Here is a 144,179-nt window from a genome sequence, read left to right as displayed (position 1 = left end):
GAAATAGTGCACAACAATGCTTCCACATCTTCATCCTTCCTTGAGAGTGCATCTGCCACCACATTTTTCTTCCCTTTTTGTAGATGATTTCAAAGTCATAACCCAACATCTTTGTGACCCACTTTTGTTGCTCTTCAGAGGATAATCTTTGTTCTAAAAAGTATTTAAGGCTATCATGATCCGTTTTTACCTTGAAGTGTCTTCCCATTAGGTAGGGTCGCCATTTCTTAAGTGCATGGAGTATTGCCAACATTTCCTTCTCATAAATAGCTTTGCTTAGAAACTTTCCCTTGATTGGACGACTTTCAAAAGCAATGGGTCTTTCATCTTGCATTAGAACAGCACCAATTCCATTTCCTGAAGCATCACATTCCACAATAAAGGTTTTTGTGAAGTCCGGTGTAGCTAAGACCGGTGCTTGGCACATTGCCTCTTTAAGATGTTCAAAGGCCTTTGTTGCTTCCGGAGTCCATGAAAATGTATCTTTCTTCAATAATGTCGTTAGAGGTGCTGCTATTCTCCCATAATTCTTAACAAACTTGCGATAATACCCTGTCAACCCAAGAAATCCGTGCAAATGCTTTATGGATGTGGGGATTTTCCATTCCTTAATGGCTTTAATTTTGTTATGGTCTACCTTAACTCCTTAATGAGATACAATATGACCCAAATATTCCACCTCCTGGACTCCAAAGAAACATTTGGACCTTTTGGCATATAATTGTTTCTCCTCCAATAGTTGTAGCACCCTGTCAACATGTTCAACATGATCCTTCCAAGACTTGCTATAGATAAGTATATCATCAAAAAATACTAACACAAATTTTCTAAGGAATGGTTTGAAAATTGAATTCATCAAACCTTGAAATGTTGAAGGTGCATTGGTAAGGCCAAAAGGCATGACCAAAAATTCATAATGACCCTCATGAGTTCTAAATGCCGTTTTCGGAATGTCTTCAATCTTCATTATGATTTGATGATATCTTGAACGAAGATCCAACTTGGTGAAGTAAATTGATCCATGCAATTCATCAATGACAGGAATGGGGAACTTATCTTTAATAGTGAGCTTGTTGAGCTCCCTATAATCCAGACACATGCGCCATGATCCATCCTTCTTGTGCACCAATACTACTGGAGCAGAGAAAGAACTTTGACTTGGTTGAATTATACCAGCCTCTAGCATTTCTGCAACCATACGTTCAATTTCACTTTTTTGGACATAGGGATATCTGTACGGCCTGATGTTTGGAGGAACACTTCCTGGAATCAGATGAATAGCATGATCATGATCACGCATAGGTGGGAGACCTTTGGGAGTCTCAAATACCTTAGAATGATTGTCGAGGACTTTCTGGAGATCTAGAGAAATAGATGATTCTAATGTGGAAACATCTAGCGAACATAATTGTGCAATTACACCCATTTTCTCCTTTTTTAGAAGCTTTGTCATACCATTAGAGCTGATTATCTTTCCCGATTTCCCTGCAATACCCCTTAATTCAACTTCCTTTCCTTCCGTAGAAAATTTGATGAAACGTTCTTGAAAATTAAAAGCTATTGTACCCAAGGATTGTAGCCATTGGACTCCTAGTACAACATTAGCACCTCCCATTGGAATGGAAAGCATTGGGCTAGTCAATACATATTCTCCCATGGATAGCTTGATATTATGGCACTTTCCAGAGCAATTTATTGTTCCTTCATTTGCAATCATCACTTGAGACTCTGGTGCTGGATATAGGAAGCAATTCAATTCTTTTGCTACCCTACAATGAATAAAATTGTGGGTGTTTCCTGAATCAATCAACACTATCACCTTTTTCTTCTTGATTTGTCCTTCTATCTTGATGGTTTGAGGAGTGGTAATTCCTGCCAATGCATTACAAGATATGGTCGGATTTATTTGTTCTTCATCTAGGCTTTGTTCCTGGAGCATATCCTGTTCTTTTGACCTTTCTTGCTCCTTTTCTTCTTCCTCTTCACAATCTATGTAGAATAATTTCTTCTCATCACACTTATGACCTTTAGTGTATTTGCTATCACAACTATAACAAAGCCCTTTTGCTCTTTTTTCTTCCAATTGTTGTGGTGTCAACCTTATAGGTTGTGGAAGACTAGGGGCAACTGCACTTCCGTCTTTATAGTTGTGAGTGGTATGCTTCCTGGTTGCCATAATTTTGCTTTCCATTTTTCTTGCTAACCTGAATGCCTTCTCTAATGAATCAGGTTCCCAAAGTCGAACATCATGTCAGATATTATCCTTTAAAGACCCTATGAACACATCAATCCTATGCTGCTCTGGAATATCTTTTACCCTTATGTTCAATTTTGATATATCATGTAGCATTTCTTCCTCTTCTTCATGAGTCATGCTAGAGCTTTCAGGTTCCTTACTAGGTGTTTGCATTTTCTTTCCTCGGGGCATCAGTTGCCAATAAAAATGCTTTATTATGCCGTTTGAATTCCTTCAAACCAAGCTTATGCAAAAAAAAAAAAAAAAAAAAAACTACACACCTTTTTTTACTTTGTAGAAGCCTGATATTGAATCTGATGTATCTCTGTAATTTCGAATCATCGAGTTCTGAAATTGTGACCTGTAGTAGCCTTATATGTCCTCTTTCCAATGCCACTAGTCTGATCCAAATTGGATTCTCCAAGAAAGAGTTATGCACAATCTCCCGCAGTGACCTGATTATAGACTAGTTCAGTAGAGCGAACTTGTATGAAGTGCCACGTGTCACTGTTTCAACCTTTGACTCTGAAAAATATATAAAAGAAAACTACAGTCTATCCTCTTTCTGTACCTTCTTATGAAATTTCAATCTGATGCTCAGAAAGAAAGTTATGACGATTTTCCCCAGGTCACCTGTTTTGAGTGTAATTCAGGAGTCTGCAAAAAGACCAACTTCCTCAGATCATATCTCCGAAAAATCGCACTAAAAGCTCTGAAATTCGGACCCAAGGTTCAGTGCGATTTCTTCTCAAATGGGTTTTTTTTGTGACTTCTGAAACGTCACAGAAAAAAGTTATAGCGAAAATTCCACGATGACCTGTTTGGAGCAGCGAAACCCTAGAATCCAAAGCTCTGATACCAAATGTTATGAAACCAGCTCAAGAAAAGATAGAAAAGATAAATCAACGCCTTAGAATTCAGCCTCTTCGAGGGCGCAACCTCCTTTCATTACATAAATGAACAATTCTTGGATGATTCAAATGACAAAACCTCCTTTCTATATATAGGAGTCTAAGGAGTCACAATATAATCCAGCCAACCTAACAATAATAATGTAAAGCCACAAAAATAACAATAGAGGGATTTTATGGGCACATTAATAACAATATGGGGGAAATGGGGGCACAAAAATATAAAATAAGGGGTATAACTACAATAGTAATGGGGCAATCACTAATATTATAGGGACCCAACAGTTGCTTTGTCCACATCACTGTGTCCATCAACTATGGTATCTTTACCAAAGACAAAATCCAAGGGAGACCTTGGTATGAAACCAAAGCAGGTCTCAAAAGGAGATCTCTGGGTAGAAGAGTGTTTGGCTCTACTGTAAGCATGCTGCACATAGCACAAGTGCTCATCCCAAAGCTTAGGATGTTTGCTGCAATATCCTCTCAGTAACTGGATAACTGTCCTGTTAACTACTTTTGTCTAGCCATCTGTTTGTGGATGAAAAGCTGTGCTTTTCTTTAATTTGTTGTCCATTAGTTCCCACAGACTGGACCAAACTTTCTCGACAAATCGGGTGTCTCGATCAGATATAATAGAAGTGGGTAACCCAAAATTAACCCATACATTTTCAAAGAATAATTTTGCAGTTTGTTCCGTTGTAATTTGTTTACTACAAGGTATCAAAATACACATTTTGCTGAACCTATCCACAACAACATATATATAATCATGACCTTTCCTAGATTTGGGCAGTCCTCCATCAAAATCCATGGAAATGCTCTCCCAAGGGTGAGAAGGAACTGGCAATGGAGTGTACAAGCCTAGTTTTCTGTTGCTGGGCTTGCTTTTAGCACACATAGCACACCCCTTTACATATCTAGAAACTGTCTCACTCATTCTTGGCCAATAACAGAACCTTTGCAGCTGTGCAACTATTTTGCTTACCCCAAAGTGACCTAATATCAGAGAAGTGTGTGCTTCCCTAATTATCTTTGCTCTCTCAGTTTGTGGAATGCAGAGTTTCCCACAATGGTATAAGAGTTGGTCCTTTACATGATAGTCCAATTATTCTACTCTTTTGCCTTGAATAAAAGTTGCATATACATCTTTAAAGTCCATATCCTGAGCATACTGTTCTATGTAGCTTTCATGTAGCACATAATTATGATTAAGTATGGTAGATGCATTTATAATGGGTCTAGATAACATGTCTGCAACCTTGTTATGTATGCCCTTTTTATATCTGATGACTAAATGAAACTGTTGTAGAAAACCCATCCATCTGTAATGTCTTGATTGTTGCAACTTAGTTTGGGAGTGTAGGTATTGAAGTGGCTGATGATCAGTATGTATTACTGTTTCTTTGCCCATTAAGTAATGTTTCCACTTTTTCACACTCTGAACTAATTCATACAATTCTTTATCATAGGTAGGATAGTTAACTACTGCAGGATTAAAAGTCTTAGAATGATAACATATGGGTTTACCATGCTGTGTCAACACTGCTCCCATGGCATAGTCACTGGCATCAGTTTGGATCTCAAATGGCCTTTGTAGATCTGGCAGTGCTAGTACGGGTGTTGTACTAATTTTTTCTTTCAGGGTGTCGAAGGCTTTCTGCTGTTTGCCTCCCCACTGAAACACCTTGTTCAATCTTGTCAAAGCATGTAAGAGAGCTGCAATTGAGGAGAAATTTGAAATGAGCTTCCTCCAATATTGTGCTGCTCCTAAGAAGCTTCTCACTTCTGTAGCAGACTTGGGTTTAGGTCAGTTTACAATGACTGCCACTTTAGAGGGATCTATTTTCAATTCAACTCCCCCTACTATATGACCCAAATAATTTAGAGAGGTTTTGACAAATTCACATTTGGAGAGTTTAACATGAAGTTTTTCTCTTTTCAAAACATCTAATGTCTGCTTAACATGCTTTGAATGTTCTTCCCACGTTTTAATAAAAATCAAAATGTCATCCAGATACACAATAACGAAATCATCAAGAAAAGGTCTGAGTACATCATTCATTAATCTCATGAAGGTAGCAGGGGCATTGGTCAAGCCAAAAGGCATAACCAGCCATTCATACAATCCCTGCTTTGTTTTGAAATCAGTCTTCCATGCATCTTTTTTCTGCAACTCTGACCTGATGGTATCCATTGTGCAAGTCCAGCTTGGTGAAATAAACAACTTCCTTCAATTGATCTAAAAGATCATCTATGTGAGGAAGGGGATAACGACTTTTGATCGTTATTTTATTCAGTGCTCGATAGTCAATGCACATTCTCCACGAGCCATCTTTCTTTCTCACTAGAACGATTGGTGACCCACATGGTGATGTGCTAGGCCTGATGAACCCTTTCTCGAGCAACTCCTGCACCTGCTTCTTGATTTCAGCATTCTCTAAAGCATATAACCTGTACATCCCAATGTTAGGCAAAGGAACATCTTGCTGCAAAATAATATCATGTTCTATTCCCTTTTTGTGTGGCAGACCTTGAGGTTCTTGAAACAAGACATCATACTCTGAAACAATCTTTTCTATATCAGCTTGCTGATCAGAATTACAACCCTCAAATACATTGGTTTTATCAGTTTTCTTTTCCTTTACAACCATTAGTAAGAACTATTTGCATGAATTTATCATTCTTTTCATCTGTCCTGAGTTTATGAGAGTATAATTATTCTTGAGCTTATGAGCTCTTACAAAGTATTCGATTCCATCTTTAACAAGTAGATACTTGTTTTCAGCTCTATAGAAAATAACCTTTTCTATCATACAAGTAAGGACTTCCTAAAACAATTCCAGATATATCTAAAGGAATTAAATCTAAATCAACCTCATATACAAATGTTGACCCAAAAGAAAACTTGAGTTTGCACTGTCTATTCACTTGTAGTTGTGATTTATCATTCAACCATCCTAATGGGTATGGTTTCTTATGAGGTGTAGTTGCTAATCCCAATTTCTTTACAATTGCTTCAAAAATCAGATTTACTTGTGAGCCACTACCAAAAAAAGTATCAATCTTTTGATATTTGGAAACAACTCGAATATGGAAAAGCTCACACCTTTTTCTCTCATGTTCTTCATCAGTAATAGATTGAGCAGAATTACTAGTAGATGCTTCAGAATTCTTACCTTTCATACCTGTGGCTACAATGATTGTTTCATCTCCTGAGTCTGACCCCAAATCCTTTTGAATAGCTGCAGCAGTCGTCTTCTTCTTGCCCTCCGACTTCTTAGGCCTAAGCTCTGGATGCAGATTCCAATAGTGCTCATCATCATGCCCCTCCTTTTTACAGTGGGTGCATGAGGCTTTGCCTTTCTATGCAGTGTTAGCCTTCCTTGCTTTCCATTTCTGCTTTCTTTTCTCCTTGCTCTTGCTTACAGTGGGTTGGAATGGTCCCCCAACTTTTGGATTTCCATTCTTTCCTCTAGCTTCTAGATGATTAGCTTGTACAGATACCTCATCTATACTAGTGGGATTAAACATGAGGATAGTGTGCCTCATGTAGCTGTGTAGACTCCCAATGTAATTCAAAAGAGTTTCTGGTGAGTCTAATGAAATACCTAACATCAATGCTCTCTTTCTGAACTCTTGAGTATAGTCTTGTACACTTTTCCCTTTCAACTGCTGAAGAGTTTGCCAACTCATCATGGCTTGTTGCATGTAGGCCAATGGATAGAACTGCTTTTTGATGGCAGAAACAAAGTCACTCCAGACAAAGATGGTCTTACCATGCTTCTTCACATCAGCTTGGGTTCTGCCTTACCACCAAACCAAGGCAGTGCCCCCTAAGCGAAGGCTTTCTAGCTGAATCTTACTCCTGTCTGAGTCTATATTTTGTACTCTGCAATACACATCAATTTATCTTATCCAATTGTCCAACTTTTCAGCATTCAACTCTCCATCATATATAGGCAAATCAAATTTAACATCTAACTTAATCAAAGATGCTTTCTTATTATGCACAGGGCTACTAGGAGGTGTAGGGAAGCTTTCTTCTTTCCCCTTTCCTTTGGAGTGGTCATGGGAATGAGACTCATCTTCTTCTTTATCTTGCTTAGAGCCTGATGAATCTTCACCCTTTTGCTTTCTAAAGTCCCTATACATTTCTTCCACCATGGACTTTATAGCTAGGAAACTTTCTAGGAATTGAGAGTTTGATCCTACAGAACCTTCTTTTGACATTGTCTTTCGAGAATAGACTCTTCCAATTTCAGGATTAGTTTCCACCAATTCTCCTTCTCCTAATTTGAGCTTTGATCTAGTGATGATTCACAGCTAAACCAACACAAGCTTGTCTAACCTTACAACCTAGTGCTCTAATACCACTTGATCTGAAAATCACTCTATGAGTGACCTCAGTTAAGATTTATTAAACAAAAGGTATTATAGACTCATGTGCTGGTGTGTGTTCTGTGTTATTGAAACAACAGATCGATTAGATTTCCAATACACAGACATTTTGAATGGAAAGACAGCAGAGAAATGCAGTAAGCAACACAAAGACACAAGAGATTTTTAATAAGGAGTTCACCCTATTCTCCAGGGCTACGTCTCCGGTCCAGCTTCAGTGGTGGCCTTGTTTTATTATGTCTTTCGGCAAAGAAATTACAATGCAGGGACTCAATATGAGTTCTCCTAAAGCAGAGTTTGCTTGGCAGGGTGGTTCTTGGATTCCCCAAGCCACTTGGAGTACACAAACTCTTGTTCTTCCTACCAGCTCTGTGACCCTCGGTCTACAGTGGAAAGAGCCAACTGTGATGCTTAATCCAGACAGATTCCTCTATGGGAAGGCTTGATTCTTCAAGCTCTTTGGTGCTTGATGTTTCTTGTGGTCAGCTCAACCCTCTGTCTCCTCTGCTTGGCTTTACTGCTCTCTGTGCTCAGTCCTCCTCTCAGGGTTCACTGGTCACTGTCTCTCTGGTCGCTTGGACTCTTCGATCTGAATCTCTCTTCTGATCTCCCTCATTCACTGTCTTCTGCTCATGGCTTTAGCCATTCAACCTCCGTGCCTGTTCATTTCCTCTCCCGCTTGCATCGATTCGCCTGTCGCCTGTGTGCTTGGAATTCCCTATTCGGCGTCAGCATAACGCTCAAGAAGTAGCCACGTGTCTCCATCAGAACTGCGCTAGCCCGCTCGTCGATTCATTTCTTTCTCCACCGTGGCAGTCAACGGATTCCAAATCCTCTTAAATCGTGGCTTAATCCCCTGTCAATTCCACTCTATCTATCGAGCGCAATCTCAGCCGTCCGATCTGGGCTCCTCCAGATCCAACGTCATTCGCACGTTGAGCGCGGTTGACTTGCGCGACTGATAACGCGCGATCGCGGCAGTTTTTCTCTCTCCTCCGCTGCCATGCTTCGATCGTTGAGTGTGATCGCTTCGCTTTTTCCAAAACCTCTTACCGTTCAAGGGCACCCCAGGTAAAACCGCCGGTTTCCAGGTCGTGGGTCCCACCTTCGTACAATGGCGCTTTTTCCGCTTTTCCGCCCATGGTCCTCTGGCTCCCAACGTGACCGAGTGCTTAAGCCCTACCATTTCAGCCCTATTTTCCCAGCGATGTGCGTTAGCGCTAAGCGCTAACGCGCATCGAAAACCAGCTCCTTTTCCCGATCCAGGGCTCCCAGGGGCTATTTTGACCTCCTGCGCATTCTCCATGGGCCTCAGTCAACACGCTTTGACCGAGGTCCTCATTGTTCCACACCGGTTTCCATGGCCACTGGTTTAGGGTGTTTTTGATTGCTGTTTTGGATTCTTCAAGGATTTGTTTGACCTGTTTTAGTCATGGTTCTATGACGGTCGTTTATGGATCCGATTCGGATCAAAAAAGCAAACTTCTTGAGAGGGATGTATCTAAAAAGAATGGGCTTGAGCCAAGACACAATGACCTTTGTGATAATATTGTAAATAACATTACATAAATATATAGGCCTAAAGTTCGAGAAGGAGAGGGGATGACTAGATTTTTGAATAAGTTCTATGAAAATCAAATTAAAATCCAGATAGATTCTTCCCTCCTCCTTGGATTCTTCAATAACCCCTAATAGATTGGAGCCTAGAAAATCAAAGAGTTCTAGGAAAAAATCAACACACCACCTATCCAGCCCAGGGATTTTGTCTCTTTGAAAATTTTGAAGCACCACAAGGAGTTCCTCCGTAGAAACCTCCTCCATTAGAGCCTTTCTATCATCATCATCTGCCACTCTCGGAAAGTCTTGAGAAATTTTTATGACTTCGACAGTTGGTGTTTTCAAAGGAGCTCCAAAAAGATCTTCAAAGCGTCATTTTACCGATCTGGCCAACCCATCAAAAGATGAAATCACAACACCATTTTCATCCTGCAAGCTCCAGATAGTGTTCATAATTTTTCAACCTTTTGCATAGGCCTGGAAAATTTCATGTTTTCATTGCCGCTCTTTAACCAAATGGCTCTGCTTTTCAAGTGTCATTCCTCCTCTCTTGCTATACGAAGGTCCATCTTCCTTTTTTCCAAGTTACCATGGTTGTTATTGGATTCCTAAGAAGTAAAACCTTCTCCCTCTAAGGATGATATAACCATGAGTTGCTTATATGTGTGTGTGCACACACAAAGATTATGAGTATAATGAAAGAGAGAGAGATGTATGTAGGAAAGAATTAAAAGATCTTAAGGCTTATATAAGAAACAAATAGAAAAGAAGAGGAGCTCAAGGTTAGTATAGAAGCCTATAAAAAGTAGCCCAATACAAGTATACAACATGAGCATGTAACTATATCGAGAGAGACATAGATGTCTGTATAAAATATTAAAATATCTCAAGGCTTAGCTAAGAAGCAAATAGAAAAGAAGAGGAATTAGGGGTTAGTATAAAAGCCTATAAAATGTAGTCCAATATGACTATAGCAACTTGAGCATGTAACTATAGAACTTCTATATAGATGGAAAATAAAACTCTTTGAGCTAAAAATAACTTTATATAGGCAAATATAATTTCTTATGATATGCAAAGTTCAATAAAAAAAAATGATTTTGTAGCTAACAATCCTTTCATAGATGAACATCTTCTGCTTATAGTTTTCCAGGGCAAGTGGATAAATCCTTGAAAGTAAATATTAGTACTATTTTGGTGAAGATATATGGTTTTACCTTTCCATGGTTTAAACATATCTTTGAGAGTCTACCTTCAAACATTATGCAACAACATCTTCTATTGATAGCTTTATAACCATAAGTTATTTTTCTTAAACATTTAAAGCCATAGCTAGCCTTAATTCCATTAGTCATATTTCTAAAAGCTTTAGAGCCACAACTTTGAGAAGAATAAGAATATTAGCATTTTTGAGGTTTTTAAGAGAAGTTGGCACACTTCAAAATTCAAGCTTGTTCCCGGTGCTCTACAACTTGATATGGAGGAGAAGTTGCCACAATTGAACAAATGAATGAATAAACAAACAAAACATTATATTAAATAAAAAATACAAGTCGACTCCATCTTAAACAATACAAAATTAAAATAAATAAACAATAAATAACTACCTACATATTTATGTATGTTTACAACATAAAAAATAAAAATAAAATATGTATGTGAAGATATCTAAAAAAATAAATTAGCCTATATCCATCTTAAATCTGTATCTATCAAACATTGAAAGAGATAAAATTTATTGTGGAAATTTTTTTAATATAAAAAAAATGATATATAGCATGGAATTAAATGATAAAGAAATTCACACATTAAGAAATTTTATAGCATGGAATTAAATGATAAAAGAAATTCACACATTAAAAAATTTGATTGCTAGTAATGCTTGATATATCCATATTTAAGTGGATCTAAACATGGATCTAGGTCATTGGTATTTAAAGAATCTATACGAAATGTACTTTTTATTGATTGATTGATTGATTCCCATTTGATTGATTCCTATCATTTTAAGGTTCCGAGTATAGTGAAATTTTTTGTTTCCTTCGGTTTGATTATTTTATCAATAATGCAAATGAGTAAATGCTAAACTGTGATAATTTGCATTATCATTTTCTAAACCCATCCTTCCCGAATTATTTCTATCTCAACCAAAATGCTTGTAGCAAGATAGGATCACTGATATCCTCTCAAACTATCATAAGATTCTCTGTAATTTGATCACACCATCTTCACCACTCGTAAGAAATGTTTATTGATCCACCAAATTAGAAACTCACCAAATTAGAAACTCACCGAGATTCTCTATAATTTGATTAATGTTGTAAAGTTCCCACACCATCTTCACCCCCTCGTAAGAAATGCTTAAAAAATGCTTATTGATCCACCAAATTAGAAACTAAATTGGAAAGGTGACCAAGGAGAGTTGCAAGTCCTCACACATTAAATCCCTTTGAGAAAAAGAGGTATAAAGATAAGGGATCTATAGTATTTATTCCATTCCGTTGTTGGAAAATGTGTATTTTGACAATTATAATGTGCACAAGGATGTAGTCATTTGTAATTTGAGTGTATTCTATTGTTGGAAGATGTGTGTCAGAATGTATTTTGATAATTATAATGTGCACAAGGATGTAGTCATTTGTAATTTGAGTGTAATGGGATTATCTCATTTCCTTTGTCCATTTTGCAACTTATTATCATGTCACTATGGGACGTATAGCCTTCACTATATTGCATTGGTTTGGATAGGTTTTATTTTGGCATATTGCATTGGTTTGGATAGGTTTTATTTTGGCATATAGTTTTCCATCTGAGAATGGAAAATTTCTCACATATATATTAATTTCATTTTAGTATGGGAAAGTTCACATCTTCCTTGAACTTTACCATAAATAGGGTGTTGGCAAAGCATGCATGGGTTGTATTAAATGATGATAAGAATTAAATTTTGGGCCATGCGTAAATAAGTCTGGAGCTTCATTCAATATTTTTTTTTAAAGGTAGAGTTATATTTCCTTACCACTGTAATGTCCAAATTCCTCTTTGGTATGTAGTTTCTTTAAGTCTTTTCTCATTAGTTGTTGTGAGGACTATTTCTGGTTTTCATCTTTAAGATGGTTGTGGCTAGTGTTATCCATAGCTTTTGTGTTGTGGCTCAATTTTTGGAGGCATTTTGTAGCTAAGGTAAGTTCTTTCAGTATGATGGCTATATGTAACACAATATTTTTCTTAGGAAACAATTTTATTGAAAATATTTTAATGCGTGTTATAAATTGGGACATTGCAGTTCATAAATTTGGAGGCAATCATTGATCTTCTTGTACTTACAATGTTTTGGTATTTATTTGGAGAGATTGGATCAAAAAAATGTAAATGTGATGATCTCTTACCAGGAATTTTCATTCTTAGATAATTGGGAAGGAGAAACTACTATTTTCATATCTATAATTGAAGTGTTGTTTAGATTGCAAGAATCTATCATATTTTCCTATAATGAATTCAATTGAATTAAAAATATTCCATGACACAATAGAACTGGAGGGAGATTATCTTCTAGATTCAACGCCCTTGATTTTGACATCCTAACTTTCTAATTGTGATAAAAAAATGATATTTTTTTCACCTTCTATGCCTGGCCTTACGTAATGCATTTACCTTGCAAACAATGTTTAACTAATAGTCTCATTCACCATGTCTAGCCACAACTTATTTCTTCATACTACATTGGTATTTTCCTATAAAGCTCCATTTTTTGTTTTTACTATTAATGTACATAGCTTTCAAGCCATTATATAATTTTGGAATCAAACTAACTTATCCATTGCATGATTGTTTTGACTCTTTGCTTTAGGACTAGAGAAGGATCAAGAAACTTTACAAGCCAATATAGATCTTTGTTACACGTTTATTATTGATATTTGTTCATATCATTAACTGGTGGGATTATGAAACTTATAAACTCGAAAACCTATATTGTTTTTCTTTTCCATACTCTAGAGCTCAAAGATTTATGCCATTGCATTACTACCATATGTGTAGAATACATTAATGACAAAACATATGCTAGGAAATAGATCATGTAAGTAAATCAATGCATTACTAACTCATTTTCAACAAACAAAAGAGAAATGAACACCTATTTTGCTAGGTTGATCTTTATAATATTTAGATAATAAATCTTAGAATCACATTTAAGTGTGGTTCCTTTTTTAGCTGTAGTTATTTCTCAATATGGAAATGATAGCATTGCTTTGCAATTTTATCTCATAATCTATTACCATTGTTTGAATATATCATTCTTCGAGTACTCAAAATTGTTGGCATTGATGTCGATGGGAGCATGGATCATTGGTTTGATTGAGTCTCATTGGTTTAGTTGATAGCTTCAGACTTGTGTTATGATGCAGTAAGCATGAATGTATGAATTAAGTGGGTTGATATCTCTAATGTATGGTTGTCTAACAATAATTGATGCATGGAAATGATTTGAAAAACAACAAAGGAAAACTACTAATGCTAGCAAAATCTACACTAGCATGTCCTACTAAATCTTTGTAATTAGGCCGAATAGTATTGTACATAATGCATAATATATGCTTGGTTCCCAGCTATAGCTTGCATAGATATTGATAGGCATGGAAAACAAATTTGCCCCATCCAACACCTCAGAAACCAAGTTGTTCACTGGTAGTATTCTCCTCGTTTTCTAGTTGGCTTTATTACCATCAAAGTTTACCACAAAAATTCCCATGGTAATTCTTTGGTCAACTTGGTCATCAAATGATTTGTATAAATATCCAGATACGACATTAAATGAGTGAACAATTAAAGTGATCAAGTGCATACTCGTGATCTATAAGACTATGGTGTGGTTCAATCAATGTAATGGTATTTGTCATTTATTCTGGTACATGTGTATGTTTCATGAATGAGTCTTGTCTTCTCTAATATGGTGCGATGAAGTGAAGTCTATGATCTTGAGGGCATGCGATGAAGATGTTTGATTGTTGGTGCCCACTATATGGTGCGTAAGGCATAATCTTGAGCTATGACCTGGAGCAATGTGTGATTCAAAGTGTGAGGAGGTGACCCAATGCGATGAGTGTGAAATCAAGGTGAGTCTATGGTGAATGTTTCTGCATTGGAGTGTGGTTAGAGAAAGCGTGTGAATCATATATCGATGTCAAAATTTTGTGTCTTTTCTCTATTATGGAACATGTGTATGGTTGTGGGATGATAGTAATGATCCAATCTGGTGCATTGGTGGTAGTTGCATAGTAATGATTTAAGTTCTCTATTATGGATGTGATCTGAGCTCATGTTTGCATCTTTTATGATCTTTTTGATGGGTTGGAATGTTCCACCAACAACAAGGGGATCTCCTGAGTTCAGAATCCTAATTAGAATCTACATTTTTTTGGTTTAGGAGTCCCACCTAGTATGTAGGGCCGACTGGCATCACGTTGGTTGATATTCACTTTGGACAAAAGAGGTACTATTGTTAGAGAATAAATAAATATTTAACAAACACAAGTAAGCAACTTCTGGAAAATCAACATGTGGGACACTACGAATAGAAATGACATAATATTAAGACATGAATCTTAAGAGAAGCAGTGTTAGCAAAGCTTCAAATCAAACCCATGCATGTTACAAAGATAAGTTTATCAATCATGAATAAGTTCGTGATCAACAACATCATGAATGCATAAGTAAGCACACAATCCCACAATGATATAATGCTCAAATCAATAAATAATTTATTGACATAAACACAAAGTAAACACATCATATACCATTCATTCATCGCAAGAAAAATCAAACAATCCTTGATATCACATGAAACAACTGCACACTAAGGCTAACAACACTTGAAACATTAAACTGAGATATCCATAGCATCATCACATGAGAATTCCATCAGAAACATGAGTGGAAATATAAAATCACTTCTTGCATTCACCAAAAGATCTATTAGTTCTCAAACAATATGCACAAATGAATCCAAAACTGAAAGTCTTTTACATTGTGCTAGGAGGTCATATTTATAGAAATTGAGTGACCTTTTATCTATGACTCTTGAGTTACCCCGTGACCTTTCACATCCTCATGTGACTCTCTACCCTATTGTTATATGGAATTTATACCTATGGATAAGTACATTTCCCCTAAGTGAGTAGTTACACTTAGAACAATAGAAAGAAAGTGGTTTAACCTTTTCCTATAATAGATATATGAGATGAAGGAACATACTTGTGATCCTTCGCTTCCTTGGATCTCCTTTGAATCACTCCCATCGCTCCCGCTCAAATTGAATTCACTCAATTAGTACCTGTCAATAGAAACAGAAAAAAAACAACGATCAAAGCATATGATCTATATACTATAAACAAATGGAATCGACAACATTTAAACATATATGCATCATAGATATGAACAAGAATATGGGAAAAGGAACAAACAACTTTATTGATGTAGAAGGAGGAGTTACACCCAATGTGGTTTGATCCCGTGTCACTCATCCAGCTTTAGTCCAAACCCTCATCACACCAATAGCACATCAATCCAACAACATAACATTACTCAACAATGAACTCAAATCTCAAACCAACGATATTTCTCTACAATCTTCAAATTCTAGCCCCCTGATCACTATGATGAGTGGTCAATTTATAAGGAAATGAAAGTGGTTATGTCATAAATTGGGCATTGAATGGTTTTCCAAAATTGGAGTTAGTTTCCATGGAGAAAGGGATGAGAGGATAGAGGAGTAATTGATCCATAGCCTATCCAAAGTCGACCTCATAGGATGAGATAAGAGCTAGGCATCCTTCTAGAATGCTCTAGAATCCAGGAATATTCCCAGAATCCTATGCCAATTTCGCTCATTCTCGCCCAATGCAGGTCAAAGTGGGCCTAAGTGCACTACAGTGCAGGCCTAAATGGGCCTACCTACTCTGCAGTGCAGTTACCCCTGACCAAGGCTGCGCTGGTGTCCCAAGGAGGCATTTCAGCAGGGTTTCAAGCTAGGAAACTTTCATGGATGGAAGCATTCAATTTGATGACTTGTCTAGGGCATGTAACAACTGAATTAGGGTTTGATGAGCCCTAATTGTACTGATATGATCATTAGGAGTGATGTTCCCAAACAAACCTGTAATAGTTTCCCCCTAAAGAATGAAGTCGAAAATGATAATGTCGAGTGATATGCTTTATGATGTGATGAGGAGGATTTGAAGCAGACGGTGACCTGCATCAATTACAATACATAATATCATGATATCTTTGAATTTTTCATGAATTGCTGAGGGAAGGCATACCCATACTCAACATATAAACTTTCATTACATGTACATAAATTAGATAGTTTTCTATAGATATAGACCCATGATAGGATGACCATCTGTGTAAAGCCATCATACAGATGATTTAGTACTCTCCTGAAATCGCAGCTTGGATGGATGAAACTAGATCTAGGGTCTTCTATCTCGTCCAAACGTTCACTCAAATATGAGTCTAACCATGTGAAAATGTGATCTGAAGTCAAACATGGGAAGACACTATTTGATTACCAACCAATGATGTAAGCTGTTAACAGATGCGAGAGAAATCACCGATAATGATAATGATTCTCAAGGTACTACAATACATTCTTGTGATGTCAACCTGTCGTCAGAAGCGACAAACTTGCCATTGATGTATGCAAGTCCCAAGGTATTGGAAGGGTGTTTCTAAGTCAACTTCCTAGATAATGTGTTGATGTTGACAAGAAGCGACTCATCGCAGAAGGGCCTTGATGTATCCCCCATCAAAGACACGAAACGAGTGTAATGACTTTGAAGACAGAATGTGACTGATGACACAATGTTCAGGAATGGTGGTCATGAAACTAAAGGTTTATGAGTATTGAAAAGAATGAAGTTTACTGAGTGAATTCTCTTGAACATTTCGATGACACTGAATGAATTGGCAACATTGACCCAAAACCAAAGTGATGGATGGTTTGATAGACCATAGGTATGATAACCATCAAGTAGATAACTCAACCCAAATAGTCACAGAGATGAAGTGAACGTTTCATGTTCAAGAGTGACTTGCTACCATAAAGTGATTTATCCCTTTTCCCATTTCCCTAGTCATTGCTGACTAATACCTCTTTATTTTTTTAAACAATCTTGAGGAGGATAACATGTGCTTGTTGTATAATTCCACCCTTTGGGTGAATCCATCACTATGTGATGTTTTAATGAGTCTAGCGAAGGTGAAACTCGGTCTTGTTATGATGGACAAGTTTGCTGCTATTTCATGTTTTAACGAGTTTAACGACAATGAGAAATCAGTCCTTTTCATGTTTAGAGAGTTTGAAAAGGGAAAAAAAGAAAACTCCACAAGTTATTTTTCATAAATTTGTCTCTCAAGTCTAAAAAAGCATAAAATAATACAAGTGAGAACCTATTGACCATGTTTTATCAACGTATTCCTTTTTCGTAAGTAATCTATCTCAGTCCAGAAAAGGGTTAAACTTATACTGAGTAGATGTTGTTTCCAATCCATTTACGAGATGAAAAGGACAAGTGCTCATCAATCTTTTCATGTTTAAAGAGTCAGAAAAGATCTTGAAAGCAAACACCCTGTTTTTATTTTCTTTTAACAAGTCAAAAAAGGAAAATACTCGGTGATCTTTTCATTTTTACAAGTCAGAAAAGAGCTTAAAGGTGACTCGTCTTGGAGGAATGAGTGGTATAAAGGGTAGCAACTGGTTTCAACAATGGTGGAACTACTCAAAACATGTTGATTTATGTGAAGAGGCTGGCTAATAAGACCACTCATTGCAACTGTTCCTCAAAAAGGGTAAACCAATGAAGTGAAAGCGTATGATCGACCAAGAAGATAATGACAATGGAAGGAGAAAAACCAAGGCTCATATGACGGAAGAGGCTGATATAATGGAAATCACGAGGGTTAAAATGTAGATGGGTTCATTTTTACACAAGCTTGAAGCATAGGGAACTATGGTTGGATTTAGTTTCATGTTTACACAAGCTTGAAACGAAAAACTATGCTTGGATTCAGTTTCATGTTTACACAAGCTTTAAACGAAAAACTATGTTTGGATTGGTTTACATGCCCCCAACATGATGACTTGATTCTAGGTGCATGACCCCCAAGCTTCATTGCATTCACCTAAGTAGACTACTCGTGGCTATCCGGTGGATGGAATGAAGGTCCTTTTACGAGATCAAGTGAAAGACTCGACTGGGATTTTACGAGATCTAATCAAAGACTTGAATTGGAATTTTGCTCCAGGGGACCTTGTTTCATTTTTTAATGAGCTTGACACAAGACAAGGAGCTCTGCTCATATTCCTTGTTTCATTTTTTAATGAGCTTGAAACAATACAAGGAATTATATTGAGGGACTATTTCATTTTTTAATGAGGTTGACACAGTAAAAGAACTATCCTCATATTCCTTGTTTCATTTTTTAACGAGCTTGGCACAAGACAATGAACTATGCTCATATCCTTTGTTTCATTTTTTAACGAGGTTGACACAAGACCAGGAACTATCCTCATGATTCCTTGATCACGACCCATAAGAGGTCATGACTTCCAAGAGGTTCTCATCAGATGGGAGAACAATGCTCTGGAAGGGATACGTAGCAAGGAATCCATTAGAGAGATCTAGTTCCTATGCCCCCAGTACATAATGCACAACATCACAAAATTGATCATCAGTTGATGTAGGCATGGAACAAGTTGCCACATAATTTACCCGTGGTGGGGAAGACACCATTGGGACAAAAGGACCATTTAGGGAAGATGGTTGATTGGAAGCCATATTTGAACCAGGAAATGAAAGCTGGTCAATGGTGATAGTTTTGCCTTCATGCGGGAAACACATCACTCGAAAGAGTGTTGAAACAATAGCTCCCATGTCGTAAACATAGTCACGCCCAAGAAGTAAATTGTAATCTAAAGGGCCCGAGATTGCCATCACATTGAGATAAACAATTTTTCCTCCCAAAGTGATAGGCAACTGAGGAAGGATACCTAATGGTTGACTCGTTCCTCTATTAAAAGGCAATAGATTATGGGTAACAGGCACAAGTGGCGGCGAACCGAGTGCCTGCCAAGCAATGGAGGAAAGGATACTCACATATGCACCTTCATCTATAATAGTGCTAGATACAATCATATTATAAACCCATACTATGATATGGAAAGGCACATAAGAAGGAAGACAACATCTTGCCAATTGATTCCAATCAAAGGAAGTGACCAAACTACTTGGAGGGGGTGCCATAAGAATGAGAGAATTAACCCCTTGAGTTAAGAGAATGGCAGGATTTTCCTCCTGTCTTGACGGAATAGGAGGGTTGCCTCTGTTAGCTACCTATACCAATAGGTTTCATATTTCATGATTGGCAAAGAAAGGTCCAAATATGCTCTGCTTTGGTGATGCAAAGATCCCATATTTCCAAGAGAAAACATGTGTACATAGCTTGATGTTGACTCAATTTTGATGGATGGTCCAACAGCCTAATCTGGATCCTGCCATGTTTCAATTTTCTGTTGTAGAATAGAGAAAGAAGTCTGTCCAAACTGTTTAACCTTGGCAGACAAGTAGCTAGGTAGAGAAGTAAGGCTCCCAACTGCTTAATCTGGGACCTTGGAAGCAATAAGGGTAGTTCTAGATAGAAAATCAAAAGAAAAGCCAAAAGAAAAGAAAAGGCACATAAGGGTCTGCAAGTCTAAGTGCACCCTTCATGAAGAAACAAAAAATGCTAGGAAATAGAGGGGTAGGTAGATGGGGTTGCAGAAATATCATTCATTTCAACTGAATCTTGCTGGTCTAACATGAAAAAAACATCAAGGCATAGAGAAGCCTCTCTTCTCCATCATGTTGCAGCAAGGCAAAGGAGCATGTCTAACTTCCTGTTTCCCCCCTGCACATTCATTACTAACATCCCCACACCAGTTGCCTTCATAAAAGAATTCAAGGTCTTATGTTGGTTCTTGGTTCTTTAAGAGCCACATTTCTTGTCTAAAAATTCTTTTTATTTTGATCTACTCTCTAAACTAAGTTGTTTTCATATAAACTTAGTGTTTTACCCTCTCATCCTTTCCCCCCTTCATATTAACCCCTAACTTCTTATTATCTAAATCCCCTATGTTCCCATTTTCCCTACTATTGTAACACCATGGTGTATAAACCCCAAAACATGTATAATATCCCCCCTTGTTAGCACTATAGCTAAATAAGTTTGTCTAAGGGAGACATTAGTCCACCAGGGACTATGGTCAACCCCGTCATAGGATTGCTCTAACCTCTGGTTAGAGTAATAACCTCATCCTAAGCCCTCACTTCCCCTCTGTTCAAAATTTCCACAAAAAAACCCCTTTCCCTCTGCTCAAACCCACTATGAACCCTTTTTTCCTACAAATTAACCCAAAAACCCGCAAAAAACCCTTAAACCTATAGTCCCGCGCCCAAAATATTAAATGGAATATTTTAATGATCGGGTGGGAACCAACCCAAAGCTGCGCCGTTGACCACAGTACCCGCCAGCCGTCCGATCGCCGCCGCCCCCGATCCAACGGTGGGCGGTCGATCTCACATCCTGAACTGCCTCCTTTTAACGTCCGGGGAAGGGCGGTATTGGGGGTCATACCCGGGACACGTGGCACGTGCTGGGGTTGTTCGGAGCCCCCCTCCCCGATACCGCCTATCACCAAAGGTGGTGCGGGGAGACCGCTTACCGCCTCCCCGATACCACCCCTCCCGCACGTCAGCACCCACGTCAATATGATGTCATGCCACTCCATCCGCCCCCGCGCCCCGTGGCCCTGCCACCGCATCCGCCTGCCACCTCGTCCAGCCATGCTGGCCTCCAGCTCAGCGTCCACGTCACCTCCGTACCCGGGCCCGCCATGACGTCATGCTGACGTCATTGGCGGAAAAAGCGCCAATGACCCGTTTTGTCCAATTTTGTCGTTAAAAACGCCCAAACTAGCCGTTTGTGGTCATTTTCACGCGAAAACGACGCAGCCATTGTCGACCTGTTTGCCGCGAAATTGCTCCCAGCCATCGAATTCGAAGTTGCGGCCGCTATAACTTGGAAATTCAGCTGCAGTGAGCTCCCCCTGTTCGGCCCGAAGGCGTCCCGTGCTTGTTTTCCAGGTATTCACCGCAAGTTCCCTGTTTCGCCCCTATGCATGCCATTTCTATGTGAATTCTCCCATAAGCATTGGTCAAATCCTAAATTGCACACTGTCTGCCACTTAATTTGCCATTAAATCCACCTGCATTACCCTTTGCCCCGAGAATTCGGTATTAAAACGATAATTCACGGTTGAAATTTACAAATTCGGCCTCGAACTTGCCCGGCATTGTTCCCTTTTGCCGGGTGGAGGCCCAAGGCTGCATGTCACCAAATTGAAGCTAGCTCACCCTCTGCAATCATCCCCAGCAATTCACAATCCCTGTGAATTTACCAAAAACAGCAGAAACAAGTCTGCCAAGCCTGCCTTTTCCACTGTGAAGAAGATTTCAAGCATTGTCTACAGTGAGCCTGTCACTCAAGCTCTGAACAACCTTGCAAACCATTGCACTCACCTTGTTCAAAATCAGATTACACAATGGCTGCTCCTGCACCCTCAGCCCTCAGTGTTGCTCCTTTAAATGCACCAAACAAAGACCTGGAGTCCTTGCCTCTTGCTGACAGGGACTACCTCATTGAAGACTTTGTGGGTAACAGGGACTTCTTGCAGACCTTCAGGCAATTAAGAGATGACTACCTGAATGGTCATGATACATATGGGATATGGGAGTCAAATCTGCCATACTACTGTCTCCCCTCTGTCAATGTTTTTCCTGAGATTATTCGCCTATGTGCTGAAAACTATGATGTGCAGCAAAGAGCTATTAAGTCTCCATCTGGGAGCATCCTCTTTCACATCAATCCTGAAACTATCAATAAGATGCTCCACTTTGATCAAACTGAGCTGCTGTTCCCATTTTCCATGAATTATCTGCTGGATGCTGGTGCCAAGATGACCAATGAGGATATTCAGAAGGTCACCAGGACATTTATGAAACCTGAATGTCAGCCTGCAGGGCCACCTCCCTACTTGGATGTCTATTTTACTGAGGTAGGCAGACTGTTGCTAGACATGATTGCTTATGTGTTGGGATACAGAACCAGTGAGCATGTGGATGAAACAATGCTGGTATTGCTAGCTGCTTACAGCCCAGGCCAACCCCCTGCCCGCAAATATAACTTTGCCAAGTTCATAGCTAACAAGATTCATGATCAGCTGTGCAAAGCAGACAGACAGGGTGTCTTCAAGTACTCATCCTATATCTACCACCTTTTTATGTACTATCAGTCTGAGGTTTTTCCATGCTACATCAAAAAGCTGGATTATAAAGGGGAAAGAAGATCTGTTATCTTCTGGACATCTGTCTATCACCAAGTCCAAAATTCACCCTATTCCTATTGTGAGTTTATTGACCAATTTGTATACCCTGTCTCTTGCTTATTGATGAGGTCCCCTCCTCCCAGAATATCAACTGAAATACAGAAAGTCCTGCAGCTCTCCAAAAATTACAAAATAGGTGATTGGTACCTATATGAGGAGCATACAGTCATCAGAGTCTATGGCTGTGAGCTCTGTCCATAGAGGCTCCCAAAATATGTGCCTATGAGGATATTTGCCTTGGAGTATTATAGGAAGTTAATTCAATCTGACCTCACTCACTTTCACAGCTCCAAAAAGAAAGCCCATCTCAAGTTCAAGCACCAGGTGGGCCCCTTCATCATGAATAAAAAATAAGGATGGGAAGATGCTAACCTAATCCTCAGGAACAAATACAAGCTATCACATAGTTTCCGGTGGGTCCCTTATGACCCTGAAGGCTTCATTACTGCTAGAAGAGTCAAGTACAGGCTACTAGGTTATAAGCATTGCAAATATCCACACATTGAAAAATATGCCAACCAGCAAGAATGGCAGCAGGATACTTTAATTGAAAAATTAACTGAAGAAGAGACAATGTTAAAGAATGTCAGAGAACTGGAAAAGACTCTTGACCTAGATTCTGTGCAGCAGGTACCCTTCAAAAGACCGCATTCAGCAGGAGAAGGGACCTCGGCCTCAAGAACAGCACCAGCCACACAGGCACCGTCTACAGCAGCACCAGGAACAGACAAAGGTAAAGGGATAATGGGTGCTGAAAAGGAAACCGTGAAAGAAAAACCTGCCCCTTCAAGTGAGCAGCAACAAGGGCAGCAACCAGAGCAGCAACAAGAGCAGACTCCCCCTCCACAAACTGAGCCACAAACAGCTCCAATTATGCAGACCCCAGCACAGGAGGAGAGGGGTACAAAAAGAGACAGAGAAGAGTCCACTCCTGCTAGTGGATCCTCCCAACAACCCCAGACCAAAAGGCAAAGAGCTGATTCCCCAGAGGTAGAAGACATCACTGAAGAAATCCTTGACAGTTCAAGGAAAGACAGGGAGGGCAGCCAGCATACAGGTACAAGCTCCTTTCAGCAGGAGCAAGGATTAAAACTTGGTTTGGAGGTGTCCTCCTCCTCTTAGCAGAGCAAGAAGCCCAAAAGCATTAAGGCTTCTTTCAAGCAAATTAAGGCACATAATGACTTGCTGAGGGTGGAAGTCTACAAACAATTTCTTAATGCAACACCAACCCAAAAAGAAAGGCTAATGTCTGTATATGACATTCAAGAGGAGAAAATGATCCTCAGCCATTTCAAACCTACAGTGCCCAATCCAAAATCAGGGGCAGATTATGTGAAGACAAGGGTGGAGGTCCTAGCCAAAGACATCCATCCCATGGACCAAATTGAACTCCACAAACAGACTGGAGAGATGGTTTATGCAACCTTGGTGGACAGGGCAACCATGGCCCATGAGCTGAAAGAATCACTAAAAAATACCAACACTCAGTTGGATTTTGAAAGAATGTCCTCCCTAGCCAAAGACAACAGAATAAAATCACTTGAGGACATTATTATCGACCTAGGACATGATCCTAAGGATCCAAAGGGTGTAAGGGCCCTTATGAAGAAAAAGGAAGATGACCTCAATGCATTAAAGAAGAGGTTGAAGCTGCTGCCCACAGAGCACCCTCAAACAACAGAGCTAAAAAAGGAAAAGCAGGCTGATGAATAACTGGACCTCATAATGCAGCTAAACCAAAAGGTCCTCGATTTGGAGAAAGAGCTTGAGGGAGCATTAGAAGATAAGTAGGGAGAATCTACATCCCAAGCTCCTCCAACTACTTCAACAACAACAACAACTACAGAGGCAGCAGTAGCCCCGACAACAGAAGCAGCAGCAACAACAACAGCTCCAGAGTCCAACACAAGCGTAGAAGAATTGACTAAGGCCATCAAAGAAATGGAGCTCCAGGCAAATGAGATAAAAAAGGCCAAGGAAAAATTGGCGGAACTGGATGCCAAGTATGATAAATCAAAAGTGACTGTAGCAGAGCAAGGCAGAGAAATAAAGGCTCTAAAAGAAAAGATAAAGGCCTTAGAGAAAGAGCTAAATCTGGAGAGTGCCATGGCTGAGATAAAAAGAATTCTATGGGCCAAAATTGGCCAATCCATCACTCAACAATGGAGGTCAATCAAAACTATACATGAGCAGATGGATTTAATTGGCCAAGCATAGACAAAAATTCAGAGGGCCAAAGCAGTACTGGGAGACAAACCTGAACAGGCAAACAGAATGATAGATTTCTTGAATAGGCAAGAAAAGGAGGAACTGGCAGCCATCGGCATTGTCAACAGAACAGAGGCTGTCCTCATAGCCAAAAAGGTGCTAACTCTCAGAAATTATGTAGAAACTGTGGAGAGGAAGTGCTATGAAATACAGGTTGATGTGGAGGAGTATAAAGTCAAGATGGCAGTGCTGCAAGCAAAGGGACTGCCCAGCCTACTAAGCGGTGCAGGAAGACTGATCTCTCGAGATCAATTTACCAACAGGATGGCAACTTATATTGAAAATCAAATCACTGCATCTGGAAGTACATATGAGGAAACAGGGCCTCCAACAGGACAGAGCCTATACGATAAACTTGAAGGCCTGTTTTTAATTGAAAATGAGGTAAATCACATTTTTGAAACTCCTCCAAACTTTTACAGATATATAGAGGCCAACGAAACTTTGATAAAAATTAGAAGACATCAGCTACCCAAGGAGGATTGGTGGCAGGAAATGCTTCAAATTCTGCCACGATAGCTCCAGTTGCTCGGTCATTGCCAGCTCCAATTAACTAGAAGACAAACAGCAGAAAAAGTTAGCATTTAAGGCAGCTGAAAGGTGACTAAGCACATGGAGAACGACAACTAGCCCAAAGGATAAGAAGATACGCGGATTTTTGGACAGCGTACCCTCAACCGACTCCAACAGCCACCAAGTCAACAGTTTCTGACTATTTTGGACAGCTAAAGCACTGAAGAGTTATTACAACATTAAATTTCTCAGCTACAAGGCTCCAGGAGTTGGCATAACATCAATGAGCCATTAACTCATTTCTTTGATATTTTTCTTATGTAAATTTTGTATATATACCCCCCTTAGCAACGCACAAGGGGTTGGTGATTTTCACTCTGAGGAAAATCTATTGTACACTTTCAGATTATCCAATACAAAGGGCTGGAACAACTCAGTGATTTCCTGGAACTTTGATGTCTTGCTGATGACATACGTGCTGTTGCAGAATTCTTGTGTTGTCTGATGAAATAATAAGTTTTCCTTAATCTCTGTTCTGTCTTCTTATGTTACTAAATCATGCTCATGTTTCACTAATCTAGCAATAGAGAAAAGGGATAGTGCAGGATATGTTTGGTTACACCCTGTGCTCAATCTTTTATTGCTGTAAATGTTTTCTTCAGAATTAACTATGGACATGAATTCTTAAATGCTCATGTTTTTCATTAATTCTATAATTCGAATGTTGTCTAGAAATTCTTCACTGCTTCTAAGTAATATTTTCACTTCTTTTGCATATCAGTTTATTGGAAGATTCTTAACTGCCTTTCATGAACTGGACACATCACACTCAATCACAATTTCAAAGCATTATTTCTCAGACACTTAACCAGCTCTGCAGCACCACTATTGTATCAACACAGCACACCAAACTACTAAAGGACCACTGACTCCATGCCCAATGACCTAGAACATATTAGTGAACACATATATATCTTGATTGAAACCATCACCCAACCAAGTCCAAAAACAAATCTTGAGCATCATAGCTAGCCTAAAATCCTTCTCAAAACAGAGACAAACCATAAAGAGAGAGCCCTCTCTGATTACAGTTTGGCTAGAAACTATAATCCAAAGATTGGTTAGTGGTTACCCTGGCCGTATTCCCTTGGGAGTCAAAGGGAACAACCTGGGTTTTAACATAATTGGCGACTCCACTGGGGAATCCTCAGGATTTTCTAATCTCTGTATATTTCTTAAAGCTGCTTGCAATCAATTTTCATGCTAGCTTTAAGATATACACAGTCACTCCAAAATCTTGTCTGGCCCTTGTAGACACAAAAATATTCCAAAAAACATACTGAAACACAGTTCAGAAGCTGGCTCCCAAGAAGAATCCACGATATACAAGGTCAAATCCTGACCCCAATCCTCCAACTGTTTTTGAAAATCCTAATACAATCCCTAAGATCATTAGGAAGCAGCAGGGACAGGAAACTCTTGCTGATTCAAGTCCTGAGACAGCTCCTCCAAACCCTGTTCCAACTCCAATCAAGGTTCTATTTCGGTCTACCCTTGATTCCCCCAGTTCACCATCCACATCTCAAAGCCCTCCTTTCACACCTTCATCCACTTCACATATTTCCTTGACCAACCCTCTGGTTTCTACCGTTCCCAATCCCCCTGTTGTACCAGTCGTTCATGCTATCCCAGTTATCCCTGTCAATCCTATAAATCCTGCAAATATGGCTAATAGATATGCACCCCTGAAGTTGCCTGCCAATGTTGCAGCTCTACCCCAGGACTACCAATCCAAGATCTCATATTTTGACTCCACTGGCCCTTTCACAGCAATTCAGCATGCCAGAAGGATGCAAGACCATTTTGAGAACTATGAAATAGATGATGACAGTGTGAGAATGAGAATCTTTGTTCAGAGCCTCACAGGGGACGTAAGAACTTGGTTTAGATCACTGGCTGTAAATACCATCACAACCCCTGATGAGTTTTATCAAGCCTTTACTAATAGATGGGAGAAAAAGAAAGATCCCCTGCACATACTTGGTGAATATGATAGAATCAAACAAGGTCCTCAAGAGACCGTTTTGGAGTATTGTGCAAGATTCAACAACGTATATAACGCAATACCACAGAATTTAAGACCTCCTCCTGATTTAGCCTTGTACAAATTTCCGGATGGTTTTGACCCTGATATGGCATATCAGTTGAAGGAAAGAGCCCCTGAAACCCTTGAAGATGCCCAAAAGGTTGCTGTCACAGTAGAGGCTAACCTGATTTCCAAAAGAAACAGGGCAAGACTGGAAAAGAGAACCACTTTCAAAGAAGAACCCTCAGCCTTTGATCAAAAACTGGATGCAATACTCACTGGTATGAAGAGATTGGGTGATAGAGTAGAATCAGTTGAAAGAAAGTCATCATGGGAAGCACCACAAAATAACCCTATCAGGAATCCCAATTTTAGGAGAAATCAAAACCCAAACGTTGGCAAGGCCGGTTCTGATCCAGACATAAGACCTCCTTTCCAGGAAAACTATACTGAGGCATCCACTTCGAATGAGCAAATAGATGACACCCACATTAACCTGATGGGCCTGAATGATGAGCAGCAAGTTTTCTTGAGTCAAGAGGATCATAAAGATGATGACATTCAGCAATTCCAAACCAGGTCAGGTGAGTCATTTGACTTTAAACAAGGCTATGACACAGCTGTTTATGAAGTTCATAAACAATATAAGCTGAGAAGCAGAACTATAAATGTAACACAGCCTGAAAAAATAAAGGATAACCAACAGCCCAAAAGAGCCATAGTCACAGAACCGAATGACACAACTGATTCAGTTACAGATGAAATAACCGTTCAAGAAGTCACTGAACCATTTCCTTCAAAATAACAGCCTATGGCTACATCACCTTTGCAGGCTAATCCAAGTAACACTCCTCAAGAGATGAGTAAGAAGGACAAGCCTCAAGATCAAGATAAGAATCAAGAAGAAAACCTAGTGAACAAGGAAAAGGCTGTCACCCACAACACCAAGATCCAATCTGAAAGACCCTTTGACTTAGAAACCGAAATTGGCAAATTGAAGGTAGCTATCCCTCTCTCAGAACTAGCCAAGAATGACATTTATAAACAACAAATCAAGAAGTCCCTACAACTTACTCGTACTAAAGATAATGTCAATATATTGGATGACACACCAGAATTGCTTTTCGGTCTAGAGGTTGATGGAAAGACAGCAGTTACAGGGATCTTGCCTTTCTATGTGAGCCTACATGTTCATGATAAGATACTACACAATGCAATGTTCGACTCAGGGGCCTCTCACAACCTGATGCCTAAATCAGTCATGGAGAGATTGAATCTAGATATTACAAGACCATACAAGGACCTATTCTCATTTGACTCCAGCCAAGTTAAGTGTTTAGGTCTGATAAAAGATCTTTGTGTGTCACTTGTCCAATACCCCAATAAGACAATCCTGATGGACGTTGTAGTTGCTGATATTCCACCCAAATATGGGATGCTCTTATCAAGATCATGGGGGGCTAAACTCCAAGGTTCCCTACAATTAGACATTTCATATGCCACCATCTCAGTCTTTGGTCAACCCAAGAGGTTATATAGAGAGTCACTTATGAAATACATGGTCAACAGTGAAGAAAAACCTCAAAACTTTCCCATATATGCTGTCCATTCTGACATAGATTCATACATTCTCTTCAATGATAATTCGGGTCTTAAAAATGATGATGAAACCAAGACACTCAAACAAGATCAGGACATTAATGAACAAGCTGCTGCTCTAGAAATAAAGCTGATCCAATCAACCAATGAGACTGTTCTAAAAGACAAACTAAATGAAAAACCAGAACTTCAACTCATAATCCCAGATCACAGAGAAGTTATTGAGTCTCCCCAAGAACAAGAGATCCTATGGTTCCTTGAATTTGATGGGTCAGTCAACAAATTAGGGGCAGGAGCTGGAGTTTGGATACATAATAAACAAAACAGTCATGCAGAAGGCCGAGCCTATAGGTTAAACTTCAGGTGCACCAACAATATGGCAGAATATGAAGCTCTCTTACTAGGCCTCAAGCTAGTAAAATCCTTACAAGCCATAAAAGTTTCAATACTAGGAGACTCAGACCTAGTTATCCAACAAGTAAAGGGTAATTTTGTCACCAATGACAAAAGACTGAGATCTTATAGATCTGCTGCTGCTGAACTACTACAGTCCTTCACTGAATTTCAAATTACCAAAATTCCTAGAACTCATAACCTGCATGCTCATAGCTTGGCTACATTTGCAAGCACTTGTAAACTTCCTTTTGAACCCCAGCATTGCTTTACAGCTGAGGTAAAACACAGACCCTCTGTCCCAAACAATGTCAAGGACTGGCAAGTGTTTGAGGATGATACCCATATAAATCAATTTTTGACTTTGCAGCAAGAATTTTCAGGGCTAAACATTGATATGGAGGCTGCAAGTGATTCACAAACACTAGGTGAACAGCACCAAACAAGTATTTCGCCCAAAACAGCAAACCAAATGTTACATCCAACTATTTTTAACAAAGAAAATCTACAAGAACTTAAACAAATCAGTTGTGAGGAGATAGCTGATAATGAAGCTGAAATTATACAACTGAAAGACAACTTCCTCCCAACAGGCCTTACTCCCTTGGAAGACATTTTCGACTCAAATGATATTCTCAGGAAGCCAAAATTGCAGCCCCTCAATACTACCATAGAAGAGTGTAACATTGGAACTGCAGAACAACCCAAGATAATTAAATTGTCTGCATCTTTACCACCTGATCAGAAGCCTAAGTACATTGACCTCTTTAAAGAATTCCAAGATGTCTTTGCATGGAGTTATGAGGATTTAAAATCCTGTGACACCTCTGTTATTCAACACACTATCCCTCTCAAGCCAAATCAAAAACCCTTTAAGCAAAAATTGAGGAGAATCAATCCTATGCTTCTCCCAGCAATGGAGCAAGAGGTACAAAAAATGTTTAAAGCTGGCATCATAGCACCAATCAGATTTTCTGATTGGGTTTCAAACTTGGTTCCTACCAGAAAGAAAACTGGTGAAATAAGGCTTTGTGTTGATCTAAGGAACTTGAACCAAGTGTCCTTGAAAGATAATTACCCCTTACCCAAGATGGATCACATCTTGCAAAGAGTAGTGGGGGCCTCAAGAATTTCTTTACTTGATGGATTCTCAGGTTTCAACCAGATCCTAGTTCACCCTGATGATCAGGACAAAACGACATTTACAACCCCATGGGGAACCTTCAAATATGTAAAAATGCCTTTTGGATTGAAGAATGCAGGGGCAACATTTCAAAGAGCAATGGATATTGCCTTTGCCAAAGAGATTCATGACTTTCTTGTCATTTATTTAGATGATCTCACACCTTTCTCAAAATCTGACCAAGAACACTTGAAGCACTTGAGGCAGATTTTCTTAACATGTAGGAAATATGGAATTTCCTTGAATCCCAAGAAGTCTCTATTTGGTTTGGAAGAAGGTAAGCTGTTAGGGCATATTATTTCAAAGGATGGCATAAGAATTGACCCAGACAGGATACAAGCTATCTTACAAATGCCCCACCCAAGAAACATCAAAGAATTGCAAGCCTTCTTGGGTAAGATCAACTTCTTAAGAAGGTTTATCCCAAACTTAGCAGAATTGATCAGATTACTAAATAACATGCTAAAGAAGGATTCAAAAGTGAAATGGACAGTTGAAGCAAATCAAGCCTTTGAAGGTATAAAATTGGCCCTTACCCAAACCCCAGTCTTAACAAATCCTCAATTTGACAGAGAATTTATCATTTTCTCTTTTGCCTCCCAGCATACCATTGCTGCTGTTTTATTACAGAAAGATGACCAAGGAAATGAGAAACCTATTGCTTTCCTTAGTAGAGCTCTTAGAGATGCACCTTTGAAATATCAAATCATGGAGAAACAAGCTTATGCTTTGGTCAAGGCCATTAAAGACTTTAGGATTTACATCCTTTATTCCCATGTTATAGCTTATGTGCCAAGTCCCATTGTAAAAGACATTCTCACTCAAGAAAACTTAGAGGGTAGAAGAGGAAAATGGATTGCCAACATCTTGGAATTTGATATTGAGATAAAACCAACAAAACTAATAAAAGGGCAAGGCTTGGCCAAATTAATGACAGAAGCAAACTTCCAAGCCTTAGACATAAACCAGCTGGACAATGAATAGGAGCTGGCGACTCCAAAGATCAATGTAGCCTTTGAACAATCCCATTGGTATTCTGATATTTGTTATGTACTACAAAACCTGAGTGCTCCCCCAGGATTGTCTAGAACTAAATGTAGGTTCTTAAAAATGAAAGCTTCAAGATTTTGTGTTATGGATGGCAATTTGCTTTGGAAAAACCATGAGGTTATATTGTTGCACTGCTTAATTGAGAATGAGACTAACAAAATCATGGAAGAATTTCATGCAGGTGATTGTGGTGGACACTTGTATTGGAAGTCCACTGTGGATAAGATACTGAGGGCTGGTTACTATTGGCCCACCTTGTTCTCTGATGTTAAAAAGTTTTCTACCTCATGCCACAAATGTCAAGTGTTTGAGGGAAAGAGAAAGTTACTGCCACTTCCTTTAAGGCCTATTGCAACAGAGAGACCTTTTCAACAATGGGGCTTGGATTTCATTGGGGAAATTCATCCCTCATCTTCAGGCCAACATAGATGGATTCTAACAGCTACAGACTACTTTACTAAGTGGATTGAAGCTGTTCCATGCAGACAAGCAAATGATTCCACTATCATTCAGTTCCTTGAGACCAATATTCTTTCTAGATTTGGTTGTCCTGATAAGATAATAACAGACAATGCTGCTGCCTTCAGATCCAAGAAGATGGTCAATTTCTGCCACAAATTTCACATTACCTTGGGCCATTCTATTGCATACTATCCCCAAGGTAATGGCTTGGCTGAATCATCAAATAAAAGCCTTGTAAACATCATAAAGAAGGTGTTGGAAGAAAATAAGAAGAATTGGCATAAGAAGCTTGTCAATGCCTTATGGGCAGATAGACTAACAACCAAGAGATCAATTGGGATCAGCCCATATGAGTTAGTTTATGGATTAGAAGCCAAATTTCCTTCATCACTAGGGGTCCCTGTTATGAAATTACTTCAAGAAAGTCAAGCTGAGCCAAATGATATGCAAAGAAGGATCAATCAAATAATATGTTTGCAGCAAACTAGAGACCAAGTTTACAACAGAGTTCAAGTTTTACAAGAAAAGTTAAAGAAAGCCTTTGACAGAAGGACAAAGGCAGAAGATTTTAATGTTGGTGACAAAGTCCTCAAATGGGATTCAAGAAGGGAAGATAAGGGAAAACATGGAAAATTTGATTCCCTTTGGAGAGGACCATTTGCTGTTCAAGCAATACAAGGAAACAATACTTATTTCCTTAAAAGTCTTGATGAAGCTGATTTGGATGAAGGTCCTGTGAATGGCAGGATGTTAAAGCACTATTTTGACTACCATCCATGAGTGCAGCCTAAGTTTTCCCTGTACATAATCAGCTGTATATATTTTCTTTCAGCAGATAAATAGTTCAGTTTGAGAAGTCACTACAAATAAGCAGAAAAGGGGCTTTACATCCCAGAAATTCCACAGAGGTAATAGCCTCTAGTTTTGAAATACAAAGAGAGAATTTTCAAATTTTGGTAATAACAGATCAAGGGCCAAGCCTTTCTGACATGTTGTTCTTGGTCTTTCAGATGGAAAAACCATCCCCATGTGGAGCCACTGTTAGCTACCTATACCAATAGGTTTCATATTTCATGATTGGCAAAGAAAGGTCCAAATATGCTCTGCTTTGGTGATGCAAAGATCCAATATTTCCAAGAGAAAACATGTGTACATAGCTTGATGTTGACTAAATTTTGATGGATGGTCCAACAGCCTAATCTGGATCCTGCCATGTTTCAATTTTCTGTTGTAGAATAGAGAAAGAAGTCTGTCCAAACTGTTTAACCTTGGCAGACAAGTAGCTAGCTAGAGAATTAAGGCTCCCAACTGCTTAATCTGGGACCTTGGAAGCAATAAGGGTAGTTCTAGATAGAAAATCAAAAGAAAAGCCAAAAGAAAAGAAAAGGCACATAAGGGTATGCAAGTCTAAGTGCACCCTTCATGAAGAAACAAAAAATGCTAGGAAATAGAGAGGTAGGCAGATGGGGTTGCAGAAATATCATTAATTTCAACTGAATCTTGCTGGTCTAACATGAAAAAAACATCAAGGCATAGAGAAGCCTCTCTTCTCCATCATGTTGCAGCAAGGCAAAGGAGCATGTCTAACTTCCTGTTTCCCCCCTGCACATTCATTACTAACATCCCCACACCAGTTGCCTTCATAAAATAATTCAAGGTCTTATGTTGGTTCTTGGTTCTTTAAGAGCCACACTTCTTGTCTAAAAATTCTTTTTATTTTTTCTACTCTCTAAACTAAGTTGTTTTCATATAAACTTAGTGTTTTTCCCTCTCATCCTTTCCCCCCTTCATATTAACCCCTAACTTCTTATTATCTAAATCCCCTATGTTCCCATTTTCCCTACTATTGTAACACCATGGTGTATAAACCCCAAAACATGTATAATATCCCCCCTTGTTAGCACTATAGCTAAATAAGTTTGTCTAAGGGAGACATTAGTCCACCAGGGACTATGGTCAACCCTGTCATAGGATTGCTCTAACCTCTGGTTAGAGTAATAACCTCATCCTAAGCCCTCACCTCCCCTCTGTTCAAAAATTCCACAAAAAACCCCTTTCCCTCTGCTCAAACCCACTATGAACCCTTTTTTCCTACAGATTAACCCAAAAACCCGAAAAAACCCACAAAAAACCCTTAAACCTATAGTCCCGCGCCCAAAATATTAAATGGAATATTTTAATGGTCGGGCGGGACCCAACCCAAAGCTGCGCCGTTGACCACAGTACCCGCCAGCCGTCCGATGGCCGCCGCCCCCGATCCAACGGTGGGCGGTCGATCTCACATCCCGACCTGCCTCCCTTTAACGTCCGGGGAAGGGCGGTATTGGGGGCCGTACCCGGGACGTGTGGCACGCACTGGGGTTGTTCGGAGCCCCCCTCCCCGATACCCCCTATCACCAAAGGTGGTGCGGGGAGACCGCTTACCGCCTCCCCGATAACACCCCTCCCGCACGTCAGCGCCCACGTCAATATGATGTCATGCCACTCCATCCGCCCCCGCGCCCTGTGGCCCTCCACGTGGCCCTGCCACCGCATCCGCCTGCCACCTATTCCAGCCACGCTGGCCTCCAGCTCAGCGTCCACGTCACCTCCGTACCCGGGCCCGCCATGACGTCATGCTGACGTCATTTGCGAAAAAAGCGCCATTGACCCGTTTTGTCCAATTTTGTCGTTAAAAACGCCCAAACTAGCCGTTTGTGGTCATTTTCACGCAAAAACGACGTAGCCATTGTCGATCTGTTTGTCGCGAAATTGCTCCCAACCATCGAATTCGAAGTTGCGGCCGCTATAACTTGGAAATTCAGCTACAGTGAGCTCCCCCTGATCGGCCCGAAGGCGTCCCGTGCTTGTCTTCCAGGTATTCACCGCAAGTTCCCTGTTTCGCCCCTATGCATGCCATTTCTATGTGAATACTCCCATAAGCATTGGTCAAATCCTAAATTGCACACTGTTTGCCACTTAATTTGCCATTAAATCCACCTGCATTACCCTTTGCCCCGAGAATTCGGTATTAAAACGATAATTCACGGTTGAAATTTACAAATTCGGCCTTGAACTTGCCCGGCATTGTTCCCTTTTGCCGGGTGGAGGCTCAAGGCTGCATGTCACCAAATTAAAGCTAGCTCACCCTCTGCAATCATCCCTAGCAATTCACAATCCCTGTGAATTTACCAAAACAGCAGAAACAAGTCTGCCAAGCCTGCCTTTTCCACTGTGAAGAAGATTTCAAGCATTGTCTACAGTGAGCCTGTCACTCAAGCTCTGAACAACCTTGCAAACCATTGCACTCACCTTGTCAAAATCAGATTACACAATGGCTGCTCCTGCACCCTCAACCCTCAATGTTGCTCCTTTAAATGCACCAAACAAAGACCTGGAGTCCTTGCCTCTTGCTGACAGGGACTACCTCATTGAAGACTTTGTGGGTAACAGGGACTTCTTGCAGACCTTCAGGCAATTAAGAGATGACTACCTGAATGGTCATGATACATATGGGATATGGGAGTCAAATCTGCCATACTACTATCTCCCCTCTGTCAATGTTTTTCCTGAGATTATTCGCCTATGTGCTGAAAACTATGATGTGCAAAAAAGAGCTATTAAGTCTCCATCTGGGAGCATCCTCTTTCACATCAATCCTGAAACTATCAATAAGATGCTCCACTTTGATCAAACTGAGCTGCTGTTCCCATTTTCCATGAATTATTTGCTGGACGCTGGTGCCAAGATGACCAGTGAGGATATTCAGAAGGTCACCAGGACATTTATGAAGCCTGAATGTCAGCCTGCAGGGCCACCTCCCTACTTGGATGTCTATTTTACTGAGGTAGGCAGACTGTTGCTAGACATGATTGCTTATGTGCTGGGATACAGAACCAGTGAGCATGTGGATGAAACAATGCTGGTATTGCTAGCTGCCTACAGCCCAGGCCAACCCCCTGCCCGCATATATAACTTTTCCAAGTTCATAGCTAACAAGATTCATGATCAGCTGTGCAAAGTAGACATACAGGGTGTCTTCAAGTACTCATCCTATATCTACCACCTTTTTATGTACTATCAGTCTGAGGTTTTTCCATGCTACATCAAAAAGCTGGATTATAAAGGGGAAAGAAGATCTGTTATCTTCTGGACATCTGTCTATCACCAAGTCCAAAATTCACCCTATTCCCATTGTGAGTTTATTGACCAATTTGTATACCCTGTCTCTTGCTTATTGATGAGGTCCCCTCCTCCCAGAATATCAACTGAAATACAGAATGTCCTGCAGCTCTCCAAAAATTACAAAATAGGTGATTGATACCTATATGAGGAGGATACAGTCATCAGAGTCTATGGCTGTGAGCTCTGTCCATACAGGCTCCCAAAATATGTGCTTATGAGTATATTTGCCTTGGAGTATTATAGGAAGTTAATTCAATCTGACCTCACTCACTTTCACAGCTCCAAAAAGAAAGCCCATCTCAAGTTCAAGCACCAGGTGGGCCCCTTCATCATGAATAAAAAAGAAGGATGGGAAGATGCTGACCTAATCCTCAGAAACAAATACAAGCTATCACATAGTTTCCGGTGGGTCCCTTATGACCTTGAAGGCTTCATTACTGCTAGAAGAGTCAAGTACAGGCTACTAGGTTATAAGCATTGCAAATATCCACACATTGAAAAATATGCCAACCAGCAAGAATGGCAGTAGGATACTTTAATTGAAAAATTAACTGAAGAAGAGACAATGTTAAAGAATGTCAGAGAACTGGAAAAGACTCTTGACCTAGATTCTGTGCAGCAGGTACCCTTCAAAAGACCGAATTCAACAGGAGAAGGGACCTCGGCCTCAAGAACAGCACCAGGCACACAGGCACCGTCTACAGCAGCACCAGGAACAGACAAAGGTAAAGGGATAATGGGTGCTGAAAAGGAAACCGTGAAAGAAAAACCTGCCCCTTCAAGTGAGCAGCAACAAGGGCAGCAACCAGAGCAGCAACAAGAGCAGACTCCCCCTCCACAAACTGAGCCACAAACAGCTCTAATTATGCAGACCCCAGCACAGGAGGAGAGGGGTACAAAAAGAGACAGAGAAGAGTCCACTCCTGCTAGTGGATCCTCCCAACAACCCAGACCAAAAGGCAAAGAGCTGATTCCCCAGAGGTAGAAGACATCACTGAAGAAATCCTTGATAGTTCAAGGAAAGACAGGGAGGGGAGCCAGCATACAGGTACAAGCTCCTTTCAGCAGGAGCAAGGATTACAACTTGGTTTGGAGGTGTCCTCCTCCTCTCAGCAGAGCAAGAAGCCCAAAAGCACTAAGGCTTTTTTCAAGCAAATTAAGGCACAAAATGACTTGCTGAGGGTGGAAGTCTACAAACAATTTCTTAATACAACACCAGCCCAAAAAGAAAGGCTAATGTCTGTATATGACATTCAAGAGGAGAAAATGATCCTCAGCCATTTCAAACTTACAGTGCCCAATCCAAAATCAGGGGCAGATTATGTGAAGACAAGGGTGGAGGTCCTAGCCAAAGACATCCATCCCATGGACCAAATTGAACTCCACAAACAGACTGGAGAGATGGTTTATGCAACCTTGGTGGACAGGGCAACCATGGCCCATGAGCTGAAAGAATCATTAAAAAATACCAACACTCAGTTGGATTTTGAAAGAATGTCCTCCCTAGCCAAAGACAACAAAATAAAATCACTTGAGGACATTATTATCGACCTAGGACATGATCCTAAGGATCCAAAGGGTGTAAGGGCCCTTATGAAGAAAAAGGAAGATGACCTCAATGCATTAAAGAAGAGGTTGAAGCTGCTGCCCACAGAGCACCCTCAAACAGCAGAGCTACAAAAGGAAAAGCAGGCTGATGAGCAACTGGACCTCATAATGCAGCTAAACCAAAAGGTCCTCGATTTGGAGAAAGAGCTTGAAGGAGCATTACAAGATAAGCAGGGAGAATCTACATCCCAAGCTCCTCCAACTACTTCAACAACAACAACAACTACAGAGGCAGCAGTGGCCCCCACAACAGAAGCAGCAGCAACAACAACAGCTCCAGATTCCAGCACAAGCGTAGAAGAATTGACTAAGGCCATCAAAGAAATGGAGCTCCAGGAAAATGAGATAAAAAAGGCCAAGGAAAAATTGGCAGAACTGGATGCCAAGTATGATAAATCAAAAGTGACTGTAGCAGAGCAAGGCAGAGAAATAAAGGCTCTAAAAGAAAAGATAAAGGCCTTAGAGAAAGAGCTAAATCTGGAGAGTGCCATGGCTGAGATAAAAAGAATTCTATGGGCCAAAATTGGCCAATCCATCACTCAACAATGGAGGTCAATCAAAACTATACATGAGCAGATGGATTTAATTGGCCAAGCACAGACAGAAATTCAGAGGGCCAAAGCAGTACTGGGAGACAAACCTGAACAGGCAAACAGAATGATAGATTTCTTGAACAGGCAAGAAAAGGAGGAACTGGCAGCCATCGGCATTGTCAACAGAACAGAGGCTGTCCTCACAGCCAAAAAGGTGCTAACTCTCAGAAATTATGTACAAACTGTGGAGAGGAAGTGCTATGAAATACAGGCTGATGTGGAGGAGTATAAAGTCAAGATGGCAGTGCTGCAAGCAAAGGGACTGCCCAGCCTACTAAGCGGTGCAGGAAGACTAATCTCCTGAGATCAATTTGCCAACAGGATGGCAACTTATATTGAAAATCAAATCACTGCATCTGGCAGTACATCTGAGGAAACAGGGCCTCCAACAGGACAGAGCCTATACGATAAACTTGAAGGCCTGTTTTTTATTGAAAATGAGGTAAATCACCTTTTTGAAACTCCTCCAAACTTTTACAGATATACAGAGGCCGACGAAACTTTGATAAAAATTAGAAGACATCAGCTGCCCAAGGAGGATTGGTGGCAGGCAATGCTTCAAATTCTGCCACGATAGCTCCAGTTGCTCGGTCATTGCCAGCTCCAATTAACTAGAAGACAAACAACAGAAAAAGTTAGCATTTAAGGCAGCTGAAAGGTGACTAAGCACATGGAGAACGACAGCTAGCCCAAAGGATAAGAAGATACGTGGATTTTTGGACAGCGTACCCTCAACCGACTCCAACAGCCACCAAGTCAACAGTTTCTGACTATTTTGGACAGCTAAAGCACTGAAGAGTTATTACAACATTAAATTTCTCAGCTACAAGGCTCTAGGAGTTGGCATAACATCAATGAGCCATTAACTCATTTCTTTGATATTTTTCTTATGTAAATTTTGTATATATACCCCCCTTAGCAACGCACAAGGGGTTGGTGATTTTCACTCTGAGGCAAATCTATTGTACACTTTCAGATTATCTAATACAAAGGGCTGGAACAGCTCAGTGATTTCCTGGAACTTTGATGTCTTGCTGATGACATGCGTGCTGTTGCAGAATTCTTGTGCTGTCTGATGAAATAATAAGTTTTCCTTAATCTCTGTTCTATCTTCTTATGTTACTAAATCATGCTCATGTTTCACTAATCTAGCAATAGAGAAAAGGGATAGTGCAGGATATGTTTGGTTACACCCTGTGCTCAATCTTTTATTGCTGTAAATGTTTTCTTCAGAATTAACTATGGACATGAATTCTTAAATGCTCATGTTTTTCATTAATTCTATAATGTGAATGTTGTCTAGAAATTATTCACTGCTTCTAAGTAATATTTTCACTTCTTTTGCATATCAGTTTATTGGAAGATTCTTAACTGTCTTTCATGAACTGGACACATCACACTCAATCGCAATTTCAAAGCATTATTTCTCAGACACTTAACCAGCTCTGCAGCACCACTACTGTATCAACACAACACACCAAACTACTAAAGGACCACTGACTCCATGCCCAATGACCTAGAACATATTAGTGAACACATATATATCTTGATTGAAACCATCACCCAACCAAGTCCAAAAACAAACCTTGAGCATCATAGCTAGCCTAAAATCCTTCTCAAAACAGAGACAAACCATAAAGAGAGAGCCCTCTCTGATTACAGTTTGGCTAGAAACTGTAATCCAAAGATTGGTTAGTGGTTACCCCGGCCGTATTCCCTTGGGAGTCAAAGGGAACAACCTGGGTGTTAACAGCCTCCAAGCTCATTGGAATCCAAAGAAACGAAAAGAACTTGAGTGGTATCGTACTCACTCTTTACGGGAAAGGTACAATTAACTGAAGGTGAAATCAGGTCAACTGTTTCCTTGACCCATGATTGGTCAGGTATAGACTCATGGGATTCACATTCAGAGAGACTGGCTTTAATCGACGGTTGATTTGAGTCAGTCACTTCATCATTAGTGAAGGATTAAGGGAGAGTCTCTTGTAACTAGATGGAAATCACTGCAGAGAAGCATGATGGTTATCCAACACTTATTGGGCTTCATCCAGATAGGGACAAAGGTGAATGGCGTGATTCCCTTCACATAACCTACAGGGAAACTTAACTTTACCCTTCTTTCCATGAACTTTACTACCACTAGTTGATGGTGTGCCACCAACATGATCTCTAGAAGTTGATGACACACAATGATGTGAACGAGAATACCATTCTTCTAACATCCGAGGAATACCAGAACAATTTCGAAGAATATGGTCTCCTGTACAAATTTTGCAAGGATATCAAAATTTGTGAGGCTTATCGGACGATTTCTCATCAGAAATTGCATTCAAAGCAATGGTTGCTTGGTTGCCCCCCTGCTGAATTTTCTTCTTCTTCTTCTTCCCTTTTTCTTCTTAGCCACCTGGTTACTAGTGTCAATACTTTCACTAGGTGAAGAGTAAGAAGGGGAGGAAGAAACAACTGGTGAAGAAGGTAAAGGGTCAAATTTAGGATCAACTGGAGGTTGATTTTGTCCAGTTGTAGCAATATTCAGTTGCAGGGCCAAGGAGGTTGAGAACAACCATACTAGAAAACCGATGGTAAGTCCCGGAAGGGACAATGTAGCCATATAAGGAGCACTAATATTTCTGAAAGGAGGAAAGGGACTAGGATTCCCATAAAAAGGAATTCCTTGATCGGTGGACTCCGGAGTTGTTGCCATATGTCTCAACCTAAGATCAAGTAAGGAGTGACATAGAGGATGTTATCCGTGGTCAATTATTTTTATTTTAATCAAAATAACATAACAAAACAAAAGAGGGATAATCTAGGCAAAAAGGATTACCAAGTAACTGTGAACTACAATATACTGCCTCAGTAAACCAAGGACTTAATATACGTGTAGGCAATCTCCCTAAATTCTATTTTCGGTGTATCACAGTATACAAGGCGGCTGACTCGGCTACCTATGGATGGATAACAACCTAATGTAGTCCTCCCATATATACCCGAAAGTACGTGGAGGCCCAATCTGTGTTAGTGCTGTCTAATGCGAAACCACACAGTGAGAGCATTCCTTTATACTTTTCTTACTATAACACCACCCTATATACCTGAAAGTACATGGACAAGCTACGATATGCTTACATACGTGGAATGAGGTATCACACTCAAAATGTATCACAGAACATTAGCGACAGCTGCTATGTTTACGATGTTGGAACACGTCTCTAGCCTAGACCTCTAAATGTTATGCGTTAAGTTAAAATTCTCCATTAGGTTAATTATGATAAATTTTAGTTGATATTGTTTAAAAGTTTGTCTTTTAGGTTCATCGCGTGATGTTTCTGAAACTCCTAGAATGCAACTATGATGAGAAACATTCTTTTTATTTGATTTAAGCAATGAAAACCGTAACTAAAAGGGATAGAGCAATCCGAATCTTTAAACAAAGCGCATAGAGCACATCTAATGCAACTTTCCCTATACCATTCCTACAAGAACACACAAACTTCTAAATTCATTATGCATGTTTTTATTTTCATTCCCTTAACGTTTAGATGAACATAAGGAAACTAAATGCACAAATGATCAATCAATGCTTTTCACAAGAAACGAAGACTTTAAGACAGTTTCTTTTTCAAATAAATGAAGACTTTACAACACTTCTTTTTCAGAAAAGACTAATTGATGTAAGCTAACTTTGACAATGAATTGATAATGATAAAGAAATCTCTTAAGAAACACTAAACAATCAAGGCCAAAGTAGGGCTAGGAGAAGAAATGCAAATTGATTTCAGAACCATAGAAAACATTGATCTTTCAGCAAACAACATCATAAGCAAATTTGGAAAAAACCAAGCCAAAGATGGATTTTTTTAGCTTAACAGGGATTAGCACAGCCCTGAGTGGGAGACAGTGCAGTGCACTGTCTCTAAGCTAAGGCTACTCTACAACACACTGTGTCAAGACCAACACTGCGTTGGTGCCAGAGAGTCCAATCAAGAGACATTTAAGCACACTTTTTGACCAAAAACACTTCAAAATGACTGAAAAGAGATAAATGAAATCAAGTAAAGTCTACTAGGATGTAATATGATAAGGGTAAACTACCAAGAATGAAAGTCGTTCCCCACTGGAGTCACCAATTTTTTATATGGAATTTATACCTACGAATAAGTACATTTTCCCTAGGTGGGTAGTTACACTTAGAACAACATAAAGAAAGTGGTTTAACCTTTTCCTATAATAGATAGATGAGATGAAGGAACTTACTTGTGATCCTTCGCTTCCTTTGATCTCCTTTGAATCACTCACGTCGCTCCCGCTTGAACTGAATTCGCTCAATTAGTACATGTCAACAGAAACAGAAAACAATAATGATCAAAGCATATGATCTATCTACTATAAACAAATGGAATCGAAAATATTTAAACATATATGCATCATAGATATGAAAAAGAATATGGGAAAAGGAATAAACAACTTTATTGATGTAGAAGGAGGAGTTACACCCAATGCAGTTCGATCCCGTGTCACTCATCCAGCTTTAGTCCAAACCCTTGTCACACCAATAGCACATCAATCCAGCAACATAACATTACTCAACAATGAACTCAAATCTCAAACCAACAATATTTCTCTACAATATTCAAATTCCAGCCCCCTGATCACTATGATGAGTGGTCAATTTATAGGGAAATGCAAGAAGTTATGTCATAAATTGGGCATTGAATGGTTTTCCAAAATTGGAGTTAGTTTCCATGGAGAAAGGGATGAGAAGGTAGAGGAGTAATTGATCCATACCTATCCAAAGTCGACCTCATAGGATGAGATAAGAGTTGGGCATCCTTCTAGAATGCTCTAGAATCCAGGAATATCCCCAGAATCCTATGCCAATTTCTCTCATTCTTGCCCAGCGCAGGTCAAAGTGGGCCTAAGTGCACTGCAGTGCAGGCTTGAATGGGTCTACCAGCTCTGTAGCGCAGTTACCCCTGACCAAGGCTATGTAGGTGTCCCAAGGAGGCATTTCAGCAGGGTTTCAAGCTAGGAAACTTTCATGGATGGAAGTATTCAATTTGATGACTTGTCTAGGGCATGTAACAACTGAATTAGGGTTTGATGAGCCCTAATTGTACTGTTCTGATTGTCGGGAGTGATGTGCCCAAATAGACCTGTAACACCTATCCTAGCCTCTACTCTACCACTAACATATTACATGAAGGATATACAAATTTCTGTTATGCTAATAGGACATCCAGATGCAATTCTTGCACTAGGTACGTGTGCCAAAGTTTGTAAATAGCAATACTAATAACCTTATGCTGCCGCTTGTATCCATTCTTGTGAAGACATTCTAGGGCATCTGAAAACAAAGTGCTATTCTTCACCTTAATTTGATTTGACAGGGTCACGAGCTTAGTGTATATCCTCACAGGCTCCACTGCATATTGGGTAATTGTTTCCTTTGTAACCTGTAAGTCCTCCACAATAACAACTTGTTTAAAAGGATTTAATAATGCTTGGATTTCTTGTTGGATTTCTTCTTGTTACCTTACCTCACCCACCATACTAATGGAAGGGACTTTATGTACATGAAAAGAGATTCTAGCCCACTCAAAAAATGCTTATATGAGGCTAACATCTTGTCTAAATCCTTTGTTAGTTTGTCATGTGAATGGGCCTTGACACAAATTACCACTTTATCATCTTCAACAATTATCCAATCCTTTCTTCAGAGTGCTTTTGGTGCATCCACATATTGAGTGGTCCACTCATGTATGTTATCAATAGTTGTAGTGGCTAGTGTTATAGACATTTTTGTGCCTTACAACATAGAGCATGAAATGTCAATAATCTAAGGGATCCAAAGTCCCTAAACAAGTTGTTCTTACCCTTAGAGGAACAAGGTCAGCAAACCATAGCACTACAGTTCAGTTCTCCACTGAAAAACACTCAAAAACAGGTCAGTTTTGGATCATTGCAGCTGCTCCACTAGGCATCTGCGCTGCATAGCAGGTACAACAAAGGCTACTTGCATTGCATAGCAGGTAGAACAAAGGCTACCTGCGTTGGGCGTACTTGGACATGTGGAGGAATCTTTTTCTCAAAGTGCCAGTGTCCAGGAAGCTTCCAAAAAGACACTTGATCATAAGATTCGCCTAATGATGAGTTAAGAGCTTCTAAAACTCCGAGTGGAAGGTAGAAACTCTGAGTGAAGGACTGAAGAACAACTGGAGTTGAAGAGGACAACAAGTCACACATCAAGCTGGCTTATCTTCACTCCAAAACTCTATATAAGGATCTCATCCCATGGGATCTGGGGGGCAGAATTCAGTGCAAAGAATCGCTGTTGGCTTGTGGCTGAGAGTATTGGGTGATTGCTTGAGGGAGGTGAAGAAGAGATTTCTCTCCGTCGGGAAGGTGATGCTGGATTGGACCTCGCATGGTTGTATCACCACCTGAACCTTACTTCCATATATTAATAAAGCATTTGAGGTTCTTCTATTCGCATGTGTTTCAATGATGAATTGTCTTACTTGCGTCTTTGATTTATGCTAATCCTTGAATCATTTATGTATGCATGCCTATTGTAGTTTCCTTTTCTTGTCTTATTTGCAGGATCTCGTGTAGCTGGGCCCGTGAAAAGACTTGGAGCTGGGAGCAAGCGGCAAACAAAGGAGATAGGATCGACCATTTGCGCAAGACATCGGTAAGTGGATCTATCCTTTTTATCTCTTGCATGTCATAAGGAAGAAACTTTAGATAGCTTTGCTTTCAGCTGTTGCTAAGGAACTGTCACCCTTAGAGTGGGAAAGTATCCAACTCGGAATGACCCTAACCCACTCTAAGGGTGACAGTTCCTTAGCAACAGCTGAAAGCAAAGCTATCTAAAGTTTCTTCTTTATGACATGCAAGAGATAAAAAGGATAGATCCACTTACCGATGTCTTGCGCAAATGGTCGATCCTATCTCCTTTGTTTGCCGCTTGCTCCCAGCTCCAAGTCTTTTCACGGGCCCAACTACACGAGATCCTGCAAATAAGACAAGAAAAGGAAACTACAAGAGGCATGCATGCATAAATGATTCAAGGATTAGCATAAATCAAAGACGCAAGTAAAACAATTCATCATTGAAACACATGCGAATAGAAGAACCTCAAATGCTTTATTAATATATGGAAGTAAGGTTCAGGCGGTGATACAACCATGCGAGGTCCAATCTAGCATCACCTTCCCGACGGAGAGAAATCTCTTCTTCACCTCCCTCAAGCAATCACCCAATACTCTCAACTGCAAACCAACAGCGATTCTTTGCACTGAATTCTGCCCCCCAGATCCCATGGGATGAGATCCTTATATAGAGTTTTGGAGTGAAGATAAGCCAGCTTGATGTGTGACTTGTTGTCCTCTTCAACTCCAGTTGTTCTTCAGTCCTTCACTCAGAGTTTCTGCCTTCCACTCGGAGTTTTAGAAGCTCTTAACTCATCATTAGGCGAATCTTATGATCAAGTGTCTTTTTGGAAGCTTCCTGGACACTGGCACTTTGAGAAAAAGATTCCTCCACATGTCCAAGTACGCCCAACGCAGGTAGCCTTTGTTCTACCTGCTATGCAACGCAGGTAGCCTTTGTTGTACCTGCTGTGCAGCGCAGATGCCTAGTGGAGCAGCTGCAATGATCCAAAACTGACCTGTTTTTGAGTGTTTTTCAGTGGAGAACTGAACTGTAGTGCTGTGGTTTGCTGACCTTGTTCCTCTAAGGGTAAGAACAACTTGTTTAGGGACTTTGGATCCCTTAGATTATTGACATTTCATGCTCTATGTTGTAAGGCACAAAAATGTCTATAACAGTTGTCCCCTAAAGTATGAGGTCGTTTATCGGGTGAAATGCTTTATTAGGAGGATCCGAAGTTCATTCAATCGTCGGGAGGTGACCTGTAACAAAATACAATACAATACATTATCTTTTCATACTTTCTTTTCATGATCTAGCTGAGGCGGGAATTTCCCATGCTCAGCTTTATAAATACATTTGTTGTACATAAACAGACGATCGTCTGATAAGAGACGGATAATTCTCTGCTTTTAATTATCATCCTTTTAGTAGGATGATCATCTGCTGCACATGTCTATGTTTTTATCTCCTGAATATATATCGCAGCCCGGATGGATGAAACTAGATCCGGGGTCTTCAAACTTGTCCGATCTTCACATTAGTAAAAGTCGATCCATGTGAGAATTTCTTGAAGTCGAACATGGAAAGACATCGCTTGATTACCAGTCAATAATGTAAACTGTTAACAAGCGCGAGAGGAATCACCGATAATGATGATGACCCTCAAGGTACTGCAGCACAATTCACGTGGTGTGAATATAGGATCTGACGTCGAACACCACGCAAAGTCTCCTGGTCGAAGGTCATTAATGTATACCTATCGCCGGGAGTGAGAAACTTGCCATTGAGGCATGCAAGCTTCAAAGTACTGAGGGGGTGTTCCTAGATCAACTTCTTGGATAGTGAGCTGATGTCGACAAGAAGTGATCCGTCAAAGGAGGGCCTTAATGAATCCCACATCAGTGACACGGAACGGAGCTAGTGATGATTGGTGAAAACGATCTGTGAAATATGATTCAGGGCGGCGGTCATGGAAGGATGAAAGATGATGTACGATAGTGGATGGGACTCGGTTGACACTTTCTGAATGACATCTCTTGAACATATAACGACACTAATGAGATGGATCGGTAGCATTACCCCATGTATGGATGGTATGGCGAGACCATGGTGAAGGGACCGGTGAATGATAATAACCCAACCCGATATTTACGGAGGCAAAAGTGTCATGTTCAAGAGCGACTTGCTACCATTAAGCTTTGAGGTTCTTCCCAATTTTTCCCCAGTCATTTCTGACCAGTACCTCTTTATTTTTTGACAAGCTTGAGGAGGATAACATATGCTTGATCTATAACCTGCCCTTCGGGTAAGCCCATCGCTATGTTTTTAATGAGCCTAGCGATAGGGAAACTCGTTCTTGTCTAAAGACAAGTTTGTCGCTATCTAATATTTTTAACGAGTCCAGCGACAAAGACAACTCGGTCCTTTTCATTTTTAGAGAGTCTGAAAAGTGTACATAAAGTAGACTCCAGGGGTCCTTTTTCGTCATCTAATCCCTTAAGTCCGAAAAAGTATAAAACAATACAGAAGGGATGAATGTTCGATATCTTTATCGAGCCGAACCAGACAAGCGCTCGATCTTTTTGTGCAATAATCCCTCAGGTCCAAAAAGATTAAAATCTAGAGGAGGGATAGCTCTTCCGGTCCTTTTAACGAGTTGGAAGGCCAAAACTCGGCAAACTTTTCATATTTTACGAGTCAGTGAAAAGAGCTCAAAGAAGACTCGTCTTTTGAGGAACGAGTGATAAACATGGATAGCAGCATATTCCAGGTACAGGTTGGAATTTTCCAATCACGGCAGTGTCACAAGGATGGCTAGGTGAAATCACTCTTCGCAGCTGTTCCTCAAAATAGGTAAACAATCAAGTGGATGTGAATGATCGGCCAAATGAAAAGTGGAGGTGACGGTGCACAAACACGACCAAGGCTTTTATGGCTGATGAATTTACGGTCTCAAATGGTTATTTACCGGTTCATTTTTTCTGAATGAGCTTGAACACTGGGGGAAGCCTGCTCACAAGCTTATGTTTATTTTTTAACGAGCATGAATTTCCGCATTAAAACTGCTTGGATCTTGCGTTTATTTTTTAACGAGCATGAACTTTGCCAAAACTGCTCGTACCTTGCGTTTATTTTTTAACGAGCATGAACTTTGCCAAAACTGCTCGTTCTTACCAGTCATAATGTAGAAAGGTCTCATGGAAGATTCCTATTTTTTAAAGAGCTTTCATCTCCCTATGCATTGCTCCATATCCTCTTTTTGTGCAAGCCAGGTATCGACTTATCTACGGGTTAGTGGGTTAGTTCTACCTAAAACTAAAAGTCGCCTGTGCTTGCCTTCCAAGAGGTTTGCATGCCCCCAGGTGTAAGTCTAATTTCAAGGTTACCCCTCAATTTGCAGGTAAAACAAATTGTTCTACCGGGAGGGGCCTACCTCTTTCTGGTTACCCAAAGAATGGTATTATTTGCTGTCGCAAATGAAACTCTTTCTTCGGCGATGTCTATCATTAGGTTACACAAAGATGGTTACAATCTGTTGCAGCAAATATCATCTCTTTCTTTGGGGGCTGCCCCTACTTATCCTTTAAAACATTTGTTTTAATGGGTGAGGCTGGCCTTTTACCCAAAGACGGTACCTACTTGCTGCCGCAAACGGATCCCCTTCTTTGATGGAGCCTACCTATCTAGACAAAGGTGAATGACTTTTGTCAAACAAGTAACCTTGACAGAAGAATCCTATTCTAGAACAACCCCACTCCTAACAGCCCCTTCTGAGATTCCCAGTCTCTCTTTGTCTTCTTGTCCTTCTTCTCCACGAAGATGGCTCAGAGGAATATTCACAAAGATGAAGGAGGGGACGGGGTACGGACTAGTCATATTCTTCCGCGGAAATTCTACTTTACACCCAAGGTTTCTTCTACCTCCAGAGCAGACCAGGATGCATGCCCCCTGGGTTCCGGCCTTCTTTTCCCGAATCACTCGCCTTCATCAGGAAGAAGAACCGGAGGTAGAGACCCTTCTTGATCGAAAAGACCATTGAGGATAGGTATGTGGCTATTTGCGATGCGTGATCCCGGAAGCGAAAGTTGGTCTACGAGCTTGACCATTCTTCCTTCGTATGGAAAACACATTATCCGAAAGGGTGAGGAGACTATTGCTTCCATGCAATATATGTAGTCCCGTCCAAGGAGTAGGTTATAATCCAAGGGTCCTTGGACGACCATCAAATTTATCTTGACAGCCTTCCCTTTCAAGGTAATAGGCACATTAGGTAGAATCCCTAATGGTCGACTGGTTCCTTTGTCAAAACCTGAGAGATTTCTTGTCTCAGGCAAAAGCGCCGGGCAACCCAGTGCTTTCCAAGCAATTGAGGACAGAATACTCACAGATGCCCCTTCATCAATGATAGTTCCAGCCATCACCATTTGGTATATTTGGACTATAATTCTAAATGGTATACTGGCTGGTAACCGGGGTCTGCCTAGTTGGTTCCAATCAAAGGACACAACTAGGTTGCTTGGTGGTGGGACCGAATATATGGCCGGATATGATCCTGACGACGCTCCTTCCTCCGATAAAGGAGTGGGCACATTGCCCTGATGTTCATCAGAATTGGTGTTGATGAAGAGAACCTGGACGGTGTCATCCTTACTCTCTTCGGTGAGTGTGTCAACTGAAGATGAATCCTCAGTGACTGTGGTATGTGAAGATGAAACTTCTGAAGGGAGAACCGGGTCAACTGCCGTTTCGACCTTTGGACTTTCGTCTGGTCCGGATTCAGTAGGTTCACTTTCAGCTGGCCCTATGAGCGGGGTAGCTGTATTTTCGACCAACGAAGGACTTGGCGCGAGTTTTTGATATCCAGGAGGAAGTAGCACCGGTGTCACCGGTTGATCTTCCAAAACTCTCTTTGCTTCGTCTAAAAAGGGACAACGGCGAAGGGTGTGATCACCTTCACACAGTTCGCAGGGGAATCTCATTCCCCTTCGTCGTCTAGAACCTTCACTTTCGTTGGTCGACGGTAAGCATTCAACCTGGTTGTCAGAGGTTGACGCTTCCGAACTGTGCAAACGAGGGGACCAGTCCCTTAGTATCCAGGGAATACTGGGACAATCACTGTGGAAGTGGTTCCCTCTACATATGACACATGGCGATTTGGGCCCGGTCCGTGGGGTGTGTGGGTTTTCGTTAGATACCTTCTGCTTGCCCCCAGGCGCCTTTGGCTCCTTCTGCTTCTTTTCTTTCTTCTTCTTTTCCTTCTTCTTCTCTATGGGAGCTCCGCTTTTGGCGGCTTGACCTTTCAAAGAAGAAGGATCGGAGGAAGGCGTATAAGAAGTGGAAGGCTGGAGGGTAGCTCTAGACGGGTCTAACTGTTGACTCGACTGTTCAGGAACCGTGGTGGTCTGAACTACAGCGGTTGAGAATAGCCAAACTGGCAGGCCAATCGTCAGTCCTGGAAGTGACAATGTGGCCATGTGGGGCGCACCAACTTCTCCCCAAGAGGAGAAAGGGCTAGGGGTCCCATCATGTGGAATCCCTTTGTTGGTGTGTTCCATGTTCTCAACTTTAAGATCAACGTAGGAATCAGGGGTAATTATGTTCCGTTTAAGATGAATTTTATATGACGACGCTTTTTAAGACACAACTTGCTTTTTCACTTTTTAAGAGTCTAGAAAAAGCTAAAGATGACTCTAGTCTCCTTCGATGTATTAAAGAGCCCGAAGTGAAAAATGCTCGGATGGACTTTTTCAGTTATAGAGTTTGAAAAAGGCCAAAAGAAACTACTCTGGAGTTCTAGGCAAGGGTGTGCCAAACCTTTCGCGAAACCACAGAATACGTTTTACGGTACGAGTGGTCGATCTTCGTGAATGCTGTGTTCACTGCATCGCGATCAGTAGGGCGGCCGACACGACTTCCTATGGATAAAGGCTTTATTCCTATAGGGGTCCCCCAATATACGCAACGGTACGCGGGGGCACAAGTTCGTATTAGTGCTATCGTCCCTCAGGAGGAATCACCCACCTTCGTAGAGATCGACAATCACTATGTTTAACGACGCCGGTTCACGTCTCTACCTAGACCTCTACTGTGTTTCGTTATGTTTCAAAGCGTTGTTAGATAAATTCAGTTCTTTTTAGGTTGATCTTGCTTAGCAGTTTGCCTTTATGGATCACCACGTGATGTATGAGACAACTCCTAAATGCAGTCTAAGAATGATAAGCAAGCTTTTTCACTTCTTTCAACTTATGAAAACCTTAACTACTGAAGGAAAAGAAAGACATCATCTTTTCAAACAGATCACAGAGCACACACTGATGCACTTTTCCTAAATCGACATGCAAGCTGTCAAAATGCACATGCACAATGCAAGTATTTCTTTTCTTCTTCCTTAATGTTGATGATTACAAAAAGAAAGTTGTTGTATAATTTCGAATTCGATTTCAAGCGTAAGCAAACAAGTTTTGTCCAATAATCAAAAGAACACCTTAAGATTCACTCATTTCAACACAAGAAATAATGAAATTCGAACCATATAATGAAAGCAAATGCTCAAGCAGCTATGAACAGCAATAAACTAGCTCTTAGAATCACAACGACACTTTCTCACAGGTCTAGATCCAAGAGGTCATAGCAAGACTAGTTCGCTTTCGCTATGGGAAACAGTGAATGACAGCAAGAAATACAATAAGAACAATCACGGTTTCTTCATACAACTGAGGGGGAATGAAGGCAAAGAGAAGTGGTTTCAGCTGGGTATACAGGTTGACAACAGGCTGCAAAAACAATACTGAAAATTGGGCAACAGACAGTGGGTAACCCCAGCTGCACAAGGCAAAACTGGATCAGTGCAGGTGCTGCACTGTCAACCTGCGATGCAGCGCAGGTAGCCCCTTCGGGACCTGCGATGTCAGTGCAGGTAGCCTTTGTTGCAGCTGCACTGATGAGACAACTCTCGTCTCTCTCAGATTCCGGCTCACAGTTTTCTAAAAAATGAGTGGTTTTTGGCCAAATCAGTTGCTATCAGTCAAGTATACTCTAGAGGATGATTAAAGGAAGATTAACACTATCACAAAGAGCTAAAAAGAGTCCTTGTGGATCAGCTCTTCAAATCATAAACATGCCCAGCACTGGGCTAGAGTAGCTGCCCTCTACTTTGCATTCGAAGGACTCGCATGCAGTTCGATTCGGTACTCTTTTGTTTAAGAAATGAATAGCAAGAAACACAAGCTACCAACAAGACACGATCCCCAGTGGAGTTGCCAGTCTGTTGTGGGGGAAAGTATCCAACTCGGAATGACCCTAACCCACTCTAAGGGTGACAGTTCCTTAGCAACAGCTGAAAGCAAAGCTATCTAAAGTTTCTTCTTTATGACATGCAAGAGATAAAAAGGATAGATCCACTTACCGATGTCTTGCACAATTGGTCGATCCTATCTCCTTTGTTTGCCGCTTGCTCCCAGCTCCAAGTCTTTTCACGGGCCCAGCTACACGAGATCCTGCAAATAAGACAAGAAAAGGAAACTATAAGAGGCATGCATGCATAAATGATTCAAGGATTAGCATAAATCAAAGACGCAAGTAAAACAATTCATCATTGAAACACATGCGAATAGAAGAACCTCAAATGCTTTATTAATATATGGAAGTAAGGTTCAGGCGGTGATACAACCATGCGAGGTCCAATCCAGCATCACCTTCCCGACGGAGAGAAATCTCTTCTTCACCTTCCTCAAGCAATCACCCAATACTCTCAACTGCAAACCAACAACGATTCTTTGCACTGAATTCCGTCCCCCAGATCCCATGGGATGAGATCCTTATATAGAGTTTTGGAGTGAAGATAAGCTAGCTTGATGTGTGACTTGTTGTCCTCTTCAACTCCAGTTGTTCTTCAGTCCTTCACTCAGAGTTTCTGCCTTCCACTCGGAGTTTTAGAAGCTCTTAACTCATCATTAGGCGAATCTTATGATCAAGTGTCTTTTTGGAAGCTTCCTGGACACTGGCACTTTGAGAAAAAGATTCCTCCACATGTCCAAGTACGCCCAACGCAGGTAGCCTTTGTTCTACCTGCTATGCAACGCAGGTAGCCTTTGTTGTACCTGCTATGCAGCGCAGATGCCTAGTGGAGCAGCTGCAATGATCCAAAACTGACCTGTTTTTGAGTGTTTTTCAGTGGAGAACTGAACTGTAGTGCTGTGGTTTGCTGACCTTGTTCCTCTAAGGGTAAGAACAACTTGTTTAGGGACTTTGGATCCCTTAGATTATTGACATTTCATGCTCTATGTTGTAAGGCACAAAAATTTCTATAACAACTAGTCTAAGAATTGCTCCCCTTTCCTTAGATTCTATCTACAAAGTTGGGAATTTTGATACAACATGATGCAACTTCATCATTTCTTAGTAGATTAGGGCAATAACATTCCCTAATATCATTACGTCTCCTTGAATAGATGCTTATAGTTCTTTGCTTCTTGAATGAGTCATACACAAAGTTTGATTTTCATTTTGTACTTGTGTGACTATTTGATCAGAAGTGTCAAGCTTGGACTAAAGATCAACAACCTATTTGTTTAATCTATTCACATTCATATTTGCTGATGTCATGAAGGCAGTTCTAGCTAAAGCAATCATTTCTAGGTTCATGGTAGTATTTATGAAAACTCTTCCTCTGTAACCACTGATATGGGATTCGATGGGTTCTTCACGTAGAAATTTTATCTTTCTTACCTTATATTACATTGAATTTGTTCTAAAATGGGCCTAGTGATACCCAACACTTCCTCTTCCTCATCTTAGGGGATACACAATACTTGTAATGGGAAGTAACCGCCAACAATTGGAGTAAGTTGGTGGGATATCTAGGAGAAGCATAACTAGTTGCATCTTAGACCCTTCTGACTGTTGTTCATATGTTATTTTTCTCTATTTCTCTTTGAGGAGACATTGTTCAATTTGTTTATAAAAATCCTCCTTTGTCTTTTGGCTTAAAATTCTTCTCTTTTCTTCTTTTCTTCTTTGTTCCTCCTCAAATTTTTCTTTACAATTCCTCTTCTTCTTGTTTCTTTCACATTTCTTCCTCATCTTGTTTCTTCTTTCGTTTTGACTCATGTGCTCTTTTCTCTTCCTCTTCTTTCTTATGCTTCTCTTCCTCTTCTAACTTCTATATTTGTTCTTCATCTTGTTGTTTCTTCATAAGTTATTCCTCTTATCTCCTCTGATTTTCATCTCCTTGTTTGCGTTTCTCCTCTTCTCTTTTCCTTTTCATTTCTTGTTTTCTCCGAGCTATTGCTGCATTCCTTTGTTCTAGGTTTTCCTCTCCATCACTTTCTCCTTCCTTGTCTGAATCTTGATTAGTCTCTTCTTGTTGGTCACCCTTCTGCTTCTTCTATCTTCCATTCTTATTTTCTTGTCCCCTTTTCCTTTTAAGGAAATATCTTCTATCCTCGAGACTCATGCTTTCCCTGGTTTCTGTTGGGTGTGGAGCCTGATTATCTTCTATAGTACCGGCATATTGGACCCCGAAGCTAAAAACAACTGTAAAATTGCCTTGTAAAAGTATAGTAATTTCTAGTCAATCTGGGCCGTTCATTAGGCGGATGATCTGACGGTAGAACTTATGTTTAGTTTAAGGTTTTTTGCCCTAGAAGGCAACCCCTCTCTTTATATGAGGGCATTGTATTTTGAGGCTGTGAGATAGATGTGTATTCGGTGAGCGAGAAACATAGAGGTGAGACTGTGAGAGAAAACAGAGGATATTACAACGGTTTTGCTGTAGGTTGTATCTCTTCATTTTGCTGGATAATAGAAAGGAAGGACTGGCTGTTCGGGGTGGATGTAGCCCAAACTGGGTGAACCACGTATATCTGTGTCTTTCTTGTTTTGTGCGTTTTCTGTGTTTATATTTCTGCAATATTTTATGTGTTCCATTGCTCCGTAATATATAATATTCTAACAACTGGTATCAGAGCCGAAGGTCTATTTGGCTGATAAACTTGCAGGAAAGAAGGGTTCCTGGTTCGAGTGGGAGCAATGGCGGAAGATGGTAAGTTTAGGGTCGAGAAATTTAACGGCCAAAACTTCTCGCTGTGGAAGATGCAGATGGAAGATTATCTGTATCAGAAAGATCTATACCTACCATTGGGCGGAAAAACAAAGATGCCGATGGGTATGAAAGACGAAGAATGGAACCTTCTCGATAGAAAGGCACTCGGAACAATACGGCTGTGCCTTGCTGCGTCAGTCACTTTCAACATTTCGAAGGAAACCACGACAGCAGGTTTGATGGAGGCGTTGTCGAAACTATATGAAAAACCCTCGGCCTCGAACAAGGTATTTCTTATGAAACAGTTATTTAATATGAAGATGTCGGAAGGTTGATCTGTTGCAGACCATTTAAATGATTTTAATACAGTTACAAGTCAGTTAAGTTTTTTAGGGGTAAACTTTGATGATGAAATTAGAGCTCTGTTATTCTTATGCTCGTTACCAGAAAGCTGGAATGGTTTGGTAATGGCCATCAGTAACTCTGTTTCTGGATCTAGTACTTTAAAGTTTGATGATGTTGTCGGTGCTATCCTTAGCGAGGAAATGCGACAGAAAAGCTCCGGTGAGACATCGGGAAATGCTTTGAGTGCAGAGTCTAGAGGAAGAAAAATGGAAAGAGGAAAGAGCTCCAGATATCGCAGTAAATCAAGGAAAGGCAGATCCAAGTCTAGATCGGGGATAGTGTGCTGGAAATGTGGAAAGAAAGGACACCTAAAGAAAGACTGTAGATCTCAGAAGGGAAAAGAAGGAGATGCACAACAAGAAAACAATCATGAAGCAAATGTGACAGGTGAGGTGTTACAAGATGCTTTGATTCTTTCTTTCGAAAATATTACTGATTCCTGGGTGGTAGATTCATGGGCTTCATTCCATGCCACACCTGATAAGAAATACTTTCATGACTATGTTCAAGGAGATTTTGGACAAGTTCGTCTAGGTGATGATAAACCCTGTAAAATCGTTGGAATGGGTAAGGTTCTTGTAAAACAACAGAATGGAAACCAATGGCTACTAAAGGAGGTAAGGCATGTTCCAGATCTAAAGAAAAATCTGATTTCAACAGGGCAGTTAGGCAGTGAAGGTTGTGTGACAACTTTCACAGATAAAGCTTGGAAGGTCACTAAAGGAGCCCTGGTAATAGCAAAAGGTGAAAAGGTTGGTACATTGTATTTATGCAATGGTATTTATAACTCTGTTAATGCTTTAACTTCCAGAGGAGCAGATGCAGCATTATGGCATCATAGGCTCGGACACATGAGTGAAAAAGGGATGAAGATTCTTCACTCAAGGAATTTGTTGCCAGGTTTGAAGAATGTTGATTTGGATTTCTGTGAGAACTGCATTTATGGAAAACAGAAGAGAGTCAAATTTCTCAGAGTTGGGAAAGAAAAGAAGAACGAAAAATTAGAGCTTGTGCATACAGACGTATGGGGACCTGCTCAGGTATCATCTCTCGGTGGCTCTCGTTATTATGTTAATTTTATTGATGATGCAACTAGAAAAACTTGGATTTATTGTATTAAGAATAAATCTGATGTATTTGATACTTTCAAGAAATGGAAAGCTTTGGTTGAGATTGAGACAGGAAAGAAATTGAAGTGTCTTAGATCAGACAATGGAGGTGAATATTGCAGCAAAGAGTTTGATAGGTGCTGTTCAGAGCATGGAATTCGCAGAGAGAAGACAGTTCCAAGAACACCACAAGAAAATGGTGTGTCAGAAAGGATGAACAGAACAATCATGGAGCGTGCAAGGTGCATGAGATTGCATGCAGGATTGCCTTTACAGTTTTGGGCAGATGCTGTAGATACTGCTGTTTATTTAATAAACAGAGGACCTTCAAGTTCCTTGGATGGTGGTGTTCCAGAGGAAGCATGGACAGGGAAAAAGGTAAACTACTCTATTTTAAAACCTTTTGGTTGTGAGGCCTTTGTCCATATTGATAAAGAAAATAGAACAAAGCTTGAGGCAAAGTCAAAGAAATGTACCTTTATTGGATATGGTGTTAATGATTTTGGTTATCGCTTATATGATTATGAAAATCACAAAATCATTAGGAGCAGAGATGTAATATTCAATGAAAAGGTCTTGTATAAGAATTAGTTGCAGGAAAAGAAACAAGAAAAAGAAAACAAGGAATACGCAGTTCTTGATGAAATTACTGAAAAAGTAAAGGTGTCTGAAAATAATAATAATCAACAACCACAACAAAAGCAACCATCACAACAACAACAGGCACCCCAAACACCTGAAAGTGGTGTTAGAAGATCTACCAGGACAAGTAGACCTCCTGAACAATACTCTCCTTCATTATATTATTTATTGTTGACTGATTCCGGTGAACCTGAATGTTATGAAGAAGCAATGCAGGTTGAAAGCAAGAAGAAGTGGGAGGTAGCCATGGAAGAAGAGATGGACTCCTTAATGCATAACCAGACTTGGGATTTAGTCAGGTTGCTTGCAGGAAAAACTACATTGAAGAATAAATGGGTTTACAGGCTGAAGGAAGAAGATGGAGGAAAGCAAAGGTACAAAGCTAGACTTGTGGTGAAGGGGTTTGCACAGAAGAAAGGTATTGATTTTGATGAAATATTTTCTCCTGTTGTTAAAATGACTTCAATCAGAACTATTTTAAGTCTTGTAGCAGCTGAAGATTTGCATCTTGAGCAGTTAGATGTAAAGACAGCCTTTCTCCATGGGGATTTGGAGGAAGAGATATATATGCGGCAGCCACAAGGATATGAGGTGAAAGGGAAGGAGAAACTTGTGTGCAGGTTGAAGAAGAGCTTGTATGGTTTAAAACAGGCTCCAAGGCAGTGGTATCTAAAATTTGACAAGTTTATGTCTGAACAAGTTTATACTAGATGTCACTCTGATCATTGTGTTTATCTGAAAAAGCAAAATGATGGCAGCTATATTATATTGTTATTGTATGTAGATGACATGCTTGTTGCAGGATCTAACATGCAGGAAATAAATGTGCTCAAAAGAAAATTGGCAAATTCATTTGCAGTGAAGGATTTGGGTGCTGCAAAACAAATCCTTGGTATGAGAATAACTAGAGACAGGAAAAATAGAAAATTAACATTGTCTCAGAATGAGTACATACAAAAGGTGTTGAAAAGATTTAACATGCAAAATGCAAAACCAGTTAGTACACCTTTTGCTAGCCATTTCAAACTTAGCAAAGAAATGTGCCCAAAGACCCAAGAAGACATGGATTATATGTCTAAAGTTCCATATGCATTAGCAGTTGGAAGTTTAATGTATGCAATGGTCTGCACAAGGCCTGATATTGCACATGCAGTGGGAGTTGTAAGCAGGTACATGAACAATCCAGGAAAGGAACATTGGATGGCAGTGAAATGGATTCTCAGATATTTGAGAGGTACCACAAATCAGGCATTATGCTTTGGTGGTTCAAACATATCCCTACAAGGATATGTTGATGCAGATATGGCAGGTGACAGAGATAATAGGAGGAGCACTACAGGATATGTATTTACTGTCGGAAGAACAACTGTCAGTTGGGTTTCAAAAATCCAAAGTGTTGTTGCACTCTCAACAACAGAAGCAGAGTATGTTGTTGCTACAGAGGCTAGTAAAGAAATGATTTGGTTACAAAGGTTTATGGGTGAATTGGGTAAGGAGCATGATATGGGCACGTTATACAGTGATAGTCAAAGTGCCATTCATCTTGCAAAGAACTCAGCATTTCATTCCAGGACAAAACACATACAGCTCAAGTACCATTTCATACGATCAATGTTGGAAGATGGAGAGTTGAAGCTGGAAAAGATACACACTAGCTAGAACCCTGCAGATATGCTAACAAAAGTTGTAACCAGGGAGAAACTGAGAATATGCTCAGTTTCAGTTGGTCTTCAAGGATGACGATGAAGATGAGAAACAACTAGGTCCAAAGAGGAGTCATTGTCCAGCAAATGGAGCAGCGGTGGAGTTGCTACAATCAATCTCCAAGTGGGAGATTGTTGGGTGTGGAGCCTGATTATCTTCTATAGTACCGGCATATTGGACCCCGAAGCTAAAAACAACTGTAAAATTGCCTTGTAAAAGTATAGTAATTTCTAGTCAATCTGGGCCGTTCATTAGGCGGATGATCTGACGGTAGAAATTATGTTTAGTTTAGGGTTTTTTGCCCTAGAAGGCAACCCCTCTATTTATATGAGGGCATTGTATTTTGAGGCTGTGAGATAGATGTGTATTCAGTGAGCGAGAAACATAGAGGTGAGACTGTGAGAGAAAACAGAGGATATTACAACGGTTTTGCTGTAGGTTGTATCTCTTCATTTTGCTGGATAATAGAAAGGAAGGACTGGCTGTTCGGGGTGGACGTAGCCCAAACTGGGTGAACCACGTATATCTGTGTCTTTCTTGTTTTGTGCGTTTTCTGTGTTTATATTTCTGCAATATTTTATGTGTTCCATTGCTCCGTAATATATAATTTTCTAACAGTTTCATCTTCTAATTTCTCTTCTTCTTCTTCTTACTACTCATTTGGACCAAATTCCATAGAATCATTATAAAAGTTCTTGACCTTATCTTATTCATATCCTTTAGAATGTTTATAGGACCGCCCAACGCAAACTTCTTTATAATGTGTTGCTACAATATCTTTTGGATCATACTTCTAGAAACTTAAACCGACAAAATAGAAACATATTATTTCCTCGCATTCTGCTTCATATTCTTTGAATTTTTCCAGAGATTATTCTCTAAGTGTTAAAGAGAACACAAGCAACAATCCCTTTTTACATTTTCTAATGTCTTAGATAGACTAATGGTCAATTGGTAGCAAACTTCTTGTAAGAGAAATCTATCTGTCACTATCGTCAGGAGAGCTTGAGGAAGCTTATATGCACCAAAAACCCTGATGTATGTTGCTTCCCTAATAGGGAAACAATCTGCCACCTCGATGAGGGTATTCCACGCTCACTCTGACATACAAGGTGGGTCATGACCAAAGAGTGCTTGATATAGAGGAGCAATAAAAGATTCATCAGTAGTCTCAAATGAATCATTGTAACATGGATTCCAAAATATATTATTGTATATATGCACTAGCTCAAGTACCTCTGGGGTCCATTTCAAGCTCCACCCTTCAAATTGACATTTTTCACAAATTGAATCAAGAATATAAGATGCCATGTAAAACTATGATGGTTTACCTTTCTCTGGATTCTTGATCATTTGGATATTTGTCTTGAGTGTAGATGCCAAGATACTTGCCCAATTGAACTTGGTCTCTCTAGTGGAAATTATGTGCATTAAAGGTATCTATGATCCAAGGAAAGTATCTATATTTGCTATCCTATATAATATATTAATCACAGTTGCCATCAAATGATTCACTTTTTTGAGACCTTCTGTCTTATAGATTTGGTCTGCCTTAACTCTGAACTTGGTGGGTTCCTACCACCATGATTTAAATAAGTATTTAGGGTCACAGTTTCATTGAAATCTATCGGCCATCTAGTGTTGAAATATTCTTCTTGTTCAGGTAGCCTGTAATAAGTAGCAATGTCGATAGCAACGAAATATGCCAAAATCTCTCCATCATGCCTCCTGATTACCCAATGATCCTCATTTGCATATTGCAATAACCAGTCTATGGTCTTGGCATATGGAAACACTGGCGGGTGTGCAACTACTTTGTGCAACCAAGATATTTTGATATTGATATATAATTTGAAATATTATGTGTCTTTAGGGATGTATTAGTTGGAAAACTCAAAGTAAATTTCCCACCAGGTCAACTTCGTCTTCTTGTTAATATTGCAATTCGTGTCTTCTTAAATTGGCAGAGCAGACAAACTATCTACAACTCCTTTGATACTTCTTCCTACTCTAGTGGAACTCCTTCCTGAACCTCTGCAATAAATTTTGACCACTGGTGGTTCCATCTCTACAGAGAAGGATTAAATACTAATGCAATCCAGGTCGATGCCACCTGGGATTTCAAAAATGTGATCCTAAGAAGAACATGCTAACATGAATGTAAATAACCCTAAACACGAATAAAATATTACTGTGGGGTCACATGCACAAAATATAGGTGGATCACTTGGTCACAATTTGGATCAGTAAGAGGATCGCAATAGGAATTGGTGGGATATGTCTTACAAAATCTCAAAAAGACAGGTTGCAATAGGGATTAATAGGTTTCCAGGTTGCATTGGAGAACAAGTTGCAAGAGAGATTGACTCTCCTGAGTGCACAAATGCGACTGTACGATTATGGGTAGATTTTGAATTTCAAAAAGTGGGAAGTCGCAAGTCGCATGAGATAATGGATCACGTTTGGCACCAAAAATCTCTAATGCAACCTTGTGAGTATGGGGAGCAAAGCTCTGCACACTACTAAAGAGAAAATCTCTGCACACTGGCTTCCCGCACATTACAATTCTCTGCACAAACTAGTTTTAGACAACTTCTGCATCCCCACACAATACCATTCTTCGAACTCCTGAGTTTGTGTGAAGACATATTAGCAATTAAAAGCCTCCAAAAAGCTATTAACTTGGAACACAAAGATTTTTCACACTAGATTCCCGCACATTAAAATTAAAAACTTTATATTTAAATTATTAAAAACGTAATTGTAACTCAATCTAACTTTAAATTATATATTCTAATTTTTAAAAATTTAATTGCACAAAGAATGAATGGTTATGCGGAAGTGTAGAGAAAACACATTTCTCCTCACAATTAACTTCTCTGCACTAATACTACAAACTGTATCTTATCCTTTATTCTACCTATGCTTGACATGAGAAATTGTTAGTTTATGATGTTTTTTAATTTTGAAAACATAAATAAAACTATATATTCAAATGATTAAAAACATAATTAATTTTTAATTTCAAAAACATAAATAAAACTATATATTCAAATTATTAAAAACTTAATTGTAACTCAATCCAACTTTAAAATATATATTGAAATTATTAAAAACTTAATTGCACAACATGAGTGAATGGTTGTGCGGGAGTGCGGAGAAAACACATTTCTCCACACAATCAACTTCTCCACACTACTATTGCAAACAATATCTTATCGTTTATTATGCCTATGCTTGACGTGATAAATTGTTTCTTTATGATGCTTTTTAATTTCGAAAACATAAATAAAACTATATATTCAAATTATTAAAAACGTAATTATTTTTTAATTTCAAAAACATAATTAAAACTATATATTCAAATTATTAAAAAAGTAATTGTAACTCAATCCAACTTTAAACTATATATTAAAATTATTAAAAACTTAATTGCACAACGAGTGAATGGTTGTGCAAGAGTGCAAAGAAACTTTCTCCACACTACTAGTGCAAATGATATCTTATCTTTTATTATGCTTATGCTTGACATGAAAAATTGCTCCTTTATGAAGTTTTTTAATTTTGAAAACATGAATAAAACTATATATTCAATTTATTAAAAACGTAATTTCTTTTTAATTTTGAAAATATAAATAAAACTATATATTCAAATTAATAAAAAGCATAATTGTAATCCAATCCAACTTTAAACTATATATTCAAATGATTAAAAGCTTAATTGCACAACATGAATGAATGGTTGTGTGGGAGTGAGGAGAAAACACATTTCTTCGCATTACTACTGCAAATGATATCTCTAAGATTATCATAATTTCCGAAAGCATACCCCTCCACAAAATGTCATAGAACATTTGATGTCAATTAAATTATTGTTCCTCAATCGGGGTGTGAGTCTGCACAATATCCTCCTTGAGATCTGTCTGATGGTTGAAGTGATGGTGGCACGACCGTTGGTCGGCAACAAAGACCTCCTTGTGTGTGTGAATGATGTGATGGTAAGGTAGTGGTCATGCGAGAGTTTAATTCTCATGGTGCAGGATGCAGAGCGGATAACCTCCAGAGGGAAAGGAAGAATAACATTATTTATGTAGGCATTTGGATATTGTATTGGGTTCTCTCGATTGGGTCAGCACGAACAAGGTGGTGGAACCAGCCTCAGGCCACATCCTCACTCACCAGGTTGATGGAGCTTGACATCGGGTATGTATTCCTCCTTTCAACGCCTCCCTGTCCATGGCATGCATGCTATAACTTTGTCTATATCCTGCATCTGGGTTGGAATGGAATTTTCTATCCTAAAAGAAGAATATTATCTCTAATTTTGACAATTGGATATGATGTGGGGTGTGCTGTTTCTATTCTGGTGTATGTTATAAATGGAAATTTTCTATCTCACATGGGAATGTTTGTCCATATCCAGCATTGTTATAACACCATTTACCACCCTTGGTATTTGTGATGCTTGGTTTATGGCCTAGGGCAACCCCTCCTTCCAGAATTGGTCCAAATATATTAAAAATAGTGTTTTATTCCTGGTAGACTACGTTTCTCTGAGATAAAAGCGTGTACATGCGGGTTAGCCAATACCCAACCCGCATATATGTGTTAAAACACTTAAAAAATTAAATTTCTTTAATTATGGGCAGAGTTCACGGGTTTTACCTGTTGATTACCTCCTATTGCCCATGTCCTAACTGTTTCCCAACTAAAAAACTAATTGGGAGAAGTATAAATAGACTTCTATGGGAAGGCCTAAAGGAGGAGAAGAGATAGAGTTATTATACTGATATTATCCTTGACTAAGTTTGACGAATCCCTGTGCCTCATGCACTTCCCCAAGCTTTAGGAAACCCTTATTTCCTTGATTATAGATATTCTCCCTCTTGCTTGAGATATCATGGTGTTGGTTATGGAAGAAGATTGTTGAAGGCTGGGATAGGACGAATCCGGAGGACGGTTCCGCTTAGAGCCGGAAGAAGAAGACTAAGGTGAATTCTCTCCATGTTATTTATAGCCTATTGCAATAAAATAAATGCTGTCTTGTTTCCGAAATTAACTTTGTTTATGCATCAAATTATGTTGTAATTCATATATGAATGTTGTTTTGATGTATGATCAATCATTTGCTTATATGATATAAAGTCAAATTTTGTGAATATGCTTTACTTCTATACTTCTACTTATGTTCCAATTGAATTATTTTCAGGTTTGAAGAACATCGGGAGTCGCAGAAGGTCTGAACCTTGTGGGACCTACTCGAATGAAGGAAATCCAGGTATGGTCACTATTACGTAGTTTTTTTATATAAGCATTTTGCCTAAGTTGTATGAGTGTTTCTTGTTGTAGTTTTCTTTTGCTCTGTTGGGGTTCTAACCCAAAGCCCTAGGGTCCCAAAATAGAATTGGCGACTCCGCTGGTGATAACAATCTTGTTATTCCTAGTTTGGGTTGTTCAGTGTCAATCAGGGCTCAGTCTTTGGTTTGCTTGCTATTACAGTCTTATTTGGTCTACTGGAGTCTCAGACCTTAAGTTTGATCTTTTTGATCAGGCTTTGTTTTTTACTTTTCTCGCAAAGCTTTGTATACGCCTTTTACTATGTTTACAATAGCGTACACATGCTTTTTTTGTTGAAAATGAAACAAGATGATGGAGCTTAGTGAAAAGAAGTCGCCTTCACTAAGTGGGCCTGCAGGCAATTTTTGGCACAAAGTCTATTTTTAGATTATGTCTATTTTTAGACATATGGATCATGGTCTATGAGTTGCAGGATGCTATTTATCGATGATTGGTCATGTTGGTAAAAATAGATGGACCTCTATTTTTAGACATATGGGCGGAGTCTATTTTTAGACTGCCACTCAAAAATAGAATAGTCGAATATTATTAGCTCTTAATAATATTTGGACTATAAACATTATCTTATCTTCTTGCAGCACTTCAGTTCGAGCTACGAATGTGGCACATGCAACTGCCATAAGGAAATACACTTTTCCTATGGCTTAGTTGAGCTATTGCATGATGGACTTCAGTTAGAACTCAAGTGATTGAGTTTGGTGGAGTTGATTGAGGAGTTGATGGAGTTGTGTTCAGTTTGACTTAGTTGAACTAGTTGTATTTAGTCTAACTGCCAAATACACTAGTGATGAGTGATGTGAATTAATTATTAATTAATTCACTAATTATTAACTCATAAATCAACTAAAGAATACATCAGTTAACTCAGTGCATGGACAATTCAGTGGAGACAAGTGTTAGAGGTGGGGGAAAGGGTGAGACTACTATCAGTTGTGACTATGGCTGTGCATGAGATTTGCACAATCATTGATTGAGATTGCCAATGAGGATTGCGCAGCACAAGCCAAGGAAATTCGAACTTGGATCTGATCTATTCTCAACTTGGATTGCGCAGTAGAGGCATGCAAACAGTGGAGGAGATTTGAACCCGTGACTTGTTTAGATCTGAGCTAGTTTGTGTGTAGCATGTGGAGATAGTACTGAGTACTTGTGAGGAGTATTGTACTATGTATTGTTACATGTTCTATATCATTATAATATACAGATAGTTGGGGGTTTTCAGCTGTATGCTTTCCCCATTACATACTGTGTTGATATGTGCGATTGACGTTTCAATGTGTGCATGCAATTGTTTTTTAATTCCGCAAATTGATGATCAATGGTAGAGGAGGTTATGTATTATGCATGCATTCCGCAAATAGTGTATAATCAGGATAATCTCTGTGAATAATTGTTATATTATTCAAATTTCTACAGTTTCTGTGAAGTGAACCTACGTATACGTGAGTTTACTATATCAAAAGTGCGTGTACAAGCCTCTGTGCTTGAAGACAGTCGCATATACGAATTTTTGCATTATTTTTCCAAATCTCTCTGCCCAGATAGATTTGTTGCCTAGTCTTTTTAGTCTTTGTGTGGTCAATTTCTGTCTGAATAATTTCATTATTGTGCAAGCTTACTATTTTGAAGTCTCTTCGTCATTGAAAAGATTTGGCCTAGTTTTCTTTTTGAGCGGGTTTGTAATTGGTGTTTTGGCACACAAGGCTTCGTTCAGAAGTTCTTGATTGTTCTGGTCCTCTAGAACAGGATATTGTTTTCAGTTTCAGTGTCAAGCTCGGTTGTTGGATCCACTTGCTTTGATTTACTTCGTTTTTTTGGCCTTGTAGCTTTTCTTACTTTTTGAAAGTCTTTTTGATGAATTTGAAAGCATTTCTTTCCTGGCTTCTTGGTCAATTTTTCAAGCTCTTTGCTACTGTTTGGGTCGTTTAGTACAAGTTGAAGCCTTTTTTCTCAAGTTTTCGTTCATCTTCGAGTGTGTAACTTGCAAAGACTCCTTGTGCTCTCTTTTTGATTTTTGAGTTTTAGTAGCATTTTGAGTGATTTCAAAGAGTTGTTTTGGTTGTTTCTTGAAAAAGAAAAAAAATCTCAAAAAACATTGTTTTTGTTTTCTTTTTCCAAGTTTGATTTTGGTTTCTTTTGGTTTTTGAAAGTGAATTACGATCTTTTACGATTTGTCCTTCTTGTTTGGATAGAATTTTATGTTCAGAATTTGTATCCTCTTCAATACTTGAGTTGGCTAATTAATAGTTATAAACAATTGCTTTCGCTTTTTTAGAGTGATTTAGGTTTGCATCTTCATTGTATCTTGCATTAGGGTAGTTTGCATTGTTAAAGCATTCGTAGTCTTTTTAGTTTTTGGTGTGTGAAGTGTGTTTCGAGAAAAGAAAAGAAAAAATATTTTGCTTTATGGAAGTTTTGTAGAACCCACGTAGAGATCTCTTTTCATCGAAGAACAAATGATTGCATTCATGTAGTTAGTTTTTCATTGATTTCTTTTGCATCATGCAAACACGATTGGTCTCACTTCCATCTATACCCTTGAATTAAAAGAACAACCATTAAAATAAAGTGCTTAATTAAAATAAACTAGAACTTTTGTATTGTGACTAGAATACACCAACAAGTTTAGGTTTATTAGGGCCTTGGATTAGGTGAGAGGAGAGTTAACTCTCCAAGGCTGCTCTAAATTACAAAACATAGAAGTTTGATTCATGAAAAAAATCCAATAGCGTTAGGGAGACCATGAAAGCTTCATAACTGGGAGTAAAGCATGAGGGTTAGTGAAGATAAGGACGAGAGATACCCCCTCTCTTACTTGTTGGATCCTACCTGAAGACTGTTCTGCCCGGCTTCTGATACGAGTTGGTGACTATAGTTGCCTATCCTAGGGACCACACAGGTGGCTGCGAAGGGGAATCCTGTGGCACCTGAGGTTGACGTTGTATCATGTTCAGTAGTACTTCTGGAGGGAACTCTTGCGAAGCTTGTGGGATTTCACTAGCAAAGGCTGTTTTCTGGAGGTCATCGTAACTACTTCTGATACCTTCGCTAGTAGGCCTGGGGATTAATTACCCCAGTCTATTTTCGGAAGGCCCTTTTTATTAACTTTCTTGTGTTTTGGTGTTCGGTCCTAATCACCCAGAGTGGAAATACTTGAGAGTTGTTTGATTGCTCATATCTTTAGGGATATTTTAGTGAGTGTTCTTTTCTCCTTGTCAGCCTAGATTTATAATTTTTTGAGTCTTTAAGTAGATCTTTTAAATAATTATAAGTGGTTGACCGACCATATTGACGGCCTAGGAGACTTCATGGGCTATCACCTATGAGTCCGGAGCCTTCTCCTAGAAGGCGTAGTAGAGATTATGCCAGTGGTTTTCAACTAGTGGCAACAGACGCATCAGAGATTGATCCTCTGCTTGGGGGCATTAGTTCACAAGATAGAATTGGCACCAGTATAGAGTTAGAAAGGAACACACAAGTTCTCTCTCGAATACTCTTCTAGTCGGAAGATAATATCGAATTTGAAGAGCTTTCAGAGTCGGTTGTGGCTCTGAATTCTCCTCTTCCTCCTAACCATCCAGGCATTTTTTTATATGTTGGAACTCCAACTCATAGGCCTTCGAGTCTAGGTTTGAATACATCTATTCCTTCGATGACCACTGCTAGAAGCATGGAACTTACGAAGAGTGTTGAGAGCATGCAGACTCCCATATCTGTACAAGGGGGAGGAACAATTTCCATCCCTTCTGTTAGCACCTAAATCTGCCTTAGGTTGAAGGAAGGAAAAAATTAGGGTAACCACAAACCACGCTCAGTCTGGTAGCTAGCCCTACCAGAACAAGAGAGGGCTCTCTCCGAGTCACGCTCAGTGGATAGATAATCGAAAATGGTCTAAGATGACTTACAACGAAATATTTACCTTAGGCTAGTAAGTGAATAGGGATTCAGGAAACAATTTTTATGAATGACTGAGCTTCTGGGATGGTATGGGACCAACGCTCAGCAAAGAACAGAGAATTTAATACAAAGGCACAGATTATTCTGTGAGGCAAGGTAGGCGGAAAGTGTAACAATTTAGTTTGAGGTACCGCGACATGAAAAGATTGCTGAAGAAAGTGAAAAGGGCATAGTGACATGAATCCTTTTCAACAGAAGAATAACACTGAACATGAAATTTTCCCACAGGCAGAGAAATACAATTGAATTCTACCTAATCTCACTCAGAAAATTTCACTGGAAATGAGCATGAATTAAATTATGAAACATAACGAAATACATATGAAAACATAAGAGACACATTTGCTACACTCACAACCACAAGAATCTCATGAAACAGAGCCGCTGCCTTTCATTGATTCTCTGTCAAAAATATGAAGAAACAAAGTTTCTTTCCCACAGTCTCCCAGAAGTTACAAGCCAACCAACCCTTTGCAAATAGCTTGCATACAATATATAGAATGTGTAAGGAAGAGATAGAACGCCCAAGGGTTGGGGAGTTACTCGAATCATTACAAAATGGAGATGAAGAGCCAACCATCAACTACAGGTGCAGCACTACAAACATGACATTTGGCTTGGGTGACCATTTTCCTTCCTTCGCCACTTGGATAGAAGCCAATGTAGAGAAAAAATACTTTAAATGCCGCCTTTGGTGCCAAAAAATTGAAGTGTAAATGAGCGGGCCCACTTGGAGAAGTCGCGAACCGAAATTTCGCGAAATGGAAGCAAATTGGCAATTTTTCCTCTGTGCGTCGCGCCATTTTCTCTGTGCGTTGTGCTACTTTGGGGTCTGTTTTGGGGCACTTGCAGGTGTTGAAAATGTGCCCAAGTGGGCTTTCTGGAAAGCCTGTCCTGTCTACTTTCAAACCCAACTAGATTTTTCAAATTTGGTGCTCAGTTTCCCCTCCAAATCTCCATTCTCCCAAGACTGCTTTCTGTGTGTCAAAAAAGTGGCAGAGAGGCCATTTTTGGGTGTTTTTGACCTCCTGGAGACTCAGATCTTGCCCAAATTTCTTGCCCGGATACCAGTAGTCGTAATTTTCCATGCTGAATCCAAAACTACAAGCCATTCCTCATTTGGAGCTCTAGAATTTTAGCGTCGTGCCAGTGGCATGGCGCACAGGGAGAAAATCCTTGTTTTTTGCCCAAAAAATTACCATGTGACAAAAAATTCCCCAAATTTTTTGAAATTTGGGCTGGAGGATCTCTATGGGGTGTTATGATGGGCCAAGGAAGCCTCAGCGAAGATTTGAAGCCGATCTTTCTCTTTTTCCCTTTTTTCCTTTCTTGTTGCTTTCCTTAATTTTGCCTTCAAGTTCCTTATCCGGGCCTGTGCACTCATGTTTCGCACCTTGTAACAAAAATCCATGTGTCTTAGTAGAGCAAGGTCCTGGTAGGCTTTTTCTAGTAGCCTCTCCAAATGCATGTTGACCCTCTCAAGGTTGGCCTCCCGATCCTCATTGATTTCTTGCTCCAAAGATGTGAGTGCAACCCTTCTTCTTTGAGCAACTTGGCGATGCTCACGAATGTTTTGCAGCTCCATGATCGTCTGTTGGTCCTCAAGCTGCTTGTTTATCTACTCCAGGTACTTCATGTTCCACTTGGCCCTCTCCAAGTCAAGGGATAGGGACTCAATCACTGACTGCTGCTCCTGGATGATCTCTGTAAGCTCCGCATTTGTTGGTTCTGCATTTGTCTCATCATCATGGAGGAGAAAAAACTCGGTCTCTCGCTCACCTGATGGCCCTTCCTCCTGCACTGGCTCCTTACCCTTGCCCTACTCCTATGATGCTGATGTTGGAAGCGAGGCCCCTTCCACCCTGGGTGGAGATAACACTCGCTTCGCTGCTGCAAATAAGAGTCTACTGCCTCTCTGATAGGTGATGTATACTGGCTTAGTAGCACTCTCATGTCACTCATACTGATGAGATGGGACCCCTATCTCATGCTCTACCTCTGATACCACCTGTGGAACACTAAAGAAGTCACGGGAGATGAAGTCCTCCCAAGAAATACCCTGCAATCCCAACTGATGGTCCACCAAAATTCGGATAAGAGCAAAGTGATAAACACTGTTGAGCTACTGTCAAGGGGTCTTGTGCTGCATGAAATTTTTCATCCTCTCTATGTTCCCACAAATGAAAAATGGGAGGTTCATCATTCACACCCTGGTAAAGTGCATGAGCAACCTGATGTGGTAGGCATAAAGGCGAGAAAACCTCCCCTCACAACTGAAGTACTTCATGATCAATTTCATGATCGGAGCATACTCCTCTCTCAAAAATTTGAATGGAAAAACTCTCGTGAGATGGCTCAAACAACTGGCCTTAATGTAAGGCTCATAATGATGCCTCTCCACCCTCTTCTTCTTATGCCACTGCTCTCCAATGTTTGGTATGCCTGTTGCCACTGATATGGTTTCGGGTGTCAATGTGAAAGTGACCCCAGCCAAGATAAACTGTCCTCCATGTAGGTGAAGTGCAAAAAGACGGGCCAATTCATGATGAACTCTGACATTTGCCACCCTCTAAAAAAATTCAAAGCATGCTAAGTGCTGGAAACAAGACATAGCCAGAGGGCATGCCTGCAACTCAGTGAGGGAGTTTGGCTCATCTCTAAGATGTTTGCCACTACGGTGATGTCTCCTGTGGGCCCTTTCTCCTGAAGCTGTGTCACTGTGGGTCTCCTCCTCATATTTTGATGAAAATTCGAATGCCATTACTGCTGTTTGTAAACTGAATTTAGGCTTCCTTTTGCATTTGATTTATAATCCTAAAACCATGCTATTCCTTTCAAGTTTGATGCAAAAGTGGAGGTAGGTTGCCTACCTTTCAAATTTGATGAGCATCCACAAAATTTTTGGGCGAATTAGTTGGTTTCTGGGCTTTATATCCCTGTGTGCCGCGCGCAATGCCCAGTGCGCCGCGCCAGTGGCAAATTTACACAGTGGACAGGCTCTGTGTGTGTCGCGCCCAATGAGTGCACCGCGCTCCTTTGTGTGTGCGCCGCGCGCTCTGAGATCACCCTAAATTGCTCCAAACCGCTTCACTCTTCAACTCTTCGACCTTGCACCTTTCTTCCACCGCCTTGCTTGCACAAAGAGCTTGTCTTATGGTGATTTTGTGTATATAGGCTTGGAGGTCATTTTTAAATTAACTTTTACAAAAACCCACTTTTCTAATGTCTTGTTTCAACACTTTTTCCACTGACTTTAATACACCCTGATTTTCACTTTTTCTTTGAAATTTTGGCTCAAATGATGAAATTTTCGGCACTCTTTGCAGGGACTGTACGACAGGGCATTTGGCCACGGAAACCATGACTGCATCTGAAAAAATCAACTGGCGACTTTTTTGGAAAATTTTGTCATAAATGACACTGTTTGACTTTTCTTCAAAACAGAGTTTTGAAGAAGAGTCGAAGTCTATCCACATGACGATGAAGCTCTCTGAACCATAACTGTGTAAGGGCCTCACTCTGGCCTGCATGGCTTTACTGGACATGTTTCAAAGACCAAATTGATGAATTCCTAGACCCAAACATAGAAAATGGCTTTTGTCTTGTAAAGGACCAGACCTTGACTGTCATGGACTTTGGTGATTATTGACAAAAGACCTGAGCCAACAGGAGCCAGACATGAGGGGAAATGATTAGCATGACTTTCTCCGTCATATCATGGCATGCCCCTAGCGGAATGCAGCTGAGTGAATGGAGCGGGACACCTAAAATTTGAAATGCACAAAGAGTTTTGATCTCTGACGGAGGGCTGACCAGACCGACTCGGCTCCAATGGGGGATGGTAGCTCCTTAGAGGTGCCAAGAACAACAGATCTCTGGAGGAGCTATACAGTGCCTTTTTGTACATTGGGCTATGGAGTCATCATTTTGACAAACAACACAAGACTCTGACTCATTTATGAAACTGAAATGACTAAGAAATTAACTCAAACTTGACAGTGAAATAACTCAAAAACTAACTTGACAGACTGAAACCAAACTGAAATAAAAATGGTATTTACAATGACAGTGGAAGCAGTGTTAATAAATCAGCAGTGGTATCGCTTGAGCAGCCGACCATTGATCGGCCCTCCAGGACAATCTTCCCCGTTCATTTCCTTAAGAAGAAAGGGATTCTGACCCTTATATGCTGCAATCTTGAAAGGACCTTTCCAAAGATTTTTTAACTTTCCGTGCTTGCCTTTCTCTTCATTCCTTGCATCCCACTTCAACACCACATCATCTAACTGAAATTTATCTGCCTTTGCTTTTCTGTCATAGATTTTCTTTATTTTCTCCTGCAATTTGGATGTGTTCTTGAAAACTTCTTCTCTTGTTTGCTGCAAGTGGACCATTTGATTCAACCTTCTCTGCATGGGATCTTCTTCACTGTTGGCCTCCTAAATAAGTCTGACTACCGGGGTAGCAAGAGAGGCGGGAAATACTGTGTCAACTCCATAAACAAGCTCAAACAGTGACATACCAATGGACTTTTTCTGACTGATCCGATCTGCCCAAAGCGCATGGACCAACCTCTTATTCCAACTCTTTTTATTTATTTCCAGCAGCTTCTTGATGATGTTGACCAATTATTTATTCGAAGATTCCGCCAATCCATTGCCTTGCGGATGATAGGCAGTTGAATGACCCAAAATGATGTGATAATTATGACAAAATTCAACCATCCTCTTTGATTTGAAAGCTGCTGCATTATCAATGATTAATTTGTTTGGACAACCAAAGCGAGACAAGATGTGATTTTTTAGAAATGAAATGATTACCGTGTCTGTAGCTTGTCTAGTGGGAGCTGCCTCAATCCATTTTGTGAAATAGTCTGTCGCTGTAAGGATCCATCTATGCTGTCCGGAAGAGGCGGGATGGATTTCCCCAATGAAATCCAACCCCCACTGCTGGAAAGGTGCGTTCACCTCAATAGGCTTAAGCGGTAAAGGCTGTAATTTCTGTTTTCCTTCGAAAATCTGACATTTATGACAACACTTGACCATCTTATACACATCAGCAAACAAAGTAGGCCAGTAGTACCCTGCTCTCAAAATTTTGTTCGCTGTTGATTTCCAAAAAAGGTGACCACCATACTCTCCTCCATGGAAATCCTCCATGACTTTCTTTGCCTCCTCTTCCACCAAAGAATTTAACAAAATGCCACCGGGATCTTTCCAATACAGTGTAGAATTCAAAATGCAAAACTTGGCAGCCTTCAATTTGAGTGTTCTCGCTTTGTTTCTAGTCATGCCACGCGGTGGTGACAAATTTTTCAGCACACATATTATATCTGAATACCATGGGGACAAAGCAAACATTTCAGATACCTGAATGGATGATATTTCCTCATTCTCATTGGACATGGCAGCGATCAGATTTATGTCCAAGGCATGCAAGTTTGATTCGGCCATTAGCTTCGCCAACCCCTGTCCTTTGACCAACTTTGTGGGCTTTATTTCCACATCATATTCCAGCAAAGCCGCAATCCATTTGCCTCTTCTCCCTTCCAGATCGGTCTGCACTAAAACATCTTTTACAGCAGTATTAGGAACATAGGCCAGAATGTGAGAATGTAGGATATATACCTGGAAATCCTTCAATGCCTTCACCAATGCCAGGGCTTGCTTCTCAATGATGTTGTACTTTAAAGCTGCATCCATTATAGCCCTGCTGAAGAATGCAATGGGTCTTTCATGATCATCCCTCTTCTGCAATAATACCACTACCATAGTGTGCTTAGAAGCAAATGAAAACAATATGAAATCCTGAGTGTAGTCGGGGTTGACTAGAACTGGAGCTGAAGAAAGGGCCAATTTGACCAAGTTGAAAGATTTTATAGCCTTCTCTGTCCATTTCAATTGGATTTCCTTCTTGAGCATGTTGGTCATCTCTCTTAAGTGTTCAACAAGATTAGGCACAAAGCGATGCAGAAAATTCATCTTACCATTGAACGATTGTATCTCCTTTTTGTTCCTAGGCAGATCGATTTGATGAATTGCTTGCACACGCGCTGGGTCTATACGAATTCCATCCTTTGAAATGATGTGCCCAAGTTATTTGCCTTCCTCCATGGCGAACAAGCTCTTCTTAGGATTTAGCGATAGACCATATTTTCTGCACTTTTGAAAGACAATTTTTAGGTGATGCATGTGTTCTTCACCAGATTTGGAAAATATCGTCAAATCATCTAGGTACACTACCAAAAACACATCCTTCTCATTTGCAAAAGCCAAGTCCATTGCCCGCTGAAATGTGGCACCTGCATTCTTTAAACCGAAGGGCATTTTGGCGTAGTGAAAGGTTCCCCATGGAGTGGTGAATGCTGTCTTGTCTCTATCATCTTCATGGACAAAAATTTGGTTATATCCAGAATAACCATCAAGCAGTGACATACAAGATGCCCCCACTACTCACTGAAGTATATGGTCCATCTTGGGCAGTGGATAATTGTCCTTCAATGAGACTTTATTTAGATTTCTGAAATCAATGCACAAGCGGATCTCACCGGCATTCTTTCATACGAGCACTAAGTTAGAGACCCAATCTGAAAATATGATGGGCACAATGATACCTGACTTGTACAACTTGTTTACCTCCTTTTCGATAGATGGAAACAAATTTGGATTTATTCTTCTCAGCTTTTGTCTAAATGGTTTTTGATTGGGCTTGATGGGTATCGTGTGCTAAATAATATTGGTATCATAGGTCTTTAAATCAGAATAATCCCAAGCAAACACATATGAAAATGAAGCCATCAAACTGATGTATTTGTCCTTGATCTTTGGCGGTAATGCTTTAGACAATTTTACCAACTTTGGATTGGCAGCTGTACCGATGTTGACCTCTTCTACACCCTTCTCTATTGGCTGTAATGTTGGCTTGCGGGCTACATCATCCCGATCAAAAAGTTCTTCTAGAGGTATCAAGCCTTTAGGAATGATGTTATTCTTCAGCTACAACACGTTCATTTCATTGATCTGCACTTCATCTGTACCATTCCCTTTGCCCTCATCATTTTCTACATCAATTGAGGTTTCTTTGAACTTGCCTTTGTTTAGCAGAAAATACTTAATCTCCTCATCATCTTGAAACACTTGCCAATATCGCTGATTGTCTGGAATGGTTGGACGATGCTTGACCTGGATTTCAAATTTATTGCTGGAGTTCATGGGGATCTTCAAACTGCTTGCTGCCTTGGCAAGAGCATCAACAATACTATTTTGTATAGGAGGCACACATGTCAAGGTGTATTTTGAAAATAACTTCAAGATGTCTAAAACTGCATTACGATAGGCCCACATCCTAGGATGTTTTGCTTGATACTCACCTCTGACCTACTTTATTACCAATTCAGAGTCGCGATATACCAAAATTATTTTTGCATTCAACTTTCTAAGAATCTTCAGGCCAGCAATCAGAGCTTCATACTCAGCTTCATTGTTTGAACACTCAAAGGCCAGCTTGTAAGAGAAAACCCTCATGCTGCTAGGCACTTTGTTTGGGGTGGAGAAAGGACTGCGTACCCAAATACCAATTCCAGTTCCATCATTTCCTACTGCTCCATCAAAATCCATGGTCCACAAGCCTTCTTCCTCCTCTTGTAAGTGCTGGTAATCTGTTTGCTGCACCTTGTCTACTTGCTGTCCATTACTTTCAGTTGATTGCCCAACATTTTCTTACTTTTCTTGTCCTTCTTTCTTCAAAATTTCTCTGAAATTTTCTGTTATTTCCAGAATGTCATCTGCTTCTACTATCTAACTGTTGGGTCCCTATAATACTGGTGATTACCCCATTACTATTGTAGTTATACCCCTTATTTATATTGATGTACCCATGTAGTGCCCATATTGTTACTAGTGTGCCACATAGAAGCCCACTATTGTTATTGTTGTGCCCTACAGTATTATTGTTATGTAGGCTCTGATTGTATTGGGACCACTTAGACTCCTATATATAGAAAGGAGGTATTTTCATTTGTATCATCCAAGAATTGTTCATTTATGTAATGTAAAGGAGGTTGCCCCCTCGAAGAGGCTGAATTCTAAGGCGTGGATCTCTCTTTTCTATCTTTTTGTGAGCTGGTTTCATAACATTTGGTATCAGAGCTTTGGATTCTAGGGTTTCGCTGCTCCAAACAGGTCATCGTGGCATTTTCGCTATAACTTTTTTTCTGGGACGTTTCAGAAGTCGAAAAAAAAACCCATTTGAGAAGACATCGCGCTGAACCTTGGGTCCGAATTTCAGAGCTTTTCACGTGATATTTTCGGAGATATGATCTCAGGAAGTTGGTATTTTTGATGACTCCTGAATTACACTCAAAACAGGTGACCCAGGGAAAATCGTCATAACTTTCTTTCTGAGCATTGGATTGAAGTTTCGTAAGAAGGTACAGAAAGAGGACGGACTGCAGTTTCTTGTGGGTGTTTTTAAGATCCAAATGTTGAAACAGTGACTCGTGGAACGTCGTACAACTTCGCTCTACTGAACTAGTCTAAAAGCAAGTCACCGTGGGAGATTTCACATAACGCTTCCGTGGAGAATCCAATTTGGCTCAGACTTGTGGCATTGGAAAGAGGACGCAGAAGGCTACTACAGGTAGCAATTTCAGAATTGGATGATCCGAAATTACAGAGATACATCAGATTCAATATCAGGCTTTTATAAAGTGAAAAAAGGTGTGTAGTTTTTTTTTAATTTTTGTGTAAGCCTCGTTTAACGGAATTCAAAGGGCATAGTAAAGCATTATTATCGGTAACTGATGCCCCGAGGAAAGAAAATGCAAACACCTAGTAAGGAACCTGAAATCTCTAGCATGACTCATGAAGAAGAGGAAGAAATGCTACATGATATATCAAAATTACAAGAACAAGTGCAACAAATGTCACGCTCACAAAAGCTAACATAAGCTAAGATAAGTGGCGTGGAATCTAAGGTAAATGGAGTGGAATCTAAGATAAAGGGCATGGAAGCTAAGATGGAGGATTCGATGGAAAATTTGAAGATAGATTTGAATACAAACATGGAAGAATTGAAGAAGTTGCTACAAGAAAGGGTCACTAATGGTGAAAAGGTAGTAAAGGAAACTCATGATGAGAACAAAAGAAATGTTAATCATGATTCCATAGACTCTAATGTTGGATCAAAGACTCACCATGTTCCAAAAATCGATATGAGGAAGTTTGATGGCAAGGATCCCGCCACATGGATATTACAGATGGAGCAATTTTTCGATCTCAATAATGTGCAAAACACACAAAAGGTACGTATGGCAACTTTATATTTGGAACCAAATCAGTTTGTATGGTATCAATGGCTTTGTTCTCGTAAACAATTTATCACTTGGGCAATTTTTACGGAAGAATTGATAGCACATTATGAGGATACAAAAAGCAACACTTTTTTTAGCCAATTGATAAGTCTCAAACAAAAGGGTTCAATAATGGAGCACATTGAGGAGTTCCAAAAATTGAACATAAGGGTAAAAGATATTCCAGAGAGCATAGGATTGATGTGTTCATAGGGTCTTTAAAGGATAATATCCAACATGATGTGCGCCTTTGGGAACCTGATTCATTAGAGAAGGCATTCAGGTTAGCAAGAAAAATGGAAAGCAAAATTATGGCAACTAGGAAGCATACCATTCACAACTATAAAGAAGGAAGTGTTGTTGCCCATAGTCTTCCACAACCTACAAGGTTGACACCACAACAATTGGAAGAAAAAAGAGCAAAAGGGCTTTGTTACAATTGTGATAGCAAATACACAAAAGGTCATAAGTGTGCTGAGAAGAAATTATTCTACATAGATTGTGAAGAGGAAGAAGAAAAGGAGCAAGAAAGGTCAAAAGAAGAGGATATATTCCAGGAACAAAGCCTAGATGAAGAACAAATAAATCCAACCATATCTTGTAATGCATTGGCGGGAATTACCACTCCTCAAACCATCAAGATAGAAGGACAAATCAAGAAGAAAAAGGTAATAGTGTTGATTGATTCAGGAAGCACCCACAATTTTATTCATTGTAGGGTAGCAAAAGAATTGAATTGCTTCCTATATCCAGCACCAGAGTGTCAAGTGATGATTGCAAATGGAGGAACAATAAATTGTTCTGGAAAGTGCCATAATATCAAGCTATCCATGGGAGAATATGTATTGACTAGCCCAATGCTTTCCATTCCAATGGGAGGTGCTGATGTTGTACTAGGAGTCCAATGGCTACAATCCTTGGGTACAATAGCTTTTAATTTTCAAGAACTTTTCATGAAATTTTCTGTGGAAGGAAAGGAAGTTGAATTAAGGGGTATTGCAGGGAAACCAGGAAAGATAATCAGCTCTAATGGAATGACAAAGCTTCTAAAAAAGGAGCAAAGAGGTGTAATTGCACAATTATGTTCGCTAGATGTTTCCACATTGGAATCATCTATTTCTCCAGATCTCCAAAAAGTCCTGGACAATCATTCCAAGGTATTTGAGACTCCCAAAGGTCTCCCACCTATGCGTGATCATGATCATGCTATTCATCTGATTCCAGGAAGTGTTCCTCCAAACATCAGGCCGTACAGATATCCATATGTCCAAAAAAGTGAAATTGAACGTATGGTTGCAGAAATGCTAGAGGCTGGTATAATTCAACCGAGTCAAAGTTCTTTCTCAGCTCCAGTAGTATTGGTGCACAAGAAGGATGGATCATGGCGCATGTGTCCAGATTATAGGGAGCTCAACAAGCTCACTATTAAAGATAAGTTCCCCATTCCTGTTATTGATGAATTACTGGATGAATTGCATGGATCAATTTACTTCACCAAGTTGGATCTTCGTTCGGGATATCATCAAATCAGAATGAAGATTGAAGACATTCCGAAAACAGCATTTAGAACTCATGAGGGTCATTATGAATTTTTGGTCATGCCTTTTGGCCTTACCAATGCACCTTCAACATTTCAAGGTTTGATGAATTCAATTTTCAAACCATTCCTTAGAAAATTTGTGTTAGTATTTTTTGATGATATACTAATCTACAGCAAGTCTTGGAAGGATCATGTTGAACATGTTGACAGGGTGCTACAACTATTGGAGGAGAAACAATTATATGCAAAAAGATCCAAATGTTTCTTTGGAGTCCAGGAGGTGGAATATTTGGGTCATATTGTATCTCATGAAGGAGTTAAGGTAGACCCTAGCAAAATTAAAGCCATTAAGGAATGGAAAATCCCACATCCATAAAGCATCTGCGAGGATTTCTTGGGTTGACAGGGTATTATCGCAAGTTTGTTAAGAATTATGGGAGAATAGCAGCACCTCTAACAACATTATTGAAGAAAGATTCATTTTCATGGACTTCGGAAGCAACAAAGGCCTTTGAACATCTTAAAGAGGCAATGTGCCAAGCACCGGTCTTAGCTACACCAGACTTCACAAAAACCTTTATTGTGGAATGTGATGCTTCAGGAAATGGAATTGGTGCTGTTCTAATGCAAGATGAAAGACCCATTGCTTTTGAAAGTCGTCCAATCAAGGGAAAGTTTTTAAGAAAAGCTATTTATGAGAAGGAAATGTTGGCAATACTCCATGCACTTAAGAAATGGCGACCCTACCTAATGGGAAGACACTTCAAGGTAAAAACGGATCATGATAGCCTTAAATACTTTTTAGAACAAAGATTATCCTCTGAAGAGCAACAAAAGTGGGTCACAAAGATGTTGGGTTATGACTTTGAAATCATCTACAAAAAAGGGAAGCAAAATGTGGTGGCAGATGCACTCTCAAGAAAGGATGAGGATGTGGAAGCATTGTTGTGTGCCATTTCTATTATCCAACCAGATTGGATAAACGAAGCAAGGGAGGAATGGAAGAATGACGAAGAAGTGTGGGCACTTATTCAAAAGCTACAACAAGATTCCAGTACTTCTGATACATTTAGCTGGAAAAATGATTCGTTATGGTACAAAGATCGCTTATACCTCTGTAAGAATTCCCAGCTAAAACAAAAGATTCTTATGGAATTGCACACTTCTCCCTTAGGAGGGCACTCAGGATTTTTAAAAACTTACCACAGGGTTAAGAAGGAATTTTTTTGGGATGGCCTTAAATCAGATATTCAAAAGTTTGTGGCGGAATGTTTGGTTTGCCAGCAAAATAAAGTTGAAACAATTAAGACACCAGGTCTATTACAACCTTTATCCATTCCAAGCCAACGTTGGGAGGAGGTTTCAATGGATTTTATCACAGGTTTACCCAAGTCTGAGGGAAAGAGTGTCATCATGGTGGTAGTTGACAGACTTACCAAGTATGCACACTTTTGTGCATTATCACATCCATTTAAAGCCAGTACAGTTTCTACTGCATTTATGGAAACAGTTCAAAAGCTACATGGAAACCCAAAGATTATTGTAAGTGACAGAGATCCCATTTTCACTGGAAATTTTTGGACAGAATTATTTTCTTGTCTTGGTACTCAGTTAGCTCATAGCTCATCTTATCATCCTCAATCTGATGGGCAAACTGAGATAGTAAACAAATGTTTGGAAGGATATCTTCGTTGCTTTGTATCTGATAAACAGACACAATGGGTCAAATGGTTGCCTCTGGCTGAATGGTGGTATAACACTTCCTTTCATACAGCAACAAAAATGACCCCATTTATGGCACTTTATGGGTATCAACCACCATCCATCACATCATATTTAAGAGAAAATTCTAAGGTTCAGGCAGTGGAACATCACATCGAACATCAACAACAAGTCCTCCAACTCTTAAAGGATAACCTTGTGTTGGCACAGAATAGAATGAAACAACAGGCAGATCAACATCGCAGTGAAAGAAGTTTTGATGTAGGTGATTGGGTATTCCTACGGCTACAACCATATAAGCAAATGTCCCTCAAGCAAGCTAAAAAGGATAATAAATTATCACCAAAGTATTATGGTCCGTACAAGGTGTTGCAAAAGATTGGTACTATGGCATACAAATTGGAGCTTCCTGCAGCTTCTCGATTGCACCCAGTTTTCCATGTTTCATGCTTAAAGAAGGTTATAGGCGACAAGCTCCCAGTTCAAACAATATTTCCAGAACTTGACGAAGAAGGAAAAATTATATTGGAACCGGAAGCAGTTATAGAAACAAGAACTCGACAGCTACGAAATCGATCAATTTCAGAGTACCTTATCAAGTGGAAGAACTTATCCGCTGAAGATTCCACATGGGAGGATGAGAATTTTATGCAGAAGTATCCTGAACTACTCAAGCGTTGAGGACAACACTTTTTTGAAGGAGAGGGGCATGTTGGGTCCCTATAATACTGGTGATTACCCCATTACTATTGTAGTTATACCCCTTATTTATATTGATGTACCCATGTAGTGCCCATATTGTTACTAGTGTGCCACATAGAAGCCCACTATTGTTATTGTTGTGCCCTACAGTATTATTGTTATGTAGGCTCTGATTGTATTGGGACCACTTAGACTCCTATATATAGAAAGGAGGTATTTTCATTTGTATCATCCAAGAATTGTTCATTTATGTAATGTAAAGGAGGTTGCCCCCTCGAAGAGGCTGAATTCTAAGGCGTGGATCTCTCTTTTCTATCTTTTTGTGAGCTGGTTTCATAACACTAACTATCTATATCATTTAAACTATCTGAAAACAAAACAAAAGACTCTAAATCTGTATGTACATAGTTAATTGGATGATTTATAGGTTTCTCCTTGCTGGTGATCATATATTTCATTTTTTGTTCTCGATATAACTTCCTCATTTGTCCAAACACTGGGATTGTTGCATAGGAGAAATCCAGCTGTAGTGTCCCTTTCAATTTCGCTACCCAAGACCTGGAAAGAAGCATGCCAAACCTTGGAGGAATATCTACTACCACCACATCCATCAAAACATTTTTCATAGGGAGCTAATCCAAACTCACAACCAAGTCTTTGATGAGTCCTATACATCTTACTATGCTGGAATCGAATGAATAGAGATCATGATATTGCTGGGTGATGTCTAGACCAAGCTTATCCATGATAGCCTTGGGCATGAGATTGTGAGAAGCTCCAGAATCGAACATGGCATTGTGTAACACAAAATCATGCAATCGTAAACTGATATAGAAGGGTGGAACATCGCTATCAGGAGACTCACCATCCGATGCTGGTACCAAAATCATTTCAGGCTGATCATCTTCTACATTTACCATGTCGGACATTGGGTCCAAATTCAACATTTTAGAAATCTGTCCTCTATAACTGCTGTTCTTCATTATTTCAGTTAAGGGGATGGATACCTTTAACTTAGAAATCTCATTCTCTAAGCTAAAAGCGGGAGTCTTTTCTACCTCTTTGACTGGGATCTCTTTCTTTTCCTTTTCCTTTGATATGGCTTGCTGCTATGATTAGTCTGCTGATTTTGATTTGCTGCTCTCCGGACCAACTGCCTCCTTTCCATTTCTTTATGTAGCTGATGAATCATTTTTTGCTGCTTAAACCTCCTTCTTTTTTTGAATTGGTTTGGCCGGCACATCTATGTTTCTAAGTGAATATCGCTGCTGCTATGTGGACAGAGCATTCATATATCCCCTTTGATATTCTTCTAATTCTTCTTCCAAAACAGTGTCGCTAGCTAGAATAAAATCTGTGTATTGGTGTGCAGCTGAATTCACTGCACATTCTTCTTCTTCGGTAATGTAAGTAGGCAGCTCATCTGGAGTAAAAAGGTGGTTTTCTTCACCTATTACATTCCCGTCCTAATCTGACTCCGGTCCATGCACAAAATTCTGCTGCAAAAGGGTTTGTACCGGCTGTTGTGCTGTCTACTCTTGAGTTCGCCGATCTCTCTGTCTTATTCTATATTATGGCTGCTGCTGGCCACGGAAGTTAGGATTCCTAACTTGTGGCTAAAGCTTGTCAAGTTTTACCCTTTCAAGCATCTGCTCTACCTTTTTGAGTAGTTGATCCATTGAAGAAGACTCTTCTTTCACAGTGATTTTCTTTTCCGCTTTCGCTCTAGCCCTTTTGGATAACAGATTTTCTTCAACGCTGACCGCGATTTTCTGCATATCTTCCATTGTGGCCGGTTCTCTCTCTCTTAATTGGTATGCCATGTTAGCATCAAAACCATCTGGAAACTTCATCATTGCTAGTCCCACAGGTGGCTTTAGATGATCTGGAATTTCGTTATAGACTACATTAAATCTAACACAATAGTCTTGGACCGACTCACCAGTGTTCCGTTTGATTTGTTCATATTCGGCCAGAATTTGAAGGGGATTCTTTTTCACTTCCCACCGGTTCAAAAATTGTCTTTGTAGTTCAGCCAAGGTAGTGATACTTGCTGCCGGCAAACCTCTGAACCATTTCCTCACATCACCTGCAAATGTCTGTACAAAGAGCCTCATTACCACATTCTTCGCATCGATCTCATGAAGTTCATAGAAGTCTGCCATTTTGTCTACATGTTGTTGAGCAGTAATGCTGTTAGGAGTGCCATCAAAAAATGGGATTTTACTTTGATAATCCATTGGCATGTCATCTAGAACTTGGGGCAGAACAAGGGGTGTGAAATAGGCAGCCATCATTCTCGGTGGATTTGGCCTTGGAGGTGTTGGAGGAGTGTGCACAGTTTGCAAGGGGCTTGCAATTGGAGTTTGGGGCTGTGTTGCAATGTAATTATCAATTAACCTATTAGCTCTTTCTGTTTCGAGGTCAAATTGCGGATTGGGGACAGTATAATCAACAACCCTTTCGGATTTAGACTAAAACAATGATATCTCAAACCGTTCGTCAAACTCAAGCTCTTCAAGATACTCAAAAATGTCGGGACATGAATGGGATTTGAATACGGGAGTTATGGTGCTTTCTTGACGAAGGAGTCTTGGAATCAAATTAGGGTTTTCGTAGATATGATGAGGATCCAGGTCTGGATTGGCTCTGGTATATCGTCTCAAAGCCAGCGTGCTATTGAGAAAAATCACAGGACACAACCAACTTACTCAACCTTTCCAATCCTAAGATCATCATCCAGAAGCTTAGAATTATTATGAAACAAGGGGATTTGATTTCAGTTTTTGTCCCCAGTGGAGTCGCCACTATGTTAGCACGTAAATCTACCTTAGGCTGAATGAAGGCAAAAATTAGGGTAACCACAAACCACGCTCAGTCTGGTAGCTAGCCCTACCAGAACAGGAGAGAGATCTCTCCGAGTCATGCTCAGTGGATAGATAATCAAAAACGGTCTGAGATGACTTACAATGAAATATTTACCTTAGGATAGTAAGTGAATAGGGATTCGGGAAACAATTTTTATGAATGACCGAGCTTCTGGGATGGTATGGGACCAACGCTCAGCAAAGAACAGAGAATTTAATACAAAGGCACAGATTATTCCGTGAGGCAAGGTAGGCGGAAAATGTAACAATTTAGTTTGAGGTACCGCGGCATGAAAATATTGCTGAAGAAAGTGAAAAGGGCATAGTGACATGAATCCTTTTCAACATAAGAATAACATTGAACATGAAATTTTCCTACAGGCAGAGCAATAAAATTGAATTCTACCTAACCTCACTCAGAAAATTTCACTGGAAATGAACATGAATTTAATTATGAAACATAACAAAATACATATGAAAACATAAGAGACACATTTGCTACAATCAAAACCACAAGAATCTCATGAAACAGAGCCGCTGCCTTTCATTAATTCTTTGTCAAAAATACACAGTGAAGAAACAAAGTTTCTTTCCCACAATCTCCCAAAAGTTACAAGCCAACCAACCCTTTGCAAATAGCTTGCATACAATATATAGAATGTGTAAGGAAGAGATAGAATGCCCAAGGGTTGGGGAGTTAATCGAATCATTACAAAATGGAGATGAAGAGCCAACCATCAGCTACAGGTGCAGCGCTACAAACATGACATTTGGATTGGGTGACCGTTTTCCTTCCTTCGCCACTTGGATAGAAGCTAATCTGGAGAAAAAATAATTTAAATGCCGCCTTTGGTGCCAAAAAAATGAAGTGTAGATGAGCAGGCCCACTTGGAGAAGTCGCGAACCGAAATTTCGCGAAACGGAAGCAAATTGGCAATTTTTCCTCTCCGTGCCGCGTCATTTTCTCTGTGCGTCGTGCTACTTTGGGGCCTGTTTTGGGGCACTTGAAGGTGTCAAAAATGTGCCCAAGTGGGCTTGCTAGAAATCCTGTCCTGTCTACTTTCTAACCCAACTAGAATTTTCAAATTTGGTGCTCATTTGCCCCTCCAAATCTCCTTTCTCCCAAGACTGCTTTCTGTGTGTCAAAAAAGTGGCAGAGAGGCCATTTTTGGGTGTTTTTGACCTCCTGGAGACTCAGATCTTGCCCAAATTTCTTGCCCGGACACCAGTAATCATAATTTTCCATGCTGAATCCAAAACTGCAAGCCATTCCTCGTTTGGAGCTCTAGAGTTTTAGCGTCGCGCCAGTTGCACGGTGCATAGGGAGAAAATCTCTGGTTTTTTCCCAAAAATTTACCATGTGACCAAAAATTCCCCAATTTTTTTTAAATTTGGGCTGGAGGATCTCTATGGGGTGTTAGGATGGGCAAGGAAGCCTCAACCAAGATTTGAAGCTGATCTTGCTCTTTTTCCCTTTTTTCCTTTCTTGTTGCTTTCCTTAATTTTGCCTTCAAGTTCCTTATCTGGGCCTGTGCACTCATGTTTCGCACCCTGTAACGGAAAGCCATGTGTCTCAATAGAGCAAGGTCTTGGTCGGCTTTGTCCAGCAGCCTCTCCAAACGCATGTTGACCCTCTCAAGGTTGGTCTCCCGATCCTCATTGATTTCTTGCTCCAAAGATGTGAGCGCAACCCTTCTTCTTTGAGCAGCTTGGCGATGCTCACAAATGTTTTGCAGCTCCATGATCGTCTGTTGGTCCTCAAGCTACTTGTTTCTCTACTCCACGTACTTCATGTTCCACTTGGCCCTTTCCAAGTCAAGGGATAAGGACTCAATCACTGACTGCTGCTCCTGGATGATCTCTGTAAGCTCCACATTTGTTGGTTCTGCATCTGTCTCATCATCATGGAGGAGAACAAACTCGGTCTCTCGCTCACCTGATGGCCCTTCCTCCTGCACTGGCTCCTTACCCTTGCCCTACTCCTGTGATGCTGATGTCGGAAGCGAGGCCCCTTCCACCCCGGGTGGAGATAACACTCGCTTCGCTGCTGCAAATAAGGGTCTACTGCCTCTCTGATAGGTGATGTATACTGGCATAGTAGTAGTCTCATGTCGCTCATACTGATGAGATGGGCCCCCTATCTCATGCTTTGCCTTTGATACCACCTATGGAACGCTGAAGAAGTCACGGGAGATGAAGTCCTCCCAAGCAATACCCTGCAATCCCAACTGATGGTCCACCAAAATCCGGATAAGAGCAAAGTGATAAACACTGTTGAGCTACTGTCGAGGGGTCTTGTGCTGCATGAAATTTTTCATCCTCTCTATGTTCCCGCAAATGAAAAATGGTAGGTTCATCATTCGCACCCTGGTAAAGTGCATGAGCAACCTGATGTGGTAGGCATAAAGGCAAGAAAACCTCCCCTCACAAATGAAGTATTCATGATCAATTTCATGAACGGAGCATCCTCATCTCTCAAAAATCTGAATGGAAAAACTCTCGTGAGATGGCTCAAAAAGCTGGCCTTAATGTAAGGCTCATAATGATGCCTCTCCACCTTCTTCTTCTTATGCCACTGCTCTCCAATGTTTGGTATGCCTATTGCCACTGATACAGTTTCGGGTGTCAATGTGAAAGTGACCCCAGCAAATATAGACTGTCCTCCATGTAGGTGAAGTGCAAAAAGACGGGCCAACTCATGATGAACTCTGACATTTGCCACCCTCTAAAAAAATTCAAAACATGCTAAGTGCTGGAAACAAGACATAGCCAGAGGGCATGCCTGCAACTCAGTGAGGGAGTTTGGCTCATCTCTAAGATGTCTGCCACTACGGTGATGTCTCCTGTGGGCCCTTTCTCCTGAAGCTGTGTCACTGTGGGTCTCCTCCTCATATTCTGATGAAACTTCAGATGCCATTACTGCTGTTTGTAAACTGAATTTAGGCTGCCCTTTGATTACAGTGGAGCTGGAGTTTTCTTTGACAATCTGCCACCAAGGGGACAATTAAACAAGGGAGTATTAGGAGGGGAATGATGAAATGGGAACAGGGGTTATAGGGAGAATTTGTTAGGGACTTGGGAGGAGTTTGGGTATTGTGTTGATGGGGTAGGGTTTGTGTTGTTGGCAAGGTAGGGTTTGGGTTTTTTGAGCAATAGGAAGGGGGAAAAGGGAGTATGATTTTTGGTAGGGTTAGGGTAGTGATTATGGGGACAATAGCATAGGGGAATGAGTAATAGGGGTAGTGTTGTGGGGAAAAATGCCTATGCAGGACGATCCTATCCACCTAAGGTGTGACAGTGCCTTAGCAACAAACAGAGACAACTATTCTAGTATTCTTCCTTTATGAATTAAGAATGAAGAGAGAGATGGATGGACTAACCGGTGTCTTCCGTTTGTCCCTCGATCCTACTTCTCTTCTCTTGGAGAGTTCCCAGCTACTTGCCTTCTCGCTCGCCCAGCTTCAAGAGGTTTCTGCAAGATCACAAGAAGAGAACACTACACAAGACATGGATTCATATTCATAACTAGTTCAGGATTAGAAATAAACTAAACATACTAATGCAATCATATATCAAGAATACATCAGCATATAGGAGAAACCAAGATAGCTTTATTGATGAATAACAAGGTTCAGGCAGAGATACAACCCAGAGGGCTCCAATCCAGCATCTTCTTCCCAGGAAATGGAATTCCTATCTTCACCCCCTTCAAAGCACTAAGCACCCAATGATTCCAATCTCAAACCAACATCAATTCTTTGCAATAACAAAATTCCAGCCTCTGGATCTCATGGAGGAGAGATCCATATATAGATGTTTGGAGAGAGGATGAGTCAGCTTGAGATCTGACTAGTGTCCTCTCCCTCTGTCAGTTCTTGATTCCACTTGGAGGTTCTTGCTTCCACTTGGAGATTTGGAACCTCTTACTCATCACCAGTCGAATTCCCTGAGGCAAGTGTCATTTTGGAAGCTTCCTGGGTTTTGACACCTTGAGAAATGAACTTGCCATATGTCCAATCTCGTTTAGCGCAGGTAGCCAGTGTTCCCTTTGACATTCAACGCAGGTAGCCAGTGTTGGCTTTGACATTCAGCGTAAACAGCTAGTGTAGCCCCTGAAATGATCCTAAATTGACTTGTTTTTGAGCAGTTTCTGGTGGAGAACTTCTGTGAATTGCTGTGGTTTGTTAGCCTTGTTCCTATAGGGGTAGGAAAAACATGTTTAGGGACTTTGGATCCCTTAGATTATGGAAATTTCATGTTCAATGCTGTAAGGCACAAAAATGCCTATAACAGTTGCCCGCTAAAGTATGAGGCCGTTTATCGGGTGAAATGCTTTATCAGGGGGATCCGAAGTTCATCCAATGCTGGGAGGAGACCTGTAATAAGATACAATACAATACATTATTTTTCATACTGCTTTCATGATCTAACTGAGGCGGGCGTTCCCATGCTCAGCTTTATAAATTCATTTTTCTGTACATAGAACGGACAATCGTCTGATGGTAGACTGATAATTTTGATGAAATTATCATCCTTTGAGTAGGATGATTATCTGCTACAATGATGTACATGTCAATGTCTCTATCTTTCCTGAATATATATCGCAGCCCTGATGGATGAAACTAGATCCGGGGTCTTCAAACTCGTTCGATCTTCACTCTAAGTACAAGTCGATCCATGTGAGAAATGTTCTGAAGTCGAACATGGAAAGACATTGCTTGATTATCGGTCAATGATGTAAACCGTTAACAAGCGCGAGAGGAATCACCGATAATGATAATGACCCTCAAGGTACTGCAGTACAATTCACGTGGTGTGAATAAAGGACTTGGCGTCGAACACCACGCAAAATCTTTCGGTCGAAGGTCATTGATGTATACCTGTCGCCGGAAGTGAGAAACTTGCCATTGAGGCATGCAAGCTTCAAAGTACTGAAGGGGGTGTTCCTAGATCAACTTCTTGGATAATGAGCTGATGTCGAAAAGAAGCGATCTATCAAAGGAGGGCCTTAATGAATCCCACATCAGTGACACGGAACGGAGCTAATGATTTTAATGGAGGTGAAAACGATTTGTGACATATGATTCAGGGTGGCAGTCATGAAAGGATGAAGGATAATGTATGGCAGTGGATGGGACACGGTTGACTTTTCTGAACGACTTCTCTTGAATATATGGCGACACTGATGCGATGGATCGGTAGCATTACCCCAAATATGGATGGTATGGTGAGACCATGGTGATGTGACCAGTGAATGAAACAACCCAACCCGATTGTGGTACGAAGGAAAAGTGTTATGTTCAAGAGCGACTTGCTACCATCAAAGTTTTCTTGAGTTTCTCCCAATTTTTCCCCAGTCATTGCTGACCAGTACCTCTTTATTTTTGTCAAGCTTGAGGAGGATAACATATGCTTGTTCTATAACCTGCCCTTCGGGCAAGCCCATCACTATATTTTAACGAGCCTAGCGATAGTGAAACTCGTTCTCGTCTAAAGACAAGTTTGTCGCTATTTAATGATTTTAACGAGTCTAACGACAAGGATAACTCGGTCCTTTTCATTTTTAGAGAGTTTGAAAAGGTACATAAAGTTAACTCCCAAAGTCCTTTTTCGTCATCTAATCCCTTAGATCCGAAAAAGTATAAAACAATACAGAAGGGATGAGTTTTCGATAGTTTTAACGAGCCGAACAAAACAAGCGCTCGATCTTTTTGTGCAATAATCCCTCAGGTCCAAAAAGATTAAAATCTAGAGGAGGGATATCACTTCCTGTCCCTTTAACGAGCTGGAAGGCCAAGGACTCGGCAATCTTTTCATATTTTACGAGTCAGTTGAAAAGAGCTTAAAGAAGACTCGTCTTTTGAGGAACGAGTGATAAACAGGGTTAGCAGCTGATTCCAGGTACAGGTTGGAATTTTCCAATCACGGCAGTGTCACAAGGATGGCTAGGTGAATCACTCTTCGCAAATGTTCCTCAAAATGGGTAAACAATCATATGGAGGTGAACGATCGGCCAAAATGAAAAGTGGAGGTGACGGTGCAAACACGACCAAGGCTTTAATGGTTGATAAGGTTACATTCACAGTCGTTATTTACCGGGTAGGTTCATTTTTTATTTTAAAATGAGCTTAAACGCTGGGGGAAACACTTGCTCATTGCTTATGTTTATTTTTTAACGAGCATGAAGTCCGCGTTAAAACTGCTCGGATCTCGCGTTTATTTTTTAACGAGCATGAACTTTGTGCTAAAACTGCTCAATTACCCAATCATATGATAAGAGTGTCTCATCAAGATTCTATTTTTTATGGAGCTTCATCTCACTAAGCTTTGCTCCGGATCCTTTCTTTATGCAAGTTTGGAAATGACTAATCCTATGAGTTTAAAGGGTTAGAGGTCCTAAAAATTTAAAAAATAAATAGCCGCCCCTTGCTTGCACTCCAAAAGTTTGCATGCCCCCAGGTATAAAACAGAGTTTCAAGGTTACCTCTACTTCACTTCCGCCAAAACATTTATTTTAACAAGAGAGGCTTACCTCTTTCAGGTTACCCAAAGATTGTCTCGTTAATCTTTCAAACAAAACACTTCCTCGGCAATGTCTATCGAAATAGACAAAGGTGAGCGACGTAGCCCGCCAACTCACATAACTTTGACAAAAGAATCTTATTCTAGAATAACCCTCTTCCTAGACGGACGGGGTACAGACTAGTCATATTCTCCCGCGGAAACCTACTCTATATCCAAAGTTTCCCTGCCGAAGCAGACCAGGACGCATGCCCCCCTGGGTTCCAGTCATATCCTCTCGGATTACTTGCGCTCATCAGGAGGACGGACCGTGGGTTGAGACACTTCTTGCGTGAATAGACCATTTAGGGATGGTACATGACTATTTGCGATGCATGATCCGGGAAATGAAAGTTGGTCCACGAGCTTGACCATTCTTCCTTCGTGCGGAAAACACATTACTCTAAAGAGTGAGGAGACGAGGGCCCCCATGCAATATATATAGTCTCGTCCAAGGAGTAGGTTATAATCCAAGGGTCCTTGAACGACTATCACATTCATTTGAACGATCTTCCCTTTCAATGTTATGGGCACATTGGGGAGGATCCCTAAAGGTCGACTGGTTCCTTTATCAAAGCCCGATAGATTTCTCATCTCAAGAAAAAGCGCTGGCGAACCAAGCGCTTTCCAAGCAATAGAGGAAAGGATACTCACAGATGCCCCCTCATCAATGATAGTGCCAGCCATTACCATTCTGTATATTTGATCGATAATTCTGAATGGTATGGTTGCAGGCAACCGGGGTCTGCCTAGTTGGTTCCAGTCGAACGAGACAACTAGGTTGCTTGGTGGTGGGACCGTATAGACGGCCAGGTATGACTCTGACGAAGTTCCTTCCTGCGATAAAGGAATGGGCAAATTGCCCCTTTGTTCATCAGAGTCTGTGTTGATGAAGAGAATTTGGACGGTGTCGTCTTTATTCTCCTCTGTGATGGTATCATTTGAAGATAGAGCCTCTGAAGGCAAAACCGGGTCAAATTCCGCCTCAACCTTTTGACTTTCGTCAGGCATGGATCCAGACGGTTCATCTTCAATGATAGGTGCTTCGGCTGACCACCTGGGCGGGCCAGCCGAGTTCTCAACTAGTGAAGGACTTGGCAGGAGTTTTTGATATCCAGGAGCAAGTTGCACTGGTAAAACCGGGCGATCTTCCAAAACTCTTTTAGCCTCGTCTAAGAAGGGACAACGGTGGATGGCATGGTCGCCTTCACACAGTTTGCAGGGAAATCTAGCTTTCCCTCTCTGTCCTATGGCTTCACTTTCACTAGTTGACAGTGAGCAGTCAACATGGCTATTAGAGGTTGACACTACCGAATTGTGCAAACGGGGAGACCAGTCCCTTAGTATCCGAGGGATGCAGGGACAATCTCTGTGTAGGTGGTCTCCCTTGCATATGACACATGGCGATTTAGGCCTGGTCAGTTCTGTGTGTGGATTTCTGTCAGACGACACTTGTTTGCCCCCAGTCGCTTTTGGCTCCTTCTTCTTCTTTTCCTTCTTCTCCTTAGGGACTTGGTTTTTTGTTTTACCAGTTCCGTCAAGCGAAGAGGAAGAAGGAGAGGAAGAGTTAGATGAAGTAGAAGGCTGGTTGGCAACTCTGGTCTGGTCTAACTTTTGACTCGACTGTTCAGGAATGGTGGTGTTCTGAACGACATTGGTTGAAAAGAGCCAGACTGGAAGGCCAATTGTCAGTCCTGGAAGCGACAATGTGGCCATATGAGGCGCACCAACATCTCCCCAAGAGGAGAAGGGACTAGGATTTCCACCAAGGGGAATTCCTTGGTTGGTGTGCTCCATTCTTTCAACCTAAAGATCAACGTAGGAATAAAGGGTGATTGTTCCGTTTAAAATAAATTTTTAACGACGCTTAGACACAACTTGCTTTTTCACTTTTAAAGAGTCGAGAAAAAGCTAAAGATGACTCTAGTCTCCTTCGATGTTTTAACGAGCCCGAAGTGACAAATGCTCGGATGGACTTTTTTCGTTATAGAGTCTGAAAAAGGCCAAAAGGAACTGCTCTGGAGTTCTAGGCAGAGGGTGTGCCAAACTTTTCGCAAAACCGCAAAATACTTTTTAGGGTACGGGCGGTCGATCTTCTTGAATGCTGTGTTCAGTGCATTACGATCAGTAGGGCGGCCAACACGGCTTCCTAAGGATAAAGGTTTTATGCCTATAGGGGTCTCCCAATATATACGCGACGGTACGTGGGAGCACAATCCGTACTGGCGCTATCGTCCCTCAGGAGGAATCACCCACCATCCACGAGATCGACAGTCACCAGGCTTTACGACGCCGGAACACGTCTCTAGCCTAGACCTCTATGTTGTGCGTTATGTTGCAAAGCGTTGCTAAGTTCATTCAATTTATTTTAGGTTGATCTTTTTAGAAGTTTGCCTTTCAAGGTTCACCACGAGATGTATGATACAATTCCTAAATGCAGTCTAAAGATGATAAGCAAGCTTTATATCTTTTCAACTTTGAAAATCCTAGCTACTAAGGGAAAAGAAAGACACCATCTTTTCTCAAAGAGCAATCAACACACTCTAATGCACTTTTCCTAAATCAAACATGCAAACTATCAAGATGCAAATGCACAATGCAGGTGTTTGTTTTCCGCTTTCTTAGTATTGATGCCTACAAAGAAAGCTTTTTGTACAACTTTGAATTTGCTTTTAAATGACAAATACAAACAAGTTTACTTTTTCGAAATCAGAGAGGGTAGAAGAGATTAAAACACTTAACGATTTCCAAAATGAATACTTGTTTCGACACTTAAAAGAGACAAACTCAAACCAATAAGCAAAAGCAAATGTATAATCAACTGTAAACAGCCAATGAACTCTCTCCTAAGATCACAATCAACAGATCTGAATCAAGGGCTACAGGATTATTATTTCACTCATGCAAAGGAAAACTGCAAATGATGCCACAAACACATAAAAACACTCACAGTATTTTTGTACAAAAGGAGGCGGAATCTAAGCAGAGAAAAGGAGTTATCAGACTGGTACCTATGCTGGTTACAGGCTGCAAAAATCAGAGATCAAAACAGGGTAAAACAGAGCAGAGAACCCCAGCTGCACAAGGCCAAACTAGTTCAGCGCAACCTCAACACAGGGGTTTTGACATTCAGCGCAGGTAGCCTTCACGGGACCTGCGTTGAAATGCAGAACCTCTTCACAGCTGTCGCGCTGAAGGAGAAACGAGAGTTTCTCACTGGGTTCTAGGTCACATATTGCTATTTAATCTACTGTTTCAGGCCAAATAAAAAAAACAAGCAAGGTACAATCAAAGGGATGCTTTGAGGGAGTACTAAGATCTATCACAAAGGATTATCAAATCATTTGTGAGTCCATTGTTCAGTTCATAGACAAGTCCAGTGATTGGATCAAAGTAGCAACTGTCTACTTTGCATCTGGGAATAGCAGATGCAGTTCGATTGTTGCTGTCGAATCTATGAAACAAACAATGATGGAAACACAAATAAAATGATTAAACAAATCTCCCCAGCGGAGTCGCCAATTTGTTGTGGGGAAAAATGCCTATGCAGGACGATCCTATCCACCTAAGGTGTGACAGTGCCTTAGCAACAAACAGAGACAGCTATTCTAGTATTCTTCCTTTATGAATTAAGAATGAAGAGAGAGATGGATGGACTAACCGGTGTCTTCCGTTTGTCCCTCGATCCGGATTCTCTTCTCTTGGAGAGTTCCCAGCTACTTGCCTTCTCGCTCGCCCAGCTTCAAGAGGTTTTTGAAAGATCACAAGAAGAGAACACTACACAAGACATTGATTCATATTCATAACTAGTTCAGGATTAGAAATAAACTAAACATACTAATGCAATCATACATCAAGAATACATCAACATATAGGAGAAACCAAGATAGCTTTATTGATGAATAACAAGGTTCAGGAAGAGATACAACCCAGAGGGCTCCAATCCAACATCTCCTTCCCAGCAAATGGAATTCCTATCTTCACCCCCTTCAAAGCACTAAGCACCCAATGATTCTAATCTCAAACCACCAACAATTCTTTGCAATAACAAAATTCCAGCCTCTGGATCTCATGGAGGAGAGATCCATATATAGATGTTTGGAGAGAGGATGAGTCAGCTTGAGATCTGACTAGTGTCCTCTCCCTCTGTCAGTTCTTGATTCCACTTGGAGGTTCTTGCTTCCACTTGGAGATTTGGAACCTCTTACTCATCACGAGTCAAATTCCTTGAGGCAAGTGTCATTTTGGAAGCTTCCTGGGTTTTGACACCTTGAGAAATGAACTTGCCACATGTCCACTCTCGTTCAGCGCAGGTAGCCAATGTTCCCTTTGACATTCAACGCAGGTAGCCAGTGTTGGCTTTGACATTCAGCGCAAACAGCTAGTGTAGCCCTTGAAATGATCCCGAATTGACTTGTTTTTGAGCAGTTTCTGGTGGAGAACTTCTGTGAATTGCTGTGGTTTGTTAGCCTTGTTCCTATAGGGGTAGGAACAACATGTTTAGGGACTTTGGATCCCTTAGATTATGGACATTTCATGCTCAATGCTGTAAGGCACAAAAATGTCTATAACAGGTAGGGTTGGAAAAACACCTTGAGCACTGTCACTGTAGCACAAACCCTAGCCCCGTGTTTTCTTTGTGTCTTCTTTTGTTTGCTTTATAAAAATTTTTGCATTTGATTTATAATCCTAAAATGATGCTATTCCTTTCAAGTTTGATGCAAAATTGGAGGTAGGTTGCCTACCTATCAAATTTGATGAGCATCCACAAATTTTTTGGGCGAATTAGTTGGTTTCTGGGCTTTATATCCCTGTGCGCCACGCCCAATGCCCAGTGCGCCGCGCCAGTGGTGAATTTACACAGTGGACGGGCTCTGTGTGCGCCGCACTCCTTTGTGTGTGCGCCGTGCGTTCTGAGATCACCCTAAATTGCTCCAAACCACTTCACTCTTAAACTCTTCGACCTTGCACCTTTCTTCCACCGCCTTGCTTGCACAAAGAGCTTGCCTTATGGTGATTTTGTGTATATAGGCTTGGAGGTCATTTTTAAATTAACTTTTACAAAAACCCACTTTTCTAATGTCTTGTTTCAACACTTTTTCCACTGACTTTAATACACCCTGATTTTCACTTTTTCTTTGAAATTTTGGCTCAAATGATGAAATTTTCGACACTCTTTACAGGGACTGTATGACAGGGCATTTGGCCATGGAAACCATCACTGCATCTGAAAAAATCAGCTGGCGACTTTTTTGGAAAATTTTGTCGTAAATGACACTGTTTGACTTTTCTTCAAAACAGAGATTTGAAGAAGAGTCGAAGTCTATCCGCATGACGATGAAGCTCTCTGAACCATAACTGTGTAAGGGCCTCACTCTGGCCTGCATGGCTTTACTGGACATGTTTCAAAGACCAAATTGATGAATTCCTAGACCCAAACATAGAAAATGACTTTTGTCCTGTAAAGGACCAGACCTTCACTATCATGTACTTTGGTGATTATTGACAAAAGACCTGAGCTAGCAGGAGCCAGACATGAGGGGAAATGATTATCATGACTTTCTCCATCAGATCATGGCATGCCCCTAGCAGAATGCAGCTGAGTGAATGGAGCGGGACACCTAAAATTTGAAATGTACAAAGAGTTTTGATCTCTAACGGAGGGCTGACCAGACCGACTCTAACACCTTCTATTACTCCCATCATGTCTATATTCGAGTCTACTTCCATTCCTTCAACGAGTGGAAGTTCTCAAGCTACTGCATCCAGTTTTGGATTTTTCCCTTTTGAATGCCGTCTCAAGGGATTCCTTTAGTTCCTTTGAACATACCATCGATCGCCTCTATATCCATGATGAGTGGATCGACTTCTTTTCAGGGTTTCCCATTTGGAAGTGGTCATATACCACGTTCCAATCTGACAATAGGGTCAATGCCTTTTCCTTTTACAAGTCAAGGTAGTAACCCCTTCCAGAGTTGGACAAACCCTGCGGTTGGTGGGATAGGAGTTGGGAATCAATTTTTCAACCAACAAGGGAATGTGCCGTATTCCTCAGTTAATTCGTTTCAGAGTTTTCCACCCTTTGCTAATGCATGGATCCTTATTAGGGGTTGTCAGCTCCTTTCAATACTTTGGTAGGGGGTAACTTCACCAGTTATGGAGGATTTTCGGCAAGATTTGGTCAAATTCTGAATTTTTCTGGACCCCAACGACTGCCTTTTGGTTCAGCAGGTTCTACGAGTTACTTCGGGCAACCTGGTGCCTTTCAAAACCCAGGTCATTCTTTTCAGACCTTTGTGAACCTCGCCTGCTCTGGATGTAATTCCCAAGGTCCCCCACGACTTCCTTTTCTGGCCACGCTTAATTTTTCAGACTTAACTAAATTGACAAATGATCCAATTAGGTACAATCTGGCTTGGCATCCGATCCAAACTAAAATTCCCTCGAATATTCCAAATTTGGAAGGGAAGAGTGGTGAAGACCCGAGAGACCATGTGACCAAATTTCACTTATGGTGCTCATCCAACTCCCTGATAGATGATTCCATCATGTTGAGGTTATTTTAGTGCACCCTAACCGAAAATGCAGCCAAATGGTATATAGAGTTGCCAGGGGCACCTATACTTCTTTATCTGATTTGGCTAATATCTTCTTGAACCATTTTCAGTTGCCCATCCGCTATGAAGCCGGAATTGAACTTATGGCTAACTTTCAGCAAGACACCACAACTCACATTTTAGATCACATCCAGGAATGTAGAAGGAGAAAAAGGCTTATCAAAGCTGAAATTCAACCAAAGTTCCTTCTCGAATGGTTTCTCAAATCATTACAACCTGAGATCTCAAAGGATGTTTCTCTTTCCGATGTTTATTTGGAAGAGCAGGCTATTTTTTGAGCCCAATAATTAGAACTGATATATTCTCAGTCTGTGACTCTTCATAAAATTCTACCAAATGCTTCTAGATCTAAGGTCGATTTAGCCAAACAAAGTCTAGGCCCCCACGCCAATGGTATAGTTGGATCAATTAACGCTAATACAGTAAACCTTTTGAATCAATTGTAGCAATTGTCTCTACAAACTGCTTCTTCTAACCAGGCAACAACGTCTACACCTACACCTTCCCAACCTACCTCTATAAATGCCATCCAGGCCTCTAACCCCAAAGGAAATCAAAAATCCGATGGGAAGAGGAAGGGATGAGGTAAGAAGAAGAACCAGGAAGGGAAAGGCAATGCAAACAAACCCGACAACGGTGCTGGTGAGGGTAGAAAAGAGTCTAAGAAAAAGGTTAAGTTTCCATGCAAGTTATGCAATGGAGATCATTTGACTCACCTCTGCCTTAAGATACAAGATGCTCAACGCTTATTAGTGCAGCAAGGGTCCTCTAGGTCCCAAGCTATTCAGACTAACCCTTTTCCCCAAGGGCAACAATTACTTGCTGGCGCGAATTCAAATGCTAGTACCTCCGTAGGGGGCAACCACGAAGGGGAAAATTCCTCAAATGTTTATATGATGAACTCTCATGTCGACATTGCTACACGAGCACACGATTATGGTGAAGCAGAAACATCTAAGGCTAAATCTATTCCTAAAACCACAAACCCACTTCATATTGAGCGAACCTCTGTTGAGTCTATACCTCAGATACCGAAAGGTTCCACAAAGCGCTCGACTATTAACCCTAATGCTAGGGTAGCCCAAAACTACTCGATTGTAGAAGATATGGCTCAATGTTCTTGTGCTATGTTTGCTTTGGAGGTACTCCAATTGTGTCCTACTCAGAGAAGTGTTTTGATTTTGGCAATCGGTGCAGTAGATCCAAAGAATTCTTTAGTGCTCACTTTTGATATGCTGAATGTCAAAAAGAGACTTCCTCACCATATGGCTTTCCAGATAAAGTACACTTACTAAAAAACCAATATTTTTCGGACAATTATAGATGAGGGAGCTTCCACATGCGTAATGTTTATGTCATGTTGGAAGGCTATTGGATCACCTTCAGCTGTTCCTTCACCAACTCTCTTGATAGCATTTGATGGACATTCTCATAGGCCACACAGGATTATCCCATATTTTCCTATATGTGTTGGGGTAAAGGTCATAAACATTGAGGTAGAATTGATGCCAACCTGGATTATAACCTCCTCTTAGGTAGGAATTGGATTTACAAGATGGATGCCATAGTTTCATCTTTATTCCGCATCCTTTGTTTTCCTCATGAGGGGAGGATTGTTAAAATTGATCAGTTGGATTATTCTCCAGGTGACTCCCACACAAATTTGGATTCTATCGTTCCATTGGTGGATAATCCCTGTCAACCTATTGAGAATTTAGGAGTTGGGATGTACTCTTCGTTAATGGGTATATTTGACCTTCCTGCTCCTACAGCTAGAATCAATGCAATTTCATCCTCTAGGGGACCTTCACGGAAAGAGTTCTTTCGAACTCATTATTTTTCGACCCTTGGACCTTACCTTCATCTACCACCACATTAGATGGAGGTCAGGTTGGTGGAATGGAATTTCCCATGTCTGCAGCAAAACTTAGCTATCAATCTATCGTTAACTCTACAGACAACCATCCCACTCCTTTTTCACAAGAGGAGTTAGATGGCGATGTGGCTCCAGCTTGGACCCTTGATTCTACTTCAGCTCTGGATTGCTTGGATACAATCTTACCATTTGAAGAAGCAATTTTGGAGGCAATGATGGGTGTGGATTGACCGTGGGAAGACATACATCATCGTTCATATTTTCTTCCTCCATTGCATGAAGTTGAATCTAGGTTCTCCAATCTACTTACTAGTGATGTTTGTATAGTTTCAAACCCTTTGGCTCCAACACAATTATCTGCCGAAGATAACATGTCAGTTATCTCACAAACTATACCTATAAACATCTCTAGGAATCCTAATGTTATAGAAAATGTCTTCATCGAAGGTGATTTTTCCCCTGAATAAATGCAAATCTACACCGACCTCTTTAAAGAGTTTCGAGATGTGTTTGATTGGTCTTATGAGGAAATGCCTAGAATTGATCCATCTATAGTCCAACATGAGATCAAGACGTACGAAAATGCCAAACCTATTCGTTAGAAACTTCAACTGGTCAATCCTCAGAAAGCAAAAGCTATTAAAGCTAAATTTGAAAAGCTGCTTAAGGCAGGTTTCATATACCTCGTTCCTTTAACTGAGTGGGTTTCCAATCGAGTCCCGGTAGATAAGAAGCAAGGAACAATCCGAGTGTGTATCGACTTTAGGGATTTGAATAAATCTTGTCCAAAAGACAATTACCCCATGCCTTTTATTGATCAAATTGCTGATGAATGTGTGGGTAATGAAATTTTTTCATTCATGGACGGATTCTCTGGTTACAATCAAATTACTATTCATCCAGAGGACCAGAAAAAGACAATCTTTATTTGTCCCTGGGGCACATTTGCATACAAGAAGATGCCTTTTGGTCTTAAAAATGCTGGAGCTACTTTTCAACGTGCCATGTATTATGATTTCCACGACATCAAACATGTTATCTGTTATATCAAAATCAGACCCTGATAGGCTGTTGGTCAGGTTGACTCTAAGTAACTATTTCAAACCTACTTTAGGCTGAGGCTTAGCCTCCTCAACCTGAGAGGGCTCTCTCTAGATTAGTTAATGATTTTGATTAAGATAAGATGGCTAACTCTTTGTGAAATAACTGTGACAAATATGGATGCTGGAAAAACATTAAACAAGTTTCCATTGGGCCTATGGAGTCAACAACACCTCAATAAACAATGATCTTGACTTTACATAGAAGTCAGGGCATTCAACATTTGAATATTCAGAACATAACTCATAGGGAACCACAGTTTATAAATGCATACAGGAAATCAGAGCACAATCAGTGAATTCCGAGTGATTATACATCTATACAATTGTAAAAAACATTAAGGAAAGGATAAGTTCACACATTATGAACATAGAAATCCTCCATGAATCCTGAGAAGTAAAGCCAAATTATATTACTGAAACTGTGTCTTCACATAAGCCAAATACAATGCTCTGTCATAAAGTTTTCCAACCCCCATTACATTGCTGTTTCAGCTATATATAGAATTCTTATTCTCACTAATCGAGATTCCTCCTCCAGCATGAGGGGAATTCGATAACTACCTCTAATGACACCTATCAACTATTTAATTAACTAATAAATACAATAAAGTGCTGACTGGAGTTTTTTTGGAGTTCTAAATCTACTATGACTCTAACTCCATATTGTATGCATGATGGCTTCTCCTCGTTCTTTGACACCTGGTCCTTTTTCAGTTTGGCTGAAATGGCTGAGATGGGTATTTAATGCCCCATGTTGACCTGGAATGTTTAAACTTTTTAACTGCTCAGAGATATCTGGAGGTTACCCTTGCTTCTCGGCTTCAGTTTTTTCCAAAATCTTCGAATGCACAGAAGCATGTTCTTAGCTTTTAATTACCTAAGATGTGGAAGACTGCCACGTCCTTGATGTGTTGTAATCTCTTTTCATGAAAATGTGTACAGGTAAAAATTCCTTGCAGGCAAATCGTTTGATATATTTTGAACTGTGATAAAGGGGCTTTATGACAAAAATTCAAAATTGGATTTGAATATTCAATCCTTTTAAACATCCATCTGTCTTGACCTGATTGGCTGTTGTTTTCTCCAGCTGATGTCTTGTACACCTTTTAGCCGTTTCCCTTTCAAAATTCCCGCTTCTAATTCAAAATACTTGATTTGCGTTAAAAACAACATCTTCAGCAGTTTCGTAGTGCGCTACGAAACTGCTGAATTATTTGAAACAGTTTGCCTTTGACCCGAGCTCTTTATCAACTGAGTATTTGATTGCCAAAAAACTCCCTTCGACTTTCCACATGTTGAACAGGGATTTATATTTCCTCAGAGAAATAATATTAAGCAAATTTGTCAAAAATTTGAAACAAAACTTTACTTGAAGTGAAAAACTCATTTAGCAGGCAGCCGATTCAGCTGTGTCTTCAAATATTCAATTTGTTTCCTCATAGCTCTATTCCCAGCTCTCAGTTGCATATTAATCCTTCTGATATACTTAGCTTCCTTGATTGGTGGTACTGTCCAGGTGTGAAATTGTGCATGGCCATCAACCACTGAATTCAACTGAGCTTTTACAGCTTCATTTCCTTCCCATAAGGTTTTATAATATTTTGCATGTATGGCTGCATGCTTTCTAGCGGCCTTCTTCAATTTAGCAATCTCATACTTGGCTGACTCTAATTGTCTCTGTATGGCTGCTATATTATCTTCTTGAGATGCAATGACTGTTTTGCCCATGTCTTTTTGTGTTCCTTCCCCTGTTTCCTCTGTTCTCGGCAGTGCTTCCTGTACTTGTTGGAACCTCCTTGTCATAGGTCTTCTAGGTTTAAAAATGAATTCTTCAGCTGGCTTATCAAATTTAAGCCTTTTTGAAGCCTTGGATTTCTTGGTACCTTCTTGCTCTGACTGCATCAATTCAATTTGGACTGGTAGAGACTGCTCGAATTCAATGGCCTGTAATAAATCATTCAAATTTGCCTTGGACACTGGGCTCTCTTCAACTGCTACAACTTTACCTTTTTCCTTCATTATTTGACTTCTTGTTCTCACCCTTGAGACTGCTTCAGATGTGCTTGTTTCGGGTACATTATTTTTACCCTGAGCCTTTTCCTTAGTTATTTGCTGAGGTTGATCTTGGATGATGAGAGGCTTCACTGGTTTTCTTAGTTGTGACTTTGGAACCCTTTTGGCTCTCGCCTCTTTTTGGAGCTCAACTATTGTGAATTCTTTGGCCGGTTGAGGAGTGAGGCCAGTCTTGCTTTGGAATCCAACCATAAAAATAAAAGAATTCCAGTCTTTGTCTATCTTCTGGAGGCTATCTAAAACCAGTAACTTGATCAAACCATGATGAAACAAAGAGGTTTCAGAATCCTATTTTCTCAGCTGTACCTTATCACACATCTTACTCAAGCCACGGAACAAATAAAAAGGTAGGTCTATGGAGATTTTCCCAGTGAAATGCAAAAGCAGCTTGAAATGATAAGAATAAACCTTATTATACCTTCCTTCACAAGTTAAATATTTCTGTATGCAGGTGAGTAAGAGAGCATAATGTTCGTTGACATAATTCTGGGCACTCCCCTACTCAAATCTTCATTTACATATGCATCCTTTAAAAACTCCTTACAAGGATTCAGGTCAAATTTGAAATTTTTAAACCATTCCTCTTGTCCTCTTGGGATCTCTGTCACAGCAGATATTGCTTCTGGAGAAACCTGCACTTCTAACATGGCTACCTTTGAATTTAAACCAGTGAAGTTTAGTGCAAATTCTTTAGTTACCTGCGCATGCCCTCCTTGTAACTTTTTGCAAAAGTTCCAGCACCCGGCATTTTTAAACGCTTTCTTCACCCCCTCATCTCTCAGCGTTATATCCAGGCCCTCGGGTTCAGTCCTTAGAGGTTTACCGGATCTGTGCTCTTTTTTCTCCATGGATTCTTCCAAATCTCCGCACACAAAGACTACCAGCTACGGTTGGAATTGTGATTGAATTTTTTTTTTTTTTTGAATTCAGCCTCGCTTGATTACCAACCTCGCTTGAATTTTGAATCTTTCTGCTTAAAACCTTTCAAGACATAATCTTACGGATTTATATTTCATGTAAGACTTAGAGCCATCATTAAGGCTTATGCACGGTGAAATTTCTTGGGAATGATAATACATGCGTATCAACAGATCTAGTGGTGGTGATAGTGGCAATGAGCGTTAAAATGTGATGGGAGAGATATATGAACTGACATGAGAAGACATGACTGATGACTCACCTAACGGACTTGATATTTCGGGAAAGATTCGCTGCGGAAGTACGAATCCATGATTTCGCAGCACTGCTAGTTTTAAACTGTAATGATGCGCTGCAAAACTGCTTAATCATGATGCGCTGCGAAACTGCTTAATCATAATTGCATTGCGAAACTGCCTAATCATGATGGCGCTGCGAAACTGGCGAATAGGAATTATGCTGGGAAATTACGAAAAGACATGGTGACTTGGATAAGACAAGATGTGGCTATAGAACACTGATGAGTGGAGGAGAACCAATGGGAGTTGAGAATGACTTGAGTTAAGAAAATCTTTAAAACTCCAAATCCTAGGGGAAGAAAATTAAAATGAAATTAAACTAACAAGGACCTTTCTCATCGGGCTAGGATAGAAAATTATATACATCATATTTTGAGTTCTAAGTGATAACATTATCAAAGCATACTTGGATGACTTAGCTTCTCGTTCTCACAATAGAATCGATCATCCCAGCCACCTTCGGTTATTTTTTGAGAGATGTCGTTTTTATAAAATCCAGTTGAATCTGAATAAGTGTGTTTTCATGGTCACATCTAGTCGGCTGTTAGGATTCATCGTATCGACTGAAGGGATTCAAGTTGATCCTTTCAAGGTTGAGGCAATAATTCAGTTGCCTCCCCCATCTTCCATTAATCAACTTCAAAGTCTCCATGGAAAGGCAAATTTCTTGAGGAGATTTATAGAAAATTAAGTCGAGATTAACAAAGGATTTATGCATTTGCTTAAGAAAGGAGTTCCATTTTTATGGGACGACTTCGCACAACGATCTTTTGATGCTTTGAAAAAGGAATTAATCTCTGCTCCATTATTGAGTCCACCAAATTATGGCAGAGATTTCCTTTTGTATCTCGCTGCGACAGAATCAACCATCGGTATGGTTTTGGTTCAGGAGGATGATGCTCCCAGTGAGCATGTAATCTACTACTTGAGTCGAAGCTTAATAGGACCTGAGCTACACTATTCTCCCATCGAGAAATTGGCCTTGGAAGTTGTCCATGCTGTCCAACAGCTTCGTCATTACATTTTGCTGTGCAAAACTTTCATCTTAGCGACTGTTAATCATTTTCAGTTTATCCTCAGTAGGTGAGTGATTGGGGGAAAGTATAATCTATGGATTGTTATTTTGCAAGAATTCGATCTTGCGTCCTTGTCAGCCAAATATAAGAAGTCATTAGTTTTTGCGAAATTAATTTCAGAGCTGCCTTGTGAGGAAGCCATTGTTTATGAGGAAAATTTCCCCGACGAACATTTATTCCTCATTTCTTCACAAGATCCTTGGTATAGAGATATCATTATATATCTCCAGACTTTGAATTTCCCACCCACTTTCTCCAAATATGAGCATTGAAAGTTACGTCACCTTGCCAAAAACTATGTTATCGTTGGTGATACATTATATCGCAGAGGGTTTGACTCAATCCTTAGGCGTTGCTTAACTTTGGAAGAAGCAGAATCTGTACTTAATGATTGCCACAATGGATCTTGTGGCGGTCATCTATCAGGGCTTGCGACAACCCGGAAAATTTTGTGTGCAGGCTACTTTTGGCCTTCAATTTTCAAAGATTGTATTGAAGCGGTCAAACATTGCCACCCTTGTCAAATCTATACTCGGAAAATGTGCACGGATCCAGCTCCACTTTTTCCTGTTATCATTGTCAGTCCATTTATGAAGTGGGGCATTGATTTCACTACTTGTAATCCGCCTTTGATGACAAATCGCAAGCACATCATTGTGTCCATAGAATACTTTACGAAGTGGGTTGAGGCCATGCCTACTTACAAAAACGATAGTGAAACACAACCTTGTTTCTCTTCAACTAGGTTATTTCACGATTTGGTATCCCAAGAGAGATTATCACTGACCATGGCATTCACTTCCATAATCAACTGATGACCGAATTAGCTCTCAAGTTGGGCTTCCGGTAGGAGAAATCATCTCTATATTATCCTTAGGCCAATGGGCAAGTTGAAGCCATGAATAAGTCCCTTAAGACTATCCTGCAAAGTATAATTGAAAAAAATTGATCCAATTGGCACATCATGTTGTACCCAGCACTTTGGGCATACCGAACCTCAGTGAAGACTACCATCGGTTTTACTCTTAATTTAGTTTACGGGCTGGAATATATTTTTCCTATCGAATTTGAAATTCTATCCCTTAAGCTCGCTGTAGAACTTCTTCCAGATATGTCTAGTCTCGAAGAATGCCTCGTTCATTTGGAACATCTCGATGAGTAGCGTCGAGATGCAACCATAATAAACGAAGCCCATAAGAAGAGGGTCAAAACTCAGTTTCATAAAGTTGTCCGTCCTCAGGTTTTTTCTGAAGGAGACCTTGTCTTAGTCTATGACCAAGACAAAGATGCCCTTGGGTAGGCAAATTCAAGTCTATGTGGTATGGTCCCTTTGTAGTCAAGCGAGTTTTGGGAAAAGGGGCTTATGAATTAATTGATTTTGAAGGGAACAAGTTGGCAGAGCCCAAAAATGGGCTCTATCTTAAGAAGTATTTTGCTTAGGCTTCGGTGTACATATTTGTCTAGAATTTTGTGATATCGAGATTTTTTGATCTTCTTTGGGAGGTGTTGATGGATGATTCGATATATTTCAGATTCTCCAATGGTGCTAGTCGGCACACTCAGAATCTTGCTTCCGTGGCTTGGGTGATTTATTATCCATCTGGCCAATTGATGGTGTCGTGGGGAGTATGTATTTTCCCTGCTTTGAATAATATTGCTGAATATACTGCCGTTATTAATTTACTATCCAAAGAAATTTATTATGGGATTGATTCGTTGGTAGTTTATCTAGACTCACAGCTGGTAGTGTCACAGTTAAATAACATTTATCGGGTTCATGATCCTTATTTATATCGCCAATTTTTGAGAGTGAGAATGTTGCAACGATCATTTATTTATATTACATATGTTCACATTCCACGATCTGAGAATTCATTAGCAGACTCTATTGCTAATCAAGCATTAGATTGGCATATTAATCATTCATCAAATTAAACAACATCAAAAAATTTGAATCTGTATATATATCATAAAATCGCTTGTATATAGATAAAGTGTTCAAAAAATAATATACAAAATTGGGACGAAATGCCCTCAAAATTTGGGTTCATGCCCATAATCATGTCCAGTCATACATAGGTCTGTCTATCGACCCGGCTCAGGATGAGCGGCTAAAAAGTTAACTACTGCATTGGCTACACGTCGAAGTATGTGGACCCAGTCCCGTGGTACCCCTACCACGCGGCGTTGCATCTCCTCAGGTAGATCCTCTATGGCTATCATAGGTACTTGGTGAGTTAGTCTCACCAAGTTTCTCTAAATTGCATATAGGACTCTCTCTATCTCAGCTGCTGCCTCTTCAGCTCCTCTTCCACGACGCCTATGCCTCAAAAATTCATGTAGTCTCACTGGACCCACATCTGGAACATGGTCATTTGGTCAGTATTTTATCTCATAAGAAATATTTCTAAGTTCATTTCAAATTAAAAAATCAAAAAAATCTTAAAATTTTACAAAAACTTAAAAAATTGTTACCTATGTCTCCCCATGTTGCGTTTGGTGGCAACACTAAGTCTGGATCTCCTCGGAAATCCATACCAGCATATGGGTAGTCATCGACTACGATGATTTGTTGGTCCCACCAGGCAAAAAAATTATCATCAAAAGTCGACCTAGGAACATCCCCGCCTCCAAGGCGTTTCATCAAGTCCACCCATCTGCCCATCCGTGGATCTCTAGGGCTATTGATGGAGATAGATACTTTGGGACGTAGCTCAGGTACCTTCTCGAAGAAGAATGAGAATAAGATAGTTCCATATCCAAAGTTATTTGTCTAACCCTTTTGAATAGAGGACAATTGGCTCTTCATGTTGGTCAGAAGAGGCGTGCACCAGTCAAAAACCATGGTAAGGCATTCCACTGCCAGGCTCATGGACACTTGTGATGCCTGATGTAGTGAAGATGATCCATTTACCCTTGAAATGGTAAATAGTAGAATCCTCAGAGATAAAATTTCCATGTGTTTGATTAGAATCTGACTTCCATTCTTCTCTGGGTGTCCAAGACAGTATATATGTACATAGTCTTCTACTAAAAGACTACTTCTTGTCTTGCTAGTCGAATGCACAACCTCCCCTCTTCGGGAGAGACTTGTAATAAAGTAGATGTCTTCAACCTCAATCCGTAGAGGCATCTAGTCTATGATGAAGGCATCATCCTGTGCACTCCAGTAGTGGATTAGTAGTTCGAGCAAACGTGTGTTAGCTTTCATGTTTGGTATTTTGAGGAATTTCAATAAGCCACAGCCTCTCAGAGCATCTAGTGCATTTTGGTCATTCATTACCTCATTATCAATTGTGGTATGCTCTCTTTCTCTCCATGTGATGGTCATCCTACAAAAAAATTGAGTTTCAACCGTTAGTTTTTATGTTTAAACTTTAACTCGCATACACGTGGGTTCCCTTTACACACAGTCGTGTGTAGGGCCGTCGTATACGTGGGTTGATCACATCCAACCCGTGTGTACGCAGAGTTGGATTTTTGGGCATAAATTCCCACGGTCAAAACTTTAAGAAAACTTATAAAAACTATCACAAAACATTACAAGCATGATTTGAGGGTTACTTGATAACTTTGGTGCGATTTGAATGGTCCAATTGTTCAGAGGAAAGCTTGCTCCCTTTTGCTCCACAGCTCTTTGCTCCAAACAGAAATGAAAAAACTGTGAGTCCAAAAGTCATTATATAACTTTGAAATTGCAAAATATTTTTTCAAAAATGGATTTTTGTCTCATGGATTTTTTGACCTGTGGGCTTGGATTGTCGAGAATGGGTTGTTGTTTCAGGATATTTTGGAGACCTTCTTTGAGATGTCATTTCAGTCCCATGACCGCTGACCCGTCATGGCAGGTATCATTCACTCACTGGCATTTAGGTTAGGGAAAACCATTTTTCTGCTGCATCTTGCATTCTAGCCTCCATTCAACGATACGTTAGCCATAGGGTCGACCCCATCGTATCTTGGTTAGCAAACCATTTTCACTCACCAATTTTGAAATCATGATACGATGGTAGAGCCATCCTTTACATGGGCATCTTAGTTAGAACCTCACTGACATTGGTTGCCCATGCTTCTATATTGAGTAGGCTCGGGAGTCCTCTTTAGTCCCGCCATGACTTATGCATTGAAGACACATTCTCTTTTCTTCTGCATTGATTTCTGGCCTTATACCCTAGAGGCTCCTTTGTGTTGAGTTGTACTATTGCATTGCATTTTGACTATTTTCACCTTTTTGGCCTTGAGCCAACTTCACTTGGACTTGTGTTTAAGCCACTTATTTGACCATGCCTTATGCAAACTCAACCATGAAATCACTTAGCTTCTGCAACTTGATGCATCCTTTTACCCGTGGAAAGAGCATCCCTTTGAGTGTCCTTGACCAATTTCGCCTCCCTGCATTGAGCATAGGAATGTTCCCCCCCAGGAACTAGATCATCTATTTCTCTGACACTCGTTCTTTCCATTGTACTATAACATTCTTTTATTCTTTTTCTAGCTTAAAGAAAAAGACAAAAAAATTATATATTCCAAAAAGAGCGGGAACGGGACAACATTTCCATATTTTTTTGGCAGCTAGAGTCAATCGTGTCACCCTTGAACAAAGCACTCAAAAGAAAGTCTCTCCTCCATTTTGGGCGGGATTTGGTTTTACTTAGGTATGCCCTAACCTTGTTATTGAGTCAGTACTACTTCGATTGGTTACCTCTTCCAATCATATGGAGAGTTTGCTCATGCCTCCTGCATAACGAACTTATACAGAGTTATCATATGCTGCCATATAGTCATCATTGAGTCCTGCTTTTTTTCAAGGGAAGTAAGCCTGAGTCAGCCTCTCTACGGTGTTGCTTGACCTATTTTTCAGTCGGTCATCCCTGGTTGTCAGTGCCATGTTTGTCATCACATCAGTTATATTGGTCCTTTGCTCGTGCCGATTTGAGAAGGTCTCCATTGACTTCTTGCTGGTGGGTCTTGTCCTTATCGACGATGACATATTGCTCTAAGGGTAGGCCTAGAGCCGCACCCTGGCCCTATTTTCATTACTGATAGGTCACCTTGTGCTCAACATCGATCAATATCATGGTTCTTTGACTGAGTGGTTTCCCTTGTGTTCAACATTAGCTCTCATTATCACACATTAGGATTCGTGCAGTGCCTTGGTTTCCATTTGACCCTATTGGTGGATTCCTCACCTCTGTGTCAACTTTCATTATTGGTTGGTTGAGAGGGTTTCTATCGTGCGCTAGCTACATCTTGTGTACACTAGAAATATGCTTCGGTTGGGTCACTACATCTTCTTCATCTGATTCCTTCCACATTATTGGCCTAGGGGTTACACTCGCGCTAGATTGATGAAGGATGCCTTAACGCCTTCCTTTTAGCAGATCTTTTCCTATCGACTACAACTCATTTGCTCTAGGACAAAGAACTAGAGTCCATTTGGCAGTACCTTGGGGTTTGCAGTCATCAGTGGCAGATTCCTTCGCTATCGACAACGGGAAACCATCATTGTCCCATTATTGATAGATTCTTCCAGGTGTCCAACTTCAGCTCATTTATTCGCACTTGTTATATTGTACTGGGTACCTTGACTCTCATTTTCATTATCGGTGAGTAGTCTCATGTTTGTTAACAGTATACATCAATGAATGGTAATCAAATGATTTCTCACGTGGTCAACCTCAGATCATTTATTCCCATTGTGTAGAAATGTACCGCGGCGGTCGGTGAAGACCTCAGGTTGCATCAACATGTTTTGGTTCACTTGTCAGTTGCTCCTGTTGCTGCTAGTTGACACCATCCGCCGTATATGTTGAGTTCTTCACATCGATATCTTATATGCTAGCATCCGAGTTGTGATGTAGTATCATTTTATTCCATCATGTTCATTTGGTACTATTGGGATTAGTTTTTGACATCAGTTATCAACTTCATCCTTCAACATCATTGATCGTCTTCTTATATGTGATATTCAGACATGTATTTTTTCGATCACGATCCGATGATCCATTATGTACTTTCATTTATTTATACTTGTATACATATTGGATCCGTTTTTACTTGATATGCGGACATGCTTTACTTTCTCTGAGCATTGGTATGCCGACCTCAGACAACATTTTCTTTTTGATCTCTTTTGATGGCTTGGCATGCTGAATTCTGGTGAAGTCCTTCTCAGTCTCGACAAGATTCTTTCCACACACTTAATACATTTCTTCCATCATGTACCCCTTCTAAACTCATATATTAGGGGGCATCTGTTATAGCACCATTTACCACCCTTGGTATTTGTGATGCTTGGTTTATGTCCTAGGGCAACCCATCCTTCCAAACTTGGTCCAAATATATTAAAAATAGTGTTTTATTCCCTGTACGCTACTTTTCCCTGATATAAAAGCATGTACACACGGGGTAGTCAATACCCAACCCGCGTATATGTGTTAAAACACTTAAAAAAATAAATTTCCTTAATTATGGGCGAAGTTCACGAGTTTTACCTGTTGATTACCTCCCATTGCCCGTGGCCCAATTGTTTCCCAACTAAAAAACTAATTGGGAGAAGTATAAATAGACTTCATTGGGAAGGCATAAAGGAGGAGAAGAGACAGAGTTATTATACTGAGATTATTCCTGACTGAGTCTGATGAATCCCTGTGCCTCATGCACTTCCCCAATCTTTAGGAAACCTTTGTTTCCTTGATTATAGATATTCTCCCTCTTGCTTGAGATATCATGGTGTTGGTTATGGAAGAATATTGATGAAGGCTGGGATAGGACGAATCCGAAGGACGGTTCTTCTTGGAGCCGAAAGAAGAAGACTCAGGTGAATTCTCTCCATGTTATTTATAGCTTACTGCAATAAAATAAATGCTGTCTTGTTTTTGAAATTAACTTTGTTTATGCATAAAATTATGTTGTAATTCATATATGAATGTTGTTTTGATGTATGATCAATCATTTGCTTATATGATATAAAGTCAAATTTTCTGAATATGATTTACTTCTATATTGCTACGTATGTTCCAATTGAATGATTTTCAGGTTTGAAGAACATCGGGAGTTGCAGAGGGTCTGAACCCTGCGGGACCTACTCGAACGAAGGAAATCCGAGTATGATCGCTCTTACGTAGTTTGTTTATATAAGAATTTTTCCTGAGTTGTATGAGTGTTTCTTGTTGTAGTTCGCTTCTACTTTGTTGGGATATAACCTAAAGCCCTAGGGTACTTATTCTGGAAAAAGGCATATATGTGCTAGGCTTAGAATCTGTATACTGAACAAAGGAAATATTTTTAATTTGTTGTTTGTCCTAAACATGGATATGTATTTAAAATCTCTGTCTATGAATTTTAATGATAATGCTGTGGTTCGTATGGAGTTTTGGCTCGGGGAGCAGCTCCTTGTTGTAATTCATGTAAAGGGTCAAAACAAATTTAGAAATTTGGGGCATATTGGATCTCCTGAGCACGAGGTATTATGTGGGGAATAGGAATGGTGGTGTAGACCTCTTGTTTCGAATTTAACTCTTGTCCTTAGGCTAAAGCCTAACATAAGTTGTATATTGATCCTTCTTAATGTACCTGTAGTAGGTTCTTATAATTTGTGTTTATGTTGTGACCGCAGGATAACCATTGGATATTGGTCTGAGTTCGGAAAAATTTGTTGGACAAACAATGGCTTCAAGGGAAGGAAGGGTTTGACGATGGCTCATAGTGCTAGTTCATTGGGAAATGGTGGTTGGCGCAATGGCCGTAAGCTTGGGAAATGAAATAGTAGAGCCTCCTCCTCTGTCCAACCCCTGAAGAGGAGTGGTCGTAGAAAAAATGTCCAGATCCTCTAGGAGGCAACTTAGGATTACAATGTTGGAACTCCATCCAAAGTCAAACATATGATATCAACTTGGGAAGCAATGCTCAACGAGAGAGAAAAAATTGAAGTGCAGGTGGAATATTGGCGGGTTCTAGTTCTGAATCCTGGACATACTCATGGTTGAACCACCCAATATAAACAAACAATGCATTTATATTGGTTAATGAAAATTTTGGTCGCCAAAGCTGTGATGACCTTACCGGTTGATGCTGGTAAACCTTATCCTGGATTCTAGGAAATTTAGAAGGAATTTTGGTTGATTCAATTCTAGATTCAACGACAAAACATGCACCTGGGACATACAAAGAAGCACATTCCGTGTTTCCTGTAGTTAGAACTTCTAGGGTCCAATACAAAGGATCTAACTCCTTTGGAGTCTTCCGAAGTTATGAGACCCCCTTGTTTGTGGGACAAGGGACCCACCTCCGCGCAGCGATTTGACTGCTAAGTCTACGAAGGCATACATACTCTACCCCCCTCTGGTTTTGAACCTGTGACCTCTTAAGAGGAAACACATGCTCTTAACCATTAGGCCCACTCAATTGCACAACATGACATGAATAAAAATATATATTCAAATGATTAAAAACGTAATTGTTTTTTAATTTTGAAAACATAAATAAAACTGTATATTCAAATTATTAAAAATGTAACTGTAACTCAATCCATATTTTAACTATATATTAAAATTATAAAAACTTAATTGCATAACATGAGTGAATGGTTGTGCGAGAGTGCGAAGAAAACACATTTTTGCACAATCCACTTCTCCGCATTACTACTGCAAACTATATCTTATCGTTTATTATGCGTATGCTTGAAATGAGGAATCATTTCTTTATGAAGTTTTTTAATTTTAAAAACATAAGTATTTTTTAATTTTGAAAATAAAACTATATATTCAAATTATTAAAAACGTAATTGCACAACTAGTGAATGGTTATGCGGGAGTGCAAAGAAAACACATTTCTTTGCACTATTACTGCAAATGATATCTTATCCTTTGTTATGCCTATGCTTGGCGTGAAAAATTGCTCTTTTATGGTTTATTTATTTATTTTTTTTTCTTAATTTTGAAAACATGAATAAAACTATATATTCAAATTATTAAAAACTTAAAATTATTTTTTAATTTCAAAAACATAAATAAAACTATATATTCAAATTATTAAAAAATGTAATTGTAACTCAATTAAGCTTTAAACTATATATTCAAATTATTAAAAACTTAATTGCACAACATGAGTGAATGGTTATGCGAGAGTGAGGAAAAAACACATTTCTCCGCACAATGAACTACTCTGCACTACTACTGCAACCCATATCTCTAAGAATCGCAATTCACAAAAGCATACCCCTCCTCAAAAATTTCATGTCAATTAAACTATTATTGAAGCTTGTGTGAAGAGCTTTATGTGGAACGCTTTCACTATGTAGAGAGCTTTAGGCAGAAAGCTTTCCATGTGTAGAGGGATGTCTATGCTTGACTTGAGAAATCATTTCTTTATGATGTTTTTAATTTCAAGAACATAAATAAAACTATATATTCAAATAATTAAAAATGTAATTACTTTTTACTTTGGAAAACAAAAATAAATCTATATAGCAAAGTTCCGCACACTGCTAACTCTATGCCATGCCCATTTTCAATGCCAATGCACGCTCTTCAACCATTTGAATTTTTAAATTGGTTATTTTGATTTCAATAATTTTAACAGTGCCTTCACACACTAAAAATGAAAGCAAAAATATCCGCACAATCATTAATGATAAAAATATAAATGAAAACATAAATAATAAATAATAACTATTAATTAATTAGCTGCCTAGAATTAATTATGAAGCTATAAATGATAACAACACAATAGTAATAGAAAAATGAATAGCAAAATCAACTATAACTATTAATAACTGTAATAATTAAACAACAATAATAGTTTCCTGAAACTATTACATTTTTATAATACTATAGCTATTACAAGGAAACCTACTAATCTATAATACTATAGCTATTAACTATTTTCATTAATAATTAATAATTAATGAGTTAAACTCCAAACTGCAATAGCTGTTACATTTAACTATTATAAACTTGACTATTAACAGACTATTGTGCATGGGATTAACTATTTTCATTAATAGTTAATAATTAATGAGTTAAACTCCACACTGCAATAGCTGTTACATCTAACTAATATAAACTTGACTATTAATAGACTATTGTGCATGCCATTAACTATTTTCATTAATAGTTAATAATTAATGAGTTAAACTCCACACGTCAATAGCTATTACCTTTAACTATTATCAACTTGACTATTAATAGACTGTGCAGTTAATTAGCTATCATTAATGATTTCTTTTGATAATTATTTTAAATGAGCAACTTTTATAATACTATAGCTATTAACCATTTTTTACTAACGTGACTATTGTGCATTTAATTATAGCTATTGATTCTCTTGCATTAATGCAAATTTTATAATACTATAGCTATTAACTTTTTTTATTAGTAGTTAACAATTAATGAGTTAAACTCCGCACTGCAATAGCTATTACATTTGATATTATTAACTTGATTGTTAATAGACTATTATGCATTTAATTATAGATATTAATTCTCTCGCATTAATGCTTTCCGCTTTTGATAATTATTTTACAAATAACTTTTCCACAAAACAAAAAAAGAAATATGATTATTAAACAAAAATGGTCACACTTTCATTAATATTTACAGAGAACTTTTCCACACAACAAAAACACAAATATTACTATTAAACAAAAATGTTTGTTAGGATATTCCGACACATAGGAAATAGTTAAGTATAACATGGTCTAGTGTAGAGTTAGGTAAAATGTGTTTCTTTATTATGTATTTTTGTAACTTACAATCCGACAGTCACAATATATAGTGATCTGACGGTTTGTTCTCTCCTAGGTATTACCGACACTTGATCCGTGGCTTAACACCCGATTGGTCCATGATCTTTATTTAAAGAGCATGGAGGGTCAATTGTAGGGTAACCGTTCATGAGAGAAGCTTATGTAAATTTTCATTCTTTTATTAGTAAATTGCCTGAAGTGGTCGCGTTGGCTCAGGCCGTGGACTGTTTCCCTCTTTGAGGGTTTTAACCACGTCAAGAATACTAGTGTATTGATCTATGATATGTTTGTGAGCGGTATCCTTTGGTGTTCTGTCTGAGGAAATTACCTTTTAAATTCCTACATTATATCAGAGCCAAGTTGAGGGCCACATCTGTTGGTGATCCAAATTTGAAGCCGGTAGAATTGCATCCGACTGTCGTTTCCTAGATCTACTGTTTCTGACTGCTTTCAAGCTGAGAGGACTGCTCTATTATGTTAGGAGCATATGTTCCAGTTATGAACCCCTTTCGTTTCACGCAAAAAGGTTTCTAGTAGCCCTAGCTATGTCATTTTTAAGATCTGGAGATATATAGTGTTTATTTACAGTTTCTAGTTATTTTCTCTCTATTTATTTCAGTTTATTTATCTCTTTGTTTTTTATTACCAGATCTACACCTTTCATTTCTGTGTTTTCTCTTTGCCCTGTGACTCTATGCGATCTGGGCAAATCATAAATAGAAAGGAAGTTTTTTTTCTCATGTGTATGCTCTTTTCTGCCGTGCCTTAGTGTGATCTCAAAAAATTAGAAACATTGAGGAAAATTGTTTGTTTCTAGGTAAAACTAACTTCAAACCATAAGGTTTGTTTTTTTTGTATGTCCGTTTTGGGTTTTGTGGTTTTTGTTTTTTAGGCAAAAAAGAGCTTTATCAAGTAAGCACACACCACAAAGCTTCAGCGGCTACTAAAAAAAATAAAATAAAAATAATAATAATAATAAAAACAAACTTCTTCTTCTTTTCAAAAAATTACTAACCTTTAAACTAGCTCACTTGGTCCAAAGTTACTTTATGAGAATAGAGGTCTTGAGTTCAAGTCTTTTTTTTTGTTGAGTTAATTTTTCAAAAATCACATGTAACTTATGTTTTAAAGTTACTTTATGTAAAAGTGTTCTTACCCATTATAAAAAGTGAGTCACTTATAATTCTAAAGTCTCTTTATCTTTTATTTAAGTTTCAATTTAGTGGTTTCTCATAAAGTACCATTCTAAAAGTGAATTTCACTTTTTTGTAAAAGTGAGTCATATAATTGTTTTCTAAAAAGTGAGCTAATTAGATTAAGTTTGGAAAGGGGGCAAATTTTCTTTTAAATATAACATTATCATTAATTTCCGCACATTCCCACACTTCGTTGGCATCTTCAACAAATTTTCTTCAAAAAGCCATAACTTCTTCATCCGGAAGCCGTTTTCAGAGCCTTTTTTTTAAATCAGTCTAATTTTTCGAGATCTTTCCATTGGAACACTTAGTTTCAGAATCTATAGTTTCAATTTATGTTAAAATGAAAAGTCCATGCCAAGTTATTCTTGACAACACTAACTACTTCCAATGGTGATCCGACATTGTGGATTTACTTAAAAGTAAAGATCTTTACAGAATAGCCTCAGGCCAAGAAACCAACCGAAAGATGAAGATAAGGTAGCCAAATGGGAAAATAGGCAAGATCAAGCACGTGGGTTGATAGGGATGTCTATTTCTCCAGACCTTAGATTCCATATTGTAGAACTTGATACTCCTAATGAAGCAATGAAACATATCACTAAAGTTTTTGGAATTAAAAATGAACTTAGAGCTCATCAACTCGAAAATGAGTTGCTTACATTGGACCCCAATAATTTTTCTTCCATTGAAGATTTTTTGTCCAAGTTTAAAACCCTTAGACTTCTCATGGAAGGTGTTAAGGTTAAGAAAGAAGATGGTAACCTTATCTATTCCATTCTTACTAAGTTAGGACTAGCATACTCTGTCTTTGTTTCCACCTTCCATTCTACAAGCTAGAAGCCTTCATTTCTCAAGGACAAGACTACAAGTCCCCTTCCTTTGATGTTTTTTGTGATTTTTTAATAAGAGAACAAGAAAAACTCTTACACCTTGGTCTTCTTAATCTTGGAAACTCTTATAAGAAAGACTTAGTCACCCAGAAACAACCAAATTCAAAGAATCCTAAGAAGCCGTATCCTAAAAAGAATGGTCCTGAACCAAAAAAGGGTCCTAAGAAATTTTAGTCTCAAAATAAAAAATCATTTCAACAAAATGATAAGGAAAATAAAAACAAAGGGAAGAAGACTGATAGACATTGCCACTTTTGTAATCGAGATGACCACTTAGAAACCAAGTGCTTTAAGAAGATGGAAGCCTCGGAAGCAACAATGAAGAAACATAACATCCATTTGGAGCACTCTTAAACTTCAACTTCATCTTTAGGAATAGAACTTCCTACATGTGGTTGTCAAACATCTCGGTCTAGATATGCACTAAATGTATCTTCTTCTTCTAATTCTCATGAGTGGCTCATTAATTCTGGAGCTTCTTATCACATGGCAAAAAAAAAGCCATGTTTTCTTCTTTAAATGATTGTAACACCAAAAATATATATGTTGGTGATGATAGATCTCTTAGTGTTATAGGGACTGGAACTGTTAATATAGACAATGGTCAATTTAATGATGTATTATGTGTTCCAACCTTATCCTGCAACCTTCTATCTGTATATCGGATAACTCATTCAGGTGAAGGTAAAATCGTTGACTTTTCACCTCACGATGTTGTAATTAAGGACCTAAGAGATCCTAGACAGATTTTAGCTACTAGTATTGCTGATGATTCTACAAGGTTGTATAAGTTTAACAACTTTGGGTCATCAAATCTTCCCTCAGTATTTTTTTCTCATAATGATGAAGTGAGCAAAATTTGGCATGAGCGATTTGGTCACTTAAACTATCGATCCCTTCAGAATATATGTAAAGAAAATTTGTTGACATGTCTTCCACTGGTATGTTGCAGAGATGGTGTTTCTTCCAGATGTGTACTCGAAAAAACTCATCGGGATAGTTTTGAAAAACGTGCCTCTTGGCATGCCTCAGCCCCTTTACAGCTTGTGCATAGTGATTTATGTGGTCCACTTTTAGTTGTTTCATTCTTTGGCTACAAGTATTTCTTAACTTTCATTAATGATTTCTCCAGACGCACTTGGGTATACTTCTTAAAACTCAAGAGTGAAGTATTTAACATGTTCTTGGCCTTTAAGGCCTTTGTTGAAAAACAATCTGGACATCAAATTCTTAAGCTAAGATCTGATATTGGCGGAGAATATGTTAACAACAAATTCATCAAATTTTGCACTGAAAATGGAATTCAAATGCAACATACTGTTCCATATACTCCACAAAAAAATGGTGTAGCTGAAAGGAAGAATCGCACCTTAAAGGAAATGACTAATTGTATGCTTCGATCTAAAGGACTTAGTCTTAATTTTTGGGTAGAAGAAATTAACTGTGAAAATTACATAATAAATCACAATCCTACTAAGGTTTTAAAGATTATCATTCCAGAAGAAACATGGAGCTCAATTAAACCAGACGTAAGTCACTTTCGTGTTTTTGGAAGTGAAGCATGGGTCCATATTCCAGATGAGAAACATAAAGCTTTAGAACCTAAGAGTGAAAATTGTATTTTTGTTGGATATTCTAAAGATGTCAAAGGATACAAACTTATTCCACTTAAGTCCAAAAATGTTATCATTAGAAGAGATGTAAAGTTTGTTGAAAATATATTGGCCTACGAGCCTAGTTCGGCGGATGTGCCACCTCTCTCTATCCCTTCTACTTCTGAAAATATTTCTTCTTCAGATGATGACAGTGAGGATGAAAATCCTCCCCACCTTCTTAGGATCCTCCTTCATCTTCTCAGCTTCCAAAATGGGTCCGTGCTACTTGGGATGCAGCAGGTGCTCTTGCCAGTGATCCTAGAGATTAGCGACGTACACATTCTCAATTTGATAGAGCCTCTTCTTTACTAGCTCAAGCTTCAATTAATTATGATCTTGACACCTTTGTAGAAACTTCAGGCCACCCAGATTGGGACGCAACTATGAATGAAGAATATCGTTCATTATTGGCAAATGATACATGGGAGCTTGTTCCCCTTCCAAAGGGATGAAAACTTGTTAGATGCAAATGGGTTTACAAAACCAAGTATGGACCAGATGGAAAAGTTGATAAACATAAAGCTCGTCTTGTTGCTAAGGGTTTTTCACAAGTTTAAGGCATTGGCTATACTGAAACCTTCCTCCCTATTGCCAAAATGAACTATATTTGCCTTGTTCTTTCCCTTGCTGCCTCTTTCAAATGGGAAGTCCATCAGATGGATGTCAAATCTGCCTTCTTGCATGGGGACTTGCATGAAGAAATATATATGGAACAACCTACTAGCTTTATACAAACAGACTCCAGCCTTGTATGTCGGCTTAAGAAATCCCTTTATGGTCTCAAGTAAGCCCCTCAGGCTTGTTATGCCAAAATGGATAGCTTTCTTTTAGAAACTGGATTTTCTAGGTGTCATTCTGACAATACTGTCTACACCAAGAAAGTGGGCAAGTCTCTTATCATTATTTTTCTTTATGTTGATGATCTTATACTTACTGGTAGTGATTCCAAACTTATAAACCATGTGAAGTCCAACCTTAAAAAGAAGTTTGAAATGACAGACTTAGGACACTTGCATTATTTTCTTGGTCTTCAAGTCTTGTAATCCAAGGAAGGTATTTCCCTCTCCCAGTCCAAGTATGCATGTGATCTTCTATGCCATTTTCACATGGAAGACTTAAGACAACCCCTTCTCCCTTTCAGTTTGGAGCCAAACTTTCAGTCACTTGTACTTCCCCAAATATTACTATTAAACAAAAACACAAATATTACTATTAAACAAAAATGTTCACACTTTCATTAATATTATTAACTTGACTGTTAATAGACTATTATGCATTTAATTATAGCTATTAATTCTTTCACATTAATTCTTTTTGATTTTGATAATTATTTTACAGAGAACTTTTCCACACAACAAAAACACAAATCTTACTATTAAACAAAAATATTCACACTTTCATTAATAGTTAATAATTAATGAGTTAAACTCTGCAATATCAATTACATTTAACTATTATTAACTTGACTATTAATAGATTATTGTGAATTTTATTATAGCTATTAATTCTCTCATATTAATGCTTTCTACTTTTGATAAAGTGGCGACAAAATACCTCTTGTGCGGAGCTTGCTTTGAGCAAACTTTCTATGTGCATAAAGCTTTGCACAAGCAATGCTCTACACATTGCTAAATCTATGCCCCTTTTCAATGTCGACACACTCTTCAGCCATTCAACTTTTTAAATTGGTTATTTTGATTTCAACCATTTTAGTAGTGCCTCAACATAATGAAAATGAAAGCAAAAATCTCTGCACAAAGCATTAACGATAAAAATATAAATGAAAGCATAAAGAATAACTAATAGCTATTAATTAATTAGTTGTCTGGAGTTAATTATGAAGCTATAAATTATAGCAATACAATAGTAATAACAAAATGAACTATAACTATTAATAACTGTAATAATTAAACAACAACAACAATTTCCCGAGATTATTATAATTTTATAATACTATAACTACTACAAAGAATCCTACGAAACTATAATAATATAACGATTAATTATTTTCATTAATAGTTAATATTTAATGAGTTAAATTCCACACTGAAATAACTATTACATTTGACTATTATTAACTTCACTATTAATAAACTATTGTGCATTTGATTATAACTATTAATTCTTTGTCATTAATTATTTTTTTGATAATTATTTTACATAGACAACTAGTATAATACTTATTAAATTTTTCTATTAATAGTTAATAATGAATAATTAATGAGTTAAACTCCATCGTGCAACAACTATCACATTTAACTATTATTAACTTGACTATTAATAGACTATTGTGCATTTAGTTATAACTTATTAACTTGACTATTAATAGACTATTGTGCATTTAGTTATAACTATTAATTCTCTCGCATTAATGCTTTATGCTTTTGATAATTATTTTACATGGACAACTTTTTCGCACAATGAAAGCACAAATATTACTATTAAATAAATTTTTTCACACTTCCGCACAATGAAATCACAAATATTACTATTAAACAAAAATGTTCACACTTTTGCACAAAATTTCCTATTCATATAAACCATAAGTTGAACTATGCGAAGCTATTTATTTTATTTTATTATTGGAAAATGAATACGTCATTACCGAGAAAACATTGTACTTGATAAATGTGAGACTTATAGCTCACGACCCCACATTTCAATAGTAGAGCTCCGTACAATGAGCTAAGTTCCACACAATAAGCTATAATGTTATTTTATCTTATTATTGGAAAACAAATACAAGAAAACAATTAATAACTTTTGTGTGAAAAACTTAGCTTATTGTGTGGAACTTAGCTCATTGTGTGGAGCTTATAGCCTATTGTGTGAAACTTAGCTCATTGTGCGAAGCTATTTATTTTATTTTATTATTGGAAAACAAATACGTTGTTAGCGAGAAAACACTATAAAAAAATAAATTAAATATCGGTAGAGGGAGAGACTATGCTACATCACAACTATTTCTCTTGTTTGTTTTTAGATATGTTAGGGGCATTTATCAATTGTTTATTTTGACTTCTTAAATCAATTTTCTGATTTTTATTTCATAGCAACATAACAACAATTCCATATTTGAAAATAAGTTATCGAATTTGTAAAATGTTTAGTTGATATTGATATTTAGGTATGTAAGATATTTCAAAGTACTAAATATACTTCCACCTCATCCCCTTCCATGTTGGTAATAAGCTCATAACCAATGCTTTAAGGAGCTAAATATTATAATATTCATTCACTTTGTTAAGGTCCATATTTGATTTATACTAGGGTAGAAAAGTTCTTTCAAATTGGATCTTCTACTACAATGGGATATTCATATGGTAGTTAACTCTTCCCAATTGGACAAAGACATTTCATCTCTCATATAATAGACAATGTTATACATTTCTATATTTCAATGGAAAATAATATTTAATTACATATTCACCATCAATCCAACTCATCTTGACTACATTTAGTCTCATGGGAAGTAAGGGCAAAATATTTACCTAAGGTAAATAGTTATTGTAATATGAATATTTTTCTATTAATTTATGCTTATAAAATAATTTTGTAAGAAGTTTATTTTTTGAAGTTGATAGAATTATTTAGTTATCGACTAATCTTCCATTTTCATATCACATTTATCATATTTACACCAATAAAATAACATTTATAAAACATATTGTTAAGTAATAATAATGAAAGTGGGATATATATATATATACACATTTTTTTGGTGTTTTTAGAGTATGCTTGATCTATGTATGAAAATAGATATCTTGATATCGATAATTCTACAACATATTACACAAAACATTTTTCCAAAATTTCCCACTAACCTAATCTCTCTCTATATTTAATATGATATATACTCTCCAATATAATTTAGTAAACCCCCAAATATTCGTACAAATTCAAATTATACAAAGGTGTATCCTTATGTCATAGTTCCAAAAGATATGTAAATATTTTTTTTCTGTAATTTTAGCAGTACCTTTCATTTATTCATCTATAAAAAAGTAAGTTACAAATATATGGTTCGTTTGGTGGCCTCAACATGCCTAGTGAGAGACCAAGTCTGTTGGCCACTGAATCATCTTATAAGCCATCCAAAACATAGATATTTTAAGAATTTTTAGCCAAGCCTTATAAGGCTGATAGTCTGGAAACAAACTAATAAACATCAGACTGAAATCATAAATGCTGCCCTACATAAACAACAAAGAATAAGCCAAAATTAATAGGCATAGCTTCTCCATTACTCATTTGGCAATTCCACTGGAGCAATATCTTTAGCACTTGATCTCAGTAATTCAAATTGCGATAGGTACGGAATATGCCTCTCGATGCGGCTTAGATGGGCATTCTGGTTCTAAAACTGACATTGGATAAGCTGGAACTCATTTTGTGTTATGTAACCAACTCACAAAATAGAAGAAAAGATAGATCAACGCCTTCAAAGTCAGCCTCTTCGATGGGGAAACCTCCTTTACATTACACAAATGAACAATTCTTGGATGATACAAATGACAAAACCTCCTTTCTATATATAGGAGTCTAAGGGGTCACAATATAATCAAATCCAACATAACAATAATAATATAAGGGCACAACAATAACAATAGTGGGCTTCTACGAGGCACAATAATAACAATATGGGGACAATAGGGGCACAACAATAACAATAAGGGATACAATGACAATAGTAATGGGGGAATCACTAGTATTATAGGGACCTAACATGCCCCTCTCCTTCAAAAAAGTATTGTCCTCAACGCTTGAGTAGTTTTGGATGCTTCTGTATAAAATTCTCACCCTCCCATGTGGAAGCTTCAGCGGGTAAGTTCTTCCACTTGATGAGATACTTCCAAATTGATCGATTTCGTAGTTGTCGAGTTCTTGTTTCTGTGACTTCTTCAGGTTCCAATATGATTTTCCTTCCTCGTCAAGTTCTGGAAATATTGTTTGAACTAGGGTTTTTCCACCTATAACCTTCTTTAAGCATGAAACATGGAAAACTGGGTGCACTTGGGAACCTGCAGGAAGCTCCAATTTGTATGCCATAGTACCAATCTTTTGCAACACATTGTATGGATCATAATACTTTGGTGATAATTTATTATCCTTCTTAGGTTGCTTGAGGGACATTTGTTTATATTTTTGTAGCCATAGGTATACCCAGTCACCCACATCAAAACTTCTTTCAACGCGATGGTGATCTGCCCGTTGTTTCATTCAATTCTGCGCCAAAGTGAGGTTATCCTTTAAGAGTTAGAGAAATTGTTGTTGATGCTTGATGTGATCTTCCACTACTTGAACCTTAGATTTTTCTCTTAAATATGATGTGATGGACAGTGGATGATATCCATAAAGTGCCATAAATGGGGTCATTTTTGCTGCAGTATGGAAGGGAGTGTTATACCACCATTTAGCCAAAGGCAACCATTTGACCCATTGTGTCTATTTATCATATACAAAGCAACGATGATATCCTTCCAAACATTTGTTTACTATCTTAGTTTTGCCATCAGATTGAGGATGATAAGATGACTTATGAGCTAACTGAGTACCAAGACAAGAAAATACTTATGTCCAAAAGTTTCCAGTGAAAATGGGATCTTTGTCAATTACAATAATATTTGGGTTTCCATGTAGCTTTTGAATTGTTTCCATAAATGCAGTAGAAACTGTATTGGATTTAAATGGACGCGATAATGCACAAAAGTGTGCATACTTGGTAAGTATGTCAATTACGACCATGATGACACTCTTTCCTTCAACCTTAAGTAAACCTGTGATAAAATCCATTGAAACCTCCTCCCAATGTTGGCTTGGAATGGATAAAGGTTGTAATAGACCCGAGGTATTAATTGTTTCAACTTTATTTTGTTGGCAAACCAAATATTCCGCCACAAACTTTTGAATATCCGATTTAAGGCCATCCCAAAAAAATTCCTTCTTAACCATGTGGTAAGTTTTTAAAAATCTCGGGTGCCCTCCTAAGGGAGAGGTGTGCACTTTCACAAGGAATTCTTACATAGGTATAAGCGATCTTTGTACCATAATGAATAAGTTTTCCAGCTAAATGTATCAGATGTACTGGGATCTTGTTGTAACTTTTGAATGAGTGCCCACACTTCTTCGTCATTCTTCCATTCATCCCTTGCTTCGTTTATCCAATCTGGTTGGATAATAGAAATGGCGCAAAGCAATGCTTCCACATCCTCATCCTTTCTTGAGAGTGCATCTACCACAACATTTTGCTTCCCTTTTTTGCAGATGATTTCAAAGTCATAACCCAACATCTTTGTGACCCATTTTTTATACTCTTTTTAAGATAATCTTTGTTCTAAAAACTATTTAAGACTATTATAATCCATTTTTAACTTGAAGTGTATTCCCATTTTATTTCTTCTGGGCATCAACTAATGATAATAATGCTTCACTATGCCCTTTGAATTTCTTCAAACTATTTTTTCAAACCAAACTTATGCAAAATTTTAAAAAAACTACACAACATTTTTCACTTTGTAGGAGCTCAATATTGAATTTGTTGTATCTATGTAATTTCAGATCTCCAAGGTTTGAAATTACGTTATACAGTAGCCCTCTGAGTCCTATTTCCAACCCTGCAAGTCTTTCAAAATTGTATTATCCAAGGAAGAGTTATGCAAAATCTCCCACGATGACCGGATTGTAGACTGGTTCAATAGAACGAACTTGTACAAAGTGCCACGTGTCATGATTTCGACCTTAGGACCTGAAACCGATACATAGAAAAATACAGACCATCCTCTTTCTTTAAATTTTTACAAAAGTGCAATCTAATGCTCAGAGATAAAGTTATGACGAGTTTCCCAAGGCCACATGTTTGAGATATAATTCAAGAGCCTGCAAAAACCCTAACTTACTTGGATACTATCTTCGAAATATAGTGAGAAAAGATCTGAAATTCAACCTCGAGGTTTATCGAGATTTCAGCTCAAATGGGTTTTAATTTTAGATTTTGAAACATCGTAGAAAAAACGTTATAGCGAAATTCCACAATGACTTGTTTCGAGCAGCGAAACCCTAGAATCCAAAGGCTTTGATACCAAATGTTATGTAACCAGCGCACAAAATAGAAGAAAAGATAGATCAACGATTTTAAAGGAAGCCTCTTCGAGGGAGAAAGCTCCTTTACATTACACAAATGAACAATTCTTGAATAATACAAATAATTTACTTTGTTAATCAATTTATATAATGTGGACTCGAAACACATTGGTGTGAATAAATAAATATGACATTTATGATCCTAAATCTAAAGATCCCTAAGATTGTTGGTATATTTAGTAATTTTTTTAAAAACTTAAATTTACATATTACAACCGTTGCGTTTGGTCTTCGTAACTCAATTGAATATTCTAGTTTTAGAATAACCTAATTTCATCTTCATTTTATTTCAACAAAATTTTATGGACAAACCAGAAGTTATAAGAAGGATTCTAGAGTATATTTAGCTCATTTCATAGAGAATTATATGAAAGAGTTTGAGAACATATTTTACTTTTCGAAGGAAGCAAAATACGTTGCACTTGTCAGCTACACCCCGTAGGTATGTATCATATATTTCCTTTGAATTTATGATAAACTTTTATTGATGAAAGTATTTGTTTGTTGTTTTTTATAATGTAATAATGGAGAATTTTATGGTAAATTTTTATTGAGGGAAGTTTTTGTTTGTTTATTTGGTTTTTTAAATGTAATAATGAAAATATTAGTTATAGATACAATTTTTTTGAATTTTAAAAATAATTAAAAAATAACCATAGCAATATTCAAAATCATTACCTTTGTTACAGAGGTAATTATGGTTATGTAAAAAGTAATGATATGGAAAAGGCATGCTTCAAATAGTAAGGATAATAGGAAAGGCATGCTTTAGATGATTAAATGGCAATGGGAATAAGTGTATAGAATAAGTGTATAGACTATGTGGAGTTTAATTAATTTTGCGTTATGTAGTAATTGAACAATTGTAAATATATTATGGATTTAATTTAATTTATTTATTTATTTTTTCGGTATTTGTCATTGTATTGGATTTTTTTAATTGATTAAATATGTTAAATATTTAAGCAATGTAGTCGTTATTAAAATCACATAGATAATAGGCAATAAATTAGGTGAAATATGAGATTCTATTATTAAAATCATGTAAATAATAGGCAATAAATTAGGTGAAATATGAGATTCTATTTTATTTATAAGGATGTACATATTAATACATAGTCTTAGGACCTTTGGTTTTCATCTTCTAAGAGGTTGTTTGGACTCCAATGACTGTTAGAATTCCTCCACACTAACCCTTATAGATTAAGTGTCCAACATTCCCCCTTAATATGAAAGGGTGTATATGAGTCTAAGAATAGAGATGAATACAAAAATGTATGGTAGCCAATTGCTGGATGTGCTCTCTAGAAATGTGGTTTTTAAGAAAGACCACAAACCTAGTGAGGTGGGAAAAGTCGAGGCCTTTACCAGTGGTGGTTTAAGGCTTACTAGCAACTCTAGAACTAAAGCTTGAAGCAGTTCCTGGAAAAATTCTAAATATGGCTAAAAGATGAAGTCTTCTGCTGATGGAAGTGCTTGCTAATAATGGTTTGAAGATGACCACAAAATGATGTCATTTTGAAAATGAATGAAAAATGATGTAACATAAATTGAAGTCTTATACAAATGATGGTTTAATGCATGCCACCAACCAAAAGGCACTTATGTAGCGTGAATCTGTCTCTAGCTACAAAGTTTAAACTAGCTATGGTCGGCTCTAACTCTAGGCTCTAACAACTAGCTCCTTTGAACAACAACATAACTACTCCTCTTGGCTCGCCTTTTTACCTAAAATTCAATGCCCTTGGGAGGAATTATAAGCATTTTACCTTTAACAACTTTAAGGTTAGGCTGTTAATTTCTTTATCTAGCCTATTACTTGGTTTTGCTTTTTATTTTTCATGATAGAATGAATATTCATATCAAATTAAGAAGTATTGGAGCAAGGTATTTACTCGGGGGATTGGGTGGGACAATACAACCTGTGTTGTCTTGGGAGAGTGGTGATCAGCCTATGAAACAAAGATGTGTGTGGATATTCGAGATGGACACAATCTCTCAACAATTATGTACCTCGTCCTTCCTTGGATTTGATTATTGGTTCCCTCTAAAAAATTCTCTTTTCTTTCACTTAGTACTGTCAAAATACCATCATGCCTTGTGGCAGAGGAGCACACAACATGAGAGGTTGTTGTAATAGTTCGAGACCATCTACTTATAGAGTCCAAATTTTTATAGAGAACTTAGCTTGGGTCTATTTTAACAACACTCCACCATCAATACAATAGGAATTTTGATAAGTAGAAAGAGAGGTCATGATAGAATGAATATTCATATCAAATTAAGAAGTATTGGAGCAAGGTGGTCATTGGGTTATGGGTACAGGAACTACAAGAACAAGGAACACCAAATATATGCAAACTATTGATATCTATTTGAAACTAAAGGAAATCACGGGAAATGTGTTGGTGGAAATTCTAGAGGAGAAACAACAAATCATTCTCTATTTTATTAAGATTTGTGAATAGATCAAGAAGCTAGATGTCAATATGACAAAGATGGCCAAAAATAGGGAAAGCATGGAGTTTATAGACTCAAAAAAAGACACTAGTTGACCTGTAACAATCTAGGTGGATTCCCCTATTGAATAATCTTCCTTATGAAACTTAGTAATTTTTTGAGATCACATGATGATAACATAGGCATTTTAGTAGTTACTTTAGGACAAAATAGGCAGACAATGTATTTTTAGTTTTTATATCAGTTTCAAACTCTTTAGTGGTCTAAAACAATAAGGTTATATTACTAGTTTGGTTTCCCATGTCATAGACCAGTAAACATGGAGGATCTATTACACGTTCAAATATTTTTTGCTACAATATAATATAAAATGCCGACCTAACTTACACAAAAAAAACTATAAAGTACGTGGATGGTGCATATTTGTTATGAACTATCATATTTTTAATTCAATTTTTTTTAACAAATATGGTCATACACTAAGGCTAACTTATTCACATTAATAAGCTAATAAAAAAAATAAACTTCAATGTTAAAAAATTAGAAAAAGGTTTATGTTTTTCAAATAAATACAAATGAATACATAAGGAATCCATAACTCAAGCTTGGATCCTTTCCACTATGAATTATTGAAGAATAGAAGAATCCAAAGCTCAAGCAATAAATTTAAGCTAGTAAAATAATTAAATTTCAAAGTTCAAAAATTAGAAAATGGTTTTTCTTTTTAAACAGATACACATTAACACATACAAAATCCATAACTCAAGATTGGATCATCTCCACTATGAATTGTTGAAGAAAAGAAGAATCTAGAGTTCAATCTTGGATTCCTTCAATAAAATTCTTACCTTGCACCTAATAGGGGACGATATTAGATATCAATGACGATACTTAAGCTTCAATATTCGAGTTCCTATCAATCACACAAATCAATCACCATTTTGGAATTTTGACATAACAACTACTCTCCTCAAATCAATCAAATCAATTATTTGGATGATAATCAACTTAATGGGAATGTTTAAACATGGTAATAATATTTCATGAGGTATTTTCATGATCCATTGATGAGTTTTCAATGAGATCTAGACCTATAATGGTTAAATTCATTTACTATAAATAATATCTTAAGATCAACATAACCTGTTAAAGATGGCATAAATTATTTTCCCTAACTCTTTTTTTTGTGTCTTGCTTACTTTAATTATAAAATTTCATAGTATAATACCTTCAAAACCATATAATCAAATTTATGTATGCCTCTCTTCATAAAAATAATCATCATTTCCACTGATAAGATCTTGGGTTCTTCTCTTAACATTTCTGGGGTATGCTCAATCAACATTTTTCTAAACCTCCTAACAAACACGCCTTGAACTTTATAGAAATTTAAAGGGATTTTACATCTTTAGAACATCATATACCACAAATGGATAAAATCTAAGCATGTATGAAGAACCCTTTAGGAGCCAAATTCTCATTTTTGTTGCATAAAATGAATCATATAATCTAAATAAGAAGCCATGCTGAATCTCTAGGTTTTTCAGAAATTGGCTAGATGATGGGAAATTTCATTTGATATCAATTCCACCCATCAAATATGCGTCCATTTCCACAACAATGTATAACATAAAGGATGTAACTAGGAATACCTGAGGTAGTCTCCCATCCCACAATATTGGAAATTAACCATTTAACCTCATGGTATGGCTTTATAAATTCATAAATGTTTTCTTGGTAAGCCTAATATATTTAGAAGTTCAATGCACCAACCATTTCCTCAAAATGATTACCTTGTGAAAATTGTAATTCATGTAAACACCCACATATTTGATTAGAAACTTTGGGTGGTGTAGAAAGCCTCAACATCCCTTTGAAAGTAGAAATTGCAAGGGAAACATGAGCCTTGAAAATATCCTTTAGGATCACAATATAATGCTTGGCATTAATTTTTTTGGAGAAACATTAGACATTCTTAAAGAAACCATAGACTTTAGGAACCCAGTTGACTTTATCTAACTCGAAAGTCTAAACCTTTCCATTCTTCTTTGAATTTTCTTCCATTCTAGATACCACTTACTTCAAGGACCAATGAATATCCCGATCTTTCTAAGATAAATTAGTAAACATATACCCATAATGAGATTCCCGTTTTTTCCTAGGAGCCATCTTTGGGTAATTTCTTATGGAATGTATAACCCTAGGGAGAGTGATTTTAATCAATGGATACATCTAATATGAGCCACATTCATTCATCAAATTCATGAAAAATGATGCTCCTTAATAAAAAGTTACCATACTGAATGTTTAATATGTTTAATATTTGAATTACAAAACCATGGGCTTAACCAACATGTGCCACTCAACCTCTAAAACAAAAATTATGTGATGAAAACCACCAAAAATGGATGCAAAAAAATACTCTTTTTTTTTTTGGTTGGAGGGGGGGGGGGTGAGGTGGCCCTCAAATCCTATCAATCCACTGCCTCCCTAATAGTTCTAGGATCATCATCAATTATAAATAAAGAAAAAAATGAATGGAAATAAGATGGAGGATACCTTTCTAGCTACCTTATTTCTTGAACTAATCTCCGTAATACCAAAGTATGTGGTTCTCCTTATTTTTGTTCATGTTCTTTTGTAGAGTCTGATTCATTATCCTTCAATTCAAAATCTAACTTCTCTAGTTCCTATCCATTAGTAGGACTTCCTCTTTGACAACATATTTGATTTCTCTAAATATCACATATCGACTGTATAGAACCTTCTTAATTTTTGGGTTCCAAAGATTATAAACATTCATACCATCCTTATATCTAATAACGATACTTTTCAACTTTTATTTTTTTATTTATTTTTTATTTTTTTATCTATATTACTCCTATTTTCCTTTGGAACATGTGCACAAGCATCAAAACCAAATACCGTAAGATGTTTAAAATATGGTTTCTTACTGATACATACCTCACGTGTGTCATCCAAAACTGATGGGGGTGATATTTTTACAAGGTAATATGCAATTTTAATTCTCCACCTATAATCCTTGTCCTAATGTGGCACCATTGAGCATGAATTTTGATTTCTCCATCAATGTCACGTTCATTCTTTTTGAAACACCATTCTACTAGGATGTGTATGTAGTAGTCTTCCTCCTTCTTACATCACAATTCTTATAGAATTCTTTGAACTCATTACCACATAATTCTCCACCATTATTTATCATCAACACCTTAATTTTCTTCTCTATTTGATTGTTTAAAATAGCCATAAATTCTTTGAATTGATCAAAGGCATATGCTTTCTTCTTGAGGAAATAAATCCATGTATTCCTTGAGAATTCATCTATAAATGAGACAACTTTGAAACTGGCTATGGCTAACTTTAGCTCTAGGATCCGCCAACTCACTCTAGTTTAAGTTTTTGCTCAGAATCGTTTGATGTATCTTTGAATATGGTAAGTGACCATCAATTCCCCCCCTGTATGATACAAGGTGAGAAGATGAATAAATCTCAACTGCAAGATGTGTCAATACATGAGTACAAATTCTGTGTCATGACTGGCATATCTTGTTGGTCGTTGAAGACCATTTCTAAGGAGTGATCCATCCAAGGTGAATCTTTGTTCTTGCAGGAGCCTTTTTTCTAGATCATATATTCGAATGATGAGTGTGTTTTACACAATGCTTTCATGGGTGGATATCAAAACATTGATATCTCATAGGGCTAACTCTATCACAATGTTGGCATCTGCAAATTTGACATGGATATAGAAGAGAAGTAGGATGTGGAACATGTGGAGATGAACCATTCTAAAAAAACCTACCACTATAAAACTGGATTAACTTGGAATAGTCTAAAATGTAGGACACATCCTTGTCATATCTGTTAGGGTCCTATAATTCATAGGATCAAATGATGATTAGCTATTATTTTTCAATTGATATAAATTGTAAATAATATTTTATTCTGCAAATGATTTACAAAAAAAAATGATGATGAAAAAAGGGATAAAAAATGTATATGAGAAAAGAAAAATAGAATAAAAAAGGAAAAAAGAAAAGAAAAGAAAAAACCCCAAAACAAAAAAATATGTATGAAAGTGAGCAAGTCTAAATGCCACTAAAAAAACAAAAATGCATCAAAGATACTTTAGGAATTTTTCAAATAAAGTGTGCAGATTGTTTAAATGCCACATAGAAATAGATTTCCTAAGTTTTATCATACTATTTAATCATGGTTAAACTGAGTTAAATAAGGTTGGTTAGGTTAGTGAATAAATCAACCATCTAGTTTAATCCTGGTTGAAATTAATTAGGTAGATTAGAGAAAGATTAGCTAAAATGTTTAAGATTAGTTAAATTTGATAAATAGGCATTAGAATAGAAGTTGCACAACCTTAGGAAAAAATAAATATGGGCTTGTTAGACTAAATGCACTAGGATTAGGGTAAATTAAGTGTGTTTTAGAATAATTAATCCTGCTTGTAATAAATTAATTGTGTCATTTAAACACGATTAACAATTTTTAAATAAGATACTGGCACTAAAGTTTTGATTTGTGATAAAGTTGAAAGGGACAAACTTAATTTGTCAGCTTGTGGTATAGCGGGTACATAATCCAACTACCACGATCCACCTCGCTCGGATCAACGATGGGGAATCAGTTTCAGACTCCCTAGTCCATTCTATCATTATCAACAGGGGGGTCTAAAAAAAGGATTCACTTTCCTTGGCCCCATGCTACGTGGCGGGCACTCAGAATTTTCTAACCCCATACTCAAAACCTCTTACCACTTACCCCCCCCCGAAAACTGCTCCATCTCCCACCAACATCTATAAGCGCTCGTCACCTTAGTACCACCTGTCACGTCTCTGCTCCCCCTCCACTCCTATCATGCCACGTGTACTCCTTGCTCCCGCATATCATTGCCTTTCCCTTCTGCCACATGTCTTTTCTTATTTAATACCTATTTTTCCCGTTACACCCTATACGTTAATCGATAACCATTTTCTCCTGAACATGCATCGGATCTCAACAGACACGCTCCATAATGGTAAGACACAATGGGGATTTCTAGTTGCCTATAAAAACCTCCCAGTTGTTCAATGTGACCCCCTTTTCGCTTCTCGTTTACTTCAAAGAACATGTATAGTGGTTTAAAAACCCCATTTCCTCCACCAAATTTTTCTGTCACCCACTGAAGATTCCAGATAACTATTTCATGGCCAGGTACCTATTACAACAAGCAAATTATTCAACAAACAACCAAATTTTCCCGGGTAAATACCACTGGCTCTTCACCTCTTTTCCTAATAATTTTAAAAAATGGCACCTAAGGGAAAGTTGAAACCAACCAGTGAAAACCCAATGACCCCTCCTACCATTGACCTAGACCATTTACCCTTGGTTGACTAGCAATATAAAATCATAGAGACCAATTGTGAGTTCGACTTGTTCGAACTGCACAATTGGCTCAAGAAAACCTTTCTGGACCAGAGTGATGAAATCAACCTTTGGGAATCCCTCTTGCCACAATTCATGTTTCCCTAGACTCACCCTTTCACAGAGTTTGTTTTATGGTGTCAAGCTAGGTATATACCCAACGAAATAGCCATTGTGGCCCAGAATGGAGACATTCAGTTTACCATAACCTCAGAGTCAATTAACTAGATGCTTCAGGTACCCCACCCCAGAATTATTCTTTGAGCCCTTTCCTTGTAGATTCCCTCATGGAACTCTACCAAAAGCTAACCTTCCCTCGAAGAGCCAAAATATTTGAAATTTTCTTTCCAGAATATGTATAACTTCCAAAGAAGAATCCACCATATCCATCCTCCATGTTTCCAGAAAAGACCAAACAAATTGTCTCATTAGTATCTTATCTCCTATGGTATTAATCAGATCAATGGGTGGATGAACCTATCCTAGGTTTTTTTTCCATCTTTTCTACATAAGAAAAACCTTATGTAATGTTTAATTTCAATCAATTCCTTGTAGACAACATCCATGGGAAGTTTCTCAAGATTACCACCGAAGGAATGTTTAAACATGCATCAATACTAGCTTATATGTTTCTATTTTACCAGGTAAAATGATTCCCAATTGCTTTGCATAAACTAAATGAACAAGGAAATGCACGCTCATTCATCCAGTTGACCTCTTTGGTGCAGAAGAATTCTAATGATTTCAGTTTCAGTGACTTCATAAACTAGTTCATTTATACAGCTTCATGCCTTCTTAACAGTAATGTGGAAACTAGAATAGGTTTTGAGATACAAAGAACCTTACACCTTAGTGAACAAGCTAAAACAAGAGACTGGTACCTGTACCAGAACTACACAGTAATTATAGTGTATGGCTGTGAGATGCCACCATAAAAACTGCGAAAATATGTTCCTATGAGAATCTTCTCATTGGAATATATAAGGAAAATGTTCAACGTGCATGACTTACACTTTGTTTAAGCTAAAAATAAGGCACGATTCAAGATTAAGACATAGGTGGGGCCATTCATATGCAACAACAGTGCAGCGGGTAAAGAGGCAGATGCACTTCTCAAACAAATAAACTTACAATTAAACTTTACTTGGTCATATGGCCCCTTAGGCACCATTTATAGTTCAGGAGTGGAAGATAAGACCACTCCTTACACTCACACTCCCAGGTTAGAGATTTAAATATTCATGAACCAGGATCAGTGGGAGGAGAACACTCTGCAAGAAGCTAAAGAACATGCTCTATCTATAAGCACTTCACTGACTCTAGTACCTCAGGAGAATCATGAAAAAAGGCCAAGAGAAGAAGAGTCTCATGCAGTAACAAAAATTGGAGCCAAGGAATTCCTAATATATAAAAAGAAGTAGAAACTAATTCAAAACCAATTTTCATGCAGGATGATGAAGAACATGATACTATAGTTTCGATAGGTCCACATGTTTCTACAAGACTAGAAAACATTTTTGTAGGTACAAGACAAGAAGATATTTTTGTAGGCTCCCCATTTTCCTCAACCTCACAAGATCCTCCAGATTCAGCACAGACAACAGAGTTGGATCAAGGCTAAACATAGCCAAATATTTTTGCTAAGTATAAAGAAATAAAGCAGAAAAATGAGAGGCTAAAGGCCAGCGCATATACTCAATTCTAGAAACAAACTTCTTCTTCCCAACATATGCTTCTATTGACCTTTGATATTGAAGAGGGAAAAATGCAAATGGATTTTCTGCAGGCACAAGTTCCATTCCCAAAATCACAAACATACTACAAGAAGACAATTTTATCCTTTGACCCTAATCAAATCCATCTGATTGATCAGATGGATATGCACAAACAACCTAGAGAGATATTATACTCCACATTGACTAACACTGCCATGATAGATTCAAAACTGTAGGCCTCCATCAACAACATACAGTCACAGTTGAAGCTGGAGAAGATCTCATCTTTGGCAAAGGATACTAGAATTAAATCACCAGAGGACTTAGTCCTTAAGATACGTTATGACCCCAGTGATGTAAAGGCAGTAGAGGTTGATGTCTACATAAAAGAAAAGGACCATTGATGTAAAGCTATTCCACAAAGTTCTAGTGGACACATTTGAGTAATACAAAAGTTCTTACAAGATTCATGTTTCAGATTTTTGGTGAAGTAATATTCTCGTTTGTTACTGTCTTTTCCTTTCTCTGTAATTTCATATGTGTTCTCTAAGCTATTTTCTTCAAGGAAAATTATGAATCTGAATTTTTTTGAGTATACTCAGTTCTGCCTTTTGAACAATTTCAGTGTTTTCTACTGAAGTTAAGCAATATAAATATTAATTTCTCTCTACTTAATGGACACATAATCATTTCTTCCCTTTCCATCTCATCAAACATATAATATCCAATAAATATGACCACCTTGCCATGTTAGATATGTATGTCAATGTTGAAATAAATCCATTTGAAGTAAATTGATTCCATTGCCTAATGGTATCTTGTCACACTATCAACCAAACAACCAAACCAAATCAAAACCAAACTATTGAACTTTCATAAATAGACTAATATCTCAATATAAACACATTTAAATCTGAAATAGAGATCCCTCTCTGAAGCTGGCAGGGCTAGATCCCAGCTTCTAAAGTGGTTTTATGGTTACCTTTGTATTTATTTCACATTTTTAGGAAATACATAGTGCTAACAATATCTAAGACTGGTTTTGTTTTGGTTGTTGGTAAGTTATTCCCAAGGTCTAGTGATGGGCTTGGGAAATACAACATGAACCTTTGTATGTTCATGAAAATATGCTCCTTAAGTTGGAACTTGATGGGAATCAACCTCGATGTCAGCTGATGGGAGTCTGTCTCAAACTCAAATAGAGAATTGTTTTGAACAAAAACTAGTTTAGAATGATGAAACTTGTGCTATAGCTCTTCTTGCTGTAGCTAATATTCAAGGTGCAAAAACTCAATCTTGTGTTGTGCATTTTTCAAACAAGTTTGAATGTCAGAGAGAGTGCCTTTTCTAATTTTGAGCATGTTTTCAGTATCAGAAAGAATCAGAGTACTTAATAAATCTAATAATCCATCAAGTTTAGCCATTTTATTAGTATCTCAAGTAAATTAAAGGAGATATAATCAACTGAGAATGCACCAATACCAATTAAAATATTTTCTCAACAAAATTAATACAAAAGCAAAGAAAAAGTTAAGGCACATGTGTCCAAACAAGCAGTTAATAAAGACAGGAAAGAGAGATGTTCAATAATGGAACTAGGACTTTCCAACTAGCATAAGTGAAAATAAGCTCTCTTAACAAGCCAATGTCCTTCATAGGTGCAATTTATAACCTACAACTCTTGTATAAGGCCAATTAACAATCCAAAGATTGAAATTTAGAGTAGTAAGAAAATTTTGATTGAAACCTGGTCAGAGGCCAAATATCTGTACACAATTTCGTCTCATAGTCGATTCTTTGAAGAAGTCCTTAATAATAGAACCAACCCTCAATGGATTTCATGAAGAGAATCTTGATAGTTTCTCATGGTTATGTACAAGTTGTTCTGAATAGCCTTGTTGCAAATATTCCCAATGTTATGATGCTTAATCTTGTGCCAAAACCAACTTGATCTTATCAACACACCACATTATAGAGGTACCCAATTCGTACCATAAGGATAACCTTGGCGAGAATATCTGTGGGGATGCACACTTTTGATAAAGAATAATCCTTGGTTGTCATATCAAAGGTGGCATAAATGTGACAATGTTATGATAAGCCCCTCGGTATTGGCCTCCAAGCCACAAATGGTGTAGGATGACATAAAAACACCAGTACAAGGCACACATTAAAGTGGAAAATTTCAACATAAAACAAAATCCCAACTTAAACCTAAGTTGAACAATTCTAAATTGGTAAAAAAAAATTGAATAATAGATCATGTTGATACCTTGTCACACAACCTTGAGTTATATTCATAGATCCAAAGAACACACGTGTACTCTCAGAAATGACAAAAAATGTCAATTGTGAGCTATAATCGATTTACCTCTATGGGGCTTTGTTGTGTTTGCTATAACACTCGCCACTATAAAATCCTCAAATGATGTAGCTTATTCATGAACACCAAGACATCATTGTTTGTTTGCCCATTATAAAGTCCTAACCTCTTCCACTAGATAGAAAATGGGCCAGTCCTGAGTTTGAAACTCACTACACAATACTCACACAAATTGCATCATATCAGTATGCCGACTATGTAAATAGGCTATGATCAACAACAATGTGGAGAAGGCCTTAGAAATTCTTGAATCCTGTAAAAATCTCTTGCAAAAATACAAGGGCTTTTGCATCATGGAATCAAGGTTCCCCATCTCCAATGAGAGGGAGCATGTCCACAAAGAATGGGTATCCTTTCCTAATATATGACTATCCAAATAGGTGTCACATTACCAGCGAGATAGATAGGGGAGTAGGAAACACAACCTTTATGTGATCTCAGTTTGACTGTTAGTGTTAGGAATTGCATAACTAACCATGAGAGAGGTATACAAAGTTGTGCACATCTGGGTAGCATCATGCTATGAATTTTGGACTCTAAATGAGCGCGCCCAAGCATATTAGAGTAATGGGCAAGGCTCACGTGGAAAGGGAAGAGACTCACAAAGAATTGGCTGAGACAAACTCTGATGAAATGGATTTGTGTAGATATATTTCAAACCTAACAGATAGAGGGACATACTTTAAATTTGTTGTGGATGGGAAATGATGATAAGCTTTGAGCACCCAGGCTCTTAAAAATATGCATTTTGTCCTCTGAAAAGAAAGAAAACATTGAAGGAATCTTTGATTGCTTGCATGAACAACATGTTTATGAAGACCATAAAACTAGTGGTTAGGGAGGGCCACACACTGTGGCTCTAATAACATTCTAATATCACATAAATAATATACAACATATTAGATGAAATGTGAGATTCCATAATATTCGAAAGGATCTACATATTAATACATAGTCTTATAACCCTTGGTTTTCATCTTCCTAGAGGTCGTTTAGACTCCAATGGTTGTTGAAATTCCTCCACACCAACCCTTATAGATTAGGTGTACAACAATTATTATACTACTTAAGAATGTTGAAAAATGCAGTAAGAAATTCTCAATTTGATTTCCCTTGATTAAATTGAGAAATTCCAAATTTTTACATCAACGAACAACTTGGATGATGTTAAATTGTGTGACATGGCCTGTGTCGCCCAGTTTACTCAGAAAATTCATGTGGGAGGAGTTAGAGTTTATTTCTGCATGTGTGATTTCTAATTTGTAGCAAAAGGTCAGTTATCTTAGGTTGTTTTCAGTTAAACTAGTTCCAACTTTTAGAGGAACTAGCGGAAGATCAGTTAAGTAGTGGGACTTCAGTGAAACTCAATGATCATCCAATTAGCTGATAAATTAGCCCAAAATATCTAGTGCATACAGAGAATTGGAGTTACCCAGTTGAGGTGGAGATTCCAAGGCAGTGTAACATCAGTGGTAGACTAGTCTTGAGTGTACAAGTGTTGCATGTAGTTAGATGATCAACCTAAGGAATTACACATTTCAATTAGAGAAATTTCATAAATAATAGGGGCTAATTCCTCAAGGAACAACACAAGGAAATAGGAGCTCACGCCGACGAATAATTTGGTTAAGTCTGGGTTAGAGGCCTTTAGTGAGCAGAGAGATAGGTTGTGCACTTGTAGGATGAGCTCAGTTGAGAAAAGATCTCTATTAATTTGATTAATGCAAGAAAGTATTGGGGTTTTTAGTATATTTATTTCCCCAGATAAAAATACTTGTTTCATGTGTGTTATGTCTTCGTGCATATCTTAGATTTTTGTTCTAAATTGTGAATTAATGTTTGCAGACGAGTAGAGTAGTGTTGTAGCAGCTGCAACACCCTCCAAAATTTTGGCTTGCACTCAAATTTCAAAGCCTTCCTTGGTATTTCCTTTGATTGTTGCAAACACTTAAGCTCATTTCATGAGCTTTCCTAGAGTCCTTTGATCCCTTTTTCTTGTTGGATAAGTTGTTGTCTTTTGGCATGTTTGACTATTTTTCCATGTTTGCAGACCTTTTCTAGTGGTTTCGAAGGTAGGTATTTTTGTATACGAGTTTTCCTAGCTATGTAAACACTCGTCACACTCATACATAGTTTTGAACACTATCAAACAAGTGTCGTCACGGTTGTCCTAAAGCCTATCTCAAGTGTCACACTTGTTGCTTCTTGTTATGAGACAATCACACAAAGGGTTATGCTTTTCCTTCTTGTTCTAGTGGCTTATGTTGTTGTGTCATCGGAGTATGATAAGTGTGTGATCACAAGTTCAAGTTCTTCACGAGTTCATTTTCCTCCCACACTTAGCCATTTTTCCGAAAATCTTCCCAACCGAGCAACTCAGCTTCACTGGACCCTGACTGAACTACGCACTGCACAGTATCAAACCTTAGTGATGTGACCTTGCTTCCTGGAACTACAAAGTGTGCAATCACTATTCCCCAGGATTCCAGAGCTCAACAACCTTCCTTCACCCCCATAAATGCACAATAGTTCCTCCCAGTCTGACTTGAATTGTGTACTTCACACTTTCAATCCTCAGGCTTCTCCCCTTACCTGTTGGAACCCCACAATGCGCAAAGAAACAAGCCTCCCTTGGACTCTAGAACTGGGAAAAATTGTTCCCCAGTGTCTTCCCTCAACCGGATCTCACTAACCTCAAGAACTACATATATGTCCTCCAAGTCTCTCTGCTGTCTGGTCCCCCTTTCCCATGAAAACTGCACAGATATGCCTCCCAGGGTCCCATCCCGCATCAACCAATGACTTCCTGAACTACATAATCTTGACTCCTAGTGTCCACTACGTAATTTTTCTCCTCAGTGAGTATTGTGCTCAAAAGTTCCTTAGTCAAATCCGAGTTGCACTCTACACAATCTCAGTGATCATCTTCTTTCCCTGTCACCTGGAACTGCACAATGCACAATTGCTTTACGCTCCCTCTCATCCTGTCACTTGTCCCAGGCTCAGTTCATGGATAATAATTCATCATCTTAGACTAAGGAGTTTTTATATTCATGTCATCCCGTCATGAGTGAATGGTAGGAATAGGTACATTGTTAAATCATGGTGAGATGATGGAGAAGGAGAAGGAGGAGGAAGCATGCCTACAGAATGACTTGTAGCTAGATGGAAAAATGAATGTACCAAGAGAAAGGAAAAGGAACACATGTATGAAACCACCTCTCAAGACCAAATATCATTGAAGACGCCACATCAGCAAGCTATGCTGAGGAGGAGAGAAAGCATATCCAAGAACACATATATCACTCAGCAAAAAAAACGACTTGACATTGCCACATCATCAAGCCAGTGCATGTCAGCAGTGTCATGTCAAGTCGTGTCATGAGTTGTCATATGCCACATAGCTATTGCGGGCCATGTATATTGTAAATAAAATGTATTTTAAAGTGGAAGTCTAATGGACACACATGAATATGAAGAGTCATGTCAGTTGAAAAGTCATGAGGCTAGTCAAAGAATCACAAGGGGTAAGCATCACCCCTTGGTTATATATACCCCATTATTGTATGAGCACAAGAATTTTCACCTTGGATCCTCCTACAAAGAATTAGAAAGGTTAGTTAGTTCTTTGAGGAGAAAGGAGTGGCTCCAGTGTCCCACTACTGGGGCTAGTGATGTACAATGTAAATATGTGTCTTGGATTTTTTTTTTAAAATTATAGAAGCCTTTTTAGGCAAGAACGTTTCCATGCATGAAATATAGATGTTTGTTGTGAACATTTGTATTTCATGTTTTCTTTCACATGTACTAATATATTTGAAAATTTTCGGTTCTTTTAGTGCTTATCTTGTTGGGAATGTGCTATAATGGTTGTCACTGCTGTCTCATCCTTTTGGACTATTCTGCGGGATACTAGACAAAACTTTCCTTGCTCTTCAGTTATAGCGACCGTCACATCCACTGTGGACTACTTACCTGGATGGTAGACAAATATTCCCTTGTTCATTGGTTCTAACAACTGTTTCATTCACTATGGACTATTTCGTTGGATGTTGGATATGTCTTTCTAGTTCATGCGTGTCTCTTCCAGGGTGGTACTATTACCTCTCACTTAGAGGATCACTTTTCTCCCCCTTTTTGTAGTAAGAGAGCCTAGACATAGTTTCATTTCACACTCACCAGGCACAATCACCTTGCTTTCCAAAGATACCATTGCATCACTCTCTTGTGCTAATAACTAGAGCCGAGGAAAATATTTAAGTATTTGGAAACTGGGCCATTATACCAAATGGGACTCCTACACCAAATGGTGTGAGGTTTGATTGGGAATTCATATCAAGAAGATCCCATGAATGTTGGTAGGTCCAACACCATCAACATTTATGGCACTAAAAGGAGGGCCACCAATATTATATGGCTGATTGTCCCACTGACCCCACTCATCCATCTTCTGGTCAAGGCAACAATGTTCACTCCCTCTCCCCTACTCGTAACTCTGAAGTTGGTAACTCTTCACCACCCAAGCCCAAACTTGAAATCCCGTACCATCAACTTCAGGCTGTCCACACCATCACCCATCTATTTTAAAAATCTATTGGAATGATTCTAGGAGTAATCACTCTTCAATATTATCAAAATAAGATCAAGACCACCCCCACAGGAGTAATGGTATCCTCTATTGAAGAAGTGATCCTCATCACTCTCGAAGAATTAATAGAGGCTATGGAAAGGGAAGAGGAGCCTCCACTCTTTCACGAAGGAGATTGAGGTAACCCCTTGCTCTTAGATTCAAATTCCAGTGGGAGAGGCAGAGAGGAAGGAAATGAAGGAGAAGAAGAGGAAGAAGAACCAACAGATTCAGAAGAGGAAGAGGAGGACAATGAAGAAGACAACATGGCAGACCAAAATCTGGATTGGATGACTCAGGGCCCACTAGCACTTACGAGTGTCATGCACAAGATACCAAGATGTGCAGAGAAGCTCTTGACGAAATATGACCCTGACAAGACATTGAAGGCTAAAGATCACTTAGACAATTTTTACCTACATCTACAAACACTTAAGGTACGTTATGCTGATGTTGTATGTAGATTGTTTCCATGTACCTTGGATGGTAGAACAACTGTATGGTACCACAACCTTCCTCCAAACTCCATCCAGAATTAGAGGGCATTCAAAAGGATCTTTCTTGAGAAATTTGCTGAAGATAAGACCCTTTCCATGTTATTGAAGGAGTTGGGTAGTATCAAGATGGAGCAGAAGGAAAAGGTTAAATATTTCAATCAGAGGTTCAACCACATCTTGAACAAGTTTTCGGATGACACAAAACCTCATGACTCCATCACCATCGACTACTACACTTCTACCTTGCCAACCAGTATTGCGCAGTTTGTCAAGTGAACTGCAAAACCAACATTAATAGAAAAATATGAAGAGGATATTTCTGTAGAGAAGGACCTGCATGTTA

The sequence above is a fragment of the Pinus tabuliformis genome, chromosome 9 (assembly GCF_031772625.1).
Source record: "Pinus tabuliformis cultivar Carrire ecotype Pingquan chromosome 9, CPIR1, whole genome shotgun sequence".
NCBI classification, from domain to species: Eukaryota; Viridiplantae; Streptophyta; class Pinopsida; order Pinales; family Pinaceae; genus Pinus; species Pinus tabuliformis.
Note: the sequence above shows the minus strand (reverse complement) of the source record.